Source organism: Prionailurus viverrinus, chromosome D2 (assembly GCF_022837055.1).
Source record: "Prionailurus viverrinus isolate Anna chromosome D2, UM_Priviv_1.0, whole genome shotgun sequence".
NCBI lineage: Eukaryota > Metazoa > Chordata > Mammalia > Carnivora > Felidae > Prionailurus > Prionailurus viverrinus.
The window spans coordinates 31548170-31678646 of NC_062571.1; the positions used below are offsets into that span (position 1 = coordinate 31548170).

The 130477-nt window shown below is 48.9% G+C and overlaps 4 protein-coding genes, 1 non-coding gene and 1 pseudogene across 9 annotated transcripts; 2 read left to right on the forward strand and 4 right to left on the reverse strand.

The window, feature by feature from the left end:
• The first annotated feature begins 8551 nt into the window (after positions 1-8551).
• On the forward strand, positions 8552-67570 carry LOC125148175 (core histone macro-H2A.2). The gene is made up of 9 exons (XM_047825978.1): positions 8552-8698; positions 29471-29701; positions 48317-48423; positions 49630-49827; positions 50990-51100; positions 52606-52705; positions 57429-57518; positions 64650-64824; positions 66851-67570. Exons 2-9 carry the CDS (start codon positions 29530-29532, stop codon positions 67014-67016), a joined length of 1119 nt encoding a protein of 372 aa, XP_047681934.1. The 5' UTR covers positions 8552-8698; positions 29471-29529; the 3' UTR covers positions 67017-67570.
• Positions 67571-67636: 66 nt separating this feature from the next.
• AIFM2 (apoptosis inducing factor mitochondria associated 2) lies at positions 67637-84641 on the reverse strand. Of its 4 annotated transcripts, none has more exons than XR_007145445.1 (11): positions 84398-84641; positions 76882-77075; positions 76392-76507; positions 74952-75071; positions 74162-74254; positions 72386-72494; positions 71253-71405; positions 69667-69867; positions 69182-69378; positions 68415-68494; positions 67637-67905 (listed from the first exon to the last, which is right to left on the reverse strand). XR_007145445.1 is itself a non-coding variant. In XM_047825977.1 (10 exons), the coding sequence occupies exons 2-9, from the start codon at positions 77057-77059 to the stop codon at positions 69227-69229; spliced, it is 1122 nt and encodes a 373-aa protein (XP_047681933.1). In that variant the 5' UTR covers positions 77060-77075; positions 84398-84641; the 3' UTR covers positions 67637-67905; positions 69205-69226. The 4 variants fall into 4 exon arrangements, 2 of the variants coding, with proteins under 2 accessions (XP_047681933.1, XP_047681932.1); XR_007145444.1 differs by having other exon boundaries at positions 68415-68592; XM_047825977.1 differs by lacking the exon at positions 68415-68494 and having other exon boundaries at positions 69205-69378.
• Positions 84642-91057: 6416 nt separating this feature from the next.
• Positions 91058-98693, reverse strand: TYSND1 (trypsin like peroxisomal matrix peptidase 1). Of its 2 annotated transcripts, none has more exons than XM_047826175.1 (4): positions 97403-98693; positions 95506-95636; positions 94312-94497; positions 91058-92138 (listed from the first exon to the last, which is right to left on the reverse strand). In XM_047826175.1, exons 1-4 carry the CDS (start codon positions 98578-98580, stop codon positions 91921-91923), a joined length of 1713 nt encoding a protein of 570 aa, XP_047682131.1. In that variant the 5' UTR covers positions 98581-98693; the 3' UTR covers positions 91058-91920. The 2 variants fall into 2 exon arrangements, 1 of the variants encoding a protein (XP_047682131.1); XR_007145481.1 differs by lacking the exon at positions 91058-92138 and adding an exon at positions 94598-94700 and having other exon boundaries at positions 94365-94497.
• A 2277-nt stretch (positions 98694-100970) lies between these two features.
• Positions 100971-116507, reverse strand: SAR1A (secretion associated Ras related GTPase 1A). The gene is made up of 7 exons (XM_047825107.1): positions 116392-116507; positions 112375-112448; positions 112130-112249; positions 111398-111463; positions 108000-108103; positions 104814-104945; positions 100971-103458 (listed from the first exon to the last, which is right to left on the reverse strand). Exons 2-7 carry the CDS (start codon positions 112430-112432, stop codon positions 103342-103344), a joined length of 597 nt encoding a protein of 198 aa, XP_047681063.1. The 5' UTR covers positions 112433-112448; positions 116392-116507; the 3' UTR covers positions 100971-103341.
• A 468-nt stretch (positions 116508-116975) lies between these two features.
• Positions 116976-117932, forward strand: LOC125147589 (HAUS augmin-like complex subunit 2; annotated as a pseudogene).
• A 5803-nt stretch (positions 117933-123735) lies between these two features.
• Positions 123736-123842, reverse strand: LOC125148506 (U6 spliceosomal RNA). The gene has a single exon (XR_007145590.1). It is a non-coding gene; the product is annotated as a U6 spliceosomal RNA (small nuclear RNA).
• Between the last annotated feature and the right edge of the window lie 6635 nt (positions 123843-130477).

The following is a 130477-nucleotide window of genomic DNA, read 5'->3' on the forward strand; positions in this document are numbered from 1 at the left end:
TAAGCTTATCTATTAGATAATATTCATTTTAAAGATTCATTTTAGGTTCATTTTAACCAAAAAAAAATTTTTTTTTGAGAGAGAGAGAGAGAACATGCTTGCAAAGCAGGGGAGGGGCAGAAGGAGAGGGAGAGACTCTTAAGCGGGTTCCTTGCTGAATGAGGGCTCGATCTCGTGACTGTGAGACGATGACCCGAGTTGAAATCAAGAGTCGGACGCTCGACCAACTGAACCACCGACGTGCCCCTAGACCAAATATTTAAAGACACGATTACAAAAGCAAAATTCGGTTAAAAAAAAACAAAGAAACCACCAAAACCTCAATTTTAACTGCTATTAGCATTTTTTAGATGAGAAAACTAGACTCAAAGCGATTCTCTCATTTGCCCAAGGTCACACAATGGAGCAACTAGAACTGGAATCAAATCTCTAATCTCTACATTCATTCTTCCTTCCATGAATGATGTGGACACAAATAAAACAAAATAAATAAAATAACATAAAATTTAATTTAATTTAATTTAATTTAATTTAATTTAATTTAATTTTAAAAGTTGGAAGTCTGGGGGTGTGTCAACAGTTCATCTACTTGCCCGACAGATGAGTTTTTTCTTCCACCTGTGACCATTTCTGAGCCATTTGTTTCCCTTACGTGAAAAGGAAATTTCTTCTACACATAATGAAGGATCTCCTCCAGTTAAATATGGCAGTTTGAACACATGCAGTGGATTAGTCATTAGTACATTAACAGATGAACATTTGCAATCGGTTTTGATGACAGCGAACGCGAACTTCGAACCCCTACTATGAGAAATGCTATCACCCTTAAAATAGAATTCTGTTCTTTCGTTTATAAATCTGTATTACAAAAAAAAAATGTACTGTTCTTATAGTCAAAATTTTATTAATAAATATGTTATGGGGGCGCCTGGGTGGCTCAGTCCGTTGGGCAGCCGACTTCGGCTCAGGTCATGATCTCACGCTCCGTGAGTCCATGAGTTCAAGCCCCGCATCAGGGTCTGGGCTGACAGCTCGGAGCCTGGAACCTGCTTGGGGTTCTGTGTCTCCCTCTCTTTCTGCAACCCCCCCCCCCACTCGCGCGCTCTCTCTCTCTCTCTCTCAAAAATAAATGAACATTAAAAAATTAAAAAAAATTTTTTTAATGTTATGGAAATTTCTTTTCCCTCTTGTTATATAAGTACCTACATTGACTTCCATGTTGTCTCTTGGCACAGAAGCCTAAAATATTTTACTATCTGGCCAGTTGCAGAATAAGTTTGTCAATCTCTGCTATAAAGGGAGGAATGAAGTTTCCTCATAACAATGGAACCAGTTCTCAGCTGGCCCTGGGGCAAGATGAAAAAACTGAGTCAGCATTAGCTAGCTTTGGGGGATGGGGGAATCTCTCTGAGATCCTGCCAACAACATAAGATGGATCCTCTCAAAAGAAATGCACATTCACACAAAACATTCCAGAACATTCCAGGGTTCTTCCAAGAACCCTAACAGCTCCTGATGGACTTAGAAGTGCCCAAAAACCCAAGCTAAGAATATCAAAGGGGAGGGAAGGAAGAAAGAAAGAAATTGAGAGAGAAACCTCATGAATAGCAAAGGTGTGAGTGATTGAGTCTCCTTTAGCATGAACTCCCTCACCTCTTGCCTCGGATACTCCTTCCCAGCCCACCTGAAATGGAAGGGATAATTAGGTGAGGCAGGGAATGGTGTGTTGAGGCCCAGGAATGGACACAGGATTTCCTCTACAAAGGGGAGGGGAGGGGCAGGCAAGAACGTTCCCGAAAACCAGACCTGAGGATGCCATGGTTAAAGGGCCGTAGGAAGCCAAGAGCTGCCCCCAGCCACACTATTCTGAAGTCTTAGAGTGCCTTGGCTATATCAACCTCCTGCCCATGCAGCACCCAGGGCGGTGTTATGCCCTGGCCACTACCCTGGGGTTCCCCCAAGGGCTGAGCTGACACCCAGCCTCCCGATGGGAAGCTTAGCAGCCCTAGCTGAAGGGGACCCTGCCCGTGGACCCTGGCTGCAGAGGTCCCAAGCAGATATGCCCTTGGATGTGTTCCCAACAAAAAAACCATCTCATCACTTCCGATGCCCTTTGCAGGGTGGAGCTTGGGGACAGACTCAGTCTAACTATCCTGAGAGACCTGTCTACACAATGGGGGTCTAGAGCAGTGCCCACTTGAGCTCTAGCTCCATTACTGGGAGGTGTTTGTGGGAAATACGGCTGAGCGGCATCTGGGCATCTCCAAGGACCCATCAAGAAATAAAAGGAGGGTCCTCTTATCTTCCGAGGTGGGATTTTGGATGGTCAGCCTGAGAGACAAAACACATTTCAGTGCCAGTTGTGTCCTTGAGCTTTGACTTATGCCATGTGAGGACTTTCCTAGATCCGGAGGTGAGGGTCTTTCACCTTGAGGCACTGGCAGGACATCCCGAACCTATACCTTCACCAGGATCTTGCCTCTGAGCCTCTACATCCACTCTTCTGCCTGAGACCTCAGCAGAGAGGAGGGGATGTGCTTAGCGTCTGTCCCCTGAAGCGTTGAATGCTAAGACTCTTCCAGAGTCCAGGGAAGACAGACAAGACCTCTGTCCACCAACAGGGAGGAAAGTACATGCTTGGAAAGACACCGAAGGAACGTAACTTTGGCGCCCTTAAACAGGACAACCGGCTGCCTGGGGGAGACAAGGGAAAGGACCCTGTGGATTGTCCACCTGTAGACCTTGTGGTTTTATTCAACGATTACCTATTCTCAAAATGTTTGAAAACCAAAAAATAAAAGTCAATAAAATAAACACTTGGGGGAAAGCCTGGTTTAGCTCATTTTAAGAACGCTTTGGAAAACCAAAATGTAGAAATCGGTATTCACTCAAGAAAGGTGTTCAGTGACGAGGTAACTCCTAACTCTTAACAATTTTTCACTGATAATTTCGAGGTGACTTCTGCATGTCACCATGCCCTCAGTTATCAGATAAATGGCAAGCTTCCTGAGAGAAGATGCCTCTTTGTACCTCTCATTTGACCTGGCATGGAGTCTTGCAAAGAGTTCATATTTAAAAAATGTTAGATTCCATTCAGAAATAAATATTAATAAATATTCACTTGACTGTCCCCTTTGTGTACAGGGGATGGGGACAGGGGGCCTTCTCTCCTCTTCCGTTGCTCTCTCTCCCAGCCTAGAGTCCTTTTTCTATTTAGTATTACTAGTAACATCTAATTTCCAGTAAGGGCTCTCAGTGGTACCTAGAGATCAAGCGGCCAGGGTCATTCAATAATGATCTGGCCTCTTGTCCTCCAAAAACAAATCCAGTGCTCAAGTCCAAGCCCATGGCCCCACCAGCACCCATCAGGGCAGTGAGCTCCCACATTGCCAAAGCTCTCTGAACGCTTTTATTTGGATTTTTTTTTTCCAGAAGAAACATGTTTTTCATGCAGTCATCTTAATAAATGCAACTGGGCTCCATTTCTTGGCTTTGAGGTAATGAAAAATTAATTACCATACTTTACAAGTAATAGTTTCCACTCACAGCACTCCTGTAGAAGTAAATATATCATAAATAGTTCCTATTATACCAATGGCTGGTGGATTGGGCAGCCTGTCGTCCATAAATCCTTTTTCAACAGACATGTTATTTCTTTTGGGGAACAAACAGATTTGTTTTAGATCAGAGAGTCAACTGACAGATGGCCTTTGTAAAAACACACCATTTGTATAAATAAATTATAGTTTTACTATGGTATTCTGCTTTTGTGGATTTGGAAAATCTGTGCCCCCATTCTCTAGAATGGGTCTAAACTGGAAAGAGCAATTTTGTTTGGGTGTGAGGGCCACATTGCTCCCATCTTCCAACACAGATGCTAAGGTCCAACGTCTCTAGACGCGTGCTGCCACTTCCCATCCCAATTGTGGCGAAGAGCTCTGCCTGGGGGTAACGGGATGATCTCCCAGGGAGCTCTGGCACTGTACAGAGCAAGATACGAACTGTCTCGCTCCCCTCAGCTCCGCGTTCTGTTTCCATTAATAATGACACCTCGTGCCTTATTTTCCTAACCACAACTCTGCATAATCGGGGCTGACGGTGTATTTCCCTTAAAAACCTGAAACATTAAATCTTCTTTTACAATGTAGTCACCAGTTAAGTGCTAAACATTTGGTAGATTCTTTAAAATCCAAGTATCCCCCTTCGCTGAGCCCCCCGCAGTCTCTGTCACGACCCGCCTTACAACATACGCACACGTAAGACGCACACCAGACATTTATAAATTCATATACAGATGTATCTACATAGATACTCATCTACACACTCACACATACTCAGTCATGTAAATCCCCTTTCCCAGAACCAAATGGTCAGGACTTAGTATCCAAAAGGACATATTTTGTTGTTGTTTAAAAAAAAAACAAAAACAGGGGCACCTGGGTGGCGCAGTCGGTTAAGCGTCCGACTTCAGCCAGGTCACGATCTCGCGGTCCGTGAGTTCGAGCCCCGCGTCAGGCTCTGGGCTGACGGCTCAGAGCCTGGAGCCTGTTTCCGATTCTGTGTCTCCCTCTCTCTCTGCCCCTCCCCCGTTCATGCTCTGTCTCTCTCTGTCCCAAAAATAAATAAAAAACGTTGAAAAAAATTTAAAAAACAAAAACAAAAACAAAAACAAAAAAAAACTGGACTATTAAGATGTCTCTTTTGATAGGAGACAAAGATGTTCATTTTAACCAGAGCTACTAAGAATAGGCTTTGTTGGCATAATAATTGCCTATGTGTTTTTTTAAAGACATCATTCCCTTTCATAAGTGATTAAGATCCTAAAGCCGCCAGTTTTGATCAAGGATATCAAATGTTTAATTAAATGTTAATCAAATGTTCAGTGTTCGAGCTATAACATCAGGGAAGACTTTGCATATTTCTATCTAATAAAAAATTTTAAATCAGATTGCCTGGAATTTTTCAAGCTAGAGGGTACATTTAAAAGCTGTATTTGCTTCCTGGAATAGTGGGGTGCTTTTCAGCCTGGCGCTCTGTCTACACTCATAACCTCAGGCCTCCACATTGCTATTTAGAGTTATGCCAGTTGGCGTCTTAATGGAATTAATACGGCATCTAGAATTGCCTAACTTACATTCAAAGAAGAGCTTAAACCAATGATTTCCATCTGTTTCCATGACACTCCCAGGGAAGCTCAAGTTACTTCAAAGGAGAACAGAAATTCTCAGATGAAATTATTCTGGATATATAAATCTTATACCCATCTAGTCACGTAGGTCAGATATAAATACATACCTGCATGACTTCTGGAAGGGGCAAGGGTCAGGAAATTAATATGGTAATTGCATACCAAGATCTCAGAAGGCTAAAACGATCACAAATTGTAATCTATGTCATGAACTAGATGAGAACGAACTATGGAAAATAAACACCCACTCAATTCACACAACATCATAAATTGGGATCATGAGAAAGTTAAATGGTTTGGGAGGGCAGAATCAATGAAGTTATTCTTAAAATGGAAGATTTTGTGAATGAATGACACGTAGACTCAATAGAAGATGAACCCAGTTGCATGGCTGCATCTTTTTTCTTCTTCTTCCTTTTCTTTCTTTCTTTCTTTCTTTCTTTCTTTCTTTCTTTCTTTCTCATCTCTAAAGCATGCTACATGCCTGTCCCTAAGTGGAGAAGCAGTTCATCCTGCACCTCAATAAAATGTTTGCCAGACATCCTTGTCGCTAACGGAGTCAACTCGCAATCAATCCATGTATTCATAACATTATGCACACATACAGGTCGAAGGTTAAGAAAATGTCTTCAGTGCAGTGGTAATCAACCAAACCTCCTGTACTGAGGCTTTTCGCTGACTCCTTGAGGACATGTATTGGGAATGGTCAAGGGACTTTCCATCCTGTGACCAATCACAAAATTTCTTTGCTTAAAATGGATGTGCACATCCTTATCACCAGATTATTAGCACAGGAATTAACAGCATGAATCCGTCACTTCGTAACTCCATTAACTGTGGGCAAGTTTCTCATCCACTCTCTGCCTCCGTGTCTCCATCCGTACAGAGAAGGAAATAGTACCCAACCCAGAGCGTTGTTGCGAGGAGCAAGTGAGTTGGTAAATGTAAAACAACAGTGCACATCGCAAGCATTCAGTAAGTGTAAACTCTCATTATCGCTTTATTAGTCTCCTTGTCTGAGATTCCCTGAGCTATTGGCCACTGCAGAACTCACAGTGACTGGTGAATTAATAATTACGCTGTTTTCAATGTATTTTAACTACACACTATTATCTGGGTGAATTTCTTGGGCATGTGTCAGATGCCCAATAACATATATAACTTAGCTAGGTCTGCACATTAGGTTGCATAGCTGTTCCTCTACATCCTCAGAAGTCTGGAGTCGGGGGGAATTGCTTTAGGCTGGGTATCTGGAAGTGCCCCGAAGTTTCACCCACATGGCCTTGACCAAGTCACGTCACCCATTTGAATATCAAATGTCTGCCCATAACATAAAGGCAGGTGAACTCTACGATCCCTTCTATTCAAAGAACAAGAGCCTTATGAAGCTGACATTCCCCTTGACTCTCTGAGTTGCAACTACATCATCTATTGGAAGAAAACAACCAGTAGGAAATGGGAGAATGTTGCCTGGTAAATTCTTAGACCCAGCCTTTTTCTCAGGATAGCACATAACAAAATGTTAGGATGAAATGAGTTACATAAAATGCACATAAAAATGACCACGTGTACCATTTTTATTGCGAAGTTACAGGGAGAATGTGAATCTAATATATATTGATGAATTATTCAACTATATCTCAGTCAGCCTGGCTGAGTGGGTCACAGGGTAGGAGTATTTTTCAAGCATTCCCAGGGGCTCCTTCCTGAACCCTTCTGAATGTTGGCCTGAAGGTTATTTCTGATCAAGAGTGGACACCAGAAATCTATAGAAGAAGGGATATAGGCACTTCCTCTAGAACAGGGAAATCGAAACCACTTGAGATGCCCCAAGGGATCATTTGAAACCCTTTGAATATATGTCTTGGGAAACGCGGACTTTATCCTGACTAAATTTCTGACCTGGAGAGTACCTTCAAAGACAAAGAACAGTAAAATCCTACATAGAGAGGGTAAACGGGGTAAAAAGAAGAGTAAGGAAGCCCCCAATAAACTGAGACCATTGTTTCCAGAAGAGTTCGAGAAGCCATATGAGATTTAAACAAACGGAGATGTGTTTATACCCTTAAGACACATGCATGATCTTCCGGGAAGTCGGCAGATTTCTCAGCAAAACACTTGTTTAAAATGCAGATAGTCTAAAACGCTATCTACTAATTCCATCAACAGCCTCAACTGACTAGTATAAATCCAGAGAGCAGTGGATTCTTGCTTTGGGTTCTTTCCCATTCAGGCAATTGGAGGCCCTCAGTCACCCTAACGTTTCCCGTTGCCTAAACATTTACAAGTTTACGGGGCCAAATACACACAGTATTACCAAATGGGAAAGGCTTTGAAAAGCGTCCATTTGACCACTGCTGGAGAACTGGGGTTCTCCTTTTTTGAAGAGGTCAAAATTTTGCCTCTCACAACCCTTTGCCTCATCAGGGAGAAATCAGAGAAAGCATGGATGGCCCACAGCAAGTGAACATTTCCCCATGAAATAAACACATTGCTTTGATTCACCCCCAACCATGGAGTCCTGACCAACGTCTCCCGTTACAAAGGACAGCCCTGGCTTCCAGTAGAACAGAGCAACTACTAATCCATTATCACACTAATATTGTCCACCCCATCCCCATAAAAATGCATTTTCTAGAAACTAATAACATTTGGTCCTTAAGACAATAGCCTTGTGCTAATCAATAGCTGCTGGGATATTACAAATTAACACACTACCAAGCAACCGACTTAAAAAGGATGTCCAGGCACACAGTCCTACCCTCCAAAACATACATCTGCTACTCCAAATATTATGCAACGCTGGAATCTAAATTGGTCTTAATTTATAAAAAGCCAGCAGGCATGGATACACGTTCTCAGTTCTTGTGGCTGTGGCTACCCTTTGCTACAGCCCCAGTGGTACACACGAACGTTAATGTACAGTATTTGTCATTATCTGAGGACAGGAGAGAGCATCGAAGGTGGCATTTTCGGCTTTCACCTTCCAAGACTCTCCCCAGAACTGCCCGATGAACGCCCACGCCGCCTTCTTCCACCAAAGGTGGATTCCGCAAACGGGAGACTCCGGATCGTGACCGTAGTGCTTCGGTCCCCAGCCCTGGGGAAAGCCTCATCTTAGCAAGTGGCCCTCAGCGCATCCAGCAGATCCGCGGGCGACGCGGAGGCCGCGCGGTTTCATCATTAATGCTCCTGAAGGACAATAGCTCATCAAGCCCCACCGAAAGCCCCGGACCCGTCGCGGAGCCTGGGCTGGCGGGGGATGAGGCTGAGCGACTCCTCCTAGAGGTGGTTATGTGGAGAAGGAGCAATCCCTTCTCCCTCCTCCTCCTCCCCCCGCTACTATCCGCGGCCCGGAGAACTGCCGCTTGCCGCCATTGACAAGCACCGATAGAACCCAAAGAAAGGCAAAGAGTCCTGCCCGGCACCGGCGCCGCGCGGGCCGAACCTGCGCCCCGGGAGCGGCGCGCCGAGGGCACCGGGCGCCCGGAGCAGGCGGCGCAGCACCAGGTGAGCCCGCCATGGCGATGGCATTATTGTTCAGGGGGCTCCGGGGTCTGGAAACAAAACGCGCCGCGGGGGCAGTGCAGGGGCCGGAGAGAACCCCTGCCTCTCCCGCCGCCCGGCCCCTGCCGGCGCACCCCGATAGCCGACCCTCCCCGCAAAAGAAAGAGAGAAGAATTCATAAATCAAGCTGCCCAACTTGCTTCCTCGGGAAATAAAGGCGGGGGGTGTGGGGGGGGTGCTAAAGAAGCGGTAAAATTGCAGCGGCCGGCGAGGAGCGGGGGCATCCTGGGCGAGGAGGGAGGAGGCGGCGGGATGCGGGGTCCGGCGGCGGGCCGCGGCGAGGCCGGCCAGGGAGGGAGCGGAGGGCTCCCGGGATGCGGAGTTCGGGGCGCCGGAGCGGAGGAGGGAGGCGCCCGGCCGCCGAGGGGACCGCTCCGGGGCGGTGGGCCGCTCGGGGGGCCTCCGAGGGTGCGGGGCTGGGCGCCGGCCGCTCCGGGCTGACAATGGAAGGGGCGCGGGGGCGCGGAGCGGAGGGAAGGGGCCGGGGGCCGGGGGCGGGCCGCGCCGCCGAAGGTCAGGCCGGGGACGCGGGCGGCGGGGGCGAGGCCGGGGGCTGCCGCACGGTCGCCGGGCGCCACGAGCGCCGCGAGCCCCCGGCCGGCGCGGAGGAGGGCTCGGGGCCGGGCACTCCCCTCCGGTTCCCTTTCCGGGGCGCCCGGTGCCGCCGCGCGCTGCGCTGTCCCCGGGAAATGGCGGCCCCTCCGCCGCCCGCTTGGGCAGTCCCGGCTTCCCGCTTTGCGCGGGAAAAATATATATATAATAATAATGGTAATAAAAAGGAAAAAAGGGACAAAAGTAAAGCGGCCGCGACGAAGGAAAGGGCTGCGGCGGGCGCCAGACGGCGCGCAAAGCGCGTGCGGGGCGCGGCGGGAGGGACCGGCCCTACCTCCGCGGCTCGCAGCCCGCGCCTCCGAGCACCCCGGTGCCAGCTTCGCCCGCCGCCTAAATCGCGCCCGTGGGTGTCCTTCCCCGCCTTTCCTCGTGGGGGCGCCCTCCGCTCCTGCCCTCTTTGTTCCTCCCAACAATGGCCAAAGGGCATTGAGCCCCCAAAGGGCCAAATGAGCCTCCTTCTCCAGGAGTTTCCTGTCGCCGATTGCTCCGGAGCCACCGCGGGCGTGATTTCGGCCCGGTCACTGCCGGGGTTTAATGGCAACCGTCCCACGATGGGCGAAGAGGTGAAGGAGGCCAGAAGCAGCGGGCCGAGGAACCAAAGCGCAGGTCCCTGTGTGTCTGGGGCGGTGCGGCCCGGACAGTAAAGGTGGTCCCCGCATTCCCGCGGCGCCGGTGAACAGCGGTGCGCTCCAGCCTCTACTCGGCCAGGGGGGAGTCCACCCAGGGCCCGGGCCTAGATCCCCGGGCCTCAGGGGCCTGTTCTTCTGGAGGTGGTCAGCACCCCCTAGCAAATTGGTTTCCTCACTTTCCTCATTTGTGTTTGTGTCGAGAAACAGAAACGTTATCAAGAGCGAAATGCGCCTCCGTTTGTGTTGTTTCTTATTTAGGACCAGTTCCTTTGTGGAAACAAACTAAGCGACACAGAATTCTCAGTTCGTTCATATTTAACTGAACGTTATCACTTACTCCTTTGGAAAACTCCTTTTTTTTTTTTTTTTTTTCAAATGAGTGTTCAGAACGCCAAGATTTGGAAACACGCTCATGGTTTTTAGAATCGCTGTAGCCGAGATGATCATGTAAATAAAAATAGGCTCTGCCTGGAGGAAAAGTTTATCATGGATCGAGTAATTCACACCTTTAAAACCTCCCTTTCCTGTATCCAAATTTAAAAATGTATATATGCCCACCTCTGCACTCCAGTTCTGCTAGCCTGTCAATTTCTTCCTCGCCTGGATCCATTTATTGACGTGCTTTGGGCATTATTAATGGTTTCCTCTCTTTCAAAACTCTGTCAAAGAATTTAGCTCCTTGGATCCAGAATGTTCCAAAGAGTCTGACCTTACTCTCTCCCCATCCCATCTTCTGTCTAGTTCCCAGGGATTCTGTAGCTTTTCCCAGTGGGTGAGACACCCTACCGGCTATTGTCTGAGACAGCCAGGTCTGTTTTCACTGCCTCCTGCCAAGCAGAGCAGGAGGGAGTCCTGTTTTCCTCAGGCAACTTTAAATGGAATATATCTGTAACTTGGCTAGGGGGAAGGGTGTGCAAAAATTCAACCGACTTTTTTTTTTTTTTTTTTGAGACAGAGAGCAAAAATTCAACCAACTTTTTTTTTTTTTTTTTTTTTTGAGAGAGAGAGAGAGAGAGAGAGAGAGAGAGAATCCCAAGCAGGCTCCCTGATGTCAGCCAAAAGCAGGAGGCTGGACTCAATCTCACAAACCGTGAGATCATGACCTGAGCTGAAATGAAGAGTCTGATGCTTAACCCACTGAACCACCCAGGCACCCACCCCATGAGCAACTTTTTAAAAAATGTTTTTCATTCTTAAATAACCTCAAGTGTGCCTAGGTAGCTCAGTCAGTCAAGTGTCCGACCCTTAGTTTCGGCTCAGGTCATGATCTCACAGTTTCGTGGGTTCGAGCCCCACATTGGGCTCTGTGCTAACAGCCTGGAGTCTGCTTGGGATTCTCTCTCTCTCTCTCTCTCTCTCTCTCTCTCTCCCTCCCTCCCTTCCCTCCCCTCCCTCACACTCTGTCTCTCTCAAAAATAAGTAAATAAAACCTTAAAAATATTTTTTAACTTAAAAAAAATAAAAAGAAATAGCCTCAAAGATGCACCCTTGGTAAATGCTTTTTTTTGCAAAAGACGAGCAAAGAACTTATGGTGGGAGATCATTGAACAAACATTTATTGGGCACCAATTATTAAACACCTCTGCATGCGGGAAGAAATGCAAATATGGGGTAGTCATGGGCCCTGCTCTCAGAGAGCTTACATCCTAAGCCTAGGCGATAACATGTGCAGGTAAAAAGTAATTAATCTTGGCAAGCTGAGTGGGAAACCGGGGGCTTTCCTGCACTGCTAACAGGCGTGTAAATTGAAACGGCCAATTTGCAGGGCAGTTTGGCACTGTTAAAGTTAATAATGTGCACATTCTATGACCCAGCCATTCCATTTCTTCGTGTATATCCTAGAGAAGCAGGCACAAGTGTGCAGAGTTTTGGTAGTTTTGAAACTAAAAGCAACCTAATGGCCATCATAGGGAATGGCTAAATAATGGCACATTTACTTCTGGATAATTAGGCAACAGTTCAAAAGAACGAAGTAAGTCTATGTATGCTGAGACGGAAAGGTCATCAAACCATATGATTAAAGAAAAAGGCAATGACAGAACAATATGTACTGTATGGGACTATCAAAAAATAATAATACTATACATTCCCATAAGTAAAAATACATACAAAAACAGATAGGGCTGTAAAGACACCCACTGGAAGAGACAACTGGAGGAATTGTCAAGGAAGAGATTAGTCACACAATTATTCATACCCATCTGTAACCATTGTTACAACGTTTGAAATTTTACAATTTGAATTGATTTCTATATTACTTGCATAACTAAATACAATTAAGATACAAGTGATTGATAATGTGTAATAAAAGCCACAATAAAATGTTACAACAGTGTTTACAGGGAGAACAGCGTTTTAGGCTGGAATGGGGTGGGGGGGGTGGGGGGGGGGGTGGAGGACCAAGCTTCACAGACACTGCAGGAGGATTGGAGGAGAGCGGGAAAGGGTCCAAGGCAGGCAGAAGGATGCTTGACCAGACTGTCGTCACATAAATGCTCTTTCGAGGCTGAGTCCCTGCCCTGCCAAGGTTCAGGTCAAAGAGAACTAAACCAACAGTTTATCATTTCTATCTTTTTTTTTTTTTTTTAATTTTAGAGAGCACGATCGGAGTAGGGGCAGCAGGAGAGGGAGAGAATCTTAAGCAGGCTCCACGCTCAGTGTAGAACCAGAATGCAGGGCTCGATCCCATGACCCTGGGATCGTAACCTGAGCTGAAATCAAGAGTTGGCGGCTCAAATGACTGAGCCACCCATTAAATTAGATTTAGAAGGAAAAAAAAATGAACCAATAGAGGTATGACATCTAACAATTTTATGGTATTGGAAGGTAGTACTTAAAAAAAAAAATTATGTTTATTTATCTTTGAGAGAGAGACAAAGCACGAACAGGGGAGGGGCAGAGAGAGAGGGAGACACAGAATCTGAAGCAGGCTCCAGGCTCTGAGCTGTCAGCACAGAGCCCGACGCAGGGCTCGAACCCATGAACCTTGAGATCATGACCTGAGCTGAAATCTGACACTCAACTGACTGAGCCACCCAGGCGCCCTGGCAGGTAGTATTTTAAAAAGGTAGTGAAAACTTCAGGATGGAGGGTTTGTTTTCTCCTGGATGCACACTGGGATATATTTTGGGAATTAAGTTGGAGGGAAAGATAAGTGTTTGAAAGGCTACTTCGTTCCCCACCACCACCAGAAAAATCACAAAAGGCACCCTCAAAATACTTTTGAAACAAATACTTAAGGCTAGTTGCCTTCAAACACTCATTTAAGGTCAAATGTGTACATAACACTATGCAAAGGGTAACGGTGTAGGAAGAACAGCCCCAGCCCAGGGTTCCAGAAGTGGGGGTTAGGGGGCTGGTCCTAGGTCCGGTTTCACACAGACCGTGGGGTCATGGACAAGCTGTTTCATGAGCTCCTCCCATGCCACACCTTTTACGGTGGCTGAAATTAGGAGGGACCCCTAAAAATAGTCGATGGCTCAAGTCCCTTTCAGTCTTAGATCCTGATTTTGTGAAATCCTACGATTCTAACCTCATGATGATTGTGAATTCTCCGGCAGATGGGATTTTGGGGGGATGCGGGATTAGACTAGGAGGGGCCCCAAAGTGCCCCGCCTTGGGAAAAATAAAAGGTCACTGTCACAAGGTTCTCAGTAGATTAGGTAGCTCTGGGAGCTTCCCCAGAGCTGACATTTCATTACCGCCCCTAAGATCAGTGAGGGAAATAGATGTTGCCGAGTTCAAGCCTCGTGGTAGACACAGAACATCAAACGCTATAGTGTTGCAATAGTTGCTTTTGAAACAGAGGGGAAGTGCCAGCCTGCATCCCAGGAAAATCGTTCTCCGAAACTGTTGCTTCCATGGAAATAAGTCACAATTGCTAATGTTTATTGAATGCCTTCCTGCCTGCCAGGCACTGTTCCAGACATTTTATGTGCATTAACTCATTTCATTCTTACAACAGCACTTTAGGTAGATACCATTGTTATACCCAAATGACAGAAAAGAAAAGAGAGGTTGAGGACGTGCCCACACCTGGGCGGAGGTAGACTTGGGACCCCAGCCCAGGCAGCCTCGCGCCACAGCCCCACATCCTTACCTCCGCGACGGGAGAGCAAGGGGGTTGCTTCTCATTATGCAGATTCTTATTCTAAAACTTGTTATTTGCATCACTGTGTTACCTGCCTATGTCAGGTGAAAGATAAAGACGATCCGATGGAGCCACATCACCCTATACTTTAAACTGTCTTGTCGCCACGCATTAAATAAGATGAATTTGGTGGTTTCTCTGAAGCCCTTACTGTTCATTTATCCATCTCACCATCCATCATCCTTGGCCCGATTTATTTGACTGGCGTTGCCAATTTGGACGTGGAATGGAGTAAGTAATTCAAGTCGGAATTCTTGCGCTGTGACAGAAGTGTGTGTGGAAATATGCACCGGACCACCGGCCTCGGTCCGGGCACGTTTACTTCAGCTGATCCCGGGACTCCAGAATTTGCGGCGGCGACCATATTGTTTAACCCTAAATCGCAACACACAATCTGATCAGAGATTTGGGGCTTGTTTCTGGATATAAGAGGCGGTCCTGATGATATAGTTTGGATGCCTAAATACGGGGCGTTTCCATAACGACAGGCCAAAAATATCACAAAGTAAAATCAACCCGATCCTGGAAAACCCGGGCCCTGTGTTTACGAGGCCTGGCACTAATAATGACATATATTATGCCAACTTGTACTCTGTGCTCCCTTCACTGCTCAATAAAGCCGTTAAAATTAAACAGTGGTGGTAGAATATGAAAAAGTAAGCTCCAATAGCTTTTATAATTTACAACATAAACTTTTAGGTCCGATGATAGTTCACCGGGTCCCCCATCAGAGTACTAGATTTGCAAATTGACGGATCTTTGTGAATTTCAACACAGCGCTGTCCAACACTGGAGTCGCACTTCAGGAAACTCTATAGGTTATTGCCTCAGAGTGGAGAAGAGGCAGTCTTGGGAAAAAACCAAGGTAGAATTTTCAGGCCCGGTTGTTCTGTTCTGTGGTTATCGTGGGTGATGAAATAGTCACTTCAAAGGAAAGATCGCCTGGATGTGACTTAATTCTACCGGGTTTTTCCAGGTCTGTAGATTTCATAGAGGGGGGTCAGACAGAGTGACATTTTGAGCATCTTCGTAGAACAGAAGCCTCTTTCAGGTTGGAAGGGACCTCACAAGTTAGCGGGTGTAATGGCTGTCGTTTCTCAGAGCCCCAAAGCAGAAAATGTGGGGACCCAGCCATGAAGGTTCTCAGGCACCTCCCCACTCCAGCCAGGACAGCTGCCCTTCCCTCCATCTGCTCTAAATATTGGATCTCCTGAAAGGTTGTTCTTTTTTGTTTGTTTCGAGCAAAGTTGGCGGAGTTGGGGGGTGGGAGGTTGTTAAAAAATCAGCGGGTTTGGCTAAGGGCCACAGGTGGTGAGTCCAACACTGGAACCCCTGCCCCCCAACACACACACCTGCTGGGGTCCGCCATACCTTCTGTCTGGGGACGACACCGCACTACACCTGGAGCCCCCGACCCTTGCCACTTGTGGCCACATTGCAGCCAGCACCTTAGGACGGACAGTGAGGAAAACAGGGGAGGGAGGAACGGGCAGGAGAGGGATGGAGGAAGAGGGATTCCGGGGCAGCTACCTCTGCCCCAAGAGCCCACAACCGGCCCCACCTATGTGTCCAGCGGTGGGTGTCTCCGGAAGCCTCTGGCAGATGAGGCGGCACCAAGGGCCACAGCCTACCTGCTGTCTGTACTGGTTTGCTCACTCCCAGCCCCAGAGGGAACTCCCAAGTCCCTTCACCCCTCACCTGAGAAGCTCTTGGCTTAGACAAAGTCAGTTCCCTGCTCAGGGGACTACTGTCTCTAACAGTCACCCTCACGACTAATTTGAAACTATGGGATTTTATGGAGACACGATAGCCTGCCCACTGGTCCTGTTTGTCAGCGGTCAAGAGCAAAAGAGACCCAGCTGGACGCAGCGAAGGGTTTTGGTTTTTATTTTGTTCTCCATGACTGAATGGATTCAGGAAGACGTTTTCTTCTGGGGTGCATTACTAAGATCCAACAAGAACAAAACTGATTTTTATCCATTTGCTTATATTCATTTCTCATCCGACTAGTACCATAGGTGGCCAAATATATTTATATTATATTAGAGAATAGCAGAAGGCCAATAATGAAGAAACCAAATATATATCAACAACTTGGTCCCTTTGTCTTTAAAAAACAAAAACAAAAACTTGAGCTCACGTTCAACAAAGGCAGCAGAACCTGTTAAAAGTCACCAAGTACTGGGGCGCCTGGGTGGCTCAGTCGGTTAAGTGGCAGACTTTGGCTCAGGTCTTGATCTCATGGTCCGTGAGTTCGAGGGATCTCATGGTCCCACGTCCAAGAATCTGGAGCCTGCTTTAGATTCTGTCTCTCTCTCTCTCTCTCTCTCTGCCCCTTCCTGGCTTGTGCTCTGTCCCTCTCTCTCTCTCTCTCTCTCTCTCTCAAAAATAAATTTAAAAAATTTTTAATTAAAAAAAAAGTCACCGAGTACTGCAGTAACAGCTTATACAGTAAATCCATGCCATATCTATCCCCCCCCCCCCCGCTTGCTCTGCCCTCCTCTCCCCATCCCTTCTAGAAGGATGTGGGCACACCCGCTCTGACTGTGGCTTATAAAGAACGCACGGGTGGGTGAGCTTCCCCCTAGATTATTCCAGGACATGGCTTGAAAGACTTTTTTTAAAAAAGGAATGATTTGTAACCCAATAGTATAATTTAAATAAATTGGGCTAACGCTTGGTTCTAACGTTCATGGTTGGTTAATTTAGTTAATTTGATCCGTGTGTCATTTTGATGAAATTGAGTTTGCTATAGCTCTTTACATTATAAATTGTTAATGTGCTTTAACATATATGACGATAAAATTATTGACTATGCTCATTCACTTAAAGGTGGCCTTGGAAGAAAACGGTTTGGAAAGTATTAACTTGTGCAATAATATATTTGCCCTTGGACTTCATAAATGCAAGTGTAATAGAGCAAGTGATTTAGCTGGGATTACCGAAAATGGTTTTCACAGCCACAAAATAATACTAACAAACTATTATTATTTTAATACAGTCCTTAGGGCAACACACCAAAATATATTATAATTCTAGTAGGTGGGAGACTAAGAGGTTTTTTTAACGCCCTTTAAAAATATATTTCTACATATAATTAATACATTGGTATTGAATTCCCTTAGGTCCTGCCCAGTTTTATTCCATCTCATTTCATTCTCCCAAAGGATGGTTTGGAACTGACAGAGTGAAGATGCTTCATTGTGGTGTCTACTTTATTTTTCATAATTATTTACAATATGAAATATTCTGACACACGATCCTACAGATTAGAGAAATGTCATGGGGCCTAAAAAAGAATACATTTCAGCAATTTTAAAACCGTATTTGAAGTTAAAAAAAATTCATTTCCATCATTAAAAAGCTACAAGACCTCTTATTTCCACTTTTCAAGTAATGTATATATGAAAGCCTTTTGATTTGTATACTTTTTCACGGGAATTCGCTCTTTCGTTCATGTATTCTGCAGAAACTTACGGAGAATCTTCTAGGAGCCAAGGCTTGTGCTAGTGCAGGGATAGAGTCATAAACAAAAAGAGCGAGACCCCAAGTCTTGTTGATTTCCGGGGCTCGGGCTCCCCTCTCCCCTGCCACCGGCCCCTGGGGGTCCCTCCTCACTAAAGAAGAGGCAGCTGGTGCCGGGATCTGCCTCTGATTTCGCCACCCACCAGGAGCACGCAGGCAGGCGTGAGACCCAAGCCCACCCTGTGAGCATTTGCAGAAGCTGGATGGCAGGAAAATGGTCACTTAAATCAAGACTGCTGGCGGCTTCCAGTGGACCTTCTTGCTGATTGGCTAGGGTTTGTCATAGTCCCCATCAGTTGACATATAATAAAAATTTCCAGAAGTTGCTTGAGGCATAAAAAAAAAATGTTCTTTATCAGCTCTTTATGCTTAAGAAAGGACTTATTTAAATTAAAAGAAAATAGTGGTCTGAAGAAAGCAGACCATTTTGTCCTTTACAGAGCCAGTCAGCGTGTTGAGTACAGTTTGCTGTTTCCCACCAAAAGCAATTCATTCAATAAGGGCAGATGCTTGGGATTTTTCTTTTCTTTCCTCTCCTCCCTTCTGGGATTACAGTATAATTATAAATATTATTTATAGGAATCCCATATGCTACAATCGGGCAAATACAGACTCACTGAATTTGATCCTGTTATATTAATGGGTCTTATATAATCTCTTGATATGAAATTTTATATTCTTCAATTATCTCAAGACCAATGACTCACCTGGTGATGAAAGTGATCTAAATTTTTCAATATGACATTATTACTCAATTATAACACAGTTGAACTTTTTCTCCTTACCAGAATACTCATTTCGAGGCTGATTCCCAAATGATGTTTGTGAAGATGTTAAATTAAAATGACACTTTCTGTTTCCAGTTCCACATGATGGACGGAGTATATGGGCTTCCTTCTCTTGGAGCCCACAGAAATACTGGTAAAGAATTGCAAAGAAAATAAACAACAACAAAAGGGCAAGGGGGTGGTGTTGCTCATTAGCAAGTGGGAGATTTCAACAGATTTCTGGAAGACTGGAAGTACCTGGGACTCTGCAGACAACGTCACAGGGGAAGCCACAAGTAAGAAGAGTAAAATGCAAGGGGCACCTGGGTGGCTCAGACAATTGAGGGTCCGACTCTTGATTTCAACTCAGGTCATGATCTCAGAGTTGTGGGATTGCACCCCACACCACGCTGAGCATGGAGTCTGCTTGAGATTCTCTCTCTCCCTCTGCCCCTCCTCCCCCACTTGCGCTCTCTCTCTCTCTCTCTCTCTCCCAAATAAAAAATAATATAAGGGTGAATGCAAGAGGGAGCTCCACTGAAGGTGGTCAAGGTGAGAAGTGAGGAGTCGTTGTGGGTCTGTTTCTGGAAAAGCCAAGTGGATTGGCCTCTCTCCCTCCCCTTCTCCCAGTTGAGCTTCCGGTGATCTTCCATTTCTCCCCCCGCTAACAGTCTGAGGCTTCCGCTCTGAAGAAATTGAACAACTCAGGGCTGGTCTAGAATTTCTAGGATTCCTAGGATTCCTAGAATTTCTGGTTCTGGCCTTCGGGGGCTCTCAGTCCCTGACTGGACACGCTCAGGTGAGGTGTTGACTGACATGTGCTATGCACACACCCAGAGGTCCCAAGCAGGAACCATGCCTACCAAAGGAGAGCTGAGGAAAGCTCTTCCATCTGCCTATCATCATTAGCCTTGTCTATCATTCTTAAGTATCAAGGCCTGACCAAAGGTCACCAGACATTTCAGAAAAGCCGTCATGAAAGAGAAAGATGATAATGAACACATAGGATGATGAGCTGGGTGAGATAATCGAAAGAACAGATGATAACATAAACACACCCTAAGTGATTTCAGAGAAACTCGAAGACATGGTGCCTTCATACAGGAACAGGGTGATATGAAAAAGGAATAATCAGAGACAAGAAAGAGCTGTTGGACATTAATAATATGATTGCCAACATTAGATGTTAAGAGGACTGGGGGAAAAAATGGAAGGGAAGGGTAAGAGAGTTAGAGGAGCAACCCAGGAGATCCAACCCCTGGTTCACAAGCATCCCCATAAGAGAAGGGGCACTTGGGAGAGATAAAGAGATGGGGGGAAATAATCAAATCCGTAATAGAAAATTCCTGAAGTTATTAAAGAGATGAGTCTTCTGATTGAGTGAACAGGCTTATTGCCAAATGCGGAGCAGGGTGAATGGGGTCGGGGGGGACTCACACCTAGGCACATCTTTGTGGAGTATTAGAACATAAAGAGAAAATCTAAAGTCTTGGGAGTTGGGGGGCACCAAACTTACCTGTAACACTGGATGAAAACACCAGTGGATCAATGGCTTCAAAATATTGAAGCAAAATGATGTGGATGCTAAAAACTATACCCCACCCAAGGATAATCCAGAGATCATTCAGTAAAGACAGTTTCATTTATGTAAGAAAACAAAGTTTACTTCTCTGTGCTGTCCCTGAAGAGTTACAGGAGGCTGACACCAAGAATATAAGGGAGAAAGTCGAGAAAGAGGAGGTCATTGGATGAGGGATGATTGGATCATGGATGAGGCATGGGGGAAGACATTCCCAGGATGACCTCTGGGTAAAACAACCATTCCAAACTGGAGCATGAGGTCAAAGGGCTTCAGGATAAAAGTCTCTGGGAAGAAAGCGGCCCCTGCGAAGACCAATGACCAAGAAGCTCGGTGATTTTTAGGCTGTGGCAAAGCCACACTTCCCTTTTGTCAACAAGAACGAAGGAAAGTACGACTGATTGATCATCGTTATTCACGGGTTCCATATCAGCGAATTTGCCTGCCTGCTAAAATTTACTTGGAACCCCCAAATCAATGCATTTCAGTCTCTCAAGGACATGCACAGGGCAGCAAAACATTTGAGCCACCCATCCATCGGTCACTTTCCCTGCTGACTTCTAACAAGGACTGGTTTCCTCTTTCATCTGTCACGCTGGAAGTTGGTGCCCTTCCCATGGTCTGTCTAGTGCCATGTTTTCACATTTTTGTGCTTCCCATTGGCGATTCCACTGTTTAAAATGGCCCCCAAGCATCGTCCTGAAGCGCTGTCTAGTGTTCCTGAGCACAAGAAGGCTGTGAAGGAATGTGCCTTCTGGAGAAAATATATGTGTCCGATGAGGTTCGCTCAGGCTTAAGTCACGGCGCGATTTCCCGTGAGCGCGGTGCTGGTGAATCAACAATACGTATTATAAAAGGTGTCTTTAAACAGAAACGCACATAAAACAAGGTGATGTGTTGATTCGTTGATGAAAAAGTTGTGACCGGAGGCTCGCGGCCACCTAACCCTGTTTCCCCTAGGATCAGTGCTCCACTATTCACCAATCCAGTGTTCCCGGCTGCTTTGTAGAACACCGCGACTGCACTTAACGAGAATCGACAGTGATTAGGAACTTGGGGGTGGGAGGAAGCTGTAAAAAAAGACGTGCTCTAAATGTGAAGCCAAGTGAAATGTTGGAGTGATTTTGAACAACCCATTTTCAGAACAAAGAGAATCCACTTGAGGCAGGTGCTGGACCCCAGGAAAGGAAGCGTGAGGCTAGCACGCATGCGATTCTGAAGGGAAGAGTATTCACAAAGTCGCGATCATATAAACGCTGCTTAAGAGCATTTCGTTTTCGAAATCGGCCCAGAGACAGAAGGAAGACTTCACTGTGATTACAGGACCAAACAGAAAGGTGACGAGTGGAGGCAGTGGCAGCGTGGAGGACAGAGGTAGAAATGGGGAGGTGAGGTAGGGAGCAGAGGGGCCAGGGAAAGGTCAGGGCGCACATCCTCGTCCAACATAACCGTGACTCAAGAGGGAACACCTGGGGTTGGGGGAGTCAGAGACTGCAGTGTGTTCTTTAAAGTTCCCAAGGTCATCAGCAGAGGAAATAAAAACGGAAGTATGCTGTCAATGGCTGGAAAAGAGAAGAGAATGGGGACTCAAGTTCTCATCCTTCTGAGGCATTGACAGAGACTGTCTAAAAGTGGAAGTAAATTGTGACATAGAACTATAAACACTTGAGCTTTGGAGGTGACCACCAGAAGTGAAATTAAAAACTGTTGCATGATGGGGCGCCTGGGTGGCTCCGTCGGTTAAGAGTCCGACTTCGCTTCAGGTCACAGTCTCAAGGTTCGGAAGTTCGAGCCCCACGTCGGGCTCTGTGCTGACAGCTCAGATCCTGGAGCCTGCTTTGGATTCTGTGTCTCCCTCTCTGTCCCTCCCCCGCTCACACTGTCTCTCTCCCTCTCTCTCTCTCTCTCTCTCAAAAATAAATAAAGTTAAAAAAATTGTTTTAAACTGTTACATGGAATGGCCTCTGGAAGCGAGATTGGGGGTAGAGTTGGGGAGAGACTGTTGCTCTCCATTTTATGCATTTCTTTATGTCTTGCTTTATAATACTATGTGCAAGCATTACTTAGATTTAAAGGCAAAATAAACTCAACTTTTTATTTTAGATTTCTTTTTTTTTTAGATTTATTTATTTTGAGAGAGAGACAGAGAGCACGAGCCGGGGGGAGACAGAGAGAGACACCGAATCCAAAGCAGGCTCCAGGCTCTGAGCTGTCAGCACAGAGACCAACTCCAGCCTTGAACCCATGAACCACGAGATCATGAGTTGAGCCGAAGTTGGCTGTTTAACCGACTTCGGAGCCACCCGGGTGCCCCAAGATTTTATTTATTTTTTTTTTTAATTTTTTTTTCAACGTTTATTTATTTTTGGGACAGAGAGAGACAGAGCATGAACGGGGGAGGGGCAGAGAGAGAGGGAGACGCAGAATCGGAAACAGGCTCCAGGCTCTGAGCCATCAGCCCAGAGCCCGACGCGGGGCTCGAACTCACGGACCGCGAGATCGTGACCTGGCTGAAGTCGGACGCTTAACCGACCGCGCCACCCAGGCGCCCCCAAGATTTTATTTTTTAATGTTTATTTCTTTTTGAGACAGAGAGAGACAGCAAGCGGGGAAGGGGCAAAGAGAAAGAGGGAGAGAGATCCCAAGCAGGCTCCATACTGCACTGTCAGCGTGGGGCCCAACGTGGGGCTCAAACCCACAAAATGTGAGATCGTGGCCTGAACAGAAATCAAGAGTTGGACACTTAACCGACTGAGCCACCCAGGTGCTCCTAGATTTTATTCTTAAGTAATCTCCACACCCAATGTGGAGCTCAAACTTAGAACCCCCAGATCAAGAGTCACATGCTCTACCGACCGAGCCAGCCAGGCCCCCCTGCCAAACTCAAAATTTTAAATAACCTCTTTAACTTTTTTTGTTTTCCTTGCTTCAGGGTGACCTTACGCAAGTCATAATCGTGTTTCAGCTTGTTGGTGATAGGCCCTAACAGAGAAGTTCCCAAACTTTCTCAGTTCACAGAGAATTTAATGTCTCAGACATTTTTTTCTCAGGGCGCCTAGGCCAGAAGGAATACCCATCAGTTCCATTTATTACCTGGCTAGGTCCAAACAATAAGTATTTATGTCCTAACAGCTAGGAACTATTTGAAAAAAATATTGACAATGAATAAGAAGAAAAAAGGATATTTGTATCCCATTCTTAAATAGCCACAATGAATTACAAATAGGACGTGTGCACCTGTTGGGCACTGCACAACTTCTCAAACCTTAGAATCAGGTCAGACACTGCCACTCTCATTTTCTGTTCCACATCGATTTTTCCCTGGCACTTGCTTTAATCACAGCAGCCACCAAAAACTCAGCTTTGTAAGATATGGCATCATAAAAAAGAAGAAGAAGAAGAAGAAGATAGTACAATCTACTGCGAACCACTGGTAGGAACACTTTGAGCTGGTAGTTGTAAGGTCCAACAGAGGTTGAGTATCACTTTGTTCCCCTCGGAAGCTTAAACATTTGCTGGCTTGTCCCAGGTACCTTGGTGCAGTCTGGGAACCATGTCTCTGGCATCCATTTGAAATTTTATCATGATCTGTCTTGCAAATTCATCGGAAAATATTTGAGGACAAGGGTCATGTATATTCCATATCTAATGTAGTTTCTTATTCAGTAATAAATGCTTCATAAATACTGTCTTTCATCGAATCGATGATATCGTAGGTTGGAAGATGCATACTGATTTCTAGAGGTAGTAAAATGTCCAAAAAAAAAAAAAAGATCATAAAATCACTGATATACAGTAGTTATTTGAATAGCCCGGCACGAGTTTATTGTCCGTGTCTGAGTCAGTGCTGCAATTAAATGTTTACCCTGTGATATCTGTAAAATGTAGCTCATCGGTGTCCTTATGGGCTTAAAACCCCATAACTATAACCCTAACACAAAATAAATAACCCTAACAAAACAGTCCGAACATGCCCTCTTCCCAGCATACACAAAACCAGTGTTTGTGGGGGGGTTTTAATGTTTATTTATTTATTTTTGAGGGTCGGGGAGGCAGAGAATCTCCAGCAGGCTCCGTACTCAGCTGAGAGCCCAATGTGGAGCTCGAACCCACAAACTGTGACCTGAGCCAATATCAAGAGTTGGGCATTTAACCTCCCCAGGCACCCTACAAAACCAGTTTTGTTCTTCCAACTTCTCTGCTTTTGGATGGAAAGGACAATGAGCAGGCGCTCCTGTACTCCCCCCTCCTCCTTCCCTGAGCCCCTGTTGTTAACGTGCCGAAAACTCTCCCGTTTACTTTGCAAATAATTACGAGACTTTATACCTTGGTTATTCTTGGTTTCTCCGATATGAAAAGACAGATATATATTGCAGATCTAGGTTGTATCTTGTCTGCTTCCCAATTCCTCTTTATTACTATTATTATTTTTTTACCGTTTATTTATTTTAGAGAGAGAGAGAGAGACAGAGCATGAGCAGGGGAGGAGCAGAGAGAGAGGGAGACACAGAATCCGAAACAGGCTCCAGACTCTGAGCTGTCAGCACAGAGCCCGACGCAGGGCTCAAACTCCCAAACCGCAAGATCATGACCTGAGCCAAAGCTGGACGCTCAACCGACTGAGCCACCCAGGCACCCCCCCATTTCCTCTTAAGCACCCCCACAATACCCCAGGATTGGCCTGGCGGGTGGGGCCAGCTGAACTTGGCCATGCACATCCTCCAGGGGCGCCCACACGGTGTCTGTAACCACTGGGAAAGCTTCATCCAGCCATATTCTGTTCTTCAAACTTGTAAACAAACATAATGTACTGTAGTCCTTAGCTTTGCCTAATTAGAGAAAACATTGTTTTAGAGCAGAAGGTAAATAAATGTAAACATTTAAGTATTAGTCTGATGGAAACAAATTTCACATTCCAATAGTTCTTTTCTCCTTAGCTGAGTGGCCCTACACAGAGATTGAGAGAGTCGCAGGAGGTGGATAAAAACCCGTTCGTGTTGTTCACTCCTGACTTCCCAAGACTGGATGGAGTCAGGGGAAAGGGTGGCCCGGGAACGAAGGAAGCCGGGGGTTAGACTATCTCACCGCTCTGGGCAGAGTCCAGCACAGGCCGGGGACAGGAGTGGCCTGCAAAAGCGGGGTCTTCTCTGGAGGGGTCGGAGGGCACCAAACCCTTCCTTCCACCTGTGGGGCCCCCTAGGCGTGACAGGTCAGCGCCATCAACCTCCTCCCGGAATCTTAAGGGATTCCCGATGTGGTCTGATTCGTACAATGTCCGGGGGCCTCCCAGCGCCGGGAAGCCCAGGAGTTAGACGCCCAGCTGCTTAAGGCCAGCACAGCGTCTGCAAAGACAGGTTCCCCCAGGCACAGAGTTTCTCCACATACACAGTCTCGCGCCGAGACATCGGACGGAGCCACATCCCCAGATCTAAGGCCCTAACCTGGAGGAAAGAGGTCTGGTTACAAAATGTTGAACGTAGGGTGATCCCTCCACTTGCCGCTGTGCCGCTGGCATGCTTCTCCATTTGACCTAGCCCTGGTTTTCCTTCCTTGGCTGTTTTATCTTCATGAGTGCCAGGGCCCCGAAGTCACCTGTTGTCCTTGTACTGCTTTTTAGGGGAACTTGTGACTCCTCTTGGCTGACATTGGGGGCGTCCCTAAGTGGCTCTTTCCTGCCTACCTAGTCATCCTCTGGCTACTTTTGTTCGAGAAGAATAGGGTGGCGGCGAGGGATGAGCGGGTCCTGCCCTTGTGGTGTCTGGGCTCTATGCGTCCCTCTCTCTGCTGCTATGAGAGATGATGACCCTGTACCGCGCACGGTATCCACAGGGCAAGTCCATCCCGTGATGGACTTTTCAGGTGGTTTCCTTGGCAACCGGTCCTCCTGATCCTCCCTCTCCCCCAACTTACCAGCAATGGCAAAAAACATAATTGGCTTAGTGGACCCACCGATACTAATGCATCTTTATGAACCTGTACAGGCTCTCGACTCTTCAGAATTCATTTCCTAAAGGCACTAAAGCTTCTTTTCCAGAACTGTTTGAAAGTGCATTTCTCGAACGTCAGAATGACCTTCAGGATCAATGAGTCACCTCCGTGTTTTACAGATAGGCCCACACCTATCGCATAGCCAGTTATGTGACACACAGCTCGCATAGCCAGTTATGTAGACATGGGACCTCACCGGGGGCGTCTTGCATCCAATCCTGGAAGGTTTCCACCCTACCAGGAGTCACCTCTGTTTTGAACACCACCACCAGCAGCTGGCAGACCTGCCGTGGCCCTCTCTCTGAGGACAGGATGGGTTCACATTGCCTTATGAGTCCCCTGAGTCCTGGAACAGGGATAACCGACAGCAGCTACTCCGGACTTTTATGGATGCCTGACCTCAGTTTCCTTAACATAAATTGATGGCTGTGACCCTAGGATTGCAGTCGCTTGCTTCCCCCAAGAGAGGACATCTGAGTGGATTCGTGACTGTTAGCAACCTAGGACAGCAGAAGTACAGACAATGTGGAAGTTCTAGAAACAGCGATACTGTCTGATCCCTGTGCCTTACTAGGAAAGCGATAATATGCTAAGGCTATCTGCTCCTCTTTGCTTGTGCTTAACTTTGATGAATACCGACATCTCTTGGTGGCAAAACGACTCATAAAATAGGAATATAGTGAGTACGTATGAGCATGTAAAAAACAATCTATGTGAAGTATGTAATAAAATGCCTCAAGTTCACATCATTCACCTCGAGGAGAGGAGGATGTCGCGAACGGGGTTGGTTGCCAGTTCTGTAGCGTTTACATAAAACTCTTCAGTCGTAACAGAGTAATCAGCTGCTTTAGAAAACTGAACGCCGTTCCGTTCATTCTTCCATCCGGAGTAAATAAACCCCAGCTTTGTATCTTTCATGCATCCACATGCTTCCTTCCGTTACGGTTTTACCCACTTTCTCAGGCCTTGTCATTGTCACCTTGGCTGTTGGCAAACAAATCTAGCCAGCATTCGAGACGACGGTCTCAACAGGTCGATCTAATCCCCATTTATTTTTGACACTCTTCTTTCCATTCCCAAACAAAACGGCCACCGAGAATGATACTTTCCTTGGAGCAGGGAGCTTTGATTCATTAATACATTTCCTAGAGATTTCTGTTTTCGTCTTTTTTCTTTTGGTTGTGCTTGTTTGTCCTCGGTAATTTGCTTTTACTTTATCCTGGATTATATTCCATTTTTTGGTCACAGTACTCCCTGAACCAACAGGTTGAGCTCTATTATAATTCTCTGAATTAGCTTTTCGGAAGTATGCAATTATCTTCACACAAAAGATCGCTTCCTAAAATGACGATGAATTATATACACATCTCTCGCTGCCTTGTACTGAAACCCCCTCTTCTGGCTGACTCCTGGGGTTTCTCCCCCAAATCTGCCTGGACTCCTCATTTCAAGGGGCAGAAGCTTGGGCTGCATTATAGCTTTTAATTTGCTAGGTTTGGTTACTCTGCGTTAGCATATTTGCTAACCTGTATCTTCTGACATACTTCTGTTTTTAAGAATGCTATACAGGGGCGCCTGGGTGGCGCAGTCGGTTAAGCATCCGACTTCAGCCAGGTCACGATCTCGCGGTCCGTGAGTTCGAGCCCCGTGTCAGGCTCTGGGCTGATGGCTCAGAGTCTGGAGCCTGTTTCCGATTCTGCGTCTCCCTCTCTCTCTGCCCCTCGCCTGTTCATGCTCTGTCTCTCTCTGTCCCAAAAATAAATAAACATTGAAAAAAAAATCTTAAAAAAAATAGTTAAAAAAAAATAAAACCTGTTAGAAAATAAAACCTGTATTTAGAAAATGACCCAAATGTATGGGTTCACTATCAGTTATCACGAGGTGAATATTCTTGGAAGCGGTATCCAATAAAGAAACAGAACTTTGGGGCGCCTGGGTGGCGCAGTCGGTTGAGTGTCCGACTTCAGCCAGGTCACGATCTCGCGGTCCGTGAGTTCGAGTCCCGCGTCAGGCTCTGGGCTGATGGCTCAGAGCCTGGAGCCTGTTTCCGATTCTGTGTCTCCCTCTCTCCCTGCCCCTCCCCCGTTCATGCTCTGTCTCTCTCTGTCCCAAATAAATAAATAAACGTTGAAAAAAAAATTAAAAAAAAAAAAAAAGAATGCTATACTACTGGGGCACCAGGGTGGCTCAGTCAGTTAAGCTTACGACTTCGGCTCGGGTCATGATCTCGCAGTTCATGGGTTCAGGCCCCTCGTTGGACTCTGTGCCGACAGCTCAGAGCCTGGATGGAGCCTGCTTGGGAGTCTATGTCTCCCTCTCTGTCTCTCTCTTTCCCTCCCCCAGCTCACACTCTGTCTCTCTCTCTGTTCTCTCTCTGTCTCAAAAATAAGTGAACCTTAAAAAAAAAAAAAAAGAATGCTACATTATTGGAGAATTTAGAAAAACATTTCCATCTGAGACATGCACATCAGCTCTGAGTTGTGGGTCAAAGCTAACCATTACAGGCATCGCCATATTAGCTAACACTATGTATTCAAATAGGCAGAAGCAAATCAGAGCGAAGAGGAACCGTATTCATTCTCTTGCAGCTGCTATAACAAATTAGCCCCAGTTTAGGGGTTGAAGCAATGTGGATCGATGCCCTGACAGTTCTGGAGGTCGGAAGGGGAAAATCGGGTTCTCTGAGCTAAAGTGGAGGTGTTGGTAGGGCTGGCTCCTTCTGGAGGCCCCGAGGGGAGAATCCATTTCTTCTCTCCTTGCACCTGTCACTACTCACTGATGTCCTGCCCCCTCTTAAAAGAACCCCGGTGGGGCGCCTGAGTGGCTCAGTCGGTAAAGCGTCCGACTTCGGTTCAGGTCATGACCTCACAGTTCCTGAGTTCGAGCCCCGTGTCAGGCTCTGTGATGACAGCTCCGAGCCTGGAGCCCGCTTCGGATTCTGTGTCACCCTCTGTCTGCCCCTCCCCCCACATGCACGCTGCCTCTCGCTCTGTCTCAAAAATAAACATTAAAAAAAAATTAAAAAATAAAAAAAAGAACCCTGGCGATTACATCAGACCCACCCAAATACTCCAGAATAATCGCCCCATGTCAGGACTCTCAATCGTATCTTCAAAGTCTCTTTTGCCATATAAGGTGATATATGCAAGGGTCCTGGGGATGAAGAAGTGGACATCTTTGGGGCCATTGTTCTGCACACTACAGCACCATGACCCCTCTCTCTAGTGAGTTTCTTTGGCCTCTCCTGTTAAGATTGGGCTGGCTTGGCCCGTGGGGAGGTGTTTGGGGAGGGGCTGCTGATGCCCTGCGAAGTCCCCCTGCCCATCTCGTGGCCTGAAGCGGCAGCCAGGTCTCAGCCACCTCCCCAGGGCTACTTGATGTGTCACACGGTGCCCTAGTGTCACATCACTGTCCCCAAGGTGTTTGCCGACCATCCTTCCTCACCCTGCCTTCTTTCCTTTTCAGCATCGTGGTAGTGCCAGAAGAACACCGTGTCAGCAAGCTGAGAGGGAAACTGAGGCAAGATGTCGGGCCGGAGCGGGAAGAAGAAAATGTCCAAGCTGTCCCGTTCAGCCAGGGCCGGTGTCATCTTCCCCGTGGGGAGGCTGATGCGTTACCTGAAGAAAGGGACGTTCAAGTACCGGATCAGCGTGGGGGCTCCCGTCTACATGGCGGCCGTCATCGAGTACCTGGCAGGTAATGTGAACACGCGGGACAGGTCACCCACTCCCGGATCCCCACCCTCCCCTCTGTCCCTGCCACCCAGGGACAAAGAGGACGGCTTCCCTCTGTGGCTGGCTCCAGGGTACTGGGGAGGGGGTGGGGTGGTAACAGGGTTTCAGCTTGCCTGCTCGGCTCAGATTCGTTTTGCAGGCTTTAGGGGAGGGAAGAGGGCATAATGGCAGATGATCAACATGGAAAGAAGAGAATCCACAATGCAGTGGCTTTTCTAGACCAGCCCCGAAAAATGTGTGTCTTGCTTTCGGCAAATCCAGGAGGTAAAAATCCAGGTTCCCACAGAAGAGAATCTACCGGGAGGATTGGGGGCTGCAGGGGGGCTATTCATTTTGTAACAGGGGGTCTGCTCTTTACTCTGAGGTCCTCACTGAGCGTTGGGCTTCCTGGTGTATTGGAACTAAGGCTCAGTGTCCATGAATAGTGTTGGCCCAGCATCAGAACCATCTCCAGTTGGTTCCACGAAGCCCATCATGTCCTAGTTGTGCCCTCTTTTCTATACAATGGGTACACGAGGAATAGTTGCCCATGTTGGTTGTTAACATTATGTTTTTTTATTACAGAACGAGATTTTGGCTGTGGGTGGTCTTTGTCTATTTGAATAGCTTTCTGTTTAGCTTTCTTCTTGTTGTTCTCTTCTGTCAGAGTAAAACAGACACCCTACTTCAAAACTTCCAGGATGCTTTTAAAATATATATAAATATATAAAATATTTTAAAATAAAATATATAAGAATAAAAATATGTATAAGTAAGTGTGAGTAGCTCCTTAAGGGGTCATTTCAGCCACGAGCAACAATGTCTCTGACTTTGCCCGGGGTGCCAGGTTTAAATTTTTGGGAAGCCCCTTATAAAGCAAACCTCCCCAAACTGTCTCTCTGAGAAACCGAGCCCACGGGGGTGTGGCAGGGCTAGACCCAGCTTCTATCCCCAGGTCCCTTTCCCCCTCCTCCTTCTCCCTCAGGGGCAATGTCTTCCTCCCTCTTAGATGCTCAGTCCTGTTCTGCCCTCTTGGTCCCCCATCCGTCACAATGAAAGGCTTACCTTGGTCCACCAGTGGATACCTTCATCCTTGGGGCTCCTGTCCCTCAGGCAGACCTCAGCATCTTAAGCCTGTTCCTTATCGGGAAATGAAAGGCTTGTCTCTGAGCCAAAAGTTCTTCATGGGCACCTTTTAGGAGGTTAGAGAGAGGGCTGGAGGGCTCTAAAGTTGGTTCAGTCCAGCGTGAGAACCAACCACTCCCGGGATCTTGTTGACAAGGTCCAGCCACTCCCGGGATCTTGTTGACAAGGTCCGACGTGGGGCCTGAGACGTGGCCTTTCTTTCTTTCTTTTTTTCTTCTTTCTTTCTTTCTTTCTTGCTTTCTTCTTTCTTTCTTTTTAATGTTTATTTATTTTTGAGAGACAGTGTGAGCAGGGAAGGGGCAGAGAGAGAGAGGGAGACACAGAACAGAATCCAAAGCAGGGTTCAGGCTCCGAGCTGTCAGCACAGAGCCCAGTGCGGGCCCCAAACCCATGAACCGCAAGATCATGACCTGAGCCAAAGTCGGATATTTAAGCGACTGAGCCACCCAGGCGCCCCAAGACTCAACCTTTCTAATGGGCCCCCAGTTGATTCTGATGCTGGTCTTGGGACCACTCAGAGGAGCGATACTGTGGCTAGTCTTGTAGCAGCAGCCTAAAGGCTTGGGGAATGCTTTAAAATACAGGATCCTGGCTGCATCCCCCAGCCCCCCCACATACACGTGCTGTGCTCTGATTCACCGGGTTTGGAATGGGACCCAGGAATCTGATGGAAAAATCTGCTGGCTCAGGGAGGGAGAGGCAAATGAACCTTTAAAACTACCTGTTAGGATGGGGAAAAACTGAGAGCTTTCCCCCTGAGATCAGGAACACGACAAGGATGCCCACTCTCACCGCTGCTGTTTAACATAGTGCTGGAAGTTCTAGCATCAGCAATCAGACAACAAAAGGAAATCAAAGGCATCAAAATTGGCAAAGAAGAAGTCAAACCTTCACTTTCGCAGACAACATCATACTCTACATGGGAAACCCGACAGACTCCGCCAAAAGTCTGCTAGAACTGATACATGAATTCAGCAAAGTCACAGGATACAAAATCACTGTACAAAAATCAGCTGCATTTTTATACACCAATCAGGAAGCAAAAGAAAGAGAAATAAAGAAACGGATCCCTTTTACAATCACACCAAGAATCATAAAATACCTAGGAATAAACTTAACCAAAGATGTGTAAGATCAGTGTGCTGAAAACTATAGAAAGCTTATGGAGGAAATTGAAGAAGGCACAAAGAAATGGAAAAACATTCCGTGCTCATGGATTGGAAGAATAAATATTGTCAAAATGTCAATACTACCCAAAGCTATCTACACATTCGATGCAATCCCAATCAACATTGCACCAGCATTCTTCTCAAAGCTAGAACAAGCAGTCCTAAAATTTGTATGGAACCACAAAAGACCCCGAATAGACAAAGTAATATTGAAGAAGAAGACCAAAGGAGGAGGCATCACAATCCCAGACTTTAGCCTCTACTACAAAGCTGTCATCATCAAGACAGCATGGTACTGGCACAAAAACAGACACATAGAAACAATGGAATAGAGTAGAAAACCCAGAATTGGACCCACAAGTGTGTGGCCAACTCATCTTCGACAAAGCAGGAAAGAGTATCCAGTGAAAAAAAAGACAGTCTCTTTAACAAATGGTGCTGGGAGAACTGGACAGCAACATGCAGAAGGTTGAAACTAGACCACTTCCTACACCATACACAAAAATAAACTCAAAATGGATGAAAGACCTGAATGTGAGACAGGAAACCATCAAAACCCTAGAGGAGAAAGCAGGAAAAAATCTCTCTGATCTCAGCCGAAACAATTTCTTACTCGACACATCTCCAAAGGCAAGGGAATTAAAAGCAAAAATGAACTATTGGGCCGTCGTGAAGATAAAAAGCTTCTGCACTACAAAGGAAACAATCAACAAAACTAAAAGGCAACCGACGGAATGGGAAAAGATATTTGCAAGTGACATATCGGACAAAGGGCTAGTATCCAAAATCTATAAAGAGCTCACCAAACTCCACACCCGAAAAACAAATAATCCAGTGAAGAAATGGGCAGAAGACATGAATAGGTACTTTTCCAAAGAAGACATCCGGATGGCCAACAGGCACTTGAAAAGATGCTCAATGTCGCTCCTCATCAGGGAAATACAAATCAAAACCACACTCAGATACCACCTCACGCCAGTCAGAGTGGCTAAAATGAACAAATCAGGAAACTATAGATCCTGGAGAGGATGTGGAGAAAGGAGAATCTTCCTGCACTGTTGGTGGGAATGCAAACCGGTGCAGCCGCTCTGGAAAACAGTGTGAAGGTTCCTCAGAAAATTAAAAATAGACCTACCCTATGACCCAGCAATAGCACTGCTAGGAATTTACCCAAGGGATACAGGAGTGCTGATGCATAGGGGCACTTGTACCCCAATGTTTATAGCAGCACTTTCAACAATAGCCAAACCATGGAAAGAGCCTAAATGTCCATCAACTGACGAATGGACAAAGAAGATGTGGTTTATATATACAATGGAGTACTACTTGGCAATGAGAAAGAATGAAATCTGGCCATTTGCAGCAATGAGCACTGGGTGTTGTATGGAAGCCAATTTGACAATAAATTATATTAAATGAATAAATAAATAAATATAAGTATAAAACAATAAAAAAGTTAAAAACTCCATCAGAGGGGGAAAAACATTAAAAAAATAAAAATAAAACTACCTGTTAGGTCCATATCACCCTGTGAGGCTGGAAGGCACTGAGTAACCAGAGATCCCACAGCCTCCGAGAAGGGAGCTGGGGTTCCCTGAGGTCCCTCAACCCTAAGCCACAAAGTTTCTGCTATACTACATTGCCCCATTGTAATGTTTGTGTAACCAAAGGAAGTACATCCTATGCCTCTACTTGGTGAAGGTCTGAACTTTGTGCATAACAGAGCAAAATGTGGCCCTTTGCATCACGGGCGTCTCTGTTAGTCTTCGGCTCCAATCAAATCTTATATTTTCCCATTCATTCGTTTAACAAATATTTATTAAGCGTCTACATGTCAATGTACACAGTAAGTCCTTAGACTATTCCCTGGGGGTAGAACTGGATCACTGATAGGGTTTTTAATTTATCTTGGATTAGAGCCACCAGACCCCAAAGCAGTGCATACTAAAGCCTGAACATCACCTTCTGGAATGTGAGCCAAAACATCTTCAGAGATTTGTAGTATCCCCCGAGGTAGAACATCGCCTTATTTCTCAAGGTGATTACTCACAATCCTCCCTTCGCTCGACAAACTTTCATTGAACACTTACCGTATGCCAGGCGTTCTCGACGCTGAGGCTGCTATAGCACTGAGACCAAGACAGAATCCAGGAAGCCCTGCCCTCGAGCAGGTGCATTCTGGGGAAGAGAAATGGCAAACACATAGAAGTGAAGGGTGTGTGGTTCTCAGATGGTGATAAGTGCTAGGGGACAAATAAAGCCAGGAAAGAGATAGAGTGTTCCAGGAATGGGGAGGTGAGGGGGGTTGTGAATAGTGCTGGTCTGGAGGTCCCACTGAGGGGGAGGCAGGGAGCGGGCACGCGCATGTCTGCGGGCTGGTGCTCCGGGCAGGGGGACGGCAGGAGCAGGGTGTTGGGGGAGCAGCAGTGGGCCAGGGGGTTGGGACCCCGGGAGGGGTTGGACTGTAAGTGAGGCTTGAGAAGTGAGGCTGGTGGGAGCTAAGAGCTTGCAGTGGGAGTTCTGAAGGGTTTTGAGCAGAGGCAGAGGTGATCTGACCCTGGGGGGAGGGGCTGCTAGGGCGGAAGCAGGCAAAGTGCAGAGGAGGTGTAGAGACGTGGTCAGAGTACCCAAGAGCCAACAGGGTTTGCCAGTGGCTTGGACATGAAATAGAAGGGGGCGCATGAAATGACCGGGGCACCCGGGTGGCTCAGTGGGTTAAGCGTCCGACTCTTGATGTCAGCTCAGGTCATGATCTCACGGTTCGTGAGTTCAAGCCCCACATCGGGTTCGTGCTGACAGTCACTTGGGATCCTCTCTCCCCCTCTCTTCCTGCCCCTCCCTCTCTCTTTCTTTTTTTTTTTTTTTTTATTAAAAAAAATTTTTTTTTCAACGTTTTTTTTTTATTTATTTTTGGGACAGAGAGAGACAGAGCATGAACGGGGGAGGGGCAGAGAGAGAGGGAGACACAGAATCGGAAACAGGCTCTAGGCTCCGAGCCGTCAGCCCAGAGCCCGACGCGGGGCTCGAACCCACGGACCGCGAGATCGTGACCTGGCTGGAGTCGGACGCTTAACCGACTGCGCCACCCAGGCGCCCCCCTCTCTCTTTCTCAAAAAAAATGATAAATAAATTTTTTTTAAAAAGACGAAGAAGAAGAGAAGATGAGTACCTGGAAGGATGCCATTGCCAATACCACTCCTTCCCCCCGGGGCCAGTCTCAGCACCCAGTGGGGTCCCAGGTCAAGTGGAGGAGGCGACATTGGTCCTCTGAAGCCCAGGCCTGTGTTCTCTGTGTCCCTTCCTTCTGTTCCTGTCAGTTTAAATCTGGTGCATCCATTTACCAGCTCTGTTACCTTGGGCTGATTCCTGAACCTCTCTGAGTTTCCAGTGCTTCCAGAACTAACTCGTCCAACTCCCTACATGAGCTAGCCCGTGGATAATGCCTGGTTTATAGGATACACTCAATAAATGGCAATTCTCCTGCTCTCCCGTCTCTTAAGAGCTGATGAAATCACTCAGGGCAACGTGTAGTGGCTAACTCTGTTAAAGTGTTGTATTTTCGGGCTGTGCTTGGCATTTTACTGAGACAAGAAGTTTTAAGCCAAAGGAATGAATCACTATTGGTAGAATTGCAGGCCATTGTTGAGAAAGTAAAAGGGCGGTTTTTGTTACTTTGGGGGTGGGAGGTGGACACCCATTGATTTTGCTCAGGAAAAAAGATTCAAAGCATGAGAGCCTCCTGTCGTCCTGGAAATGACCTTCAACACTCGTGACGCAGATCTTGACGGAGTTTCTTCCTTGGGTCAGGCCTTGAAGATGCGGAGGAGGGCAGACATGCGTGGCCCCCCCCCCTCCGAAGGCTGGGCTTGCATACCAGCAGAGCGGGCAAGCATTAAGCACAACACTGCAAGATGGGCATGCATGTTGGGCAGGAAAGTCACAGGAGCTTGGGGAGGGTCTGTAGGGGCGGGGTGCCGGGGGCTGCCTATTGTAAAGTAAGAGTTGTTAGGACCTAAACCAGGTGTGCAACCTTGGTTTTTCTTAAGTTGATTGATTTAAAATCCTGATGACTGGGCTCACCCCCAGAGATTCTGGGGCTATGTTCGGGACATCAGGATTTTTTTTTTTTGTTTATTTATTTATTTTGAGAGAGAGAAAGAGAGAGTGTGTGCGTGTGTGTGTGTGCAGGGGAGGTGCAGAGGGAGAGGGAGAGAGAGAATCCCAAGCAGGCTCCACACTGTCAGCACAGAGTCCGACATAGGGCTCAAACCCACAAACCAGGAGGTCATGACCTGAGCCGGAATCAAGAGTTGGACGCTTACCCGACTGAACCACCCAGGGGCCCCTCCCTCAAATGGTTTTGATGGCAACCAGAGTGGGGAATTAGTAAGAATTGAGTAGATTCTGATGGGGGTGTTGAGCTAGGGGGAGAGTTTCAAGCGGGGTAGGAACAAGGGTGAAGGCCCACAGCGTGTGTCCCCAGCTGGAGCCTGGAGGAAGTTCGTGCCCAGAGCAGAGCTGGGAAAAGGGAAGGCGTGAGAGATGAGATCGCAGTGGGCAAGCAGGTCCTTGAGGGCCATGATGAAAATGTATACGCTGTGCACACACAGGCATACACACAAGCCTAGAAGGGAGGAGGTGGCATTTGGGGGACATCACTTGGGCTTTGGGAAGTGGCAGGAAGCAAGATCAGAGTCCAGGAAACCACCGGGGGCTGTTTTTGTGTCACTTCTGAGAATTGACAGTGGCCAGGACAGGGGTGTCCAGAGGGCGTGATGAGAAGGAATGGACAAATTGGGGAGGTATGGGCGGAGGGGGGTAGAGTCAGCTCTACTCAATGATGGATTAGATGGGGAAAGGGGTGTCGAGGAAGGCACAAGTCTTTCAGCCTTGGGCGGCTACTTGCTTTCCAGCCACGCTGCCATGGGTTGAGGAATGGGCATGGGGACTCCACTCCAAGGGGAGAATTGGAGAATTTACATATGGAGCCTGGCCAAGAGGAAGAGAAGAGGAAAGTAGCTGGCGAACAAGGATGGGGCCCGTAGCTGAAGCAGGCAATAGTGGGGGAGAAACGGGGCGGGGCGAGGGGCTCAGGGGGACCCGTAGGGCTCCGGTCTCTGCAAGGTGTCCTGGAGGACAGATTCTGGCTCTGCCACCTATCGGCTAAGGACTGTGAGTGTGTCGCTTTACCCTCATAGTGTCATGGTGAGAATTACATAAGATAACGCGTGAAAGGGACTTAGCTGATAATGCATGAAAGGCACTTAGCACCGCTTGGGACCCATGGTAGCAACCCGCCCATACGGCTATTGTTGTTATTGAGTGAAGCCCTATAGACATGTCTAGAGCTACCAGGGAGCTGGAAGCTGGAGGTGCAGACACGGGCACTGTGGGGAGACTGCAATAAAGGCCGGGAGAGTGAGTGAGGTCACCCAGAGAAGAGTGTGACGACGACAAGACTGGGGAGCCCAGGACCGGCCCTGGCAGCATGTGCATGTGCGGGTTTCTGAGCCAAGCAGGGGGAAGGCATGGCGAGGGAGACCGAGGAGGACAGCAGAGAGGAGGGAGGAAAGGCTCACGGGAGAGTCGGTGCCAGGGAAACCAAGGGAGAGTAACTAACCCTCAAAGGTGACGCCAATAAAACCAGACGGGGGCAACAGATCTAGCCATCTCAAGGTCATGGTGACCCCGGTGAGAACGGGCTGGGTGATCAAAGCCAAACTGCAGTGGGCTGGGGAGTTGGAGCTGTGGCCAGGAGACCAAGGGGGTGGGGACTATTTTAGGGAGTTTGGCTCAGGAGAAGGGAAGAGAGAAGTCGATAGCTGGTGGTGCGGCAGGTGGGAGGGGGTGCAACACGGAACAAGCTTGAGCCTGGGGTCCTCAGATTCTGTCTTCAACTTCCCGAGCCATACCTGAACCTCAGCATTTCCTTCCTCTATTTGTCGTGGGCAAGAAACCACAGTAGCGTGTCAGTGGCACCTGGGACTTTTTGACCAACTGAAGTCACTTCTTATTAGCTTCCCCTTGTTACAGATGTATAGAAATATCATTTATACTTATCATTACTTCAGAATCACAGTAGTTAATAGACTAGATCTTGTTATTTAACGTGTTAATAAAGAAGCCCACGTGGGTATTGAAGAGGGCACTTGTTGGGATGAGCACTGGGTGTTGTATGGAAGCAATGAATCACGGGACTCCACCCCCAAGACCAAGAGCACAATGTACACGCTAATTTGACAATAAATTATATATATTTTTAAAACAAGCACACAGACTATTATATCCCAGATTTTTTTTATTTAAAAAAATTTTTGTAATATTTATTTATTTTTGAGAGACAGAGAGAGAGAGAATGAGAGGCAGAGGGGCAGAGAGAGAGGGAGACACAGAATCCGAAGCAGGCTCCAGTTTCTGAGCTGTCAGCACAGAGCCCGATGCGGAGCTCGAACTCACAGACCGCGAGATCATGACCTGAGCCGAAGTCAGAGGCTTAACGGACTGAGCCACCCAGGCGCCCCCCCAGATTTTTTAATACTTGGAAAATTACATTTCAGTGTAATTGGTTTTCTCTGTCATCCTTTGTATTGTATTTTATGCATTTAAAACTTTATCCTGACACTCATTAGAGTGGCTAGTAAAAAAAAAAATTACAATTATTGATGAGGATGTAAAGAATTGGAACCCTCGTGCATTGCTGGTAGGAATATGAATTGGTGTAGTTGTTGTGGAACACAGTTTGAGATTCCTCAAAAAGTTAAACAAGGACGTCAACCAAGAAATCAAAGAAGAAATTTTTTCAAAGTACATGAGAACACAGTGGTCCAAAATCTTTGGGATGCAGCATAAGAAATTCTAAGAGGAGAGTTTATAGCAACACAGGCCTAACCTTAATAAGCAAGAAAAATCTGAAATAAACAACTTAACCTTACACCTAAAGGAACTAGAAAAAGAACAAACAAACCAGCAGAAGGAAGGAAATAATAAAGATTAGAGCAGAAGCGAATGACAGAGAAACTAAAAAAAAAAAAAAAACACAAGAACAAAAAGCAAACAAACAAACATAGTAAAACAGATCCATGAAATAAGGAACTGGTTCTTTGAAAAGATCAATAGCATTAATAAACTAGGGAGTCAGATTTCCCAGAAAGGACTCAAACAAAATCACCCGTGAGAGGAAAACTAGCAACCAACACCACAGAAATATAAACAGTTATAAGAGAATACTATGAAAAGCTATATGCCAATGAATTGGACAACCTGCAAGAAATGGATAAATTCCTAGAAACCTATAAACTACCAAAACCAAAGCAGGAAGAAATAGAAATTTGAACAGACGGATAACCAGCAATGCAATTGAATCAGTTAACAAAAAAAACAAAACAAAAACAAAACAAAACAAAAAAAAACAAACCTCCCAACAAACAAAAGTTCAGGACCAGACATCTTCACGAGCGAATTCTATTAAATGTTTGAATTCTATTAAATGTTCTATCAAACATTTAAGGAAGAGTTAATGCCTATTCTTGTCACACTATTCCAGAAAATATAAGAGGGAGGAAAACTTCCAAATTCCTTCTATGAAGCCAGCATTACCCTGACACCAAAACCAGATAAAGACACCACAAAAGAGAGAGCCAGAGAGAGAGAACTACAGGCCAATATCCCTGGTGAACATGGATGCAAAAATCCTCCTCAAAATACCAAATCCAACAATACATTAAAAAAAAATCATCAGACCACGGTCAAGTGGGATTTATCTCCAGGATGCAAGGGTGGTTCAATATTTGCAAACCAATGTATGTGATACATCTCATCAATGAGAGAAAGGATAAAAACCGTATGGTCATTTCCATAGATGCACAAAAAGCATTTGACAAAGTACAACATGCACTCATGAGGAAAACCACAAAAGAAGAGGGCTTAGGGGGAACATACCTCAACATGATAAAAGCCTTGTATGAATAGCCCACAACCATCATCATCCTCAACGGGAAAAAACTGAAAGCTTTTGCCCTAAGGCCAGGAACAGGACAAGGACGTCCACTCTCACCACTTTCCTTGAACACAGTACTAGCAGTCCCAGCCCTAGCAATCTGACAACAAAAAAGAAATAAAAGGCATTCAGATTGGAAAGGAAGAAGTAAAACTTTCACTCTTGGCAGAGAACATGACACTCTATATAGAAAACCTTAAAAGACTCCACCAAAAAAGTATTGAAACTGATACACTGAGTTCAGCAAAGTCACAGGATACAAAATCAACGTACAGAAATCTGTTGAATTTCTTTACACCAAAAATGAAGCAGCAGAAAGAGAAATTGAGAAACAATCCCATTTATACTTGCACCAAGGAGAACCAGATACCTAGGAATAAACTTAACCAAAGAGGTTAAGTCCTGTACTCTGAAAACTAAAACATTGATGAAAGAAATTGAGGAAGACACAAAGAAATGGAAAGATAGCCCGTGCTCATGGATCTGAAGAACAAACATTGTTAAAATGTCTATACTACCCAAAGCAGTCTGCACACGTAATGTAATCCTCATCAAAACACCGACAGCATTTTTCACAGAACCGGAACAAACAATCCTAAAATTTGCATGGAACCCCAAAAGACCCCGAATAGCCAAAGCAATCCTGAAAAAGAAGAACAAAACTGGAGGCAGCACAATCCCGGACTTCAAGCTGTATTGCAAAGCTGTAATCATCAAGACAGTATGGTACCGGCACAAACACAGACACATAGACCAAGAGAACAGAATGGAAAACCCCAGAAACGAACCCACAATGATATGGTCGATTAATTTTTGACAAAGCGGGAAACGATCCAATGCGAAAAACACAGTCCCTTCAACAAATGGTGTTGGGAAAACTGGACAGCTTTCGGTAGAAAGAAGGAGGGAAGAAGAACGCAAAAGAATGAGCTGGACCACTTTCTCACACCACGCACACACCCTCATGCCCTATTGGTGGGAGTCAAACTGGTGCGGCCACTGTGGAAGACAGTATGGAGATTCGTCAAAAAGTTAAAAATAGAATGACTCTACAATCTAAAAAGTATAAAATCGCTAATTAAAAGGGACGCATGCACCCCTATGTTTACTGCAGCATGATTTACAATAGCCAATGTATGGAAACAGCCCAAGTGTCCATCCATAGATGAATGGGTAAAGAAGAGGTGAGATACACACACACACACGCAGAGTGGAATATTACTCAGCCATAAAAAAGAATGACATCTTGCCGTGTGTAACCACATGGATGGATCAAGAGAGTATTATGCTAAGTGAAATAAGTCGTCCAGAGAAAGACAAATACAATATTCTTTCACTCATGTGTGGAATTTAAGAAACAAGACAAATGAGCAAAAAGAGAGAGACGAGCCAAGAAAGACTCTTAATTATAGAGAACATACTGATGGTTGCCATGGAATTATCTTATGACCCAGCAATTCCACTTCTAGGTATATGCCCAAAAGAATTGAAATTAGAGACTTAAACACATATTTATACACAAACATTCATGCGGCATTACCACAATAGCCAAAAAACGGAAACAACTCGAGTGTCACCAGATGCGTGGATAAACAAGACGTGGATCCACTCAGTGGAATATCATTCAGCCATGAAAAGGAATGAAAGTCTGAGGCACCTGGGCGGCTCCGTCCGTTAAGCGTCCAGCTTCGGCTCAGGGCACGATCTCGCGGTTCGTGGGTTTGAGCCCCGCGTCAAGCTCTGGGCTGACAGTGCACAGCCTGCTTCCGATTCTGTGTCTCCCTCTCTCTCTCTCGGCACCTCCCCCACTGTCTCTCTCTCTCTCTCTCTCTCTCTCTCTCTCTCAAAAACTAAATAAACCTTGAAAAGAATTTTTTTTAAAGGAATGAAATTCTGACGCGTGCTACAGCATGGATGAGGCTCGAAGACTTTGTGCAAAAGGAGATGGAAATAAGCCAGCAGAGTAGTCAAGTGCAAAGAGACAGAGGGGAGAGCGGCAGCTGTAGGGGCCGAGGGGGGCTGGGGTGGGATGGGCCTTAGAGTCTGATGGGCATGGAGCTCCCCGTTTAAGGAAGATGAAGGGCAGGAGGTGGATGGCGGTGATGGTGGCCCAATATTGTGAATTACTGAATGCCACTGAGTTATTCGCCTGGAAATGGTCAGAATGGTCAATTTCATGCCATGCCTGTTTTACCACAATGAAAGGAAGAGCCGCCATTATTCTGAGAAGGAGCCCACAGGCCTCACCGGCCTACCAGAGGGATTCCCCTGGCAGAGGGGGAGAGGCCCGAGACAAGGAGCTCATCGGGGAGATGGGGTCCCCGGGGACCCCAGAGCTGGCTGGAGGCTCTGGTCAGGGGGGAAGGTCCCTCCCCAGGCTCCCAGAAGGAGAGGGGCTGCCGGGGACAGATGAGCACACCACCGCGTCCCATCGGCCTCTGGCAGACACCCTCCTCCTCCACGTAGAGCATCACCTTCGCCGACTCTCCAAGCTGAACCTCCTAAGGCAGCTTTTAAGTTGCACTGTTCCGTTCTTACCTCCTGCCCTGATGTCAATAGCAGCGACCTGGAATTTGCCCGCTGATGTCCTGGCAGCGGGCCAGGACAGGGTCGACCAGGCCTGGGTCGGCGATTTCCCGTGGCCAGCTTACCACTCCCTTCAGATTCATGACTGGGGTCTCTGAAGATCCTCTCTCCCCCTCAGTGCCTCAGAAAGGGAACCTAGGGCCACATGAACGGCCGGTAAGAGAAGGCTTGGGGGTGGGGGGCTTACTTAGCCGAAAAAGAAAGTTGCACAAATTTCCAGCTACTCTGGGTGAGAGAGGGCAGTCTGCCTGCCTGATTTCTCCAGACTGGCCTCCTGGCTGGGCCTGGGTTCACACATCACCCCGATGTTAGAGCCATGAGGTGTGTCTAGTCCCCAAAAAAGGAGGAGGTGACACAATCTGGCACGTGCTGGACCGTTCATCTAGAACATCCTTTCCACCTGAGACGTCCCAAGCCTCCCAGAACGGACAGCACATTCATACTTTACTTTGTCGATGTGTAAAACGTTGATCCAGTGCACGTCTCCAATGTTAGCGAGGGAAAATGGACTAAAAAAGCAAGCCCGAAATTCTGGGAAATAATTTTGTTTTTACCACCAATAGATACAATGTAAATGTAAGATGTTGAAAATGAAGAATTGAAATCGTTTTTATGGTGAGAAAATGTTCTGTAACATTTTTTAATTGAAAGGGTAAATAGGTTTTTTAAAAAGCTTGAATCTCAGGGTGACTTCAGTCATTGTGCCACATAGAAGACCTTCGTTGACATCATTTCAGACAATTGGGACTATCCAGTTAACACAAACACTTTTTTATCTAATGATTTTCATTTATAATATTTATGTTTTGAAAAGATCCCTTTGGCAGCCAGGGCCACACTACGGTTGTGCAGGTTGTGCACTGTGCAAGGGCACGCGTCAAAGGGAGTATCGTTCGCATCACGGATCTCAAAGATTTGTATGTGTATTACGAGCATTCCCGGCAGATGGCAGTAAAGGGTATTGTTCTAGAGAAGTAAAGCATCTGGCAGAAGGAATGTCTTTTTCTAATTTGTACAAAGGCACCTATGGGCCAGCAGTGGCCTCTCTGCCATGGATCTGGAGGAGGACAAAAATGGGGGCGGGGAAACCACTTGGACAGCCATTACAATTATCTGGGCTCAAAGAGAAGAGAGCCTTAACTCAAGTAATGGCAATAGGCGCGGAGAAGTTGGCCAAAGGTGTGTGATTGATTCTCAGGTCTCCGGTAGGAACTGTGTGCGGATGGTGTGCCGACCCCAAGGGGGATGATTTGGATTTGGGGATGCGGTGAGTTTGATTGACCTGTGGAACACCAGGTGAGGCTGTCCAGGTGACATCACGGCAGGAGGTACAGATCTGATAACATGGGCAAGGGTGGCTCGAGCCATGAATGGATGGGTTTTCCCAGAAGACTGCATGGCCTGAGCAGACCAGAGAGCCCAGATGGTCCTCAGGGTCACCGTCACCTCATGGGCAAACGGGCAAGAAAGAAGGGGCTAAGGAAGGAGACAGTCTTGAAGGAGCGGCCACTCCATGCCCCCTGTCCCAGCCCTACATTTGCTGTGCTGTCTCCCATGTCCTGTGGGCCGGGATGTCTAACGTTGCTTTAGATCCTGGACGAAATGAGAGGACACGGCTCTTCCAAAATTATGTGCGTGATGAGCTTTCCAACATCCCTTTTGGCTAGAGAAATCTTTTTTTTTTTTTTTACTACCAAATTCCAAGCTGTATTCCAGATGCTTCCTATAGCTGGAGGTGTGACTTCCGAGAATATAGACTTCCGTGGAAATCTCCACCAGTTAACAGAATAATAATCTTCTCACAGAATTTTCAGCAAAACACCTTTGGGCTCTATAAATCCGTTTTTCTTACTGACTGCCAGCAGAAGGGTGCTTGTGCTCTCAAGACCAGTAAAATCACTAGAGAAGGTAACTACTGCAAACAGTTCCTGTGACTATATTTGTCGTAATGACATTGGAAAAATATTAATAGTGATTGTTATTTCAGACATTTAAACCATGAAGTCCTTGTCCCAAGGCGTGTCCAGACTAAACATCCTGCAGAGAAGAGAACTCCCAGATCTAGAGTTTCAGCTGTGTATTATTAAAGAGTTTTTCTCTTTGGGGCACCTGGGTGGCTCAGTCGGTTAAGTCTTGATTTCGGCTCAGGTCATGACCTCACGGTTCATGAGATCGAGCCCCGCCTCAGGCTCTGTGCTGTCATCATGGAGCCTGCGTGCGATGCTGTCTGTCTCTGCCCCTTCCCTCCACCCTCTAAATATATAAATTAAAACTTTTTTTTTTAAGTTTTCCTAGAAAAAAACCTCTACCTCTGCTTTTACACTAGAGCACAGAATCAAGGTTTTCTCTCTTATAACTGATTTCGGAAGGGCAGGTCCAGAAGCCCAGAGGCCTCCCGCCGAGCCTTGCCTGTGTGCCCCGCGTGGGTCTGCCTGCTGAATCACCGCCCTTCGTCTCTGGCCGAGCTGCCTTTGATTCCGGCAGACTGTCCATCTGTGAATCCAGTGTCCGTGCCTCCGTCTGTCAGGCTGAAAATAACCTGACCCCGGGGGCTTCCCGAAGGCTCCAGATCTGTAAGGCTTCCCATTTAGCGCTGCCTCTCATGCTGACAGCTAATTTGAGGAACTCAGCAGGATGCTTAACGTCTTCCTCTCAGGGCAGGTGACACAGGCCGGAAAGTGATAGTCCAAGATGCTAAATTAAATTCAGTCGCTCAGAAGCTTAAAATTGGGAGGCTCCTTGACCCCATCCAATCTAGAATAGAAAAGAGTGAGTGCTCCTTCCTCCCGGGTGTGGTGAGTGCTCCTTCCTCCCGGGTGTGGTGAGTGCTCCTTCCTCCCGGGTGTGGTGAGTGCTCCTTCCTCCCGGGTGTGGTGAGTGCTCCTTCCTCCCGGGTGTGGTGAGTGCTCCTTCCTCCCGGGTGTGGTGAGTGCTCCTTCCTCCCGGGTGTGGTGAGTGCTCCTTCCTCCCGGGTGTGGTGAGTGCTCCTTCCTCCCGGGTGTGGTGAGTGCTCCTTCCTCCCGGGTGTGGTGAGTGCTCCTTCCTCCCGGGTGTGGGACCCCCAAGCTGGGCAGGTGCAGATAACTCCTTTTTATTGGGCAACAACGGGGAGCTGCACATTCACCCTAGAGTCAGAAAAGGAAGCCCATTTGTGAAAGCTTTGTAGCCACAGTTCTCCATGATGCGTACCCTTCTTTTAAGGGAAGGAAAGGGCTGGGCAGCAGCTTGAATGCAGCCAACCAGATGATCTAGTAGGGCATGAATTTCAAATACTCTATCCCATTGTCCCAACAAGTATGCCCACACTTCTCAAACCACGGCCCCCCAGGCTCTGATTCAGAAAATGTCACCGTCACCGTATAAATGGATTGTCGGTAAACACAATATGCATTGCTTAATAATCTGGAAAAGATGTTGTGAGAGTGAATTCGCAGTGATTTAGTGCCTTCCATTATGGAAATTCCATATAAATATTTAACTCTAATGCTTACTTTATTCTAATTTTTTGTTAATCACATTTGCTTAGTTAATACGGCACACTTAGGCAGTTTTTTATTGCCATAGATTTTTATGAGTGATGGCAATTTTATGCGCTATTTATTTGAAATTAGGTTGATTGTGAAGATTCACACAGAATCGCCTGTTAATTTTAGGGCTTAGCGCTTATGCCATGGTACCAGCAAATTCTCCCAACACACACGCACGCACACACACACTTTGCCGCCACATTATCAGTGAGACAACACATTGGCACATTGCCTCTAGTTTTCTAAGGGAAAGAATTTTTCTTTGAGGGCTCATTAATACTTTTGAAGGCAGACACATTTGATTAGCAGAACATCCCTCTGAAATTGAGGAGGAAAGAAATAGGAGACAGAGGAGGAAGGGGAAAACAAACAGACGGTATGGAACCAAGTCTACAGATTTTTTTTTTTAATTTTGACTAAAAATTGTGATAACAGGGGCACCTGGGAGACTCAGTCGGTTGAGCGTCCGACTTCGGCTCAGGTCATGATCTTGTGGTTCACGAGTTCGAGCCCCACAGCAGGCTTTCCGTTGTCGGCTCAGAGCCTGGAGCCTGCTTCAGATCCTCTGCCCGCCTCTCTCCCCCTTCCCTGCTTGCACTCTCTCAAAAATAAATAAACACTACTTTAAAAATTTTAATAAATAAATAAATAAATACAAATTTTGATGACATGTAAAATAGTTTCAGGAAAATTCTTCTTTATCGACTCTTTTATTTTTTAATTTAATTTTATTTTCATCTTTTATTTTACCTTTGAGGGAGGGAGACACAGAGGAGGGGCAGAGAGAGAGGGAGACACAGAATCCGAAGCAGGCTCCAGGCTCTGAGCTGTCAACGTAGAGCCAGACACGGGGCTCGAACTCATGAACGATCATGACCTGAGCTGAAGTCGGACGCTTAACCGACTGAGCCACCCAGGCGCCCCTCAACTCTTTTACATTTATCAGATGACATGTTTCTTAAACGTGTTTAGTCATGCTTAGATCCTAAGGGATATGTGGAAACCCCCCAAGCCCCAAATACCTTCCGTTCCAGGCTTTGTAGGTATCCCTGTTCAGAATTCACTTTCTGGACTAAGCATATCCTCACCCCACGGTACAAGGTAGTTTTTCCCATCCCTTTCCTTTAGGACAGGAGGGACCTAGGGCACCAAGCAAGGAAGAAAGGGAGATTCTAAAAAGGGTCCCAATGGGTACCAAAGACAGACTTTAACCTACCTCACTATGGCCCTCTCTCCTTAGGCTAAAAGAAACTCAGGTCCTATGTTAGGGCTCTGTATTGGTCGGAATTAACTCCTGCTTAACAAGAATTAACTCCTGTGGCTTAAACAAGAGAGTTTATCTCTGTCCTCATATACAAAATAAGTCTATAGAAGACCGTCCGGGAATAAGGACAGTCTAGTCAGGAGTCACCACCATCATAAGAAACTCCAGTTCCTTCTATCTTGCTCTTCCTCTTGGCCAAATCCAGCCATCACGTCCCCAGTTGGCCAGCAGAAAGGGAAGAAGGTACATTCCCTTCATTGATGGGCACTTTTGGAAGCACCATACAGTATAATTACTTGTCTTTCATTGGCCAGAATGTAGTCACATGACCACAATTCTCAACAAGGGAGGTTGGGAAATCCTGTCTTCCTTCCTGTGTTTATGGGCTCAACAAAAAAAATCAGAGGTCCAAATATTAAGGAAGATGGCGCAGAATTAATGTCGAGGGCAACTCGAAGACTGCCACAGGATCGTCTATCAGGTCTTGCTTAAATATCTTACTCATCTGGGGCGCCTGGGTGGCGCAGTCGGTTAAGCGTCCGACTTCAGCCAGGTCACGATCTCGCGGTCTGTGAGTTCGAGCCCTGCGTCGCTCTGGGCTGATGGCTCAGAGCCTGGAGCCTGTTTCCGATTCTGTGTCTCCCTCTCTCTCTGCCCCTCCCCCATCCATGCTCTGTCTCTCTCTGTCCCCAAAATAAATAAATGTTGAAAAAAAAATTAAAAAAAATATATATCTTACTCATCTGGAACCTGAGTTCTTTCCAGCATTCTGGATTTCTTTCCAGGCCCAGACATGAGACTGACAAATGAATAAATGTGATCCAATTCAGAGACCATTTCCAAAGAAAAGCTCCAAAAACCTCAGACCCCATTCTGTAGATTGCCTATTAACTCCCTCTTGTGATTTCAGCGGAAATTCTAGAGTTGGCTGGGAATGCTGCAAGGGACAACAAGAAGGCCCGGATAGCCCCGAGACACATCCTGCTAGCAGTTGCCAACGATGAGGAACTCAATCAGGTAGGTCTGTCTGAAGCACAGACACAAGCCACAGGATGGGTTTGCCAAACACCCTGTTGCATGCGGACCCCGTTGGTTATAAGTCACTCCTGCTACAGTTCCCAATCACATTAATACAACAAATTTTCCAGATCATGTAAGAGATGAAGAAATCCCGCTAGCTATATCATTCAGATAGAAAATAAAATTGCCTCTGGAAATGACCCATTATATATTTGGGTCTTTCCAGACCTTCCTGTCCTCTCTAAAAGCAAGCTCTCCGTGTAGCTGGGGAAGGTGCCGTGCATATATGTTGTTCATGATTTCTTCGCGCAAACATCGTTGACAACTCATTCTGATGAGGGCAGGAGAATCTTCTCTATATTACGGAACTAACTCCAAAGTTGCCGTGAATGCCTCTCCCAGGAAGTGCTAGATAGTCCGTAGATAGTCCAAGAATTTGTATTCTAATCTTGTTCTTTTCAAATTGTGTGTGATGTGAAGAATCAGTTCTTATCTCCAATCCATCGTGGACTGATAATTTCCAAAAATACAATAAAAAATAATCGCTAGAAAAGTTTTTAAAAAACAACATACCAACCACAAGCCACAATCTTTTGGTATTAGATGCAATAGATCTACGATACCTCTGTCAGGTTGCTGTAAAAGTTTCTGGACTCTTCCTTGCAATTCCTGTATCTCTCTTGACCCTGACAGTAACTCTAACTGTCCATGGACCCGCCCTGGTTGTAGACCTTGTAGACAGGCACTACTTGGGGATGTGCAGACTACATTAATGCAGTAGTACATGTCAATTGTTTAGAAAGTAAACGTATTAATTGAGAGGTGCATGGTCAAACACATTTTACTGATGGAATGCGTGATCAGGAGTGTGGAGGTCTGTTGTTAACTGGGTCTAGCCCTAACATCGACCTTTGAACCCAGTTTTGTCAAGCCGTGCTCCCTCCCTGAGCAACAGTCCTGGTTTCAGCCTCCTTACCCTTTCATCTTCCCTTGTTGGTTTTGCTTTCTGTATGAGACATAGGATGCCATGATACCTACAAAGACTCGCTCTACCAGTGGAACAGGAAAGCTAGTTAAACCACCCATCATGCTTTGGGAAAGCAAAGACCAGATTTAACACTTGTTTTGCCATCCGTTAGAACTGTATTAAATCCAGAACCAGCAAGCTCTTGGCTGCCCGAGCTCACGCGTTTCTCTCTTCAGCTGCTAAAAGGAGTGACCATCGCCAGTGGAGGTGTCCTACCCAGAATTCATCCCGAACTGCTGGCCAAAAAGCGAGGGACCAAAGGCAAGTCGGAAACTATCCTCTCCCCTCCCCCAGAGAAAAGAGGAAGGAAGGCGGCGTCAGGCAAGAAGGGAGGCAAGAAATCCAAGGCTGCCAAACCACGGACGTCCAAAAAGGTGAGCCTGGGTTGCCTGTGTGAGCCAGGGATGCTCAGAGAACAGGAGAAAGTTGAAGCATCCAGAGTCCCCATCATTGTTGACGGGTTGGGGGCTCCCCCCACTGGGAGAAAATAGCAAAGGGCCTCTGAGACTAGAGCTTAAATCACCAAGCAGGGACTACTAGAGGTTTCCAAACCCAAAGCATGGGTGGCCTTCATGTTTCCAGATGCTTCCACTGCCCCTGACAAAATCGTAAGGGAGAGATGATAGCCTGGAACTCTGCTTTGTATTTCTCTTCAGAGCTCCAGTCTGTGTTTGTCACAGACTGTCTGTCTCCCCCAGATGGTCGGCTGGGTTCAGCCAGTGGGATTTCAGGCATTCAGGACAGCCTCGTGTGCCAGGTAGCTATAGCTCGGAGATGCTTTCATCAGCTGGCCACCACAGTAAACCACTAGCCACGTGCGGCTCTTTGCATTTGAATTCATTAAAACTAAATCAGAGTAAAAATTCAGTTCCTTGGGGGGGCCTGGGTGGCTCAGTCGGTTAGGCAGCAGCTCAGGTCATGAGCTTGCCGGTTGTGAGTTCAAGCCCCGCATTGGACTCTGCACTAACAGTGTAGAGCCCGTTTGGGGACATTTTAAAACAAAATTCAGTTCCTTGGTTGCGCCACCCACATTTCAAGTGCTCAGCAGGCAGAGGGCATTTCCATGCTCACAGAAAGTTCTAGTAGACAGCGCTGCCACAAAGGTCATCAAATTTCCATTCCGCAGACCTCCGCGATAACACAAAAGATGTCTAGGAGTTCACGCCACTGCCTCTGTGCCCCAAGGAAATCCTGGGGAGAAGGGAGGTTGAACAGTGGGCTATGAATGACCCCACTTGGTTCCGATGCTTGCCATCTTAAGCTGCAGGCGTTGCAAAGAGCGACAGTGTACCTGTGTCCAGTCGGAGGAAGGACTACACATGCCTGTGGACCTCTTGAACACAATTTACTTTGGGCTACGCCCTTCTCTTTCCCTCCTATTGCTCCCTTGCGTCCCTCCATCGAGGACGGCGGAACATAACACCCGCCACCTCCTTTCATATCCAAGGTGGTGATAGCCATAGGGAGGGCTTGATAAAGCCACTCTGGGCTTTTCCTGAATTATCTCCCACCTGTCCTTCTGATTTCTACCAACAGTCCAAACCAAAGGACAGCGATAAAGAAGGAACTTCAAATTCCACCTCCGAAGATGGGCCGGGGGACGGATTCACCATTCTGTCATCTAAAAGCCTCGTTCTAGGGCAGAAGGTAATAAAGAGAATTGTCATGTGCTGCAGTAAAACACTGTTGCATTTTTATAACCTACCGTTTGCAGGCAATGATGTTTCCTTCATCCCTCGTTCCCCTAACACGACTTTCACTCCGGTCTTGAATTATTCACGCTTACACTAAAGAGCTATGGCAGCGTCTACATTGTGAGAGTAAACAAACGCTTTAGTGCCGAGAATTATTCATGCCGGCGCCGGTCAGCCAAAGGTAAGCATAGGCCATCTTCCCGGTCAGGCCATAGAATGGCATCGTGGCCGGGAACTCCCCAGCGCCCCATTCATTTCTGCGCCTGCCCCACACATCCTTAGCTAACCTTCTCAAACGACTCTGGGAGGCCAGCCTTGCGTGTTTCGATGTAATGTATCAGGGCAAGAGAATAGAGATCTACGTTTCCTGAATATCCCTGGTGTTAGAAATGAATCATTTGCCAATAATTCAGTCTGTTTGCCTTTCTGGAATGCAGAAAGAGGACAAGCGGGCTATACATCTGAACAGCCTTCAGCAGCATAGCAGCAGCCCAGACGGACATGCAAATAATTCATTCCCACTAGCATACAGTTTACGGAGCAGACAATTTATCTACCAAGTCAAATGGGGCTGAAATAAGATACACAAGGCAACAGTCAGTTAATCATACCTCTGGTGGCTGAGTGTTCACAGCCTGATAATAGGATGCACTTCTAGAGAAGCCATTGGGAAGAGCGTGTTACAAAAGAGTGTGTATGTGGTGGGTTCCTAATTCTTCACTGGCGAAAGCAGGAAAGCAAAGGTGTGGAGCTGAAGTCCCCTCCAGGGGCTGGCCGCGGTCGCATGGTAACTGGCCTTCTCTGGCTTGTCTCAGGGGAACGGAACTGTCACGCTCGCACGGGGAGACGAGGGAAAATGTTCTGCATTCCACTGAGTTATGAGCGCGCAAGGCGGCCTGTCACAAGCGTAGCCCTAAGAGTGTGGTCCCCAAAAGGCAGGGTGGCCAGACATAGGCAGGTTGGAATCCTAGAGCCCGCCACTATTCTCGAGCCAGGTCGTCGGCCACGCATCCCTGTCCCCGGAGGGGACATCAGGGTCGTCGGCCACACGTTCCTGTCCCCTGCTCTGGGAAGAATGCAGGGGCCTGAGGGGAGCCAGGGAGAGCCATCCCGGGCTTCCCTGGCGGGAACTGCTCAGACCACATGCCACCAGACGCCAAGGCCATCTGGACTGGGAAACGGAGGCATAAGCTAGAGGGAAAGGAAGAAACAGGGAGGGCCCATTCCTGCTCCCGGAAGAGGAGACAGATTTGATGCTCAGTGTGACAGTCAAATCCACTGGGCTCAGAAGAGCTTCCGGAAGACCAAACACCCCGAGACGGTCGCTCCCACCGCGGCCCTTTATGGTGACAATTCAGTGTAAATAACTGAGAGAATTAACAGATGGGAGGTAAAATATGAAGACTTTTAATAGGACTTGATCTCTCCCACACTCTCCGTCTTTCCTTCCTGACGCAGCTCTCCCTGACCCAGAGTGACATCAGCCATATTGGCTCCATGAGAGTGGAGGGCATTGTCCACCCAACCACAGCCGAAATTGACCTCAAGGAAGACATAGGTAAGGTCCTGAGAATTCGGTAGAGGTTCCAAAGGCGAGCCCACTGTTCGGGCAAGTTCTTGTGAAGTTGGCCGTGGTCGACCAGATCTCCTCGACTTGGGGGACCACATACACTCCGTCCTTTGGGTGTAATTAGACGGCACTACCAGAAAGTAACTAATTTTGTCTTTTTTTTTTTTTCAACGTTTATTTATTTTTGGGACAGAGAGAGACAGAGCATGAACGGGGGAGGGGCAGAGAGAGAGGGAGACACAGAATCGGAAACAGGCTCCAGGCTCTGAGCCATCAGCCCAGAGCCCGACGCGGGGCTCGAACTCCCGGACTGCGAGATCGTGACCTGGCTGAAGTCGGACGCCTAACCGACTGCGCCACCCAGGCGCCCCCTAATTTTGTCTTTAATCTGGGTATATTTTTGAAGTGTTCGCGGACGCATCATGTAAAAACAGATCGTTAGTGCACAGCTTGACAAATTTTCCTCCCAGTGAACGTGTCTGTGTAACCGGCACCTTGATCATGAAGCAGAACCCTATCGGCGCCCCAGAATCCCCTCCCTTCCCCATCCCTCGTACCATTCCCTCCACGGGTAACCGCTGTCCTGTCTCCTCCCAGCACAGACGGCTGCCGTCTGTTCTGGACTTCATATAAATGAAACCATGCGATGCGTCTTTGTTCGTATCTTTTGCTCGACTTTGTATCTATGAAACACGCCCGTATTGTTGGGCGTGGTTGCAGTTCGTTCATTTTCTTTGCCGTGCGGTATTCCACTGTAGGAATACACCAGAACGTGGTGACCTTCCACCATCGACAGCGTTTGCATAGTTTCTACTTTGGGCAAGGATGCGTAGTGCTGTAAACATTGTCGTACGTGTTTGGGGTAAACCTCCACATTTATTTTGAGCCTAAAAATTAAGAACACCTTTGGTAAAAAGGAAATGGACATCTGGAGAAAGTTGTCTGTGAGGCTGTGTGTTGAGTTACTTTACCGGTGGATCGCAGCCTGTCCCGCGGGTGGTGGAAGGGAGCTGTTCCCCGGGCGAGCTGGAGGAACAGGGAGGGCTAAGCTCTCAAGAACACTAGAAGTAATGGCATTCTAAATGGTCACCACCTTATCCACTTTTACAAGACAGAAGTGCCTTAAACCCTCCATTGAAAAAAGTAAAGAAAGTGAGCAAAGAAAGGTCTTTATCCCTGGGATTCAGGGCTTGGGTCTCAGCCTTGGGTTGGTAGGACTGGGGGGGGGGGGGGGGGGTTGCCCAGGCCACTGGGCTCACTTAGGTGTCCCCAGGGGCATCAGAGGCCACGTGCTTTGCTGAGAAGGAGATAGGACAGCCTCGGCGCTGGGGGCAGGGTGAACCACAATGCAGAGAAACAGGACTTGTCTTGTATATAGAAACTGTAAAACTTCTTCATTGTTCAGACCCAGCCCAGGCCTTGTCAACTGCCCTGAACTCCCCATTGTATGCAAAGACTCCCCCCAGTAGCCTTAGTCTTAATCTGCTTCAAGTGCAATTCTATCATTTCTAGAGTTTGCATTTCTCTATCAGGAAAGCAATCACGATAGTTTTCTTTTTTTAAGTGGCAGGGTGGTAATAGGGTACAGAGAACACTGATAATGGAGCAAAAACTCAGATCGCAGCAATGAGGCTTCTGGGGTCAGGATGGGTCTGTGTCCTAGATTTTACCCATTACCTCCAGCTGTGTGAGTTTAGGCAGATTCCTCAAGCTCTCTGAACCTCACTTACCTCCCCCTATAAGTGAGGATAACCATAGCCCCCATGTCATAGGGACAGCGTGAAGGTTAAATAAGGTAACACATGGATGAGGCTAGCACAGTGCCGGGCTCATAAACATTTGATAAATGATGGTCTTTTTTTTTTTTATTGTTGCTGTGCTGTTTAGAAGGGGTCCCTCCTGTCATGATTCCATTTTCCACGACCGTCACCCAAACCAATCACCCCCTGCAGATAAGACCCTGATTTAGTCTTTTTAAAGCACTGTGTGTCGTTCCAGAAAAATTCGAGCATACACAAAAATAACGGAAGAGCATGACGAAAACCCCATACACCCAGTTGCCCGAGCCTGCTCTCATGCTACCCCACCCCCACCCTCCAGACGTCATCGTGTCTGTGGGCTCTTCGGAATGATCAGGGCTAGCATTTCGACAGCATAACTTTTCGACACGGTACCATCATCACAGCTAGAAATAGTAATGTTGTCGCATACTGGTCACTGTTCACATTTCAGTTGTATCACAAACACCAATTTGTTTGTGTTTTTAATTTTTTTAATGTTTATTTTTGAGAGAGACAGAGTGTGGGGACGGGGGGGGCGGGGGGCAAGGAGAGAGGGAGACACAGAATCCGAAGCAGGCTCCAGGCTCTGAGCTGTCAGCACAGAGCCCGACGTGGGGCTCGAACTCACGGACCGAGAGATCATGACCTGAGCCGAAGTTGGACACTTAAACGATTGAGCCATCCAGCGGCCCCCAGTTTGTTTTTTTAATGTGTTTGATTCAGGATCCAAGTAAGTCCACGCATCACAATTAGCTGATGAATCTCTTATAGCTCCTCGGTTCCCCTTTCATATCTTTTCCCTCTTTCTCTCTCTCTCTCTCTCTTTTTATTTCCAGTTTATTTTTTGAAGAAGCTGGGCCATTTGTTCTGTAGGGTTTCCCAAGTCTGGATTTTATGGATTACATGCTCCTGATGCCATGAAACATGTTTCTTCTCTGTTCTTCTTATAAATTGGTAGTTGGATCTAGAGTCCTAATGAGATTCAGGCTCAAAAATTGGGGGTAAGACTGTTTGGTCAGTGATGGGATATTCTACGTCGGGAGGCGGGTGACTCCCACTGATGCTCCTTCTCCAGGTTTGTCCGTTCCTTAGGGGTTGTGTGGGTAGGAGCCATATCTTAATTCTAGCATTCCTTCCTTTCTTCACTGGAATGCTTCCATAGAGAGAAAGTCCCCCCATCGACATTTCAGGTTGCTTTGTGCTTGGGAGTCTTTGGGGAAGAGGGTGGGCTCGCCTTGCCTTTTACACGCTCCCATCTGGCCCTTGGCCCCAGTGCAGAGTGCAGGTGCAGAATGCACCTGTTTCCGATGCTTCTCGGCACGTATGGGGCCGCTGGCTGCGGGTCCTGGCCTTCTCCAGGCTTCTGTGACCCAGCAGATCAGCACTGGCCGGGAGTCTGAGGGCCAGGAAGGAGACTCTGAAGGCCCAAGATTACCATTTCCAAATTGTATCGCTGAAACCCAAGCACCTTCGTGAAGAAATCCCCGCCCCTTCCCAGCCCCAGTGGAAACTGACTGCTGGAACAGGCACCTTTCCTCCATAACCCGCACAATGCCCTGCGGCTCTCCAAATACGCCTGAGGGTGCAGGTGGGGAGTAGGAAGCTCCCTCACCAGCTCCCACCATCATAACCGTGAAGAGAGAGCTGAGACTTGCCCCAGACAGCGCGATCACCAAGTTCATTAGAAGATGAAAACACGTGGGGGGAGAGGCCTCATCCCCCACCAAGGGCAGCAACCACCTAGCGTGGACAAGACGCCCTACGTCATCTCAGAGGCATGAGGAGCCCCAGCGCCCAGACGCGGGGTTCCTGCTGGCTAGAGGTGGAGTCCTGCCATCCATTGGGGGGGTCCACTTGGCCTCCGCGGAAGCACAATCCTGAAATACCGAGTAGAGAATTGTCCTAACATCAGAGACCCAAGGGCTCTCCCATCAGAAAGGTCCTTAGAGGGGCGCCTCTCAGAGTTGCGTGTTTCCATTGAAAACCCAGGCCCAGGTTGGTGGAACACCACCGCAGGCTGCCCTGACCTTGTCTGGCCTCTGCCCACCAGACTCACTACACACAGGTGGTGGTGAAATGGGATTGGGACCCCTGGAGTCTGCACCCAGAGGTTCCTGCTGTCACCTCGGGCCCGGCACCAGGCTTAGGACCTGGTGCATGGTCTGTGAGATGCGCCTCCGTGTGGGCCTTCGAATCACCAAGGCACTGAATTTAACCAACACAGCGTGCGGTCCTGAACCCAGAGATCAGAACACTGGAGCCACTATTTTTTTTAAAGTTCACCTTTAGGGGCGCCTGCGTGGCTCGGTTAAGTGTCACTCTGGGTGTTGGCTCAGGTCACGATCTCACGGTTCCTGAGTTCGAGCCCCGCATGGGGCTCTATGCTGGCAGCTCGGGGCCTGCTTGGGATTCTCTCTCTCTCCCTCTTTCTCTGCCTCTCCCCTGCTCACTCTAAATAGATAGATAGATAGATAGATAAATTCACCCTTAGTACAGCATAGGGTATATAGGCGATGGTATTGTGACCGTGCTGTATGGTGACAGATGGTGGCTACCCTGGTGGGGAGCACAGCACAATGTGTAGAGTTGTCCAGTCACTATGTTGCACGCCTGAAACTCACGTAACATCGTGTGTCAACTGTACTTCGATTTCTAAAAATCACCTTCAGGATTCATGTCGTGAGACTGCTTATGGCCAAATCACCCCTTAAAAAGGCCCTTTGAAAGAGTTTGCTAGAATCTAAGCCCTGCTGGGCAGAAGCCCAGAGACCCCTACCAGCAGGGACCGCTGGCAACCCGACTGCAAAGTGGGATTCCTGCTTTGCAAGTGCGGTTGGTTATCTGTTTTCTGGCCTACTGAAACTATGCGAAACAGTGTGACCGGTGACTTTGAAAAGGACAACAGCCATGGCTTCCCTTGTTCTCCGCAGGTAAGGCCTTGGAAAAGGCTGGCGGGAAAGAGTTCTTGGAAACGGTAAAGGAGCTCCGCAAATCCCAAGGCCCTTTGGAAGTCGCCGAAGGTAAGCGCGGCGTGGCGCCCGTGTTCCCGGCACCGCCTCGCCACCCTCCCCGCCAGCGCCACATGCTTCGCGCATGATCAGTTTGCCGAGCAAAATAGGCCTCAGCGAGTCAGAGAGTCGGCATCTCTCAGACAACTCGCGCAGGCCCGCGTACATCATTTCATGCACTCTGGGGACGACAATGGGTCTGGAGAGTTCAAGGCAATTAGCATCAGATCACCCCAGAATGAAGCTGTTGGGTAACTTACACTCATCATGCTGTCCTACCATCACCACTGTCCAACCCCACAATTCTTCTGTCACCCCCAGTGGTGACTCCCTTCCCCCTCCGCCAGCCCCTGGCAACCCCCAGTCCGCCTTCTGCCTCCATGGATTTGCCTGTTCTGGACATTTCACGTGAACAGAATCACGGGTCATGTGACCTTTGGTATCTAGCCTCCCTGACTTCATATAATCCTATCAAGGTTCATCCACGTTGTAGGATGCATCAGTGTTTTGTTCCCTTTTTAGGGCTGAATAATATTCCATTATGTGGACCCATTTCATCAGGTGGGTTGTTTCTACCTTTGGCTCTTGCAAAGAGAGCTGCTGTGCGTGAACACTGTTGCCCAAGTTTTTCAGGGATATTGGGTAACTTTTTGACAGGTGGCTCCAACTTCAGATCCTTGTCCCCCCAGTGTACACACACATCACCTCCGGGCACCGCGTACTCAGTGCCAAGTGCTGTCCCGATGCCAGGGCTCCGAAGGCAATGAAACCCACTCCTGCCCTCAAGCACTGGACGGTCCAGGAGGAGAGACAGACAACATAAGAGGGGCACAGGGAGGGAGCCATGCCCTCTGGCACTGGGGAGGCTCCAGCGAGGGTGTAAGAACCCCTGGGGGCAGGGACGCTGGGCGGTAAGGGCATCGTGTGTGACAAGGCCCGGGTCCTGAGCCAGCATTTGAGAGTTTAAGCTGGGCCCTGTCGTGATCAGATCTGTTGCCAGAAAAGTAATGGGGCTATGTGGGATTTAAGAAACAAAACAGATGAGCTCATGGGAGGGGGAAAAAAGAGAGGGAAGCAAACCAGAAGAGAGTCTTAATGATAGAGAACAAACTGAAGGTTGATGGAGGAGTGGGGGGCAGAGATGGGCTAAACGGGTGATGGGCACGGAGGAGGGCACCTTTTTTTTTTTCAACATTTTTTTATTTATTTTTGGGACAGAGAGAGACAGAGCATGAACGGGGGAGGGGCAGAGAGAGAGGGAGACACAGAATCGGAAACAGGCTCCAGGCTCTGAGCCATCAGCCCAGAGCCCAACGCGGGGCTCAAACTCACGGACCGCGAGATCATGACCTGGCTGAAGTCGGACGCTTAACCGACTGCGCCACCCAGGCGCCCCGAGGAGGGCACTTTTTGGGATGAGCACTGGGTGTTGTATGTAGTTGATGAATTACCGAATTCTACTCCTGAAACCGATATCGCACTGTATGTTAACTAGCCAGAATTCAAATAAAATTTTGAAAAGAGAAAGGAAAAGAAAAGAAAAGGGGCTTCCAGTCAAGAGAAAACGTGAGTCCTCCCTTTCAAATTGCACCTACCATTCCCCATACATAGAGCAATGGTAGAATTTCACACTTAAAATTGTGAGACAGAGCCGCGTGGAGATGTGAGACCACCATTCGGGCGGGCAGGGACAGAAGGGCGGGAGGCGGCAGCAGCAGGGAAGGTCGAGGCCGCAGGCCGCTGGGCCCCAGGTCCAGTCACGAGTGGGGGAAGGCCTCCAACCAACTGCTGCCAGGGTGGGAAGGAGAGAAAACTAGCTGTTCTGCACAGGGTGGGAGGCTCCAATGCACTTAGAAGAGTTCCAGAGGCAGAAATAGAAGCTAGAGAAGCAGTCTTTAAAAAATCATGGCTGGGGGCGCCTGGGTGGCTTAGTCGGTCGAGTGTCCGACTTCAGCTCAAGTCATGATCTCATGGTCCGCGAGTTCGAGCCCCGTGTCGGGCCGGCTGCCGTCAGGACGGAGCCTGCTTTGGATCCTCTGTCCCCCTCTCTCTCTGCCCCCACTGCTCATGCGCGCGCTCTCTCAAAAATAAATAAAAAACATTAAGTAAAAACACATTTTAAAACAACATGGCTAAGGGACACCCGGGTGGCTCAGTCAATTGAGCATCCAACTCTCAATTTTGGCTCAGGTCAGGATTGCAGGGTCCTGAGACGGAGCCCCACGTCGGGCTCCGGGCTGAGTGCAGAGCCTGCTTGAGATTCTCTCTCTTTCCCTCTCTCTCTCTGCCCCTCCCTCGCTTGTATGTGCATGTGCTCTCTCTCTCTCTTTCTCAAAATAAATTAAAATAATAATAATAAAGAAGTTCAAAAATCAAGAGAAACCTGCAAAGCAAGCTGAGGGGAAAGGCAGACCACGTAAAGACCATTCTGACCACAGACTTCTCATCAGCAACCGAGGATTCTTGGAAGTGGGAAAGAAATGGCCTCAAAGCCCCCAGGGGAAATACCATCAACCACAAATTCCACACGCAGCTCTGTTACTATTCAGGAGGTGGCGCAAAAGACACCGTGTTCGGACACACACAAGCTGGGTGGCAGAAATCACAGGCCCTTTTGCTGCAAGGCCCACGGGAGAGAGATGAATCCAGAAGGAAGGGGAAGGCTTCAGGAATAATCACGAGCTAAGAAAGTGGGGCAGGTATGTTAGGTCCAAGCACCCGTGGCCTGGGACCCATCCATGGTAGCTCTGTTGGAAGAAGGGATTGGTGAGGTTGAATCTGGAAGAGGGGAGACAGCTCATCAGGGTTTAACGTCAGTGTGACATTTAGTTTAAAAATGCCATCCCTTATAAGACATGCCCTAATTGTCTATATCATTAAGAAAGAATAAATAGCCAAGGGGCGCCTGGGTGGCTCAGTAGGTTGAGCCTCCACCTTCGGCTCAGGTCGTGATCTCACGACTTGTGAGTTCGAGCCCCCCATCGGGCTCTGTGCTGACAGCTCAGAGCCTGGAGCCTGCTTCGGATTCTGTGTCTCCTTCTCTCTCTGCCCCTCCCCTGCTCGTGCTCTGTCTCTCTCAAAAATAAATAAACCTCTGGGGCGCCTGGGTGGCGCAGTCGGTTAAGCGTCCGACTTCAGCCAGGTCACGATCTCGCGGTCCGCGAGTTCGAGCCCCGAGTCAGGCTCTGGGCTGATGGCTCAGAGCCTGGAGCCTGTTTCCGATTCTGTGTCTCCCTCTCTCTCTGCCCCTCCCCCGTTCATGCTCTGTCTCTCTCTGTCCCAAAAAATAAACAAATGTTGAAAAAAAAATTTTTTTTTAAAATAAATAAACCTTAAAAAAAAAAGGAATAACCATCCAAGATGGGATATCTAAAAGGAGAGCCCACATAAAGCTGGGAATGTTCCATTCGAGAGCAAGCAAGACTTGAACCCACCACACAAAAAGGGCAGCAAGTATGTATCTTGACCTTGACCTTGGGTGGACTGAGGGGGAAAAAAAAAACCCCACTAGAGAATTTGAGCCATAAGCTGGTACTCCTATGGATTTGCTGCCGAATCCAGTGCGGCCCAGAAACCTCAGGCAGGGAGGTTAGTGGAACACGAGACCAGTTTGGTAGTGACCCCAGGTGACAAGCAGATGCCACTTCTGTCTGAAATAACTCCGCTCAGTCCGGGCTGGCAGCCGTCGTAAGATGCATCCTGATTCCAGCTGGGAAGCTGAACGGGAAGCGGGAGAGATGAAGCAGAGGGTCTTTGAATGAGACAAGTCAGAGGAAACCAGCTGACGTTTCCAGTGACAGATGGAGAAGGGGGGAATCGGGCTTCGGAACCAGGGGCACCGGAAAGTTGGCTGAGGTGCACGTCCCTGGTGAGAGGTTGGGAAAAGCTGAGGAGGAAAATGGCTTGCAGGTAGTTGCCTAGGAGCTGCCTGAGTGCCGCCTGCAGCAGCGAGAAGAGACCCGGGCCCAGACGGATAGGAAGAAGAGAGGCTGTTGCAGGAAACTGAGGCAGAAGGAAAATCACGGTGTCAGGGAGACCAAGGATTGGCAGCTTCCCAGCGGGACAAGGGGCCACCCCGGAGCCCCCTTCAGCTGCGGTAACTCTGAGAAGGTGCAGGGCCTTCCAGAATGTGATGGCTTGCCTGAGGGAAGGTTCTGGAAGCTCCTCGCAGTGACACTGCTGCCCTCAGAGCACAGGTCTTCACCGGTGAAGGTGGCTCACCAAGTGACACCACATCAGTGCCTTGGTGCCTCTACCAAGTCTCAGCATCCCAGTCCCCAAGATACCTTAACCCTTGTCCTGGGCACATCAAGGGAACATTCTATATCATTACAGCTTCAAGCCGTATTGTCCGTTTTCAGTTGCCACGGGAATACCTTGTCTTAGGATACCTTCAAAATCTAGTGTAGTCGAGGGCCTCAAAAGGGAAGAGAAGGGTTTGTTTTAATAGATTCAATGATTGACGTAATACTGCCATCTAGGAGCATATTCCTGTTATTTAAATGACTTTACATTAGGGGCTCCCGGGTGGCTCAGTCAGTTAAGCATCTGACTCTTGATATCAGCTCAGGTCATGATCCCAGGGTCATGGGATCGAGCCCCAAGTCAGCATGGAGCCTTCTTGGGATTCTCTCTCCCTTCCTCTCTGCAACCCCTCCTGCTCGTGTGTGCACTGTCTCTCTCTCTCTCTCTCTCTCAAAAATAAGTAAACATTAGGGGCAACTGGGTGGCTCAGTCAGTTAAGCATCTGACTGACAGTTAAGCAACTTCGGCCCAGGTCATGATCTCACCATTCGGGAGTTCAAGCCCCACGTCGGGCTCTGTGCTGACAGCTTGGAGCCTGAGCCTGCTTCAGACTCTGTGTCTTCCTCTCTCTCTGCCCCCTCCCACTCCCATTCTGTCCCTCTCTCAAAAATAAATAAACAATAAAAAAAAATACTGTAAATGACTTTACATTAAAAAGACACCATTCAGCTGGTAACATGATTATGTTTTAAATTTATGTAAAATAAATCCACCCAGTATGTGAAGAGGCAGCAGACGAGAGTAGAGAAGCCTCAGAGAAATTGCCCCCAGCAGTGGGACCAATGCCAAGTGTCCCCGGTTCTCTGGAGAACAGCCCCGGACTCCGGGCCCGAGGACATTCTGCTCCTGGCGTGCAAATGTACACGGTCATAGAGTCCACCCGGTCACGCCCCCCTGCCTCCTGTATTTATGTTGGCAAATTTCCTTCACTCACTCACCCGTCAGGCGGCCCGCACCCAGCGGGGCTCTGGGAAGGCAACCGGCCGACCCAAAGGGCCACAAAGAGTGTCCACCCGCCCAACCCGGCGGGTGCAGCCATCAGTTCCCCAACACTGTGGATGTTGCTAGGAAACGCTTCTCAAAAACTAGGCGGGCATCGTGTATTTCAACTAAATCTTTCTAACCAACCCCCCTCCCCCCCCCCCCCCCACACACACCGCTCCAGAACGCAGCAGGCACCCGTCTATGTTACAAGCACACCCGGTTCCTTGAGGGGCACGGAGCCCCAGCTCCGCAAGGTGGGCGGCTTAGGGGAGGTGGCGCGCGGCTGTGGCCGGAGAATGGCCAGTGGGTCAGACCCAACTGCTCGGCATGGGATCGGGAGAGTAAAAAGGAGCACGAACGGAAGCAACGAGACAAGGCTGGTGTAAGTCGACTTCACAACCCGTTTTGAACCCCTGCCCCCAGTGCGGGCTCCTCGGTGACCGAAAGACAGTCCTGCCCGGGGGCATGTGCAACGGAGTGGTGCGGCGGTTCTCAATTTACGGAGGGCCCTAGACCACAGACGCACGCACACGCACGCGCGCAAGTCCCGCACCGGCGCTACTGAGCCGGGATCCTGGGGGCCCGGTGGGGGCGGCAGGGCCTACGCATCTATTAATTAAAAGCTGTTGTATTCGTTTCCTATCACTGCTTGTGACCAGTTACCACAAACTTAGTGGCTTCAATTTTTTTTTCAACGTTTTTTATTTATTTTTGGGACAGAGAGAGACAGAGCATGAACGGGGGAGGGACAGAGAGAGAGGGAGACACAGAATCGGAAACAGGCTCCAGGCTCCGAGCCATCAGCCCAGAGCCTGACGCGGGGCTCGAACTCACGGACCGCGAGATCGTGACCTGGCTGAAGTCGGACGCTTAACCGACTGCGCCACCCAGGCGCCCCTTAGTGGCTTCAGACAACACAGACCGACTCTCGATTAGTGTCAGAGGTCAGAAGTCCACGGTCAGTGTGAAAGAACTAAGATGAGGTTGTTGGCAGAGCGGGTTCCTTCGCGGGGAAGCCGCTCCTTGCCCCTCCCAGCTTCCGGGCTGGGCCGTTCGGGGCTCCTGGACACATCGCCCCAAGCTCTGCTCCGTCCTTACTTTGCCTTCTCCTGCCTTTGACCTTGCTGCCTCCCACTTAGAAGGACCCGGGTGATCCACTGACGGCACACCCAACTAACCCAGGATAACCTCCCCATCCCACGATCCTTCACTTAATCACACCTGCAGAGTCCCTTCCGCCACGTAAGGTCACGCTCGCAGGGTCCAGGGACGAGGACGTGGACGTTTGGGGAAGGCCATTCCTCAGCTGTCGGGGTGATTCTGGCGTGTACCTTTGACTGGGAGCCATCGTCAGTAGGTGGCCTGGCCGAGTGACGGGGTGGCAGAGCACGGGCAAGTCACATCGGCTTGTAACGCATCCGTCTGCAGCTGGTGCTGACCGTCCAGGGCAATTCCAACAGCGCAAACGCACGGTCCCATCAGAAGCACAGAACCCGGGGCGCCTGGGTGACTCAGTCAGTGAAGCATCAACTCTTGGTTTTGGCTCAGGTCATGAGCCCATGGTTCATGAGTTCGAGCCCCCAGTCGAGCTCGGCGCTGTGCGGGGCCTTGTTGAGATTCTCTCTCTCTCTCTCTCTCTCTCTCTCTCTCTCTCTGCCTCTCCCCGGCTGGTGCTTTCTCTCCTTCAAAATAAATAAATTAAAAAAAAGAAGAAGCACGGAACGTTGCCCAGCTAGCTGCTCTGGCTTCCCTGTCCGCACACATTTGAGAGGCTCGGGTGGGGTTCCGCCCAGCCCCCAGGAGGAAGGCGGAGACCTAGGAAATAACCCGCAGTGTTTCTCTCTCCTGTCCCAGCCGCTGTCAGCCAATCCAGCGGACTCGCAGCCAAATTTGTCATCCACTGTCACATCCCTCAGTGGGGCTCCGACAAATGTGAAGAACAGCTCGAAGAGACCATCAAAAACTGCCTGTCGGCGGCAGAGGACAAGAAGCTGAAGTCTGTGGCGTTCCCACCGTTTCCCAGCGGCAGGTAAGGCGCGCTCCTCGGGGTGGGCGGGAGGTTCGGAATGTGCTCGTCCAGCCCACTCCCCGGGGGCCTGCTGCCCTCCTACTTATGCACATCCAGTCTGACCATTCCAGAAGATGTGACCCAGGGCTGCCGGCCCGGCCAAGCATGTTGACCAGGGGATGGGGCGAAACCCCAATTTCCGCCCTTCGAAACACAGAGAAAGGCAGCTTCAGAGAGGAGCAAGAGACAGTGCTTCTCCGAGAGCCTGCCATGTTCAACGCCCACATCCCCGCCTGCTGCCCATCCGAACACGTGGTCAGAAAACACCAGGCTTGGGGCGCCCGGGGGGCTCAGGCGGTTAAGCGTCCGACTTCAGCTCAGGTCATGATCTCATAGCTCACAAGTTCAAGCCCCGCGTCAGGCTCTGTGCTGACAGCTCAGAGCCTGGAGCCTGCTTTGCGTTCTGTGTCTCCCTCTCTCTGCCCCTCCCCTGCTCTCTCTCTCTCAAAAATAATTTTTTTTTAATTAAAAAAAAGAAAGAAAGAAAACACCAGGCCCAAAGGCCTTGCTTCTCCAAGGGCGGTCCGTGGACCAGTAACTCTGCTGTGTCGGAACGTGAGAGTACAGAGTTTCAGGCCGCAGCCCAGAACGACATCTCAGAATCCCCGGGGGACTCGTGCGCTGCCGGGGTGGAGGGGAGCAGAGGCCGGAGGCCGAGGCCCTGGCAGACACACCCAGAGAAGGGACAGGCTGTCACCCGGGGTCTGCTTTGGGAGTTCGGAGAAGTGATTGTTCTGATCGGCACAGACCCCAGCTGGGAGCATAGCAGGTACATAATGAGGATCTCTGTCCTCACAGGTAGCCTGCCTGTCCTCTCCTGTCACACTCGTGGCCGATGCAAGCTGTTGCTTCAGTTTTCAACACCCTCTCTCTTGAGAGATGCCCGTCTGTAACGCGGGCAGGATTTACACACGGAAGATGGTCTGTTAGAGTCGAGTTACGGGCAGGCTGAGAGGGAAATCGTGAGGCCTGGCTTCCCGCTGTAATCCTGTCTCGACCCAAACGGCGCTGGGTCTCCACAGCCTGGCCCAGAGGCACGGCGGGCTGAATTCTCCACGTGGCCAGGACCACGTACCACAAGGACACGACATCCCAGTGAGAAGAATCCCTATCAGACAGGCCCGTCCTGCACCCGCCCGCCCCAGGGGGCTTGGTGGCTGACCCTCAGTCGCCACAACGGCCGTGTCCCTGGAGGCTGGTGCCGTGGCCCAGCCTGGTGGGCAGCTCCATCTCGGCTTGGTGACTAGGGCCCTACCCAGAGTCACCAGTCCCCGACTTACAGCGGCACGTCCACACGGGTTAGTGAAAGGCACACGAGGCGCACAAAAAAGGAATTACGAAGACACGCTTTTGAGTGCACGTTTCTGCCCTTTAACGATCTGACGTTGTAAAGCAGTTGTTTTTTTTTTTTAATGTTTATTTTTGAAAAAGAGACAGAGGCAAGCGGGAGAGGGGCAGAGAGAGAGAGGGAGACACAGAAGCAGAAACAGGCTCTAAGCTGTCAGCACGGAGCCCAACGCGGGGCTTGAACCCACGAACTGTGAGATCATGACCTGAGCTGAAGTCGAATGCTTAACTGAGCCACCCAGGCGCCCCCACGTTGTAAAGCAGTGTTGAGGGAGCTAATAAAGCCTAGCTATGCTTAAATGCTGAGTCGGTTGTGGTTTTAAAGCCCCGCTCGACTCGAGGCAGGCACCACAGATTCGTCCAAGCAGGAGGCACTGCCCACCGGCCAGCCCTGTGACTTCGACTGAGCCAGCGTGGCTCTTGTAAAGTGGGGACAGCGTCTCCTGCCTGTCCCACTCCCGGGCTGTCCCCGTGAGGACAACCAAAGACCATAGTGGCCCAGCCTACACCCACTGAGACCCCGGGAGACGGAAGCAAAGATAAGAAGAGGCCGCTTCCCCCCAACCCCAGGCTGAGAGCGGAGTTACGCGCGGGTCCCGGGAACCAAAGTAACGTCAGCTCTTCTCTTCCTTTGGCACAGAAACTGCTTCCCCAAACAGACGGCAGCCCAGGTGACCCTCAAAGCCATCTCGGCCCACTTTGACGACTCGAGCGCATCCTCGCTGAAGAATGTCTACTTCCTGCTCTTTGACAGCGAGAGCATTGGCATCTACGTGCAGGAGATGGCCAAGCTCGATGCCAAGTAGCCGCCCCGTGCCCGTGCCCGGCCGGAGGATCGAAGTCACAGGAGTGGGGTTTTATTTTGTAAAAGGAGAGAGGAAGTGTGACGGCAGGGGAGCGGAGGGCAGCTGGCAGGGAAGCGGGGAGCAGAGGCCGCAGGAGCAGGTCCCGCCCACGGAAGGAGCCCTCTGCATTTTATATTCTCGTTTCAAAGAGCCTCAGTCTGTAATTAACCAGGTCTCCACGAGGGGTTTCTTTCCATGTGTTTTCTTCCTGTTGTTTTAGAACTTTTTTAAAAAAAACAGACTTCGTTTTAGATTTATAGCATTGACTTTTACACACACACAAAAAAAAATCCTTTCAAAATTCTTAAAACCTTGTTTCTCCTTTTTGCAAGGGAAGAGGGCATAAAAGTGACTCGGGCTTTGTTGGCTGTCTGTGTTCGGTGATGGAGAGAAGAAAATGAGAGAGGCGTCCCACTGGTGCTTTTCTTTTCTGTTTTAGTGCCCCCACCCCACCCAATAATATCTGTATCTACTCCTAAAAAGATTTTGCTTCAGGCTTTTGTTTTGGTTTTGTTTGTTTTTTTTTTTTTTTAAAGAAAAAGAAAATGAAAGGAAAAAAAAAAAAAACACAGAAGATCCAGTGTCTTTCTTACAACATATTCTTTTATTGCAATATTTTCCTCAGTTTGGAAAAACCATGTCCCCATGGGGGGACACTTGTAAAATGTTATAAATAGAACAAGGCCTGTCACTAATGAGCCAAGACTCCCACCCTGCTAGTCCCCAGGTCAGACGGCACAGAATAGCCTGTGTCTCTCAGGCAGCAGGTCCTGCTTCCAGAAGGGGAGCCTGGTTGGCCGTGGCCCACAGGAACGGGGCCCTGGGTGAAGCCTCCGGTGGGGTAGTCATCCTTTGGGAGAGAGGCACGCGTGTCACTTAGGTAGGCCTGGGTAACAAATGGAACCGACCCAGGCCACAGCCCAGACAGGGAGCACTCAGAACCCTGGTGAGGCTGGTGTCCCAAGGACTCTGGCCAAGTACCCAGAGGCCACTATCAAAAGTGAGCCGGGCCTGAATTTATTCCAGTGAGATCACCAACCACTTCCATTATGGAGATTTAACCCACGTCTTCCAAAATAAACTCCCTCCCCCCAACTGGAAGTCTTCTCCCAGACAGAGGAGTCCTTTATGTGCCTTAACACGGTCAGTGGCGGGCACTGCCACACGGCTGGGCCTCCACGTAAAAGTCACTGGGGTTGGCCAGGAAACCAGCAGCACAAAACCCCAGAGGTTCCCACAGGGTCCCCCACCCCCAGCATCAGCCGGAGTTTTGTCCCTTGCACAACTGACCGTGACGGCAGCCTAGAAGCATGTTGAGCCCCCCTCTGTTCCCTGAACGTCAGCCCAATGGCAACCCACCCAAGGGTCCCATTAGCTCGGCTGCCTTTCCTTAACATGTCCAGCGGCTGGCGGGCCAGGCTTCCGTCTTAACCTGTTAGCTTTGGAAAAACTCACTCTCTGTTAGGATAGGCTAACCGGGAGGGAAATTTATCTAACTCTTTCTTCTTAAATGTAACCTATGGTATATCATCGGGACCTAGAAATGGAAATATATAAAGTTTTGTGAAGATTAAAGATTACAGGGACTAACAGTTTAAAATTAGGTTCCTATTAACAACCTGGGTGTCGAAGAATGCACAGGCTTCCCCACCCATGATCTGATGGGAGAGGCTCGGGGTGCAGACCATCTCGACCCCAAATCCCACTCTTCAGACGGTCCCACCATGCAGGTTCCCCTGCCTGCCCTAATAAGACAGGATTTCAGCCACCAGGAGAGCCTGCTCTCTCTTGCTCTGAGAGTCCTGAATGCCAACACGTGCATTCACACACACACACACACACACACACACACACACACACACGAAGAGCCCGGGGTAGAGAAGGCTGGCTATGCCCTTCCCAGGACCAGGCGAACCCCTCAGCCAGCACAACTGCAAGCCGACCTCTCCAACCCCAGAAAGCATCCTCTAGGGGGTGTCTTTTCTAATGCCTCTCTCTCTCCCTCTCCGGCTCTCTCTTTCTCTCCCGGTTTTGGTTTTCTGTAAGGTGGGTTTCTGGTCAGTCCATCACTGGCACCTTACTCTAGGAAACGAGCCTTTGCTCTTTGGCCTTTGTCAGGTGGGTACCTCAGGTCAAGCAATCCGTTCACCTGGCGGCGGCCCAGCTCCCGCTCAGGGTGGAGACTGCCGCATGGTCTTCCAGCTCGAGGAGACGAACAGGTCCCGGCTCTTGGCCAGCCGAACCATGAGCCGCCCCACATAGAAGCCGCTGATCTGGCCCACGCCGTCATTTCTCCCCATGGCCAGGAGGAACGTCAGCGCGCCTGTGGAGCAGACACGTGCGCACACACTCGACTCCCGCTCACCACTCGTGGGCCTGCCATCCCCAGAGCACAGTCCTCCCCGGGGCCTTCGGTCTGAGGACAGGGAAACGCGCATGACTTTTAGGAAGACGGGCGAGTCCCGACTTATTTTTAACGAGCTCCAGAGGGACGCTTCCATCGCCAGCCTTGAGAGGATGTTCTAGGCCCACTTCGTCCGAGAGCTTGCAAAGGCTTCACCGCGTCTAACCCAGCTCTCCGCAAACCGAGAAGTGCCTGGGGCTTCCTCACCTGGCTTGTAGGCCTTGAGGGGCCTCTGTTTCCTGGCGTTGACGATGTTGGCCACGGCAACGTTGGCGTGGAGGCCGGCGTGGTAGGCCATCTTGGGCTCCCTCACATCTGCGCAGTCGCCGATGGCATAGATGTGGCTGCAGCCCTCCACCTGGAGATACTCGTTCACTCGCAGAGCGCCATCGCTGGCCAGATGACTTTCTGCCAGGAAGAGCCAACCCTGAAACCAGGCTCCCGAGCTGCCGTGTCAAGTGGCCACGAGGGCACAGTGAAGATGGCCTCTGGTGCCAGCTAGGCCGCCCTCCAGGGACACGGCCTCAGGAGGCGAGCAGGCCACCCAATTCATGTCTGCCTAAAGTCCCCATCTCAGAACTCTTCCTGCAGAGGCCAGGTAACTATTCCGGGTTGGAAACTGGTCAGAAAGACAGAAAGTGCCACCTTATATAATGCATCTGACGCTCTAAGTTACCGTGCTTAGCACTGACGGCCTTACACTGATCAAGCTGCAACTTAACCAAGTCTTGAACTTCCTTCTGAACACGGATCAGATTCTGAAAGTAAATGTAGGGCTCTAGAGAATGCTAAACTTTTCTTTTTAAGGGGCTTAAAAGAATTATCTTTGAAAATGTAACATTAACTGGCGCCTGGGTGGCTCAGTCATTGAGCGTCCGACTTCGGCTCAAGTCATGATCTCGCGACTTGTGAGTCCGAGCCTTGGGTCAGGCTCTGTGCTAACGGTGCAGAGCCTGCTTCGGATCCTCTGTCTCCCCCTCTCTCTCTCTCTGTCCCTCCCGTGTGTCCGCCCCTGCCCCTCTCAAAAATAAAACATTAAAAAAAAATATATATATATAACATTAAGACCAGTGGGTATAAAATTCTGGGATCTCTGTGCATTATAAGCACTCAATCCTACCCCTACTCATGGCCGGGACTAGCTTCCTTCTTCTGTGATTGGCCAATTCTTTCCTGTAGGACCCAAACAGGAGCTCCTTGTCCAGGAAGGGTGCTACGGAGTAAATGATAGGGACCTGGGGACACAGCAATCATGGGGCCGAGGAAGAGTCACGGTCTCTGGCTCACACACGGAGGCCGAGATTCCGCCTCTTCTCACCTTTCAGTGAGCTGGAGAGTTCAAGCCGAATTATTGCCTCTACTCCCCAAACGGTCATTCCAAGCTGAATGGCCAAATGTTTGGATCGGGGCCTGGGGAGAACGGCATACCTGTGAATAGTAAAAGGCCTGACCCAGGAATTTCCTCCCCTTCAGGTGCCAAGAAAGTGAAACAATGGATCTTTCCTGGGCTCTGAAACCTGCTCCCATCTCTCACCACAAGGGGGCGGGCTCCAATTTTGAAAGACCCGTCACTTGGGCCACCCCGGGCTAAGTCGTGGCCACAGCTAAAGAAGGCACAACAAGAGCGGATCCAGACTTGAACTTAAAGTTTGATGTCACCATTCAGAAGAGACCTGAGCGGTTGGGATGGAGGGGGAAGGGTTGGCGACCTGATTCCTGCTGGAGAGGCCTGCTCGGCCTGCAGCGGCTGAAGGGTGAGGCGGCCCGGGGAGTGGGCACCGGCCCCTGCTTACCGAACGCACTGCGGTAGGCGGCGCTGTTGATCCTAATACCATTGCAGACAATCACCAGATTAGTGGCCACCTCTGTGCCTTTGTCCGTGTGCACCTGGATGCACTCTCGATACTCGTTGAGGGGCAGCTCCTCCAGATTGCTCACCCGTTCACCTGTCAAGGGAGATCTGTGAGCAGGAGGCCGGCAGGGGGCTGGGGCCCAAGACAAGGGTGACCGGGGAAGCCCTGGGCCGCTGGGGCCCAACTAGGCGATTGCTCTATTCCTGGCATCCACCCCCCCCCTCCCCGCCCCTCTGCCAGTCCACCCTGCTGCCCCAAGAAGCGCAGTGTGGACTTCCGGCCACCCCAGAGGATCCAAAGGGAGGAAAGTTCCCCGAAGCAGTGTGTAAAAGTGAAACTGAGTTTCCCAAGACGTTCTGGGAAAAGCTATTTGAGGAAGACCTCCGCCACACCTCCCAGAGAGTCAGCTACACCATCCTAACCAGGCAGGAAGGCTCTCCAGGCGCACCACTGAGGTGAAAGCAAGAAAAGTCCAGAAGCCAGCCTACTTTCCACACTGCCTCAAAGCAAAGGTGGTCACAGTGCTGCAAAGCCAGTTACAAAGGGACCAGGAGCCAGGAGGGGTCTGCATAGAGCAGGAACAGAGCAGGAACGTCACGCCTCCCTGTGAAAAGCGGAGACGCTGAGCCCCGGAAATGGAGTGGTCACAGCGCAGGGGTTAGGGGCCGGCTCTCTGAACGAGCTGGGTGGTGCCCTCCCCTCCTGCTCTCATCAAAGGCTACACTCCTCACCACTTTCTGAATACAAACCAAAAAAACCCCACCATTCGCTACCACAGAGTCATCATAATTCAGGTCAGATCCTTTAGGTGATTTCTTAAATCGTTCAGCAAACCGGTACCACCTGCACTGTGTCCAAAGCAATAGTCAGGACAGCGCTGCCTCCGTGGCAGGGGAATCCTGTAAGTCCCGGGGCCTCTGGCCTGTCTGAAGACACACAGAGCCTCCAGCTGGACAACAAGGTTCAACCCCAGGACACCGAGGGCCCTCCAGCTGGGGCAGGGACCAAGCCTCTGGGCACATCTCACGGGGCCAGGCAGAGGGGCAGGGCGGCGGGGGGACTTGCACACATACTCAGCAGCAGCCGCACGCCTTTCTGGAGCAGGATCTCCTTCACTTCCTGCCGGACACAGGGCAGGAGCTCCTTGTCGGCAAGGGCCACGTGGGAGTGGATGAGAGTGACCTGGGACAAATGACCACAGAGCGGAGAAGGAGCCACTGAGTCTCCTGTTCACACGAAGAGGCTTAAAAATGCCATCAGTCTATCTCTTCTACCTCCTCGCCAACCGCCAGTTTACAAGTGAGGAAACTGAGGCCCTGGAGAAGTAACCCGCCCAATGCCGGAACCAGATCACAGCAAGCTGGGCTGGAGCCCACATCGCCTGGCCTAAGACTCTTTCAGAATGTACCAGTGCTCCATACCCCACCCGGCTCCCGGGGCCACATGGAAAACGATTTTCAGGCAACCTCGGGCACCTACAATTATAGTCTATATATAAGCCACTGACATTCTAACTATAACTCAGGCTGGCATTGACATTAAAGTTGGTTCTAAAACTGGCACTCGCAGGCACGTCTACTTGCTGTCTGGGTGAGCACAGGGAAGTAGGGGGCAGCCCCGAATGATGTTCAAAGTTTGGGCTTTAAAAAAAATTTTTTTTAACATTTATTTAATCTTGAGAGAGACAGAGACGGAGCAGAGGGGGAGGGGCGGAGAGGGAGACACAGAATCCGAAGCGGCCTCCAGGCTCTGACCCGTCAGCACAGATCCCGGTGCGGGGCTCGAACTCACGAACCGAGATCATGACCTGAGGCGAAGTCAGACGCTTAACCGACTGAGCCACCCAGGCGCCCCGGAAGCTTGGGCTTTAAAGTCAGACTGCCTGAGTCCCCTAGCACATTTGTAATGATGAACCGGGAAACCGGTTGTTTGTAATGATGAACCGGGAAAACAGGTATGAAGCACATACTGAGTGCCAAATAAAGGGTGGCCGGTATTACCTGGATTTGTCCACCAGTTATAAACATACGGAAGCCATACTGGCTGACTTAACTACCTCAGACTGGTCTTTACCCCCTAAATCAAAATTAACAAACTTTTACATCAATCGCTCATAATAATTACCAATAATGTGCCGCAGAACAGCCATGTAATTCAATGCGTCCATATTGATCTTACTTTTCAAAGCCAACCCGCCCTTCCTTAGGGAAGAAGAACAGCCACAGGGCCCATGTGGCTCTCGAAAGCTGGTCCGGCATCAGCTGCAAGCAAGCTCTTGCATCGAGGTCCCATAATCACCCACCACCACTCAGCCCTCGGCCGAGCCTCTACATCCCGCCAGGGTGTCCTGTTTCTCTCCAGGGGACCAGGCAGCTTCTCCACCCGTCCATCAGTAAAAGGGAACAAGGCCACCGTCCCCGGGGCGGGGGGGGGGGGGGGGGGGGGGTTGCTGGCCAGTCCTTCCCCAGCGCAGCCAGTGAGGTTCCTTTCTCGGAGCCACCCAGGGCCAGGCCCACAGTCACCTGAAGACCAAACAGCCACTGCCTGCCTCGCCTGGAACACCCTCCGCAGGGGTCTTTGCGGGCCGGCAAAAAGAGGGAACCAAGGTCTACGACTGTATCTCAAGAGGCTGGAACACGGCAGGGGACACGGGAGTTCATCTCACGCCTCCTGGCTGGACCGGAGGGCGGGACCCCTCACCGGCCCTGGTTCTCCGAGAGAGGAACTCGAGGGGACGCCCCACGGGCGCGGAAACACGCGTTTGCGCTCCAAGTTCAGAGAGCACCGCCACCCAGGCCGATGTGCAGAGAAGCTGGGCCCCGAGTGAAAAGACAAGGCCGCACGCCCACCTCTTTCTCGGGGAATTCGGTTTTAATCTCTGCCGCCATCTCCACTCCGGCAGAGCCGCCTCCCACCACCACCACGGACCGTGAGCGCCGGACCTGCAGCGGAAGGAAGCGTAACACGCGCCCTCAGACCCAGTCCGCCCCGTGGCTCGGCCAGGGCGTGGGCCCCTTGGCCCCGAGAGGAGAACAGAAGCCTTTCCGAGTCTGGGATTCAAATGTGCTTCCATGGGGCCGGCCATCTCCCTGCGTCTGCTCCCTCGATTCTTGCATCAGCCCCACGGGGCAGGTGACCGCGGCCCAGGTCTGCCTGAGTTCACAGCTGGGATCCCGACCCTGACACTCACGTCTGTCCCTGACGACGCGAGAGAGGTTCCCCAGGCTCCTTAGCGGCTGGGCAGAGAGGGCAAGGCCTGGCCGCAGTCACGCGGTAGCAGCCACCTCGGGATCCTTCTCTGGGTCTCCACTCCTCACCTCAGTGGTGCCGGACCCCGCCCGCCCACCTCTCAGTGAAAGCTGCCTGCAATCATGGATCCGAGCCCGCTCTGTGAAACACAAAGCCTTGTGCAAACGGGACCCCAACAGAGACAAGTCGGGGACCCACACCAGTCACTGCGTGAGGTCTGGGGTGCTCATGTCCAGACTTCGATGACAGGAACAAAGGCCTCCCCCCAGGGAGCCTCTCCCTAGTAACGCCCCACCTTCACGGCCGCGCCCGGGGCTCGCCATAGTGGTCCCACCCTCCCGGGGGTCCACCTGGCCCTCGAGAGCCCGCCCTGGCCAACCGGCGGCTCACCTGCTTCACCATGTCCTCGTAGGCCTGGATAGCAACCTCCCGGCTGGCCACCCGGTTAAACTTGCCCGGAAAGAAGGCGGTGCTGCCAGTGGCCAGGATAAGATGTGAGAAGTGCAGGGCCTGTAGGGAGCAAGGGAAAGGAAGTGAGGGCAGCCCCGGGCTACTACTGAATGCCATCAGGCCGCTGGGCAAGAGGCACCAGGTCGGGGAGGCCCCTCTGGGCACACTGAGGCCGCCCTCCTCTGAAAGGAGCAAAATCATGACACTGCCCAGCCATGGGGTAGCACCAGAACCCCGGGATACACCTAAGAACGTGGCCTGTACCTCCTGCCAGAGCCTCCTCCCCCCACGGAAACGGGAGGGATGCACCCCCACGCAGCGGGCAGGTGAGCAGGGACAGGAAACTACTCGTGGAGATAAGCAGGACTCGAACTTCCCATGTGGAGTCAGTTTAGAATTTCCTAGGGATTTTACAAGCCAAAAAAAAAAAAGGGAGAGAGGGAGGGAACGAGGGAAATTGTTTGGAGCCTAAATACATAAAGCTGACAAAACCAGAGCTGCTCTGGGGGAAGGGAGAACGGAGGGGCCGTGTCCCACTCAGCCCCTTCCCCGTGGCCCAAACCACAGGACAAGGAGACTCGGTCATCTTTCCAACCAAGAGATTCCCCAGCCCGAAAATTAATTCAAGAAAGCCCGAGTCACGCTAAATCACTGAGGACAGAGACGGAGTCCCCTCTCTCCAGTCCCCCCTGAGCTTTGAATAGAGCAGAGGGCCAGACTGGAGGTGACCCTTAATACAACACACGGCAGCTCACTGAGGGACCTCTGGTCACTGCAGGTACCAGGCCCTGGGCTCCACCCGGGGCTGGGGGTTGCAGACACGAGCGAAGACCTCTGCCCCAGTCACCTCCCAATCCGGGGGATGTGGGATCACGTGGGCACCTACATGACCGAGTCTACACAGCCTGGAGCGCCCCCACAGGCTGGCCGGGCCCGGGCCTGGTCTGGGACCCCAGCTTTCAGAGCGTAGACCCTGGGGTGAAACAGCCTGGGTTCAAGCCCTGGCTGAGTCTCTTACAAGGGGTGGGATCTTGGGCAAGCCGCTTAACCAACCTCCCTGTAAAGTGAGGCTATACCACCTCCCTCACGGTCATGGTGGGCACGAAGTGCGACTCAGGAAGGCTGAAGACAGTGCCTGGCGTACAGGAAAGGCTGAGGAGAAGTGCCACCGCACTCTTGTGGCTGCTGTGGTCGGGTCGTTGCTTATGAGGCATCTGCTGTCCACCCGGCACCGCGTAGGGGCCACAGATGACTCTCTCAGCCCTTGAGACTGGCGGCGTTCTTCCCCACCAGCAGCCGCAGCCGCAGCCCCTGGGGTCGGGGGGGGGGGCGGGCCTCCCGAAGCCAGCTGAGGGTCGGGTCAGCCCCCAGGATGCTCACCTCGCCATCCTCGAGCAGCACCGTCTGATTCTGCAGGTCCACCTGTACCACCAGCCCCTGCCGGAAGTTTTCCTTAAAGGTCTCCGAGTAGGAAATGAATGTCTTTTTGGCAAACCCTGGGGAATGGACACAGAGAGGTCACAGAGGAAAAGTGAGCTGCCCATCGGAGGCCACAAAAACTCAGAACCTTTCCTGAGGGGTATCCTTGGCCAAACAGCCGAGTCGGTGGTATTCCCGGGATACCACCACCCCCTAAAAGCACCAGCCTGGGCCTCACCAGGTCCTCAGGGAAGTTTCCAGCTCTTACTTCTGCAGCCTTGCTACTGCCGCTGCTTAAGGCCGGTGACCTTCTTGAGAATCTCTGGAATTTGTCTGGAATTTGTCTAAAGGCAGAATTCAGGCCTTGCCCTAAGTGGAGAAAACCCCTCCAGACCCAGAGTGGTTAGCAAGACCGTTCGCACAAAGAAAGCCCCAGAAAAGAGGCTGTTACCGCTTTCCACGGAGGCCCGGAGGGCTGCCACGTTGTGGTGGAAGGAGTCCTTCATGTCCACCAGCACGAAGGGGATGTTCAGAGCCTGCAGCTGGCTGGCGGCGGCGATCCCACCAAAGCCGCCACCCACGACCACCACGTTCACAGCTCCCACGTCCACGGAGACCTGGGACCCCATCTCAGACCGGGTGCTCCTGGGAAAGGAGGAGACACCACATTAGGGTCAGGGGCCTCAAGAGCTGGGAGGGCAGGGGTGGTCCACAGCAAGAAAGGCCCCAAATGCCAAGATTTGATCTTCTGATTTCCTTTTTTTTTTTTTTTAATAAACTCTACGCCTGACACGGGGCTCAAACTCACAACCCCAAGATCAAGAGTCACGGACTCTACCCAATGAGCCAGCCAGGCACCCTGTGACTTGATCTTTCTAAAGTATATAACTGTCTATTAATGAAATTGCAATGTTGTGGCATTTGAATGAAATTTCAGAGGAACAAGGTGTATCCTAATTCCATCCCACTCCCCAACCACCCAGCTCCCTCCTCCAAGGCATCCGCTATTACCGAGTTTATCTGCATTCTTCCAGAGATATTCTGTGCACCTTCAATATTACTTTTAGCCCACATTAACCAAATTGTTGGGCACTTTTTTTTCACTCGGTATAGTTGTCCACTCAGCAACATGCATTAACTGAGTTGCTGGGGTGAAACAGCCTGGGTTCAAGTCCTGGCTGAGCGCGCTCTGTGCTGTGGACGCAGTAATCACAGACAGACAGACAGACGGACACCATCCCTGCCCTTGTAAAGGCAGGACTTGCAGACTCAGAGGGTGAGGTGGATGATGTCGATGAGCGACGCTAGGCAGGCACACAGCAACGAGAAGCGGTGGGCACGCCCGTGGGGAACTGGCACGCACAGACCACATTAAAAGAACTAAGCAAAATTCTTTAAGCACTGCACCAAGCGGACACTGATTCTGCCCGGCTCACGGGTCTCCGCCTTGAACCCCAGGCCTAAGGAGATCAATTAGCAGGTTATAACAATCAAGGTGCAAACAGGGTGTGGGATGATTGGGGTCATGAAGAGGGGCCTGCGGTAGGCAAGTCACCCCCGCCCCCAGCATTCCTGGGACAGCAGAGGCGCTCCAAGATGGCTGAGCAACATCCCCCCAGGGGGGCAGGAAGAACACCTGCTGGTAGGTGAGGGACGGAGGGTGAGGGAGAAGCACTCATCATGCAGACTCCGGTCAGAGGGAGTGGGGTGCGAGGTCCTACTCCCTGCCTGGGACAGGTCATCTGTGAGAGCATCCGCAGAGGGCGGAAGCCAGATCTGCAGGCCGAGTGTGCCCCTGACGCCCACACGTGGACTGGGGCAGCCTGACCAGCTCCTGGCAGACTGAGAACCAACTATGGTTGAATCCCTGAGGAGCTGAGATTCGGGACACACGCTTGGCACAGAACTGAAGCGGACGCTAGAGGACTTCCGAGGCAGGGGTCACTAGGCACCGAACCACTGAGCACAAAGGAAAAAGAAGAGAGCAGTTTACCTGAGCTCTCCTAGCCAGTCTGGGAGGCTGTCCCTGAGGCTCACCCTCCCAAGGGCCTGGGTCACCTGGTACCTCCATGGAGAGCCGAGGGGCTGGCCTGGGGCTGTGGCGAGGGGCCTGGTCTCCAGAGCAGCTTAGCCCCGGAGAAGGGCGCTCCTGGTCCAGGCCTCTGGGCTCGCTCGGGTGGGAGCCTTGTGGGGAGCAGTCCTGACTGCAGCTGAGATCCTGAGAGCATCCTGCCAGGAGATGCTGGCTCAGGGGCGACAGGCAAGCAAAGCTCCTGGCCTGAGCCAGGCTCCAAGGAGAGGCAGAAATAAGCCAGGCTGCCGGAGAGAAACGCTGAGGAAAGAAACAAAAGCTTACACAAAAGCCGCACGCAGAAAGCAGCAGGAGAGGCCAACAGCTGCTGTGGGCTTCAGGGAAGGGGTGTTTTGGGGAAGCGGGGGGAGGGGAGGCAGAGAAGTAAGAAACTGGAACTCAGGGCAACTTTGAAGGACAGACAGCAAGCTGTCAAAAGGCTCGATGGGGAAGCACATTCCGGGCCATCTGGGACCCTCTCAGCACTAAAGGCAGCTGGAAGGCCACTACACGTTCCTGCACCATCTGTGTGGCCTGGGGCACAACCCCTCCCCTCTCTGGGCCTGTAATGGGAGGGGACACCCTGAAATGTCCTTGCACCTGTAAGTTTCCAAGACGTGGATCTTCCTCTACTTATGAAGGCAGTTTAAGGTTGGATGGACCTCCAGGCTCCGTTCTCATTGGCATTCAAATCCCCGCTGCCTCATTTCTCCCCTGGGAGAGACAGAACCCAGCTCGGGCAGAGCCGGTAGCTTTGGCACAGGAAATCATTAGAGATTTAACTTTGTTTCTCATTGGCTGAATGGTTCCCAGTATATCAAGGATTATACATCCCACCCATTTTACAGATGAGGAAACTGAGTCCTCAGCAGGGCTGTGACCAAGACAAGTCCCCAGCATGCAGCGTGGCCTTCACTGTTCCAGGCCCTCAGAAAGGTTGTCCAGAGTTGGCCCCTGTGTGTTCATCAGGCTGAATCTGCCAACTGGGGCAGAAGGAGAATATCTCCCAAGGCCAGGACCCAAGAGGGCCCAGGAACCCAGCCAGAGGCCAGGAGAGGATACCAGAAGCTGAGCAGGGCCTGTGAATGTGGCAGACAGTGAGGCAAGCTATGGAAGAGGTACATTTCACCTGCCCCCTTCAACCCAGCCCCCTCTGTGCCAGCCTACTCTTGGGGCCAGCAGTCAGCAAGGAGGTCGGACAAAAACCAAAGAACTCTGCCTCCAAGTAGGGCACAGGCCCTAGAGAGGATACACAGCTTGTTGGGAAGGGCTGGGTCACACTGGACCACGCAGGGCAGCTCAAGGAGGAGCCTTGAAAAACAGCCGGGGCCAGGGGCCTTCACCACCAAAGAAAAGCTTAGGCCAGAATCTCCTTCCCAGGGCAGAAAGTCCAGCAACCCCAGCATAAGCCTGACGGACAGTGGGCTGGCCAAGGAGTTGAATCTCTGCTCCCTCAGACCCCCCAGATCATCAACTGGCTTCCCCAAAGGAAGCCTAACCTTGGCCTTGCCCAACTAGGTACACCCCTCAATAAAAGCAAATTGCTTCTCCAGAGCTCCCAGTAGAAGGTTTGGGGCCCCGAGGGCAGAGCCAGGCCTAGGAGGGGCTGCCAAAGCTGGGCCAGGGAAGAGGAAGCTCTTTTACAATCCAAACCGCCTGAGGCCTCTCCTGGAATCTGTTCCCCTCCCCTAGCCTCTGACACTCCCACTTGGGGACTGGAGGCTGGCAGCTCCCCAGCCCATTCCACCTTTCCTCCCCAGCAGCCTCCCCTCCCCAACATTCTCGGACACGCCAACCCTCCCTTGGCTACTCTAGTGCCAGTTCTCCCATGGCCCCAAGGACAGCTAGACCCTGCTAGGCACAACTTAATTTGCAGCATGCCGAAACCAGGGGCTTAGGTCATAGACCTGCCTTCCCAGCTACATAGCCTAAAGTGGTCAAAAAGTGTAGGCTGAATTATATGTGCTAACATAGCAGGATGGCTGCGCAAACGGCCTCAATAAATGGGAGATGCCATCAATCAATGGAAACCTCCATAAATGGCAGACGACACTATTATACACCCATACGATGGAATATTCTGGAGCCATTTGTTTTTAGAGTGATGATTTTTCACATGAAAATTCTGTCCATGGCTAGTCCCCACCCATAGAATGTACAGAACCAAGAGTTAACCCGATGGCCTCTGGGTGATTATGTCAATGCAGGTTTATCAACTCTAAGAAATGTATCGCTCTGGAAAAGTGGTGTTGCCAATGGGAGAAGCTATATTTGTGTAGGGGCAGGGGGCACGGGGGAAATCTCTGCACCCTCCCCTCTACTTTGCTGTGCCCCTAACACTACTCTAAAAACATAAAATCTTAGGGGCACCTGGGTGGCTCAGTCGGTTGAGCGCTCAACTCTTGGTTTCGGCTCGGTTCATGGACTCGGCGGTTCGTGAGTTCAAGCCCCGCATCGGGCTCTTCACTGATGGTGCTGAGCCTGCTAGGGATTTTCTCTCTCTCCCTCTCTCTCTGCTCTTCCCCCGCTTGCTCCCTCTCTCTCTCTCAAAATAAATACGTAAACTTAAAAAAAAAAATTTTTTTTTAATAATAAATTAAAAAATAAAAACATAAAGTCTTAGGGGGGAGAAAAAGGCTATCCATAAAAAGTTAGGTAATAGAACAGCATACGAAGCCTAATCCCACGGTGTGTGCAAATCAGACACACAGACACGTAATGATCACATCAGCCAGAACTCATTGTGCTTTTATCCGTATCTCCGCGTTGAACAGGTGTGGGGTTTTGTCCCCATTTTGGAAACAAGTTCAATAATTTGTCCAAGTTCAATCCTCAACACTCTGACCAGAACTGCACTCTGAGCCAGAATGCTAACAGTGGTCACCAGGTGATGTTTTTACTCTCTTCTTCGAACTTTTTGTGTGTGTGTTGTAAATATTGTTTCAATGTTTGTTTATTTTTGAGAGGCAAGGGAGGGGGGGAGAGAGAGAGGGAGACAGAGGATCTGAGGCAGGCTCCTTGCTGTCAGAGCAGAGCCCACTGTGGGGCTCAGACTCACAAACCGTTGCGACCCAAGCCAAAGTCAACCAACTGAGCCACCCAGGTGCCCCATGTGTTTGTGGAATATTTTTAACTGGGTATGTCATTTTTACAGAAATAATAAGAGTTTAAAAGCAGGGCAGGCCTCCTACCATTTATTTAAGTTGAGATATTCATATATTGTACAATTTTAAAGTATACAATTCAGCGGTTTCTAGTACATTCATAAAGTTGTGCAACCATCCCTATGACCTAATCCCAGAACATCTGCATCACCCCAAAATAACCTCTTACCCACTAGCACTCACTCTCCGTTCCCCCCCTCCCTCCAGCCGCTGGCAACCACTAATCTTTCGGTCTCTATAGATTGCCTATTCCATACCTTTTGTGACTGGCTTCTTTCCCTTTGCACAGTGTTTTCAAGAGTCGTCCAAACTGTAGCACACATCGCCATTTCAATCCTTCTCCTTTTTTTGTTTTTCATGTTTATTTATTTTGAGACAGAGAGAGCGAGCAAGCACAAGCAGGGGAGGGGCAGAGAGAGAGGGGGAGAGAGAGAATCCTAAGCAGGCTCTACGCTGTCAGGGCACAGCCTGACACAGGGCTCCATCCCATGAACCGTGAGATCATGACCTGAGCCGAAATCAAGAGTCGAACGCTTAACCGACTGAGCCCCCCAGGTGCCCCTTCATTCCTTCTCATGGTTAATATTCCATCGTACGAAGATACCACATTTTGTTTCGCCATTTGTCACCTGATGGACATTTGGGTTGGTTCCACCTGGTGGCTGTTACGAACAACGCTGCTATGAACATTTGTGTAAAAGTTTTTGTGTGGACACTTGTTTTTAATTCTCTCGAGTACATATCCCTAGGAGTGGGATTGCTAGGTGTCGGGCAATTCTAGATTCAACTGTTTGAAGAACTGCCAATCCCGCCGTCTGATTCTGAACCGAACATCAAGCCAAGGGAGAGACCCCAGAGACTCTTAACGAAATCTGTCAAGACTCAGGAATGTCAGCATAAGAGAACGTCCAGGGGCTCCTGGGTGACTCAGTCGGTTGAGCGTCCTTGAATGTCTGACTCTTGGTTTCAGGTCAGGTCAAGATCTCAGGGTTCGTGAGTTCAAGCCCCATGTCAGGCTCCGCTCTGATGGCGCCGTGCCTGCTTGGGATTCTCTGCCCCCACCCCCTGCTTGCACATGAGCACACGCACACACTCTCTCAAAATAAAAATAAATAAAAGAACATCCACGAAAACAACTCCTACATGTCCAGCAACTCCTATATTTTACCTTTGCCCCCCCCCATACACACACACACACACACACACACACACACACACACACAATCTGGTTTACACTTGTATTTTCTCAGTCAATCCTACTTTCTCTGCCAAGGACACCAGCCTGACCACAGGATGATTTTTCTCTAATAACACAAACAAGGGGCTGTTAGGAATCTACTGAAAAGCAAGGAAGTCACATTTATGCCAAAGCTGTTAAGAGGTCATGCTTCAGAAATACAGCAGGAGCCATGTGGGCTCTGATCAGAGCAAGGACATTGCCCAGCATTGCTTCACAGAGATTACAAATAAAACAGGCCATTTTTTGAGTCATCATAGTCATATCAAGGGTGGATCTCCACAGCTATATTTCCATAATGGCAGTTCGGATAAGGGGGCCACTAGAGTGTGACTCACCCTGAACCTCCTCCCTACCTGCAGGAGGGAGAGGGGCAGGCAGCCTCCCTCACTAGACAGCCTGAGAGCTGGCCTTCCATGACTGGCCCCTGAGGGGACACACAGGGAACATAACCCAAACAAGACCAGTTCCTAAAGGAACAGAAAGTCTGAAGGGGGGCTGTCTTTTCATGGTCCAGCATGGGGCAGCTCTGGGCAGACATGTTCCTTCAGGTGTTCCATACACTCAAAGAGAAAATCAAGGCCATGGAACTTATATACCCTCCTGGGAGCAAGTCACTTTGTGGTTCCCTAAACACCCCCACCAACAGTCTGCTCACTGCCTGTGTCTGGACCCTGGCTTCTTCATTTCACTGCCAAAGACCCGGCTGGCCCTGGAGGACACAGGCTCAGCCCAGGTCCACCCCCTCACTGCTAAGGAGTCCTGAACAAGACCAGGCCCAAGTGGGCCTGGGTCTCCTCCCCTAAGGCAGAAGCCCTCCAGACTCCGGGTTTCACCCAGCGCTCCTCCCAGGGCTCCTCTCTAGGCACAAGGGTGAGGGCAGGGGGGCCTGAGAGTTTGGACACTAGTGTGGTCATGCGCATTATACACAGCAGCCTGGGCAGGCCCCCCTGATATTTTACACATTTACATATTGTACATGCTGGCCTTTGAACACAAGGTAGGGAGCTGGCTGGGACACCCGAAAACCCCTTCCCAAACTGTCTGACCCTCTACCCGGTGCCTGTGCTCCTGCGGGATCATCAGCTCCCCAGGGCCTCTCCCCTCCCCACCCCGACTGTACATCCAAGGGTCAGAAGTACTCTTGCTGGAGGGGAAAGGCCGGTGAGTTTAGTGGGTGGTGTTGGAAGGAAAACGCCCGACATCACCCACTAAAAGCAGCTCCGGGTGGACTTCAGGCTTCCCGGCCTTCCCAGCTCCACCGGAGTTAGTTCTGGACCACTAACTGGCCTTTGTCCCCGCGGGAACTGGGACTTCATGGGGGGGAGAAGCAGACGTCCTAGGGCACCCCGGAGACTGTGGGCGCTCGGGTAACCCGAGGGATTTCCTTCCTACAGACGGAGGTTTTCCTCCTGCCCTGTGACACTAGCTTCCACCCAGAGGTGACCCGCGAGCACTCCCAGGGTGGGGGCGTGGAGAGGACAGCCCGTCTTACCTGGGAAGACCTCAGAAGTTTCGAGGGGCGGACGAGAGGAGGCTAGTTTGCCCTACCCTTGCCGCCGGGCCTAAGCCTCCCAGTTTTCGTGTGCTGAGGGAACTGGGGTGGGGCAGGCCGGGCCCGGTACCTAGAGCAACCGCCCTCCCCCGCCAGGGCCACAACACCCGCGCACCGGAGCTCGGACGCAATCCGCCAGGTCTTTCAGGCCCGGCGAGGCCCCTCCGGGCGCTTGTAGGGCGGGCGCGCGGGGGGGGCGGGGCCCCGAGAGCCCGCCCCTTGAACCACTCGGCCAGTCCGCTCCGGGATTGCCGCGCACCCCAGGCCCCTCCCGGCGGGCGTGGGCGTGGCTCGGTACGTGCCCGCCCCCGGAGGGAGCCTGGGGAGCTGCGGCCGCGGCACCGATACCAGCAACCCCTGGCGACGCCGAGCGCGCCCGGGCCCACGCGAGCGCTCGACGCCGGAACGCCTTCCCCACGCCTCTGACTTCGGCCCCCTGTCTGCCAGGCCCCTCGGAAGCTCCGAGAGCTCAGCGCGACTCCACAGCGGGCGGATCACCAGCCTCCGGCTGCTCGCCTGTAAATCCCAATTCGGCAAACGGCGCCGCCGGGCACCAGCTGAACGCCGGCACTGTGCGCGGCGTGGGGTGGGGGTGGGGGGTCAGGATGGAGAGCAAAACAGACGCCGTGTCTGCCTTCCGCGGAGGTGACATTCCGGGGAAAGACAAATAGTAAATACACATAACCTGTATCGCTAACCGCCCTGCGAGAGTGGGGATAAAGGAAGCTTGCCAAGGCCTCTCCCCAAGGATGAGGAGTTGGACGCGGGCGGAGAGCAGGCAGCTGTGCTCTGGGTGTGCAAAGACGCAGAGGCAGGACAAAGAGCTAGCAGCGGGGGCATGGTGGAGGCGATCACAGGACAGGGTGGCCCAGCGTGGGCAGGGTGTACAGACCTGGTGGGGTCGTGTCATCCCCAGGGCAATGGGACACCACCGCAGGGCTTTACGCAGGAGAGTGACAGATCTGAGTTCTGTTTTGTGGTGAAAGGATCGGGAAATGGCAGGGCTCCCTGAAATTGGGGAACTAGTCAGCAGGGCAGTCCTGGAGACAAAGGGGCTTGACTAGGATCTAGAGAGAAACCCAATGACGCGAACCTGGTGGTAGGATGTAGCCAGTTGGGTGACAGGATGAGCCATCTTCATCTATTTAATGCAAGTATTAGCACTTAGCCATTCATTATAGGTGTTTTATGTGGGCAGATTAGCTTGCCCAAGGCTACAGGGTATGTTGGCAGCTTCCTGGTTCCCAGAATACTGCCCTTCGTCTTCCCAGCTTTCGTGAACGTTCACACTAGCAGTGACCTGTTTTGTACCTTTTCCAAAAGCTGTGGCCAAGGGCCTTGTATCCAATACTCCTGGTATGGGACGGGTTGTGATCAATTCCACCTAGAAGACATTGGTGCCCAGAACCATTCTGAGCTGAGAAGGAAACTGGTGTCCTCCCATGAGCACCCGACTCACATTACTAGCCTGCATAGCCCAGGCTGCACCTTCCAGTTCTTTGGAATCCTCGCCTCTCTCCTATCCTGGCTGGCACCCTGCCACCTGAAATCACGCTGAAGGAGGGGATCCAGAGCTGTGGGAGTCTCTACCTCCGTCTCTCAGCCCCTGCGGCCACAGAAAAGCAACCACGCAGAGAGCTCATGGCCCTCTGAGCCATGTCCTAATCCTGGCCTTTGGGGAACCATCAGAGAGCCACAGCTTGGACGTCCTAAGCCTTCCATTTGTCATGGGCTTTGCAAACTTCCAAATAGCTTTTATCTCCTTTTTTCCCTCCTGACACTCGTAGAGAAAAGTAGGGCTGAGGTTAAACTGACACCAAGGAGGGCAACAGTCACAACTGACCTGCTCTCTGGGGCAAAGACCTTGCTCTGCTGGACTTTGGGTCCCCGGCATCTGGCATCCGTCCCAGCACCTGGTTCCCTAGGAGTGCAAACTAATGTTTGCATAGATAAATGTGGGGTTTTTTTTGTTGATATAATTCACATACCATTAAGTCCATTCTTTTCAAGCGTACAGTTCAGTGATGTGACACTGTGCCACCATCACCGTTATCTGACTCAGGGACATTGTCATCAGTCCAAAAAGCAACCCCATACTCACTTCCTCAGGCCTCTCACCCCACACCACTCCTCTCTTCCCACTCAACAGTTGTGGAACTCGGAGCCTTGGAACTGAAAACCGGGGCTCCTTGCCTTCTAACAAAGGACTTTTGCCTTTGAATTTGCAAGTGCCAGAGGTAGTAGGAAAGTATGGTTTGGACGCAGAAACACTGGCAGTATGGAACTTTAACGATTAGCAGGAATGGTGGACAGACTGTCACGTCACAGAATCTAAGAGAAGGGAGCATTGCTGGCTCTCAGTCATGAGCTCAGATTTTCTGACAACAGGTGACTTGACTGCTGGTCCCCCAGGGCTGGGAGGAGCTCCAGAGTACTGGGGTCAACCAGGGGCTGGGAGAAACAGAGGCCGTATCCCCACTGGAGGAAGAGGCGACCCTTAACCCTGGCAACCCCAGTGAGTGTTTTCCTTCTCCTTCTGTGCTTCCAGCTAAATTCATAAGCCTCAAAGGACAGGAGGAATCTGTTTCTTCATCTTTCCCCCAAAATGTGGCTTGGTTATAGTGCTTCCAGCTAGGGACAGACTACATTCACGAGGGTAGCTTCTGCTACGTGACAAAGAGACCCCCAAATCTAATGGCTCAAATACAAAAGAAGTGCATTTCTTGCCTGGGTAGCAACACCAGGCCTATGGGCTGCGCACAGTCATCCAGGGACCAGACAGACAGAGGCCATCTTTAACAAGAGGCTTCCAAGGTCTCTTTTAGGGGTCACCTCCATTCCCACCAGGGGAAGGGGTTAGTACACAGAGGTTGTTCTAGCGAGGCCTGGAAGTGGTACACCTCCCTTCTGTTTTCATGCCGTGAGCTGGAACTCATGGACACACCTGTGAGAGTGGCCACGAAATGCATTCTAGCACATACCCAGGAGGAAGAGGGACGCTGGTGAGCTAGGTCTTAGCCTCCCTGGTTTTCTTCCTGTGCCTCTGCTGGTCTCTTCTCAGCCCCCTTGCAGGCTCCCACTCTGCCTCTGTCCTGTAAACACTGGTGGCCCCAGGCCCTCACTGCACCTACACCCACAGCTTCAGCTGACAGCAGCCTGGGGTGCAACCCAGACGGCAGTGTAGGGTCTTCTCCCAGCCTAAATGAACCCACCCTGACCGTGGCTGCTCTGAAAACACGGCCCCAGCTGTAGCAAGGCATGAGAAGATGATGGGCCCAATCGGGTAATCTGCTTTCTGGCATTTATTGACGAAATCTGAAAGTGGGGCATGTGATAGGGAGAGCCAGAGATCAAAGGGCATGGACAGAAGGGCCAGAAAGGTCTGGATGGCCAATAGCAAACTGAGCTTACAAGGAAGGAGAGACTGAGTGCAGAGGAGGCAGAAGAGGGAGGACAGGGGTGCCTGGGGGGCTCCATTGGTTACGTGTCTGACTCTTGATTTCGGCTTAGGTCACGATCTCACGGTTCACGAGTTCAAGCCCCACATCAGGCTCTGTGCTGACAGTGCAGAACCTGCTTGGGATTTTTTCCCTCACTCGTGCTCTCTCTCTCTCTCTCTCTCTCTCTCAAAAATAAATTAAATAAACTTAAAGAAAAAAGAAAAGAGGGAACAAAGCAGAGAGGATGCTGAGTCATCACACACACCTAGCGGCCCCTAGAGCCTCCCCAGGTCAAGGAGGTTTCTGGCATCTGTCCAGAGGTTCTGAACACTAAACCTATCTTTTATTTACGTAATAGAAGTGAGTCTTTGTTCCTGGGGCACCTGGGTGGCTCAGTCATTTAAGTGTCCAACACTTGATTTCAGCTCAGGTCGTTATCTCACAGTTGTGAGATGGAGCCCTGACTCCCACTCCCGTCACTGGGCTCCGAGCTGTGGGCTCGCTCTCTGTCTCAGCACCTGGGTGGCTCAGTCTGTTAAGCGTTTGACTCTTGGTTTCAGGTCAGGTCATGGCCTCACGGTTCATGGGTTCGAGCCCCACATCAGGCTCTGTGCTGACCCTGTGGAGCCTGCTTGGGATTCTCTCTCTCTGCCCTTCCCCCACTTGTGCTGTCTCTGTCTCTCTCAAAATAAATAAATAGACTTAAAAAAAAAAAAAAAAAGATTCTCTCTCCCCCCCCACCCCTCCCCCTCTTGCATTCTCTCTCTCTCTCTCTCTCTCAAAAAAAAAAAAAAAAAAAAAGAACATCACAGGAGCATTTGTCAAAAGTGGGGGGGGGGGCTGGGTGAAGGGTGTATGGGAATTCTTGCAACTTTATGTTGAAATTGTTTCCAAATAAAATTATTTATTTATGTATTTCTTTCTTTTTAATGTGTATTTATTTTTGAGACCGAGAGAGACAGAGCATGAACGGGGGAGGGGCAGAGAGAGAGGGAGACACAGAATCGGAAACAGGCTCCAGGCTCCGAGCCGTCAGCCCAGAGCCCGACGCGGGGCTCGAACTCCCGGACCGCGAGATCGTGACCTGAGCCGAAGTCGGACGCTTAACCGGCTGAGCCACCCAGGCGCCCCCCAAAATAAAATTATTTTTTAAAGAGAAGCAGGAATATCTCCTCTCTTCCCCCATTCACCCGCCAGTTACAGAGAACATGACAGGAGACTCTGAGGTCCCAGATCAGTGACAGAACCAGCAGAGGGAAGGGGCCTAGGTCCCTGGACCGCTATTGCATAAAAGCCTCCCTTCCCTTCCTAGTCAGGTACACTACTTTGGACTTTACGTGGGCAATAAACTTCTACTGTCTGAAGCCACTGAGCTGGGGGGTCGGGGGGGGGGGGGCTTTTACTACATTATCCTAACTCAACAGCTGGCTGCACTTCTCTGCGTGAGGTCCCACAGACACTCCAAGGAAACAGCTGGTCCCTAACCTTGCTAGCCATTCATTATTGTCCTAGTCAGGAATTCAGGCACCGTTTGCCCTTTCTCTCTCTCTGCGTTGGCCCGCACGCAGTCGGTGCCACCTCCTGTGCCCTGGCTTTGGTCTTCGCCATGCCCGGCAGTCCTGCTTCGGCCGTCTTCTCCCTCCCCTGGGCCAGTGGAGCTGGTTCCCCAGCCCTCAGTCCTGCTCCTTCCGGACTCCCCTCCACTCAGCGCTGCCAGAACACACGCGTGGTTTCACACTTCTGCATCCCAGTTCCTGCTGCTCTCAACCTGGAACGCCGTCCCCGTTTCCTGCCCTCCTTCCGGGGTTCGGCTCCTAAGACACCTAGATGAGGCTTTGCCTGATCCCCCCCTCCCTGGGCCCGAGGACACAGCCTTCCACCTGAGCGGCCAGAGCTGCCCTGCTCATCACGCTAACGGGCTGGCACACCAGTCTCCCCAGAACACTGGGCTCCTGGGTGCCCACTGGAATGCATCGTTCCCTCCCCCTCTCAGCTAAGTCAGACCTCAGCCCTCACCCGCTGCCTCCGTTAATTTACTGTGGACTGACTTTGCCCCCTGGGCCATTCCTACTCTGTGAAGGGGAGAATGACGATCACAGGAGGTGGTCACGTAAAGGCCGCCCAGAGTTGGCACTCCACAGGTCGGTGTTAGAAGCCAAGCACTTCCAGAAATTCTCACTGCTGAGAATTAGCCCCCCAGTCATCCCCCAAAAGGTACTCAACCTGTCAGTGACTTCAGTCATTTTTTGAGCGCCTAGCTGTGCAGGGCCCTGGGTACATAGTATATGTTTTGACTTGCAGGGTTGGTCTTAGCTCCTCGGGGCTGCCTTGGTCTCATTGATAGCTTTGAACTCCCCAACCCACCCCCAGGGCCCAGGACAGGCCTGGACACATCCCGGACACTCTGTAAACACTTGCTGCCAGGCCAAGATCCCCACCTTCCAGGCTCTGCAAGCCCCACCCAGTGCTGACTGGTGCCAGTCAGGACCGGAGGCCAGGCTCGGTCCGACACAAGAGTAGGCCATGAGCCAATACAAGCTGGTGCAGCCACTCTGGAAAATAGTATGGAGGTTCCTCAAAAAACTAAAACTAGAACTCCCCTACGACCCAGCAATTGCACTACTAGGCATTTATCCAAGGGACACAGGCGTGCTGTTTCAAAGGGACACAGGTACCCCATGTTTATAGCAGCGCTATCAACAATAGCCAAAGTATGGAAAGAGCCCAATGTCCATCGATGGATGAATGAAAAGAAGATGTGGTATATATATATATATATATATATATATATATATATATATATATATACACACAATGGAGTATTAGTTGGCAATCAGAAAGAATGAAATCTTGCCATTTGCAACTACATGGATGGAACTAGAGGGTATTATGCTAAGCGAAATTAGTCAGAGAAAGATAAATATCATATGACTTCACTCGTATGAGGACTTTAAGAGACAAAACAGATGAACATAAGGGAAGGGAAGCAAAAACAATATAAAAACAGGGAGGGGGACAAAACAGAAGAGACTCCTACAATATGGAGAACAAACTGAGGGTTGCTGGAGGGGGTGTGGGAGGGGGGATGGGCTAAATGGGTGAGGGGCATTAGGGAAGCTACTCCTGAAATCACTGTTGCACTAGATGCTAACTAATTTGGATGTAAATTTTAAAAAATTAAAAATTAAAAATTAAATTAAATTAAAAAAAAAAGAGTATGCCATGAGCTCACACCCCAACTGAGAAAGGAGGAAAGAAAAGGTGTATTTCTGTGCCTGATGGTTTCCTACTCCCAGGGCAACTTTCAAAACATAGAAGAAAAAAAGAGAACCTGCTAGATAGAAGTAGAGATTTTCTCCTATACGTCCTCTTTATTCCCAACCCCCAACTAGACACATTTTCCCCTGTGAGATCCCTGAGGCCCATTTTATGGGCTGGAAAGTAAAGGCACTGTGTCAGAGCGTCCCTGGAGGTCAGCGACACTCAACATATGAAGACCCACAAATCCTAACTTTCAGGGACTCCACCTAGAGGTGCAGTAGAACAGAAAGATTTTCTTTTCCTCTTGTCTTTGGTCTTCAGAGCAGGCCTTTCTGAGGAAGCCCTAACCCTAACCCTAACCCTAACCCTAACCCAGGGAAGCAGGTGCTCCTGGTGGCCAGCGGCCATCAGGAGACAGGGAACAGACACAGAGCCAGGACTGGGCCTGCCTTCCAGCCAGCACTTGTCCCTCAGGACCAGGGCTGTTGGGCAGCTGTACGGGGCTCCCCAGAAGGAGAAATAACAGAGTTTAGTGCCAGGGGGCAGAGAGAGGTGAGGACTCCAAAAAGCACCCCCAAACAGGCTTCCAGGTTGGAGACCCATGGGGCCGAAGGGAAGTTTGGTCCAGATTCCAGAGCCGAACGAGATGGGTGGGGATGGGGAGGCAGCCCAGCTGGGGTGTGCCCGGGCAGGGTCCTGAGGCCGCTACCCTCCGCTCATCCTGTGGCATAACATGGTGGCTCTTCTCTGCAGAGGGCTGGCTCACAGCTTGCTCCGCGGGGCCTCCGCCAGCGGCCGCTGCAGCCGCCACACCACCCTCACTGGCTCAGTGGCGCTGTCCAGCTCCCGGAGGCCGCCCAGGTCGCCCGTCTGACTATACCGCTGCAGGGCTGGCTGGAGCACCGTGATGGGAATGCTGAAGTTCAGGTGAGGGTAGGTGGCCCCTGTGTTATTGTCCCGGGTGTTGCTGGCCACGATGCCTGTTGAGGAGTCCAAGAGGAAAGGGGGGATGAGCCAGAGGGCACACGGATGGGAAGTGAGGCCCATCGCCAGCAGGGAGGCCCTCGGACCACCGGGGGCTTGAACCCCCCTCATAGTGACAGACACCCAGCCTCCTTCATGGCCTCTGGCTCCCACACCCCAGTGCCCCTTCCCCATTTCACTCTCTCCTTAACCGTCAGTACCTAACAGACAATGTTGCACTTCTTTTGTGACCCTTCTCTCCACCTAGTGTCGGCCCTGCGGGCTTTGCTCAGGCAGGCTCCGCGGTGCCTGGTGCAGGGTCGACACTCAACAAATACTTGTTGACTGAATGAGTAAGTGAATCCGACCCCCGCGCAAGTTTTTTGTTTGGCCTGCTCAGTGCACGTGTGTGTGTGTGCATGTGGATGTGTTTTGTCGTTGTCGTCGCTTTTAATTTTAAGTAGGCTCCGCGGGTTTGAACTCACGGCCTCAAGAGCAAGAGTCACATGCTCGACGACGGAGCCAGCCGAGCCCCCTTCCGGATGTACTTTTTTAGGCTTACAGGAGCCTTGCCAAAATGGTTCGGAGTCCCTGTACACCCTTCATCTAGCTTCTCCTCATGTCACTGCAAAAAAACAATGATCAAAACCAGGAAATTAACCCGGAACAACGCTGTTCACTGACGTGCAGAACGCATTTGGGTTTCACCAGTGATTGCACGAATGCTTTTTCTATTCCAGGATCTCATCCAGGGTCCCAGAAGCGTCTAGCTGTCATGCCTCCTGGGTCAGTTCCAGCCTTTCCCTATCTTTCGTGGCCGTGACACTTAGAGGAGTACAGGTTACTTATTCTGCAGGCCGTCCCTCAATGTGGGGTTACCGGATGTTTTCTCCTAAGGTTCAGGTTTTCCAAGAGTGAAAACGCCGTCCCGTGCCCTTCTCAGGGCACCCTGTCAGGAGGTGCGTGATGTCCAAAAGCACTTCTTGAGACGCTAACCTTGATCACTTGGCTGAGGTGGTATATCTGCCAGGTTTCTCTATTGCAGGCTTACTGTTTTCCCTCTTGTACGAAATATTTTAGGATCAGGCACATATCCTCGCTTCTACTTTCCATTCGTCGGTGGGTCCTGCCCGCAGCAATTCCTTCTGTGGTGTCCTAACAGTGATTTTCTACTTCCCTCATTTCTTCTACATTTATCACCTGGAATTCCTCTGTCAGGAAGAGCTGTCACTTGTCTCCATTTCAAGATGCATTCCGTTATCGATGTCAGTGTGGACTCAGATACTCATTCTTTTGTTTGAGTTACCATCCGACCCTATCGCTGTGTGGTTTGCAGCTCAAGTTGTTCTACTGGGAGCTCCTTCAAGTCAGCTCTTCTTCATTCGTCACACATCGGATGTGCCGATCATTCTGTCGTTAGCCTTTCCTTTCTCTCCAGCACCACTAGGTGCTCTGGGCTCATCTTGGATCTTCCCTGCCTGAGCCCGGGAGCGAGTCAGTTCCCGGCACCTTTTATTAGAGAAACCAAGGTCTGGGTTCTCGGTGTGGTCTTCACAACTGGGGTGTCACTGCTTCTAGCCCCTCTCAGCAGACAGAGCTAGATTTTTTACACACACGCACACGTACCCACCAGCTCATGCCTGCACACGTATCTATACTTATGTCCGTATCCACGTATCCAAGTATATGTCCAAATCAAAACATCTAACAACCCCGTATTAAACAAACAGAAAGGTCTACCGTTGCTAGTAAAAAAATTGCCGAATCAAGCAATGTTAGGCCCACATTCCTATGGAAGGAGGCGCCAATGTGCTGCAGCCGAGTGGTGTTCACCCCGGTTCACCCCTGACCCTCCATCCCGGCCGTCTTCACTCACTCACCCATTCGTTTACCTGTGACTCTTGGATGAACCCAACTCCTGAGTTTCATAGATTAACTAAGATTAAGCGACTTACCTAAGGCAGAGAAGGAACTAGACCTCAGATCTCTTCCCTCCCTGCTCAGCACCCGCTCCTCTCCACTCCCAGGAGCACAAGTGCCTGAAAACCTTGGCTAACTGCCTCTTGGGCATAAGGCCCACCATCTTCCCGGGCCGAGGGTGGCTCCCGGGGGCTGCACGCCCGGCCCTCACTAGATGGGACTGAGGCTCTGGCAGGGGAGGGGCTGGGAGAGGGCCAAGGAGCTGGTTACCCAGGAGGTCTCCTGTGCGGGTGGAGAAGAGGGGTCCCCCGCTGGAGCCGCCATGCACGGCACACGTGGTCTGTAGCATCACCGGCGTGTCATCCACCTGCACCACAGCTGACAGGATGCCCGAGGTCACCGAGGGCCCGCACGCCTGGCCGAAGACGCCGAAGCCCACCACGCTGACAGCTTCGCCTGCCAGGGAGGAAAGGAGGGTGAGGCTGGGGAGCCGTCTCTGCCTCTCCAAAGTTCCGAACCCTCTCTGCCCTTCAGGCTGCTGTGAAGATACTCCTACCTCCGGGGAGTCTGCCCCAGGTCCCCACTGGACTTCCGCTGATCTCCCAGCACCTGCTCACCACTTGTCCTCAGCATCAGACTACTCTCCAGCCTTCATTTCCCTGCGGGACCAGTGAGTTACTTTTTAGGGTTCCTGGCAGCCACCCCGGTGCTCAGTCAACGCTCGTGAAATTAACACCCGTCTCCTCCTCGGACTAAGAAGCCTTGGTGAAAAAAGGAGCGGTGATGAGGGCTCCAGGCTGCCCTCCAACTGCCTTTACCGAGTGCTCTGAACGCACAGGGCATGCGGCTAGATGCTTTACAGGCCACATCTCACCGCACTCCTCGCAATGCCCGGGAGTAGGGAGCACTATCCCCATTTTACAGATGTGAAAACTGAGGCAGAGAATAAATACTCAGTTGCCTGTCCGAGGACACAGGGCTAGCAAGTGGCAGAAGAGACGCCAGCGTAGAGAGCTTGTGGCCTTTGCTGTTCCATCACGCCACATCTACACAGTGAGGCCTCTGGAACTTCCAAGGTGGCGTGCCCCGCCAGTGGAGCCTCAAAAGGGCAACACCGCTCTGGCCAGCTGGCAGGAGCCCCCAAGCTCAGCCGCTCCACATGACACGGCTGCAGAGCCGCAGGAAAGAGGGGTGCCCTACGCTTCGGCAAGGATTCCCCCTGCCCCCCAGGACCTGGGGCATGCCGGGCACAAGCAGAGAAGCCTCCAAGAGCAACTCCAGCCAAGGCACTGAAACCAGGATGATTTCATGCCAGCTTGACGCCACCCTGCCCCACGCCTCCAGCAGGGGTGGGGCAGGGGGCCCGCCTGGGGCACTGGCCCCCCGATCTAGAGGGTTAGAATGTCCAACACTGACTGTGCTTCCTGAGGTCCGCCCCACACCAGAAGCCCTCTCGTCCTTTACCTTCGTGGAAATGCTCGGCAGGCACCGGCAGGGAGACATCGGGTAGGTCCTCCTCCAGGCTCACCACCGCTATGTCGTAGGGCGATGTCTCCTGGGTGGCAAATACCACTTGTCCCCAGATCGCAGCACTCCTGGGAGCAAGGGAAACAAAATGACAGGCTAGCTTGCTGACCCGTGAGTACCGGGAGGAAGCAAGGGGATGAGAGTGACGGTAAAAACACGGACTTGGGAGTCCAAAGATGTGGCATCAGCCCTGAACCGTACCAGGCCGGCACATGTGGGCACGTCACCTGGCCATCCTGTGGTACTTCCAAATGTGCATCGCCAACCGTAACGTACTTCTCCACTAGCTTCCTGCACTTCACCGGGTTTCCTGAACACCTGACACCTGGAGAGCACTGCAGGCCGGGGCTGCTGTGAATGCTCTGGGCACATCATCTCCTTTAGTTCTCCCAGCAGCCCTCAGAGCTAGGCGCTGCGATCATCGCCATTTTAAATGGTGCATTTGAGGGCCAGAGAGGTTGAGTAACTTTCTCAAGGTCACACAATAGGTGGCAGAAGCCAGGGCAAACATTCCCAGTGTTCTCCTCCACTGCCTCACTTGAGGCAAACAATGCTGCCAGTCCCGTGTCCCCGTTTACATACATAAATGCTAGCACATCTGCAGCTCTTACTGTGGGCCGGGCTCTGTGCCAAGACTTCACATGTCAATTCACGGAAAGGCAGCTTACACTGACTTGCCCAGGTTCACACAGGGGCTCCCCACTACGTACTCTGCAGGGATAGCTTCCAGGGGACCTGGTGGGTTCCCTAAAAGCAAGAGTATGTGTGTGGTGAAGACGGGGTGGAGGATGGGGCACCACACATACAGGGAAGTCCTCATTATCAGTCTTCCTTATAAAGTCGTGGCCGTCCTGTTGGCCACCAGTGGGAGACCCTACGGTGAAGCTGGGCTGGGTTAACCCTGGAAATTCGGTAGAGGGATCTGGAAAGGCCCGGGCTGCGTGGCTAGGCTGAGGTAGGTACAGAACTTCAGGCATTAACACCAAGGTGCTATACTGCTCTGCTCCTGCCTAAGTTAAGTGCCTGGGACCACAGCAGAAATAGAACAGGTACCAGGAAAACACAAGCCAGGAAGCCAAGGCTGCTGAGCAACTGGAGGTAAAGGAGGGCAAGAGTGCTTTTCCCTGCAGAGAAGGAACAAACGGCTGAAGTCCCAACCCGGCTGCCAGGATCACCCAAAGACTGTTCAAAATACATCTGTGTGCTCGACCTCACTCCCACATTCTGATTAGGTGGAGCCCCACACCCGTCATTTTTGTCCAGCTGGGAAGATCTGCTTAAGATCTAAGAGAGCAATCAAGTAAGAGTAACAGCCCCCTCTCATCACCCCAGGAAGGCAGCATCCTGGGCCTCTGGGACTTCACTACCGCTCTCAGGGGAGAAAGAACAGGGCTAGGAAGTCTGCATTCAAGGAGCCAGTGCTGTGTGCCTGCTCTAAGAGCAGTCAGATTTCAGAAAGAAAACAGGCTGGGCGGGAGGGGGACGGGAGTGGGGGGGCGGGGGACCGAGGGGACGGGGTGCTAAAAGATGCCTAGTCAGAGACGCTGTGACTTCCCACAGCTCCCCAGTGCAGAGTTGCTCAGCATCTTGCCCAAGCCCCATTCACTGCGCGCCACCCCCGCTCCCCGCCCCCCCCCCTCCCCGCTAGGAAGGAGGCCCAGAACCCCCTAGGCTAGGGTTCTGAATCCCAAGGATGAGGGGGAGGGACTCAGGAACTCTACCCACACTACACCATCAAAGCATCATCGCGATGCCAGAAGGCCTCCCTAATCTTCAGAGTTCCGCTCTGAGACCTGCTGAGGGGGCAGAGGTGGGGCAACCTTGCGGGCCTTACTTGGGGGGCGTGACGCGCACCAGGACCCTGGCCGCTTCCCGAGGGGCCACATGCCGGCAGGTCACCACGAGGCGGGGCGCCACGGCCACTCCAGAGCCCCAGACGGTGCCGCACTCCACCAGCACGGCCGCAGCTGCCCACGGGGGCCCTGGGTCTCGGGGGGTCAGGCCCCATGGGGCGCTCAGCTCCTGCGGCAGGAGGGCCGCCAGGTCATCGGTGCCGGGGCACAGGCTGCCCAGCGCGGCTCTGGCGGCACGCAGGAGAGGGGCGGCGGCGCAGAGCAGCGTGAGGCCCACCCACTCGCGGGCCTTCCAGCAGAGGGGCGCGGCCACCAGCGCCACCAGCGCCCCCGCGGGCCGCGCCGCGAACACGCCGCCGCCCTCGGTGCCGGGCAGGCAGCGAGCGTCGGTGAGCAGCAGCGGGCCGGCCGCGTTGCTGAGCACGCCGCGGCTGAGCGTGTTGAGAAAGATGTCCGGGCAGAAGGCCCCGAACGGGGAGCCGCAGGCCAGCAGCGGCGCGCCCTTGGGCACGGCCCCGAGAGGCGCCACGGCCACTGCCGGCCCGCGCTCCTCCTCCTCCTCTTCCTCCTCCTCCTCCGAGTCGGGCAGCACGCGCAGCAGCGCGAACCAGCCCAGCGCTCTCAGCTGATCCTCCTCCTCGTCCTCCGTCACCTCGTCCTCCGGCGCCGCGCTCGCGAAGCGCCACTGCTCCGCCGCCTCGCCCCCGAAGAGGCGAGCGAAGTGGGTCCGGAAGGCCGGGCAGCTCAGCAGCAGCAGCAGCTCGGCGGGCCGCGGGGGCTGCAGGGGCCGCCCGCGGGGTCGGCCCTGAGGGCCTGACTCAGGGCCCGCGCACTGGGGCGTGCACAGCCCCGGGCGGCCCCGCTCCGCGAGGCCTGAGGGGCTCGAGGCTGCTGGACCCCGCTGCACGTGCAGGCGCAGGTCGTCGCCGCAACTGTCGCCGGGCAGGAAGGCGGCGCCGGCCGCGCTCAGCGCCCCGCTCCCGGCCCGCAGGAAGGGGGTGAAAATGCCCCCGTGGCACAGCACCAGGTCCGGGCAGCGGCTCAGGATCACCCCGCTGCAGCTCCACGAGCCGGCCTCGGGCTGCCCGGCCCGGGAAGCGCTCACCACGCAGCCCGCCCGCTCGGCCGCCCTCATGGACGGCCCCCACTGCCGCGCCATGTCCTCTAGGACTGTGCACACGGGGTTTCCAGGGGAACGAGGGAAGCGAGCGAGGAGCCCGGCCGGGACCCCTGATCCCCTGCGGCGCCACCCAAAGCTGAAAGGGAGAGGCGCAAACACTGACTCAGTTCTTCCTTGTCGGACCTGATTGGCTAGGCCCCAACTTGTCGGGCCCGATTGGCTGGGCTTGGGGCCGAGCCCTGATTGGCTGCCCAGACTGACCCCGTCCCTTTCCCCGCCCTCATGGGTTCGGGCCACCTGCGCGACGCAGCGGGAGAAGCTGTCCTGGAAGGTGAGCGTGGGGCGAGTGACCGGCGTGTGGTTTTGCAGGGAGACGGGGCTTGGGCAAGGTGGGATCCCTTCTCTGTTCGTCGGGCTGCAGGAAAAGGAATAGAAATAAGGGCTGACATGCCTAGATTTGCCCAGAAGACAGGACCTGAGTATCTGCTCAGGTCTGAAACTTCGGCTTCTGACCCCCGGGGTAATAAGGGCAAGGAAATCCTTGACTCCTTGACCAGTTTCAGTGATTTGAAATTTTGGAAGTAAGTCCTACAGCGATCCACTAGATGGCACGCAGCTGACAGGACTACACCTAGGGCCTTTTGATGCCGAAGGCTCGGGACAAAACTTACGAAAACGGTTTTCGCAAAATAAAATTGCCCTTTAAAACTATTATGAAGGGTAACCGAAGTCACATTTTAACTTTACAACCCTAACTGCGCAGTATGCACATTTTACATAACATTTATCACCACCACCTAGCGTTCATCTAGGTCAGGGACCAGACACTTGTTCTGTAAAAGGCCAGAGTGTCAATAGTTCAGGTTTTGCAGGCCACACGTTCCCTTTCAAATACCCAACTAGATTTGTAACATGTGAGAGCTCAAACAATGGGTGGCTGTGTTCAGTAAACTTTCCTCATGGTCACTGAAAGTTGGATTTTATGTGTCACAAAATAGCAACCTCCCCCCCCCCCCCCCCCGCCCCAACAGGCTATACAAAAACAGGCAGCAGCCCAGATTTCAGAAGGTATTTATGTCAGCATTAACAAAAATTATTCAGTTGGTACTTAAACTATAAAGCCTTTTTGCCCCAATTTCTGAATAAAATTAATGCTGCTCAGTGTATTCCCAGCCCAAGGGTTAGCGCTTGCAATGGTCCCAGTGACACAAACCTGTTTGAGGAAGTTAAACGATGACCCATTATAGTAGGAGGTGGGACTGAAATTAGCAAGCAGTCTTCCATAGCAGGCACTGTCTTTTGGTTCCCTGACACAGAAGGTGCCTTGATCACAGTAAAATCTAACTATTCCAACTTCCTAGTAATTAAGTTTCTTTCTCTCTAGAGTCCAGGGATTCTCCCTTAATGACACTCGGACCTCCAGCCTGAACTGTTGTGCGTCAGGTTCTTCTGCTTACAGCACATTAGGGCATAGAGTCCTAAGTCAACAGCCAACAGCCAACAGCCAAGGTGAGACCCTTTGAGTGCTGGGCTCATGGACTCAGCCTGTAATTCTCATGTTCCACTTGAACCCAACAAACAAACAATACGTACAAACATACAGACCCCGTGGCATCAATGTAGTAACACGGACGTTAGTTTCAATCACGAGATGCCTCTAATACTTTTAGTAGTAGGTCAAAAACAGTCTGTTGCAGGGGCACCTGGGTGGCGCAGTCGGTTAAGCGTCCGACTTCAGCCAGGTCACGATCTCGCGGTCTGTGAGTTCGAGGCCCGTGTCGGGCTCTGGGCTGATGGCTCAGAGCCTGGAGCCTGTTTCCGATTCTGTGTCTCCCTCTCTCTCTGCCCCTCCCCTGTTCATGCTCTGTCTCTCTCTGTCCCAAAAATAAATAAACGTTGAAAGAAAAAAAATTTAAAAACAGTATGTTGCATTTTGCTTCCCATTCCATTTGTCCCATTAGTTTTAAAATCTCTTTTGGGTTTTCTAAAAACAAGGTTTCCTGCAAGCCTAGTAAATGCACAGGCACACATTTCATTCCTTCCGCTATTTTACCGCTGAATCTCTCCAATTCTGTATAAAATGATGAGTGATAAGCAGCCAAACTGGATCCAGTCCTTGCTAGCATGTTAATATGAGATTTTGCTAAAAAGTCCACTGCGTGCATCCTATTGCCGAGATGGCCACCAATCCCGGGATCAGCACATGTTCCAAGCCTCTCAGACGATAACTAAATTCTTTGGATGAAGTGTGTGAATAGGCCTAGCTTTTTTTTCCTCCTGGTAGCAAAACTTGTCTTTCGTATCATCTGTAACTATTTCCTCCTGTAACTAGGAAAAGAACTTCTGCTTTCCCACCTCCAACAAATGTCATGTTCAAACTCAGAACAAACCAATACAAACAAACAAATAAATAAAATGGAACAGGATAATAAGTTTAACTTTTTATTAAAATGCTTAGGATACAGATTGACCTTCTTTTGTAAATGACTGTTTTACTTTTCCTGAAATAGGACATATATGCACTCTGATAAAACAGAATGAAAAGTCTCAATTCATGGGAGTTCTTGTACAAAGCTCTGATCCTCACTGTTAGGAGACAAGCTCCTCACATCAGCTTCTTTTGCAACCTTATTAAAGGAACAGTGTTTTCTGTGGAGCAAGAAACAGACGGATGCCAGTTGACTTTTCAATCTCCTCTTTCTCCAGTGGCCAAGATGCACCACTTTCACAAAGAGCTGCGCTGTGTAGAATCCGTAGTTTTCTAGCTTGCTACAAAGTGATTAGGGACAAATAGGAAAAAAACAAGAAACAAGAAAACTAGCACTGCAATCATACTTCTCATGTCTCTGGATGAAGAAGTATGGGTTACCTTTAGCCAAAGGAAATGAAAAGTATGCATGTTAACGACCTAGTTCATTCACCATTAGCTAGATTTGTTCATTTAAGGCTTTCACCCCTTTCCAAACCAACGAGTTTTGTCCCAACCCAGCTATGCTTGCTAATAAATGAAAGGCATGCTCTTCCCAGATTGATCCTTCATTGAGCCTCTGCACTGGGTACCTGGCAGTGAAAAAGTATGCTTTCCTAACAAGTCAGTGGTGAAGACTAACAATGAGAAATCCACTAAAGAACAATACTCTCCCCCCTGCAATTTGTTATCCACACTTTCCCTGCCTTCACATTAGACACAAGAGTCTACTGAATTTAGTTCAATCCTCTGCAAATAAGCATCATCATCACAATTTTCAATCCTGAGGAAACTTCTAATCTCTCATTAAAGGAAAAAATGAAGATATCCACCCATCTTAACAAAGGGTCTAATATTGGTTAAGATCATGAAAATCCCAATTTTACAGGTGACACCAAGAAAAAGGAATGCTATAAAAATAATCCTCACACTACTGGAGACACTGAGGCTTTTTATACTAAGGTCTTCCTGACAAGTGACGCTGGCTCAAAAAGAACACCACCACACAAAGTTAAGATTAGAGTTTCCGCAGCTTACTTCTGGAATGGAGAAAGGCAATTTCATAGCAAAAAAAAAAAAAAAAAAAAAAAAAAAAAAAAAAAAATCATCTAGCTACAGATGTTAACCTTTAAACACCAAAAAAACAGGTAATCGATAAAAAGAGCTCACAAACAGTCCAATAAAGAGACTAAATCCTGCAAGTGAAAATTTTAAAGCCCATTAAATAAATCTTTCCTGGATCCAAACAAATGATACAAATACCAGATTTTTTAAGTTCTCAACTCACAGAATTAAGAGCCCTTCAGTGGCTAACTTTGTCCTCTGCGATTCACCGATGCAGAAAATTTTTCCCTAGAATCTGTGCAAAAGTAACAGACACACACCTGCGGTGTAGGGCAATTCGGGAGGTGTTCTCTTTTAGGAGGCAAACGTCATTTCTTATAACTGAACATGAGACAGGTGTATGAAGAGAAATGAAGTTTCCCAACAGTATAAAAGCAAAGCAAAGCAAAGACCGGCTGCGGTTTGCAACTCTGTAAGTAAAATAAGAAAATAACCGCTCTATAATTAACCCCTCCACAGTGAGCAACCTGCTGTACACGCCCCGACGAGGAACGGGCCTGGCTGGCCACAGCGGACACCTCCTGCAACTGCCAGGCCCGAGTTCCGCCCTTTCCCACTTCTCTGCACAGAAGGTGGTGCCCACCGCAACAAGGCAGGCAGAGACGCGGGGCGGGGGGGGGGGGGGGGGGGGGGGGGGGGGGCTTCTCTCACTAACCTGTTATCTCAACACAAGTGAGTTCACCTGACTGAGCTCTGGCCTCCGACGTGTTTTGGTGCATAATTTTATGAAGTCTCTAAATGCCATTCACTAGATCACGAGGAGGGAAAAAAAAAAAAAAAAAGAAGAAGAATAGAAAACTCTGGACCAAGTAAATTCTGAACTCAAAAAGTGAAGAGGGACACCAATTACATTAACAACGCTTTCTTTAAAAAATAGAATCACTTTCTTTTGAAATCAACCACAGTGGTGAGACGTGTTTTTCTTTCAGGTGCCCCATGATGGCATACAGCTTTACCCAGCAGATCCTGCCAGCTTCCGAGTCCCGGGACGCTGACCTGCACTGGCATGTGGGGCAGCGTCACCTCCCAATAGTGTGGAGAAAGCACATGTCACCACTGGGCGATGAGAGGGCGGACAGAGACTCTTGGCTTCTCAACGCCACACACGGTTGAAGAGCTTTCCTTGTTCTATTAGAAAAGTTCATGAGGAAGCTGGGAATGGGATCAGTCCAGAGAAGTAAAACTCTTTTATTTTCACTGTCCAAACATCAGTCAATATACTGGGAGAGCCAGCGGAAGCCCTCGCCGTAGCCTTGCCTCTTGAGCACGCTGCACATGAACACTTCCATGGGGCGGGCATTCAGCTCCTTCAGGGTCACGTTCCCCTACGAGAGGCAAAACCGAGAAAAGCCTGTTAGCACCCCCATGGTGGAAGAGCCTGAAAGAGTGATCACAGGAATCACTTTCTCCATCCCTCAAAAACAGACCGAAGTAGGGATTCATGACAGAAATGCGGTCAAGGCCATACACATGACTTCCCCAGGGCTTCATGCTCTCAGGAGAAAATAAGCGGCACAGTCCTAGTCCCAGACTCTCTTTGTAAAGAGAACACACAGACATCTGGAAAGTTATGGCAGCAAACCAAGACAAAGGCCACTAGGTCCCACAGAACCGGCATGTTCTTTGACGGACAGAAGTCCCCAAGACTGTTCAGAAATAAGGACATTATCATGAACACAACCATTCAGAAATCTACACTGATGACAGGTTACGTTGAGAAAGTGAAGAGTCTTCTTTTACGTGTAACACTCATGTAAAAGAGGAGAAACTCAATTAAATTAAAGCAAGCATTTCTAGAGAGATACTGCTAACCAAAAAGAGACAAGACTAAGAAACCATGTAAGAAAGTCAGAAAGTTATCAGTGATCCCAAAACTGCAAGCTGAAAAAGCCAGAATTCCTGCTCAACTACCACGGATACGGATTTTTCTGACAAGCGCTTCTCTGCAACAGAGCTCTCCTACCTGGGGAGAGGCACAGCCTACTGATCCGGAAGACTTGGCTTCTATTCCTCAACTCATCTTCAAAATGGGGACAACAGTCCTACCTCTCTTAGCAAGGAACACTGGGGACAATCCAGTGCTGGGTTTCACTGCTTGGAAAGTGATATGAAAGGTCACTCTTCTTCATAACCTGAAATCGCCAGTCAAAAACAAAACTGATTTCTGGTTAAGAAGGCCTCCTTCAAAAAAGATTTGAGGGGTGCCCGGGTGGCTCAGTCGGTTGAGCATCCAACTTCGGCTCAGGTCATGATTTCGCGATTCGTGAGTTTGAGCCCAGCATCAGGCCCTCTGCTGTCAGCGCAGAGCCCACTTCGGATCCTCTCTCCTCATCCCCTCCCTCTCCTTGGCTTACGCTCTCTCTCAAAAATAAACATTAAAACAACAACAAAAAAAGATTTCTCTGAATTGGGTTTGAAAGGGAGTCAGAAAACTCTTAAATTCGTCTGCCTTCCCTACCCATTTCTTCATCCTCATATACCTGAGGAAAATCTCATGAGAAAACTGAAAACACATTCCCCCGCCTTCAGAGTGATTACAAATCACTGACAGTAAAACAAACCCTAAGCCCTAAGTTAAACTTTTGAAAGACAAATAAAAAAAATCTAGATAGCAAAACATGTATGTTTCAAAAGCTGTGAGTTTCCTTTGTAATAGGTCCCCTGAAGATTTTTCTCTTACCTTTCCTGTGGTCTGTCCATAAAGCCCAAATATCTCACGCAGTTTTTCTTCACTGATGGCATCCGTTCTGTCGATCTTGTTACCCAAGATAAGGATTGGCACGTTGGATATTGTTTCATCAGTCATTAGAGCCTAAAGACAACGTAAGAGCTAGTTGAGGAATCTATGAATGCCTACCAGATAATGAAAGCAACTCTACCTTTCTCTTGTCTATAAAGCATCAAATGTGAAGTGAAAATCTGATCATCTTTTACCTGCGCAATTAACAAAATCTTGACGTGATACAACACTCTGAACATTAGGTAAGAAGCCCCTACACATTACTTTGATGTTTAAAAATCCCCTAAGAGCCTCCAAACAATTGCAACTTAAGGCTGGGTCTATTTACAAGGCAGGAGAACTTTCCCAGCCTTAACCCTGAGATCAGTCACCCAGCACAGACCACCCTCGGGCGATCCACTGCGCGGTCCCAGAAGACTGAGTGCTCTGGCCACAGGAAGTCCCCGAGTAGTCACCGAGTGCCCCATGTGTGCAAACTGTCTCTGCCACTGAGAGGGATACAAAAAGAAGGGGAAGACCTATCTGTGGCCTCAAGAAATCCTCACTCTATGTTCATCCATCTGTCAACAAAGCAAGGCAAATGGATGACTAAGTGTCACAATGAACAGGGACAGAATATAAATACTGAAAGATATTCTGGGAAATCAAAGGCGAGGAAAATGATGGGCTTGAGGAAAGTCTTAGCGAGTCTTGAGGAACCTAAACTAAGCTCTGAAAGAGGGGGCAGGATTTGGATAGGTAGAAAAGAGGAGAATATAAGCAGTGGCTTTACAGTAGGAAAAGAATTCAGAAAGCCCCAAGGAGCACTGCCTGCCTTTATGCTGACACGCAGTCAACAGAATGGGAAGGCATGACTACCATTATGGTGCCAGGGTGAGAAGTTAGCTGCGATCGATCCTAAAGACCCCAAATCCAGAAGCTCCTGGATAGAACCTATGTGTAAAAACACAATGAGTTCACAGAATCTGTGCTCAGGTAAGAGACAACAATCTAGCCTAAGATAGCAGCGTCCAAGGAACAGTGCAGGCACTCTGGGGAAGGAAGATAAGAGACTGCCCTCTGGATGAAAAGACAGATAAAAGAAAGGCCAGAGCTGGCAGAGATCTCAAGCCTGGGAATCCAGTGACCACTGACAGGAAAAGCTAGGAAAACAGGAGAGCCAAAGGGATAAAGGGGAACACGCTTTGACCATCTTACGTTCCAGGAAATGTTAGACAAGATCAGAGTAAGGATGTCATTCATTCATTAAATACTAACCAGACGCCTACTCTAAGTCTGACGCTTTACTAGGTGCCAGGGTTTCACAAAGAAACGAGACTAGGTCCCTACTAAGTTCACAATCTGATGACAAGACCTACAAGAAAACCAGTAAAGACCACAGACACTGATAAGGCGGCAAGACTAACCATCTCAGAGGTCAGGGAAGGCTTCCTAGAAGAGGTCATGGCTGAACTCTGAGATCTCTTAAAGGGTATTTTTTAATTTACCGGCAAAAGGGGGTGGGGTCAGATGAGAAAGCCAGGCAGGGACAGCCACTTGTGCATACTGGAGGAAGGACGAGTTGTTCTCTATTTTTGGAAGATAGTTCAAGGTAGGTATTAAAGAGAAAAGCAGCTGGAGAAATGAAACAGAGGAAAGATCAGGAGAGATCTTACATGCCATACAGATTTGTGGATTTTATCCCAAAAGTGAGAGAGCTATTAAAGGATGTTAAGTAGGCCAATGACAACTCTGAAAAAGTTCCTTCTAGCATTACGGCATGTGACCGGGGGGTGGGGGGGTGGGGGCAGTGAAATCTACAGTAATTCACAGGATCTAGACCATGTGTCCAGGTAGACAGTGGGGATGAGTTCCATTCCGGAAGACCAGAATTGGTAGGTAGAGTTGTCTAGCAGGTAGCGTCATGTATGAGGCTGGAGCTCAAGAGAGGTTTAAACAAGAGAAATCCATTTGGGAGCCAGTGGTATGTGGGTGGCAGATGAAGGAATGGGAGTGACCTGGACCAGCCTGGGAGAAAGTACAGACCCTGGGGAACACCAAGATTTAAGGGCTAAGCAGGGGAATGGGTGCTCGTGAAAGAATCTGAGAAGTATTAGCCAGAGAAGGCACACCAAAACCAAGAACGTAAATGGGAGTTTGAAGAAAGAGAGAATACCAGTGCCAGGAGGTCGAGTCAGGGAAGGGATGCCCTATAGCGAGTCTACAGAGATGAGAGCTGTAGATTCAAGAAACACACTCACAAATAAAGGTGAGAGGTTCACAGTGCCAGAAACAAGAACGCAGAGAGACAGTTACAAACCAAATCAAAAGAGGCACAGGGTGAAGCAGGAGGGATAACAAAAGCCACATGACAGAAACTGTGAAGTCAAGGAAATGCAACGTTGAGGGGAGAGAAAACTTGAAGCGAGTCCTCGATAGTATGAAATGCTGCCGGCGACCAAAACTGAACACTGAGGACGGCCTGTGATCACGCTGGCGAAGTCATTCAGTGCAAGCGTGGGCAGCCACAATGTGAGGACCCAGATTAAAAAACATAAAGAACTTTAGTATCTCTCCTAAGGCTGCGTTATGCCATCGCTTCATATACAGTGACCACATGTGAAAGGAAAAGGGATTGCTTATGTTGGGGCAACCGGCATAAACTGGGCAGTGTCTGAGCAAACTGGACACAGTCACCCTATGATAGATATAAACAAAGTTAACTGACTCAAGTTCGTGCTGAGTTTCCTCAGGACACTGAAAAGCAACGTCTTAGCTTTTAAAACACTCTCTTCCTGTAGCCAGGACTGTCATCAAATGTTAACTGGAATGACAAAGTATTGGCGCTACTGAGCTGTATTTCTTAAACGAACTAGAGGCCAAGGGGCGCCTGGGTGGCTCAGTCGGTTGAGCGACCGACTCTCGGTTTCAGCTCAGGTTATGATCTCACGGTTCATGGAATTGAGCCTGCGTCGCACTCCACGCCAACAGCGAGAAGCCTGCGTGGGATCCTCCCTCTCTGCCCCTCCCACGAGTATGTGTGTACACGCGTTCTCTCTCCCTCTAATAAACAAATAAACTTTAAAAAAAAAGAGAAAAAGAGAGAGAGAGAGACACAAGCCGAGAAAAGAAAGACTATAATCTTACATTCAGCTCAACTTTGGATTCCATGAGGCGAGGGTGATCTGCACAGTCCACCAGAAAGACAATCCCATTAATTGCCGGGAGATAATTTTTCCAAACCCGGCGTGCTGAAAGACAAAGTTTACAGCTGCATTGATAAAAAAAAAAAAAAAATACAGATTTTGAAAAATCTCTCCCTCTATATTTTTTTTTGCCCAAAAATGGGCAAATCTTGGCTAGGTTTCAGTAATAGTCGACTCCATATGGATTCTCCACATCCTAACCGGTATGAAATCAGAACCGAGGGTATACACTGACGGCCCACAAACTAAATCTGACTTTTTCCAAATTCAAAAATCAAGGTATTCTGCCAAACTGTAACACCTGGCAATGCCGCGCACACCCACCCACGCGTCAGTCATCAGCTGGAACTGAGGTGTGGCTGCCCCTTCAGACGATGTCTGGGCTCCAGTTTGGCAAAGCTTCCACCGCTCCCTATGGTCTGTCACCCAGTCACTTTTACTCAAATGACCTACCTTGCCCCCGAAGCTGTTTGCAACCTCTGAGTTAAACTCCTCAGGATGCCAATTACCTATCCACCACATACCTACAGTCTCAATTTAGTTCCCAACTAACCAATGCGTACTTGTACTGACACACTCACGTGCTCTGTCCTCAGAGGCCTGGGTCTGACAGGTGGTTCAAGTTCCCAGGCAATTATCCCAGTGTCCCATGTTTAAAACCAGCATGCCTGGGGTTCCTGGGTGGCTCAGCTGGTTAAGTGTCTCTACTCTTGATTTCGGCTCAGGTCATGATCTTACGGTTCATGAGTCAGAGCCCGCCATCGGGCTCTATAGTATGGAGCCTGCTTGGGATTTTCTCCCTCTGTCTGCCCCTCCCCTACTCGCTTGAGCTCGTGCACTCACCCGCACTCTCTCTCTCTCTCTCTCTCAAGATAAATAAACTTTAAACCAGGATGCCTTATAAATTTTATTTTTTTAAGACATGAAGTGGTAAAGATTTGGGAAGCAATGCTTTAATTGTATTATAATTTCTAAGCCATTCATTTCTAGTACTTTCAATGGGATGAATAATATCTCTATATCAAAGAGTTAATATTGGTTAACTCCAGGGATGCCTGGGTGGCTCAGTCTGTTAGGCATCTGACTTCGGCTCAGGTCAAGATCTCAGGTCCCAGGAGTTCGAGCCCCACATTGGGCTCTGTGCTGACAGCTCAGAGCTTGGAGCCTGCTTCGGATTCTATGTGTCATTCTCTCTCTCTGCCCCTCCCCTACTCACGCTATCTCTCGCTCTTAAATAAATATTAAAAAAATTTTTTTTTAATATATTGGTTAACTGTGAAGGGTGGGATGGGGAAGGAGAGGCTGGGGAAATTTTCACCTTCCATATTCCTAAGTTGACTGTATACTGAATTTGTTACGCTGAGACTGGACTATTTTTTTTAAGTAACCTCTACACCCAACATGGGCCTCGAACTCATAACCCTGAGATCAAGAGTCGCATGCTCTTCTGACTGAGCCAGCCAGGCACCCTGAGCCTGGACTACTTTTATAAGTTAAACATTTAAAGTTTTTTTAAAAAAGGAAATCTTCGTATGTATAGCACTTTAGTAACTTCTGTAAAATGGTAACTAAGTTATTATGGTAAGTATTTCTGTTAAATAAATTTTCCTCAAACAAAACAAAACTATATAAAACACATTTCCCTTCTTTATCAAAACCTGAAAGCTAAACTTAACACACCAAATAACATAATTCTCAGTTCAGGTGCCTAAAAACTTCTACACCTGCATTCTCCAAATGGTCTCCGTTCATCTTATAATTATATTATCTATGAATTTAAGTCCTTTGAAAGCAGAAAAGCCACCACACGCCCATTTCTGCCGCAGTGAAAATAACACAAACTCATTATAGAAAAAAAGGATACGAGACCATCTGTAATCTTCCGTGAAACACACATACGCTAATGTTTCTGTATATATTCTTTCAATCTTTTTTCTGTACAGGTATTTTATGTGATAGTGATCATACTACATAAGATTCTGCGGGCTATGTATTTATTCATTTAAATATTAAATGAATAAAATAAATGTAATTATGTGTTAATGAAATGACAGAATACAAAATCATCTAGATCATTCCTTAGCCTTTTGATTAAAATTACCAAAATTTTAACCACTGGCTAAAGGGTGGCTCAAGGTGGTTGAGTATTCAACTCTTGATTTTGGCCCAGGTCACACATAATCCCAGGGCCATGTGTGGGCTGGAGCCCCATGTCTGGCTCCATGCTGAGCATGGAACCTGCTTAAGTTTCTCTTTTTCTCTCCCTCTCCCTCTCCTTCTGCTCCTCTCCCCCGCTCACGTAATCTCTAAAATTAAAATAAATGGATGAATGAACGAATGAATGAATGAGTAAATAAATAACTTGGCTAAACCATTAAAATTGCCAATATTTTGGGTTTTTCTAACTACATTTGTAAAAAGCTATATCAGATTCAACCTAATGAATGCTCCAAAAGGAGACTTCTCAACTCAATTTAATAACAAATGAATAAATATGACAGAATTTCAATAGTTTCTTTTTTCTACTTTCCCAGAATATTTATTCCTATTTCTTAAATGTTTTACTCCTACGCTTAGAGTCTTGTCAAATGGAAAGTGAGTGTCCACCAGAAAAATACCCCATTCTGTATATTTCTAAAAACCACACAAGATATCTGATAGGAATCTAGGAACTAAACGAACACAGCCTGCATAAGGCAAAAAGCACTAAGAGAACAAGAAGGTGGAAAGAAATGTCCTACCAACCACCCCAGGAGGACAGATTATACAAAATAGATCAGAATGGTCACAAGTAATCCCTGTATTATATTTGCAACTTTGGACAAATCTGAAATTACTTACAAAAAGTAACAATTTTCTACATACTTACACTCCACTGAATAAAGAACAGAGACATGATTAAATCTGATATGTGAGTGATACCGTACTGGATCTTGTTCAAGAAGAAAAATGTTATAAAGGAGATTATGGACACAATTGACAAAAAGAGAAATCTACACTACAGAGTAGATAAAAATAAAACTTCCCGGGTTTGATAACTTAAATGTTAATATGTATTACACAGAGAGGGAGACTAATAAATCAGGGCAAAAGGTATAAAGGAGTGGAGTTCTCTGTATTTATACAACTTTTGACAAGTTTGGTATTACCTAATAAGTAAATAAAACAACTTCATTTAAGTACTAAGATCTCAATCATAATTTAATCACAGCTTAAGAGGTAAAAATGACACGCTGCTTAAAAAAAAAAAAAGAAAAGAAAAAAAAAAAAAGGGAGGCATAAAAAGAACCAAAATGGTGACCCGTAAGTCAATACCATTCTTCCACTGAGTTGTCTTACCTTGCTCATGCCCACCAAGATCAAAAGTTGTAAAAGTCATTCCAGCAATTGTCAACTCTTCTGAGGCTGAAAAATTGTTAAAACAGAAAAAAAATAAACTTCATCCAACAAGGCTCAGCTACCAGTATTGTAAGCCAATACAAATGCAAAACCTAATGAAGCTTTTCCTTTGTAAAGGATACAAGAGTGAAAATATTCTGAAATTATTCTAAAAAGCCAAGTTTTTTTCTCCAAAGTGTTTGCTGCTCCTTAGAAGTAGATGTGGGAGGGGCACCTGGGTAGCTCAGTCGGTTAAGCTTCCGACTTCGGCTCAGGTCATGATACCACAGTTCGTGAGTTCAAGCCCCGCAGTGGGTTCTGTGCTGACAGCTCGGAGCCTGGAGCCTGCTTCAGATTCTGGGTCTCCCTCTCTCTCTGCCCCTCCCCCACTCGCACTCTGTCTCTACCTGTCTCTCTTTAAAAATAAATAAATATTAAAAGAAACTTAAAAACTAAGTAGATATGGGAAAGGTGTTGTTCCCTTACAGAACTAGTGAAAATAAATACTGACAAAGTTCCAGAGGTTGAGACTTATGAGTATATGACCTGAGGGTGTCCTATAGGGAAGTTTTTCAAATGAGCTGTCTTTCGGGACCTCCGTTAATACAAGAACTCCATCAACTGGGGATTCTTCCCCCAACCCTAACATTGTCCTTCAAATATCAAAAGGTCACCTGGTATTTTCAAACCTACTCGGATGTAGTGTTGGAACATGCTGGCCCAAGCGGTCATCTTTGAGCATGTGTAGAAGAGTGGTTTTGCCTGCATTGTCCAAACCCAAAAATACAAGTTTTCCAGATTTCTTGTAAAGCCCTAAAAAAGAAAAATATTCTTACATACGTTTGCTTTCTCCATACCAAAGGCTGCTTGTATTTAGACTGTTGGAGGAAATGTACAAAGTTTGAAACCTCCGATATATTTTAAGGAAATGGCTTTACCTAGGAACTGGAGCACACTGCTGAAGCCATTGTAGATCCACTCAAAGATGAAAGACATTATTAATGCTTCCTACCTGTATAAAATAGGAAAGCGGCAAACATTAGCTTTCTGAATGCTAGGACAGTTCCGGAGAAGTTAACTCTTATTCTGTAGCCCTGATGCGTGTTTACAGTCCCATGTTTTCAGGCCCAAGAAAATAAAGGATTTTGCACCCTGGAGGGAAGTCTCTCGGGTCCTCAGAGCTGCACAAACTCCTGGTTTTCTAACAGTCTTTAATGTATGATGCTCCAAAGACTAGGAGTTACAGATAAACCTTCCTCTTTTACTGTATGACTTACTCCTCCAGGCAGCCGCTCGTTCACATTTCTCTAGATACATCGCTGCTGTCTACCCGTTAGCAACACCTCTAGGAAATCAGTCCCGTCAATAATCTGAATCAAAATGTCACATCAATACACTAAGTAGAAAATGAGAATGAAAAGCACATTAACGTGAATGAAAAGCATATTAACCCTTCCTTGTAAACACTCTGCAAAACAAAGTCACCCAAATCCTATCGGCTGACATAATTTGTCCTGCTCCACTTAGCAATGCTATCTTTCTTTAACAATATTTATTGAGCCCCTCTTGCAGATAGTGTCTCAACTTATAAAAAGAGATGATATCACTATTTTGGAGAGTCATGAAGAAATAAGAGAATCCTTTTGTAATGTGAATAATCAAGGCCTAACTCACTTTACAAATATGGATTTTCTTAAAATAAGAATACTCAAAACAAAAGATGACTCAAAGCTACTAAAAGGTCTAAATACACTGGTAATAAGCGGGGCGTCTGGGTAACTCAGTTGAGCGTCCCGACTTTGGCTCAGGTCGTGACCTCGCGGTTCGTGAGTTCGAGCCCCGCTTCGGGCTCTGTGCTGACAGCTCACAGCCTGGAGCCTGCTTCGGATTTGTGTCTCCCTCTCTCTCTGCCCCACCCTTGCTTGTGCTCTCTGTCTTTCAAAAATGAATAAACATAAAAAAAATTAAAAATACACTGGTAATAAGCAAGAGGACTTCTGAAAGAAATTAAAGAGGGTAAGATCTAGAGCCAGTGGTGGTGTTAAAGTTTCTCAGAGTCGGCATTTTCCAATCACTGAACTTTTGCCTCAATACCTCCGACTTGGTGCAGAATAAAAGAAAGATCCCCCACTTTCACTCCTCTCTCCACCAGCAAGAGCATCTGAACACAAGGCTATACTAGACGTGACCAACTGCTATCAAATATAACTTTCATGAATTTTTGTTTCTTTAAAATAATAAACAAAAATTCACTTTTGTTACTTTTACTAGTGACCTTAATAGGCTTATCCACAAAAACACACCTATATTCTTCAAAGGATGCTAGATTTAAAAAAAATTGAAAAATGAAGACAATATATGTTAATTTTCTTTTTTCTGTCCAATAACTGGGGTTTGTTTTTAAATCAAGCCTGATCTATAAACTTTAGGGATTGCTTAATGCTTATTTTCTATGACTCTTCTCATGGAAGGCCAAATGAAGCTTGGGAGTTTGGGTGAGGGTGAAGGCTAAGGCAAAAGCTTTTATAAAAAGGTATTAAATAAGTTTTTTTTGACCTTTTCAGTTACATTAAAATATACTTTGGCAGAGACCAAATTAGCATGTCAAATAATGTGTCTGGAAACTCAGTCTGCCCTTTCGGAAGTCCAATGAGTTAACTATACTTACAAAGCTCCTGTTCTTAAGTTTCCACTGTAGGTAAGTAAAGGAACAACGTGCCTTTTCTCTGCAACCCCCCAAACCAGTCATCCTTCCCTACTTTTCTCAGTCTACCACTTGGGAGAAGCACGGCTCACCTTTACAGGGCACCTCTCATTAAGAGTACTCCCACTCTGATCACTCCTTTAAAACCCACAGTTACATATTCATTTGTACGACACTGGTTTGCAATCAATACTTTATAGACTCTCTGAAGTTTTACCACATCATTTTAGAATTATCCCCAATTCAATGGCTTCTCCAAAGGTGACAAGGAGAAAACCCCACTTTAAGGAATTTTTCATGATAACTGAACTAGTCTGATTTTCCAATTCACCTTCCCTTGACATCCCTGCTTAGAAAGTCCTATAATCCTTCCCTCCAAAATGATCTATGGAAAATGCGTGAAGAAACTCTTCAGGTGATGTTGAAAAATAATAAAAACCATTACTGGACCCAAAGAGTTGCACTATTTGGCCACCCAAAGTTAATGAAATGTCTTTGATGGCTCCTCCATCCATGAGATCTTAGGACTCACACCCCTCATGAATAGGTTCACAGTTTTGTACAATGCCTGCACATACATCTCATTTCAACCTCACACAACACCTTACTGGGGAGGAGTCCTTAGCCTCAGACAGGGATGCTGACGCTAAGTCAGCTGACTTAACCCAAACTGCTCAACTAAAAAGAAGTATCAGTGCCAAGACCAAAACCCTCCTTCTTAAATTCCAAAGCCAAAGCTCTTCTTGTTAATATCACATAAAATTCAAATCCAAATAACGAAACGGTTTTTAAAGGAACATTAAAACTTCCTTAACCCACGAGCTACACAGATGATAATCTTCTCAAGTTTTCTTCCTTACAACTTATCACACCTTCTGAATGGTATTTTAATAATGGTATTTTAACCATTCAAAAGGGTATTTTAATAACTGGCATTCTATTTCCTATCCTTGATCCACCCTACCACCTCATGGCATCTTATGGCAAATTAGAGTACTCTAAAATTTAAGAACTCCAAACTAACACAAAAGCACTGCCAATGTATCCAAAACTGTGCAAATTTCAGGACTGATTGAAGTCAATAAAAGAGGAGCACTAGCCAATATACACACTACTTTCTATACATCCTCATTACTTCTTTTTTTTTTTTAATTTTTTTTTCAACGTTTTATTTATTTTTGGGACAGAGAGAGACAGAGCATGAACAGGGGAGGGGCAGAGAGAGAGGGAGACACAGAATCTGAAACAGGCTCCAGGCTCTGAGCCATCAGCCCAGAGCCTGACGCGGGGCTCGAACTCACGGACCGCGAGATCGTGACCTGGCTGAAGTCGGACGCTTAACCGACTGCGCCACCCAGGCGCCCCTACATCCTCATTACTTCTTACACATACTCGTTACAACTTTGACACACCATTCCAGACAGATCTGGGATAGCAAGCCTCTGGTTTTTTAACTAAGAAACTATGCTTAGCTGCAGGGTAAATGTCAAAGGTCAGCTCCAAGGCAAAGCACCACAAGTCCTCTATCACGACCTAAGCAGATGGACTGAGGTAAAGGAGAAAACACAAGAGCACGGGAGAAATTACAAGAGAGACAAGTGGGCTTCTGACCTCTAGGCTAGAATCATTAAAACATTAATCTATACCAAACGTGCATGAAGTAATTTGTCGACGCATTGAAGAGAGGGAGGAAAAGACGAAGGTGGAAGAAGAAAATACGGGGTTCGACCCAAGACCTCAGATAACACATAGCTGGGGGGGGGGGGGCGCACTGGACTAGGAGCCAAGAGATCCGGTTCGAATGCTCACTCTTGCTCTCTGCGAGGCCTTGACCAATTCACTGCCTCGGCGAGCTTTATTATTCCCCAGGTTGCAAACCAGGGATAATCATCAAGGACTCCCACCCGCCTGACCAAGGGCTGTGAGGCTCATCCGAGACGAGATGTGAAATCGTTTCGCAAACAGGAGCGCACAGTACAGACAAGAAACCTGTTATCCCGCCCAGCCGCTTCGGGACCCTCGAAGGAATGCAGATCGACCCGATATCCCAGGGTCTGTCAGGAAAGGGAGCAGACCGGCCAAGTCGGCCAGTCCCCACCCAGAACCAACCCCGCGGCCCCGCAGAACCGCCTGCGTGTCACTTCCCCCCCACCAACCCCGCCTGCGCCGGCCTCCGCCCCGACCCTCCCCGCCGTCCGCCCCAGCCCCTCCCGCTCCCCGGCTCCCTCCCTCGCAGCAGCCCCCAACTCACGGCCGAGGGGCTCCTCCGGCAGCAGCGGCGGCTTCGACCCTCCCTCACACCACACAGCCCAGCAGCACCCGAAACCGCCAGCTACTCGCCGGATATACGTAACGCCCCCTCCCCCGGGACTTCCGGGCGCGTGCCTGCCCCGCCCCCTCGTAGCGTCACTGCGCTCTGCAACGCCGGGGCCGCCTACCGACCACTCGGGCTGCGGAGGGGCGGGCCTCAGAAGCGCCCAGCGATCCCAGGGGCGGGCCCGGCTTGGTCCCGCCCCCTCCCTTTTGGACGGCTGGACGCGCGAGACGTGGCAGCGCTGGGGCTCCGAGGGCGGGGCGGAGTCTGGAGTCTTCGCGGTGCACTTAGACTCCCCCCCCGATCGCCGCTTTTAGTCCGACTGCTTTCGCAGGCGCTCGGGCAAAATCGGGAGCGGTGACCGACGGCTAGGTAGGTAGGTTCTCAGAGAGAAGAGTTGCCCGACCGCCCTCGGCCTAGGGTGGATCCCGGAATGCCTTTGCTTTGAGTCGCAGTTCTGTTTTTAGAAGAACGGCGAATACGCATTGAGTGTTTATGTTCCAGGTCGTGCCCTCGTCGTATTTGACCCTGACAGCAGCCCTTATGAAGCAGATACTATTCTTATCCCCGTTTTGCAAATGAGAGAACCGAAGTTCAGTGTAGTCCAGTAACCGGACCCAAGTTCCTACCCTACGGCAGTGGCAGAGCAGCACGTTGGCTCCTACTCTGCCGTCCTTCCCAAACTTTTTCTCATTTAATTCTGAAGCCCTACGGGATTGGTATTGTTATTCCAATTTTACAGACAGAAAAACTAAGTCAACTGACACGATGAATGATGTTTTTGGACAGTAAGGCTCAGCACCACACATAAACCTCTCAATTCTCCTTAAGTAAAATTATAAATTGAACGTAATTCCGATAAAAGTACTAATAGGATAAATAGGTTATGTGGCTGCAGCAGATCACAAATATTCAAGCTGAAATCTATCAGAAAAACCTAGAAACTGAACTCCTAAGATAAGGGGAAAGATACAGCCAATGTGCATCTTCCCTTTTGGCTCAGAAGTGTCATACTCTGCAAAGCATGAATAAATCATTTGGAAGCAGTGCTAAAAAAAGAAGAGGGTCCCCCAGGCAACGGCTGTTGAAGCCCTTGTGCCAGCAAAACTTGCCTAGTGAAGCTTTTCATCCCAGAAACATGGTACCTTGGCTGGAGTTGGTGGTGACTTTCATTGAGAGATTGGCAAACCATCTTGAAACAATTAGAAATACCCCTCATGCAGAGGCACATCTGGAGAAAATGAACAAGGCTTTAGCAAAGATGGCTCTTTTGATGACTGAGACACAAGACCTGGCAGAGAATGTACTCAAGTGGCAAGAACAGCAAAAGGAAGTTTCCTCTTGTATCCACCCCCAAAATATTAGCTGAAGAAAGTTAGCTTCCGACCCATGATATTATAATGCCTCCTTTACCTTTTACTTCTAAAGTTCATGTCTAAACCATTAAGTCCAAGTGGTTACCAACTGTTTTTGCTTAATTATATGTAATCATGCAAAGTTCATTCAGTCATAACATGGGCATTTCTAAGCTTTGCTGCTAGCAGTCCTGAAATAGTCCTCTTTATATTGAAGGACTAAGATTCTAAGTTTACCAAGTCCAAACTGAATTTGCCTTCATTTTTCATTTATTTTCATTCCACTTTTCGGTAAAGCTCGGGAAGATCAAATAGGACGATTACAATTTATTAACGTGAAGGCATCAGCCATATCTCGGGTAGCAGGCTTGATTATGTCTTTTCTTTTTAATGTTCTGTTTCTGAGTTAGAAGAGTTTTCTCGAACCTGGAAGTACATTGACCGTTCCTGTGGGATTGTCACTAAAATTGTTGCAGAAAAGAACAACACAGCAAACCGGAGTGCTCTCCCTTGAAAGGCCTGCTTACCTTTTTGGTCCTCGGCTGCCATCTGGGAACTTGGATGTCAGCAAGGTTCCCTTCCCTCTCACTGGTAAGAGTTGCTCACTGTGACTAAGATGTTTGTTTGGTGTGGTTTGTGCTGAACATCTGTTTTCCTTTTGGGAGTCTAGAATGTTGGTACATGTTAGGAGGAAGGTACCTGTGTGACTCGCCCACAGTAATAACCCTGGGCGCTGCATCTCTCGTGAGCTCTCACGGAAGCCATTTCACACATGTCACAGCTCCATCGCTGGGGAAATTGAGCACATCCTGTGTGACAACACTGGCAGTGGACCCTGGAAGCTAGTGCCTGGTTTCCTCTGGGCTTTGCCCCATGCACCTTTTCCTTGTACTTTGTATGCTTTGCTGTAATAAGCTACAGCCGCGTGTACAACGATATGCCGAGTCCTGTGAATGCCCCCCACACGTCATCAAACCCGGATGGGGGTGTCTTAGGGACCCTGACACACTAAGCAATTCCTGAGGATGTTCACTGGCAGCCTTAGGAATTGGCAAAGAAGAAAGGTGGAGCAGAGAAAAGAAAAGGGCACATTATGCAAAACTCTTAGAGGGTTACCTCACAAAATGCTCAGAATATTTTCCCTATCTGAGATTATTGTGCATATAAAAGGGGATGGTATACAGATACTTACTAACACTAAGCCTCAGGACGTATTAATTTGTACAAGTACTATGATTATCCCTGACTTGTTTTCAGACTTCCGGTTGTCTCTTACTTTAAAACGTGTACGTCGATCTTTGTATTCATCACACTTCTTCACACAAGAAGCCCTCAACACAGTGGACGAGTATAGTTCGTAACGAAGCAGGATTGTTACCAAAAAAATATCCTGCCGAAACAAGCAGGAGAGATGCTTTGAAGCCTACGTTGGTGACTTTTGCAGATGGGGTATAGAGTGGTCATAGTGTCTCAAATGTCGTTCAACGTTGCTGAGACACTTAAGCAAAACTTTTGCTTGTGTTTCACCAGAAGTCTGTTTGAGCCCAGCCTTGCTTTCAGACATCTAACCCTGCACTTTGTTCTCCTGGTTTTCTGTACTTATATGCCTGGTTGTTTTGTCTTTTGTTTTTGTCTTTTGTCTTTTATGTCTTTGTCAAAATTAAAAAATACACCTGCAATTTCTCACTAAAAAAAAAAAAAAGATTGACAAAGTCAACTACAGAAAAATAGAAAAGTTTTATATGGCAAAACAGCACAGACACAAGAACGATGACACCATAAACTCAGCAGATGGCAAGTTGGGGGAAAATATGCATAATTGCATCCCAAGTGAGAGATTAATATGAAAAAGACTAACTGTTGTTAGAAAATAGACAAAGAATAGTACCAGACAATTGGCAGGGAAATATAGATGGGTCTTTAAGGATGATAAATAATGGAGGTATAAGACATATTCTAGCGTGTATAGATATGGGAGATAACAGAAGGTAAGACATTTAAAAGTCACTGAAATGCTATTTTCACCCATTAGATTGGCAGAAGCGCACCTGTTTACTGGTGGCAAGGCTATTTTAAGACTAGTTGAGGAAGGCCCCACTAAGGCGCCATTGGGACAGAACCTGAGGACATGGCGGGGAGGGTGAAATGTTGCCAGGCTGATGGCAGAGGCCCTGAGGCAGGACTGTGCTCGGAAGGTTCCAGGACAGCTGGGAGGCCAGTGTAGCTGGGCAAGGTAACAAGGGAAAGAACAGCAGGAGGTGAGGTGAGAGAATGTGTGGGGTAGGTAGCTAAGAGGGTTCTGAGCCTTCACCTTACCTGCAGGCTAACGAGGTAGCCCGGCACATTTTGGGGGTTATTGGCACAGACACAGGCTTTCATTACCTCCAGCTTAGCAAGTAGTATGAGCTTCAGGTTTGTGTCTTCTCTACTCGCCCCGGCTAGATCCTTGGGAGTTGATGAGAGAAACAAAGGCAAGAAAAACGCAGTTTCAAGTACATTCCCTTACAGCCTGCGGCCCTTTGGTAGATGTCGGAGACCTGCAGCGTGTAACATTCGCCCAAACGTTTTTGGCCGCCTTCGTGCTGTAATGTTTACGCTTCCTTGAAAACTACAAGCATCCTTATCTCGACAATAGCTAAATCTTCAGGGTCCTAGGAGACCCTCTTTCAGCTTCCAGAAATTCCTTGGACACTTATATTTATATTCCCCCCCCCCCCCCCCCCCCCGCCGTCCACAAACTTGAAAGTATGTAATCAGTCGCTCCTCACAACCCCAGTGCAGCCTTTCCTGCAAAGGTGTCTCAAGGATTCTTTCTTGAGGACGTGTCAAGGATGTCTTTTGTGATTTGCTCACGAACCCCACTTCAAATGCCATCAGGGGTGACACGGGGCAGCCCACGTGGATGCTGCCCATATAGGGGGTTTGCATCACAGCTGAGGAACCCAGAGCTTAGAGAACCCAAATCTTGGTGGCCGGCAAGCACACCCGCCTGACCTTTGACCTAAGGGAGGCATTGTTACGCTGGATACTCAATCTGTCTCCTGCGGTGCGGTGCGGTGCGGGCGGGCTCGGACTCTGTCTTCCCAGGCTGTTCCTTGTATAAACACCTTTAAGAAGACAGTCCAAACAAAGGCAACAATAACTCTGCCCCAAGAAGGGGAGAATTGTCTCCCAGAAGGGGGCAAATCTTTAGAGCCTTGGAGGCCACGATGGGGACTTTAGCTTTTATTGTGAGTGATCTGCAGAACCAGTGGAGGGTTTGAACAGAGGAATTTTATGTAATTCTCCCCCACTCTATTCTTACTCCCCAACAGAGGCTCAACAGTAGGTAGACAGGACTCAGAAACTAGAACGGAGATTGAAAAGCATCTGTGTTAGTCATGGTTCTCCAGAGAAACAGGACCAGTAGCATACATGTAGATACGTATATAAGAGGGGGTTTATTAGAGGCATTGGCTCACGTGGCTACGGAAGCCGAGATGTCCCAGATGTGCCATCTGCAAGCTTGAGAAGCAGGTGGTATGATTCTGTCCAAGCCCAAAGGCCTGAGAATCAGGCAGCTGCTGGTGTGTATGCTCCTAGAACCAGGAGCTCTGATATCTGAGGGTAGGAAAGGTGGATGTGCCAGCTCAAGAAGAGAGAAAGAGAGTTTGCCCTACCTTTGCGTTTGTGACCCATTTGAATCCTCAAGGGATTGCATGATGCCCACCCACATTGGTGAGGGCGGATCTCTTTACTCAAGTCTACTGAATCAAATGCTAATCTTTTCCAGAAATGCTCTCACAGACCCACCCAGAAATATTTTCCTACCTACCGGGGCATCCCTTAGTTGGGTCAAGTTGACATGTAAAATTAACCTTCATGGCATCTGTTGGAACTGTCAACATGCGGGTCATAGGTGAGCCTGATAAACGCAGTTTTGGGGGAGTACCGACTATGTGTGCTGGACTGGAATGACCTAAGGAGAGACTGTGGAGAGGAGGAAATGGGGCAGTGACCCTGGACAACGTCGTTAGAAATGTGGCTGTGAAGGAGAGGAGAACCAAAAGAGGTGAACCAAAAAGTCATCGTTGATGAAAATCGATTATACCTTTCTGCTCAGTAGTAAAAGCTGGAATACCATCTATGTCAAGACTTAGAAACTCGTTCAACTCTTGAGAAGAATGTAAACATTGCACTTTTTGTCATCTGGAGGATTTCATATAATGTTGATTAGAAAAATTGTCCTGAAAGGCAATCTGTTTTAAAATTTAAAGAGATGAAAGCATTAAATTTTCCGCATGTTTCCCCTTTGACATAATCTAGAGTGCAATCAGGAAAAAAAAAGCTTACTTCTTCTTAAAGTAACTGTACATTTCCTAGTGTACAAAAGAGAGGGAAAGGGCATCTAACGTCAAGTCCTTTCCTGAAATACATTCTTATAAATATCTATATGTCTGGATTCTAGTTTCCTTGCTCATAATAGTTATACAAACATAAGTTTTTCCTTAGATTTCCTCATGGACAGGGAATCCATCCAAAACTGAAAGGGTTTTGGAGTCAGAAAAATCACTAAAAGAAAACTATTTTTCTCTAAACCCCATGTCCTTCTGAACAGTATGTTACTTTCTTCGTCCCCTGTTTTATTCCTGTAAGAGTTGAGGAACCTAATAAGCAAAAATACCCCTTCCTCACTCTTTTCAAGATGACTCAGAAGAAAAAGGCAAATCAGAGCTCCCTGTGTCTTCAGCTCTCTAGGAAACTAGAGCAAGGCATATGCACTGTGACACTCGGGGAGATTTTCAAGCCATCTTTGTCGCGTTTTTATTAGGAGACATGCCTTATCTTTGTACCAGTGATTTTACATAATATCATTTCATTCCAGTCAAATGTAGCAGTCTCAACAAGAAAACAAAAATGGGCAAAGGGCTTGAACAGACATTTCTCTAAAGATCTGTAAATGGCCAAAAACATGAAAAGGTGCCCAACGTCATTAACCATCAGATAAATGCAAATCAAACTGACGCAACATACTACCTCACACCCATTTGAATCGCTAGACCCAAAAAACAAAGAAAAGAAAGAGGGAAAGAGAGAAAGAAAAGGAAGGGAGAGAGGAAGGAAGGGAGAAAACAAGAAAATAAGTGTTGGCAAGGATGTGGAGATACTGGAACTCTTGGGCACTATTGGTAGGAATGTACAATGGTGCAGCTGCTGTAGAAAACAGTATGGTGGTTGCTCAACATGTTGAAAATAGATTTACCATCTGACTTAGCAATTCCACTTCTTCATTATGTATCCCAAAGGATTGAAAACAGGATCTGACAGATATATTTGTGCACCCATGTTCACAGGAGCATTATTCACAGTATCCAAGAGGTGAAAGTAACCCAGGTGTCCATCACCAGATAAATGAATAGACAAAATGTGATATATACACACAATGGATACTATTCAGCCTTAAAAGGGAAGGAAATCTGACACACGCTACAACATGAATGAACCTTAAGGACATGCTAATTGAAATAAGCCAGTCATGGGGCACCTGGGTGGCTCAGCCAGTTGAGCGTCCAACTCTTGATTTTGGCTCGGGTCATGATCTCGTGGTTCACGAGTTCAAACCCCTCATCGAGCTCTCTACTGTCAGTGCAGAACCTGCTTTAGATCCTCTGTCTCCCCCTCTCTCTGCCCCTCCCCAGCTGCGCACACATGCTCTCTCTCTCTCAAAAATAAGTAAAACCATTTTAAAAAATGGTTAATATAAATTCTTAAATGGTAAGATATGTGTATTTTATCACAATTTTAAAAAGAATCAAGTTTTATTTATTTAAGCAATCTCTACACCCAGCGTGGGGCTCGAACTCATGATCCGGAGGTCAAGAGTTGCATGATCCTCTGAGCCAGCCAGGTGCCCCTAAAAAATTTTTTTAATGCACATGTTTCACTTGAAACCTCCAGCATTTTCACAAATTTGAGTGTCATACGTGCACAGGGGCCATGCTAATCTTCTCCTTACCATTCCAGTTTTAGTATATGTGCTGCCGAAGTCAGCACGGAACCTCCAGTGTTGTCAGCTTTCTGTGCCTGGTCCATTTGAGCATCTCCATTTTCTGCAGGGTTATTCCAATCCTCATCAGCACAGACTTTCCCTTTTTTCTCTTTGGGTCCCTTCACCCCCTTCTTTGCAGGGACCTTTCAAAGTGTAGGCCCTGGCTTCAGAGGGGTAGGTTTAGAGTTGGAGGCATTAGTATGCATTCATATTTGGCTTAATATAGATACAGATGGCTATACATGGAAATATTTATACCTATGTGTATTTATACAGGTTGTTATACCCACATATTTTTCCTTGCCGCGTCCACTGAGAGGACCTAGAAGCAACTCAGTAGCAATGAGCACACCCACCACCCAGATCTTGGTTTCTAATACCATTCTCCAATGAAAGGAACCAAGGCTCTTTGAGACATGGCTGACTCTAGGGCTAGGGAGGGAATATACAAAAATAAAATTAAGGGGCGCCTGGGTGGCGCAGTCGGTTAAGCGTCCGACTTCAGCCAGGTCACGATCTTGCGGTCCGTGAGTTCGAGCCCCGCGTCAGGCTCTGGGCTGATGGCTCGGAGCCTGGAGCCTGTTTCCGATTCTGTGTCTCCCTCTCTCTCTGCCCCTCCCCCGTTCATGCTCTGTCTCTCTCTGTCCCAAAAATAAATAAAAAAAAACGTTGAAAAAAAAATTTAAAATAAAAACAAAAATAAACAAAAATAAAATTAAAAGGCAACCTATGGAATGGGAGAAATATTTGCCAATCATATATCTGATAAAGGGTTACTATCCAAAATTCATAAAGAATTCATACAACTCAATAGCAAAAAACCAACCTGATTAAAAAATGGGCAGAGGGTCTGAACAGACATTTTTTCAAAGAAGGGCATACAGATGACCAACAGGTATGTGACATCACTAGTCATCAAGGAAATGCAGCTCAAAACCACAATGAGATATTGCCTCACACCTGTTTCAGAACGGCCATTCTCAAAAAGACAAGAGATAGCAAGTGTTGGTGAGGATGTGGAGAAAAGGGGCCCCTTGTGCACTGTTGGTGGGACTCTTAATTGGTGCAGCCACTGTGGAAAACAGTATGGAGTTTCCTCAAAAAATTAAAAAAAAAATCGAACTACCGTATGATCCAGCTCTTACATTTCTGGGTATATATCCAAAGACAATGAAAACAGGAGCTCAAAGAGATACCTGCACTCCCATGTTCATTGCAGCCCTGGTCACAATAGCCAAGGCACAGAAACCGTCTACATGCCCATTGATGATTGAATGGATAAAGACGACATGGTACACGACATGGACACGATGGAACATTATTCAGCCATGAGAAAGAAACCCTGCCATTCGTGACAACACGAACGAGCCTGCAGACATTATGCTAAGCAGAATAAGCCAGAAAAAGAAGTCAGTACTCTAGGATATCACTCACACATGGAATCCAGAAAAAGCCAAACTCATAGAAACAGAGTGGAGTGGCGGTTAAGTAGGGTGATCTGTGTTACATACTCAACAGTCGCCAAGAGAGCAGATCTTAAATATTCTCACTACGAAAAAGAAATGGCGAATGACCTGAGGCGCCATGATGGAGGGGTTGGCTGACGCTGTGGTTTTAGTCATTTTACACCGCGTGAGCGTATCTCATCAATATGTCGTACACCTCGATTTTTCTTTAAGTTTTTAAAAATTTCTGTAAGGCATCTCTACACCCAGCGTGGGGCTAAAACTCACAATTCGGAGATCAAGAGCTGGATGCTCTTCTGACTGAGCCAGCCAGGAGCCCCGACGACGAGTTGTGCACCTTGCAACTTACGCTGTCGTCTGACAGTGTCCTCTCCACCAAACTAGGAAAAGAAAAAGATTGACAGAGAGGGGGAGGGGAGAGCCTGGCTGGTGCAGAGGAATCTGCAACTCTTGATCTCGGGGCCGCAAGTTTGAGCCCCAAGTAGGGTGTAGAGATTACTTAAATAAATAAAACTTAAAAAAAAAAAAAAGAGTGAGCGTGATAGAGTAAGAGAGAGAGGGAGAAACATGTGATGGTATTTATGCATTTACACTAAATGACTACTATTTATAGGGATGTATCAAAGACCACGTTTTGAAAATGAGCTCTGGAATCAGACCACATGGGTTTGAATCCCAGTTCTTCCACTTACTCACACTCTCACTTTGGGTAACTTATTTAATCTTAATGTGCCTCAAATGGATAATACAAGCATCTACCTCCACATAGTGTCTCTGGTGGTTAGCTCCGTTCCTGGCACCTAGGCGGTGTCCGATGAAATTTGTTCAATAACTGGCGGAGTGAATGAAGTAATGATTTTTATGGAGATTAAATAAGGTCATATAACTTTAGTTTGCTGGCATGGTGCAAACATTCAATAAAGGTTGAGTGTTACCATCGACATCCTCTCTAGCCTTGGGAATACTTCCTTAGCGTGGGCTGTTCCCTGTGTCTGGAACAGCCTTCCATCTCTTCTGCACCTTGTTTCTCAAGACTCCGGTCAGGCAAAACCCCGCAGTCAGTCTTTCCCGGGTGGCCCCTTCCCAAATTGTCCCTCTGCTTCTTTTCTCCACGTATAGCACCTCTGATGTTGGGTTTCCAATGATTTTTGTTTCTTTCATGATGGCCTTATTGAGATGTAATTCACATATCATACAAGTGACCCATTTACAGGGTACAATTCGGTGATTTTCAGTATGTTCACAGAACTGGGCAGTCATCACCTCAATTTTCGCCATTCCCCAAAGAAACCCCATACCCATTAGCCCCGCTCCCCCTCACTCCAGCCGCTGGCAAGCACTAATGTACTTTCTGTCCTGATGGATCTTCCTATTCTAGACTTTCATGTAAATGGAGTCGTGCGAGATATATGGCTTTTTGTGTCTGGCTGCTTTCACTCAGCATAATGTTTTCTAGGTTCATCCAGGTTGTAGCACGTGCCAGTATTTCATCCCTTTTCACGGCTGAAAAATACCTACTTCATGGTCATACCACTTATCCACTCAGCAGTTGATGGACATTTGGGATATTTACACTTGTTGACTATTCTAAACAATGCTGCTATGAACATCTGTACGAATTGTTGTGTGGACACATTTCTCTTGGTCCATACCTAGGGGTAGACTGCTGTGTGATCTGGTAACACTATGTTCAACTTTTTCAACACTATGTTCAAACCGCCTGTTTTCCAAGGCGGCTGCACCATTTTGCATTCCCACCAGCAGTGTATGGGGGGGTCCAGTTTCTCTACATGTACAATCATTTTTCAGTGTACCTCCATACCAGTGAACTTCTTGAAGGCAAAGAGGGTGAGACTGCGGTTTTCTGTCCCTCCAGCTCTCAGCCCAGCGCGAGTCACCGAGAGAAACTTTTCTTTCCCCAGCTCATCCCTGCTCCACTGGACTACATCAGAGTCATAGAGACATGATATCTTCCGTGTTAAAATATATGTTCAGGTAGGAGTCCACCCTGTTATTATACGAAATGAGGAAAATGAGGCCCAGAGAAGTCAAAAGACCTGCCTGACGTCACACAGAGCCGGAGCTAGAACTCGAGGCTCACGACTGGAAGCACAGAGCTCTTTGCCTGCAGTGCTCTGCAAAGTGCCTCTGAATTTACTCCAAGACCAGAGGAGAATGAACTTTGACTCCAGGGATCTGGTGGCTTCAGGGATCTGGTGGCATAGCCCTAGATAGCAAAGCCACAGGTAGCACCTTGGCCTGAGATAGCATGTTTCTCTTCAAAATCCATGGGAAGCCAGCATTCAAAACCACAGCATGTCTGGTGTGTGTGTGTGTGTGTGTGTGTGTGTCTTTTAACCTATGAATAACCTTGTGATTATTCACCCTCCAGTAATATAGAAGCTGCAGGTCTTTGCACGGTTCTACGCAGTGGCTCTAGGACCCCTGGGCACAGGCTGCGTCCCCGTGGGGTGCTGGAGCCCCGACGTGGGTATATTTTAACGAGCTGAGAGGAGAGATGCGAGGGAGGACAGGGATGCTAGGGAAGTAGACGTGACTCAGGTGTGCAACAGCATCACCATCTGCCTCCCAGGGAAGGAGCAGACGGACAGGTTAGGGGAGGATGGCCCCAGGCGCATGGGTGCAGCAGCGAGGAGTCACATGTCACACTGGAACACCCATACTACGGCTCTAAGGTGGGGGCGTGGGTGTCAGCTCTGGAAGAGGCCTTCAAGGGGACCCAGGTCAAACCTCATTTCCCAAGAGTGGAAGCCGTGTGCTGTGTGTTGAAGGTAACCCAGCCAGTTAGTGTCTTGGGACCACCTGACCAACTGCAGCCAGTATTATGTAGCTTTGCCAGGTGACAAAGGAGACCGGCCCCTCACTGCGGGGAGGGCCATGGGGCTGGGATGATGTGACATTCCCTGCCCTTCACCAAGGGCCTGGCCCCAGGCGCTCAGAGACCACAGTCCCTTGGCCTCCTTGGTTCCGTGTTGCAAGTGAATTAAACAAGATGGAAGTACGTAAAGCATATAGCACAGGGCCTGACATTTAGTAAGTCCTCACAAGTGGGAGGTTTTTTATTTATGATTTTTTTTTTTTTTTTTACGTAGTCTCTACAGCCAACATGGGGTGTGAACTCACAACCCCGAGATCAAGGGTCGTATGCTCTAATTGGGCCAGCCAGGGGCCGCACAAATGGGAGCTATTTTTGTTGTTGCTGTTGCTGCTGCTGTGGTAGATGTTTGCTGGTTATCTCATGCTGATTATATTACAACCCACTGAGAAATCTTTCGCCAATTTATGAGATTCATGACTAGAGCAATGGTTTCAAACATCAAGGTATGTTAGAATCACCTGGGGGAGCTGGTTCAAAATTAGATTTCAGGGCCTAGCACCTCCTGGGTCTAATTGAGTAGGATATATATATATATATATATATATACACACACACACATATATACACACACATACACACACACACACACACATATATATACACACACACATATATAGAGACTAGACTGTATACAGAACATATAGATAGAATATATATAGAACATACATATAGAATATATATCTAGAATACATATATATGTATTAAGTATATGTAATATGTATAGTTATATATATTATGTTATATATATGTATACATATATATTATACATATTACGTTATACATATATATTATATATTGTATTTACTTCTTTATTTTTTATAAATATCGCAGGTGATTCAGTGCTGGTGGTGCAAGGGTCACCCGCACCCGGCTGCCCGGAGCCGGGAGCCCTCTGCCCCTAGCTGCGCTGAGCACTGTCCATTGGTGTTCTGCTTCATTTGATTTTCTTAAAAAAAAAAAAAATTAAAGTAAGTTACACATGCTTTTAGGAAAACCATCCAGAGAGCACAGAATCTTATGAAGTGGAAGGAAACTCCCTGGACCCCACTGCTTCCGTGCTTATGTCTGCGTTCCCACCCCAAGATAATCATGGTTAACTGTGGTTTGTTTCCAGAAATGGTCTCTGTCCGTACAAGCATATCCACTAATGTATAACTTTTCCCCTGTGCTCACTTGGTCAAAAACACGAAGAGGATCAGAGGATTGAGCAAGGATTGGCAAATATTTTCAGTAACGTGTTGAATAGCAAATATTTTTGGCTTTGAAGGCCATATGGTCTCTGTCCCAACTACTAAACTCTCCATTGTAGCTTGAAGGCAGCCACAGCAATTTGTAAATGAATGGGTGTGGCTCTGTTCCAAAGCGATTTTAGTTACCGGACAGGTGGCAGGCTGGATTTGGCCCACAGGCCACAGTTAGCTGCTAGAGTACAATTTTGTCTTTTCACTTACGTATTTTGAACATCTTTTCCATATCAGCCCATGCAGTGACTTTATTCTTGAACTGCTACATGATACTGATAATATACTTAGCCACTTCTCAACTGGACAATTAGACATTTTTCCAGGTTTTGCCGTACTAAACAAAGCTGCCATACGCTGTGCGCCCGGTTGACTACTCTCAGTCAACTGGAATGAATTCTCTGAGCAGAATTGCTGAGTCCAAGGGTAAGAAGGAGTTTAAACTTTTGATAGAGATGGCCAGACTGCTCTTAGGCTTCTTCTTAAATTCAGATTGCCACATAACCTTGTGATTTTCATTGTGTAATCTTCCTGCTGATGACTATTTTCTCGTTAATTTGAAGTTTTTGTAATAACTACGGGAAAGATTCCACCACAACAGAGGGGACAATGAACTATGTGGTAACGAACTCAAGTTTATAATTGTTTAATAAATACTTGCCCGCCATGAAGCAATTTGCACTGCATTCTTGTCCACGTAAAAAGCAAATTCCCTTCTGCCCAGAAAGCAGTAGCCCCGGGCAGCTCTTTATACACATAAAGAACATTCTGTGCAAAAGCACAACTGAACCCCTTGCAGAGCAAATATGCTGATCAGATGGGACATAATTGCCTTTACGGCTGCAGCGGATGCAGGCCAGGGCTCGGCAATGGTGCAAGTGAATTTTGAATTTCCAATTGGAGTGCTCAGTCAGACCCTTTACACAACCGGGCCAATGTTGCAGATTCCCTTATCTGAAAAAAATGCAGTGATCCCACTCGGTGTTGTTGGGATTACAATTATGAACAACCAGCCTCCATTGAGCACCTGCTCT

Coding starts and splice junctions, on each gene's coding strand:
- LOC125148175 (XM_047825978.1), top strand. CDS start 29,530: ATGTCGGGCCGGAGCGGGAAGAAGAAAATGTCCAAGCTGTCCCGTTCA. Junction 52,706..57,428: donor TGACCTCAAGGAAGACATAG/GTAAGGTCCTGA, acceptor TGTTCTCCGCAG/GTAAGGCCTTGGAAAAGGCT. Junction 64,825..66,850: donor CCACCGTTTCCCAGCGGCAG/GTAAGGCGCGCT, acceptor CCTTTGGCACAG/AAACTGCTTCCCCAAACAGA.
- AIFM2 (XM_047825977.1), bottom strand. CDS start 77,059: ATGGGGTCCCAGGTCTCCGTGGACGTGGGAGCTGTGAACGTGGTGGTC. Junction 74,255..74,951: donor ACGAGGACATGGTGAAGCAG/GTGAGCCGCCGG, acceptor CTTCCGCTGCAG/GTCCGGCGCTCACGGTCCGT. Junction 71,406..72,385: donor AGGCGTGCGGCTGCTGCTGA/GTATGTGTGCAA, acceptor CTCCCTTGACAG/GTGAACGGGTGAGCAATCTG.
- TYSND1 (XM_047826175.1), bottom strand. CDS start 98,580: ATGGCGCGGCAGTGGGGGCCGTCCATGAGGGCGGCCGAGCGGGCGGGC. Junction 95,637..97,402: donor GTGCGCGTCACGCCCCCCAA/GTAAGGCCCGCA, acceptor CCTTGCTCCCAG/GAGTGCTGCGATCTGGGGAC. Junction 92,139..94,311: donor CCGCACAGGAGACCTCCTGG/GTAACCAGCTCC, acceptor ACTCCTCAACAG/GCATCGTGGCCAGCAACACC.
- SAR1A (XM_047825107.1), bottom strand. CDS start 112,432: ATGTCTTTCATCTTTGAGTGGATCTACAATGGCTTCAGCAGTGTGCTC. Junction 108,104..111,397: donor TCTTGGTGGGCATGAGCAAG/GTAAGACAACTC, acceptor TTTGTCTTTCAG/CACGCCGGGTTTGGAAAAAT. Junction 103,459..104,813: donor ATGGACAGACCACAGGAAAG/GTAAGAGAAAAA, acceptor TGCCTCTCGTAG/GGGAACGTGACCCTGAAGGA.